The following is a 106980-nucleotide window of genomic DNA, read 5'->3' as shown; positions in this document are numbered from 1 at the left end:
CCTTCCTCACACAGCTCAGGGCACACACACTGTGCTGGAGCCTTCCTCACACAGCTCAGGGCACACACACTGTGCTGGAGCCTTCCTCACACAGCTCAGGGCACACACTGTGCCGGAGCCTTCCTCACACAGCTCAGGGCACACACACTGTGCCGGAGCCTTCCTCACACAGCTCAGGGCACACACTGTGCCAGAGCCTTCCTCACACAGCTCAGGGCACACACACTGTGCCAGAGCCTTCCTCACACAGCTCAGGGCACACACTGTGCTGGGGCCTTCCTCACACAGCTCAGGGCACACACTGTGCCAGAGCCTTCCTCACACAGCTCAGGGCACACACTGTGCCAGAGCCTTCCTCACACAGCTCAGGGCACACACTGACTGTGCTGGGGCCTTCCTCACACAGCTCAGGGCACACACTGTGCCAGAGCCTTCCTCACACAGCTCAGGGCACACACTGTGCTGGAGCCTTCCTCACACAGCTCAGGGCACACACTGTGCTGGGGCCTTCCTCACACGGCTCAGGGCACACACACTGTGCTGGGGCCTTCCTCACACAGCTCAGGGCACACACTGTGCTGGAGCCTTCCTCACACAGCTCAGGGCACACACACTGTGCTGGGGCCTTCCTCACACAGCTCAGGGCACACACTGTGCCAGAGCCTTCCTCACACAGCTCAGGGCACACACACTGTGCCAGAGCCTTCCTCACACAGCTCAGGGCACACACTGTGCTGGGGCCTTCCTCACACAGCTCAGGGCACACACTGTGCCAGAGCCTTCCTCACACAGCTCAGGGCACACACTGTGCCAGAGCCTTCCTCACACAGCTCAGGGCACACACTGACTGTGCTGGGGCCTTCCTCACACAGCTCAGGGCACACACTGTGCCAGAGCCTTCCTCACACAGCTCAGGGCACACACTGTGCTGGAGCCTTCCTCACACAGCTCAGGGCACACACTGTGCTGGGGCCTTCCTCACACGGCTCAGGGCACACACACTGTGCTGGGGCCTTCCTCACACAGCTCAGGGCACACACTGTGCTGGAGCCTTCCTCACACAGCTCAGGGCACACACACTGTGCTGGGGCCTTCCTCACACAGCTCAGGGCACACACTGTGCCAGAGCCTTCCTCACACAGCTCAGGGCACACACACTGTGCCAGAGCCTTCCTCACACAGCTCAGGGCACACACTGTGCTGGGGCCTTCCTCACACAGCTCAGGGCACACACTGTGCCAGAGCCTTCCTCACACAGCTCAGGGCACACACTGTGCCAGAGCCTTCCTCACACAGCTCAGGGCACACACTGACTGTGCTGGGGCCTTCCTCACACAGCTCAGGGCACACACACTGTGCTGGAGCCTTCCTCACACAGCTCAGGGCACACACACTGTGCTGGAGCCTTCCTCACACAGCTCAGGGCACACACTGTGCTGGGGCCTTCCTCACACGGCTCAGGGCACACACACTGTGCTGGGGCCTTCCTCACACAGCTCAGGGCACACACTGTGCTGGAGCCTTCCTCACACAGCTCAGGGCACACACACTGTGCCGGGGCCTTCCTCACACAGCTCAGGGCACACACTGTGCCAGAGCCTTCCTCACACAGCTCAGGGCACACACACTGTGCCAGAGCCTTCCTCACACAGCTCAGGGCACACACTGTGCTGGGGCCTTCCTCACACAGCTCAGGGCACACACTGTGCCAGAGCCTTCCTCACACAGCTCAGGGCACACACTGTGCCAGAGCCTTCCTCACACAGCTCAGGGCACACACTGACTGTGCTGGGGCCTTCCTCACACAGCTCAGGGCACACACTGTGCCAGAGCCTTCCTCACACAGCTCAGGGCACACACTGTGCTGGAGCCTTCCTCACACAGCTCAGGGCACACACTGTGCTGGGGCCTTCCTCACACGGCTCAGGGCACACACACTGTGCTGGGGCCTTCCTCACACAGCTCAGGGCACACACTGTGCTGGAGCCTTCCTCACACAGCTCAGGGCACACACACTGTGCTGGGGCCTTCCTCACACAGCTCAGGGCACACACTGTGCCAGAGCCTTCCTCACACAGCTCAGGGCACACACACTGTGCCAGAGCCTTCCTCACACAGCTCAGGGCACACACACTGTGCTGGAGCCTTCCTCACACAGCTCAGGGCACACACTGTGCCAGAGCCTTCCTCACACAGCTCAGGGCACACACTGTGCTGGGGCCTTCCTCACACAGCTCAGGGCACACACACTGTGCTGGAGCCTTCCTCACACAGGGCCATTTTTCCAGGTATCAGTCACCACTGGTATGTTATTACCTGCTCCCACCAAGGACAAAAGCTCACTGCACTCTCTTTGAGGATAGCTTTTAACTCATGACAAGTCTAGGTTTGGTTTGGCTTCTTGTGGTTTATTTCTTTCTGACTTGGGTGTACTCACACTGCCTGTGCATTTATCCAGCTCCCCTTACTGCTAAAATCAATTCCTTTCCATTTCAGCAGTATGAGCACCATCACTCCCATAAAAGAGGCATTTTGAATCCCTGAAGGCCTCACTGAGAAAAGCCCTCTGTGTCTCCATGCCCATGGGAAGGACAGTGCCTTTCTCAAGACGCCATTTCCAAATGCCTGTACAATGTTCCTTTCTGAAAGGCGGCAGAGGGAATAAAATGTAACTGTGCTGTCACAAAAAAAGGACAAATGCAGGTAGAACTGAGACTGACAATCACATCATGATCTTGTCACAGGACTCCTGAGGCACCAAATGCTGATTATCTCACTCAAGAGACATTCACTGCAGAGTCCCAAGACCTCCTTACACTGCATTAGGTGCCTTTTCACCAGGCATGGTATTAGCCAATCATTTATAAAAACTTAGTGAATATTGGCTTTTCTTCTCAATAACTCTTAGCTGAGCAGATAACATTTCCCATTTCTCAGTGAGTCTGTGAAGCAGAGGATGACAAAGGCCAAAACTGCTGAGAATATGCTGATTTTTGGATTCCCAACCAGAAATTCAAAGAGCTCACTGCCAGTGAATTTTGCACTTTGTAGAGGATTTGCCCATCCAAAACAGACATCCCAGGGACTGCAGTGCTTTGTGTGGGTACCCAGCATCTCTTTCACAAGGGTTCAAACCTGAACATTCAGAAACAGCCTCATTTTGAGACAATTGCCTGGGATTTTACAATTGTAGTTGCATAACAACAATTACACACCATATTCAAAATATTAAAAACAGATCTTCCAACTCAGCTCTTCCCACCATGCAAACAGATTAATGATACAGATTTGACAGATTCTTCCCTCATCCTGGGCACTGTGCTGTAGCCATGCTATCAGCCCTCCCTTCCCATGAATTTATGTCCATCTCTGCACTCTCCCACCCTGTTTTCCCCATGGAGATGGCAGTAGGAGCCCCAGCAGGCAGGACAGAAAGCTGAAGGCTGTCAATGCACACATTGCTTTGTAACAATAATGTAAACAGCTCTTTGTAGCTTATTTTGGAAAACAAGATGAAAGTCTGACCTCAGCGAGTTAAATTTACTTTTGCATCTTCTAAAGTACAAAAACAGATCTCCCAGAAGTGCTTTGGCATGAATAAGGGTTTTTTAAATGAGTTTTGTTCCCCTGAGATGAATATCTCATTTTAAAAATAAATATAAGTAAAGCCAGCAAAACAAATAATTATTATAACATGACAGGAAAAGAAAACATGGCTCTATGGGATGAAGAACATGTAAAGTTGCTCTGGAAAAAAAGTTACCAACTTAAGGAAGATTAAATGATTTTCTGAAGGTGAGAGAACACTTAAGGGTGGTAGCACAAGCCAGCACCAAGGTCCCTCTATAACCCAGTACCTTCACTCCTTAAGCACCAGCCCAGATGGGAGTGTGAGAATTTGTACTTCTGCCAGTAGTGGCCCTGTCTCCAGGCCTTTTCACGGATTTCTTGGCTAGATGTGGCTTCTTTGGTATTAGTAGCCCTTCACAGCGTTCCATAAACTTGTCCAGTCTCCTCCTGAGCCACAAGAACTTTCAGCAGTCACAACATCCTTTAGGCAAAGTGTCTAACCACTCAATTACCCATCCTATGAAAATCCACTTTACTATCTATTGCTTTAGCCTGGCTCCTGCTGGCTTCACTTGGCGTCCCATAGCTTTTGTTGGAAAGAACTTAATCCCTGCCCATCATTTCCACACCATTCACAGCCATGACCTTTGTGAAGCTCTCCTTTGCTCCCACCTCTTCCCTGATTCCTGTCCCCAGATCTGTCCTTGCCAGCCCAGCTGCACCATGGTGTCCCTCTGGCACAGCAAGGCGTGGTCAGGCAGGTTCTGTACCTGGCATGGCAGGGGCTTCTTTTGGGCTTCTTTTCATTACCAACCAGCCCTTTAAAGGATAAGAGTTTATGAGCAGTGCCTTGTCCTAATTGCATTATTCCATTAGCTCAAAGAGCAGAGCTTTATCTCCCAGTAATGGAGGAGCAGCAGCAGCCTGAGCTTCATGAGGGATTACTGCCTTGAGCCCTGGGAGGAGCAGGCTCAGTCTGTCAGCTCAGTCCTCTTCTCCATGTCCAACCCCCACAACCAAAGCCAATCACAATAAGCCCCCTCTTCTAACAGCATCCTGATAATTGATTTCCCACAGCTGCTCGTGGGTCTTGTTCCATCCCTAAACATTCCCAAATGCTCAGAGAAATTGCAAGGTCCTTTCCAGGTTTTGGGCCCAGCCTTGTTTTTGCCCTCTCAGCATTCCCATGGCCAAGCTTCCAGCACATAAATGAAGGTGTCTGTGAGTAACCCATTCATCCAGCACTCCTCTCACCATGGGAGACATCCACTCAGGAGCATCTCCAGAGCATTTATGCTCTGGAAGGAGCCAGAACAGCTCAGAGGAAACCACAAAGTACCTACTTTTTCCTATTGACTATACAAGAATAGAGGATGAGTAACTCAGGTGCAAACCTTTACACTCCAGACATCTGAAGTTAGACACCTCTTGACATCAAAAAAAGGATTATACATGCTGCTAAAATAATGGATTCTTTTTTCTAGATAAAAGGTTATATTAATTCAACAAACACAAATTTTAACAATTCCTACACATTGAGTTTCAAAGTTTGTTATTAAATGCAAAACTGCTTATGATTATAAACTGTCTTCTCAATAAAACAAAACTTAAATAATTAAAGGAGAGGCTTTTGCTTTCAATAGAGATTTAGAAAATAATTGAATTCTCTAAATAGCTGCAACTATTCTGCAGCCCATTTAGAAAGACAAACAAGGGTAATTTTATTTAAGACAATGAATTTAATTTCTTTTTGATCTTGCATGTAATATCTGCAAAGGACAAAGAATAAAGCTTCTCAGAGCTCTGTGGATGTTCTCCAGCAGCATCTCAGTCAAAATATATTAGAAATGGTAGAGATCTAGTTCAGTGAACTCTGCCAAATGCCTCTCTTGAGTTGTCTTCTTACTGTTTGTTACATTCTAGGTCTAAGCATCCAAAATGCTGGAATGCTCTTGCACAGTTAGAAATCATGGTAAGGAAGGTTTTCCTCATGTTCAGCTTGAAATTTTTTTTCAGTTCACCCAACCATCCCTTATTGTAGCTTTTTTATGTCCCCAGATTTTTTATATGTTGTTTATGCTCCACCCCTCCTCCTTGTTCATATTTATCCCTCAAATATTTTTAAATCAAAGTACATCCCTCAAAACCCCGAGGTGCTCTACAGTCCTACAGCCCTTCTGCCAAGCAGGTCAGAGCTCAGGACCAGCCTCTCATGTTCTTGTGGCTGACAGTCACAGCAGCAGAGCCACAAGGAGCTCCTCCTGGCAAGGCTGCACCAAAGGAGAAATCCAACACCCAGCTAAGGCAGGGAGAGAGCTTTGGCTCACATTAATGGCATGTTAGCAGTGGTTCCAAAGCCAGGATAGGCTCAGGGATCACCATGGACTCTTCATCCACAGGAAGAATCAACAGACTCATTGCCTGGGCTTTTTGCATGCTGGCAGCACATCCAAGAGGCCCAGGCTGAGTCATTGCCACCTTCTCCAGCTGGGCAGCCACCATGGCTTCCTTCTGCTCCTGGAAACATCCAGAGGAGCAAAGACACTTGGGGATTGCCACCATGCTCCAAGCAACCAGCAGGTATGTGGCAGAGCAAGGTCATTCATTATTGCAGCACCTGATAGATGTTTCTTATCAAATCTTCATGATTTGCCTAACAAGTTTCTGATTAAAGCCTGGAGGCCAAATTCTCTCCTCTACCTATCCATTTCCCTTTGGGAAAGGGAATGCATATGAACCTGGCCTAGCAAATCTAATGGTATTCATTCTGCCATACAGCTTCATCCTCTCTATTTTCCCTTTAGCTCCTCTCACCTAGGATTTCATATTCTCATGCAATTTTATGCATGCTCATTTCATTACACTGTATTTCATCTTCTGAGTATAATCACTGGCCTCAGCCCCATAAACTAGATGCAATTTCCACAAAATTAAAGTAATTCCTCACCTGTAAGGTTCCATACAGCACAGTGGAGAGCAGCATTGATGGGAACAGCCCAAAATGTAAACTGTGCAGTCCCATCCCACCATGTGTTCTCAGACAACTTCACACAACTCCAGCAACCCAGTCTCCCACTGTGGAACCTACTGTTATTAATGCCACCATTCTTGTTGAAAAGGGATGCAGGTGCCTTTGAACAGCTGCTAAAGAAAGGAGCCAGAAAATAAGGTTGTACTCCTTATTTTTTAATCTATTCCTAAAAGTCTGCAGTAATGCCAGCTGGACTCTGGTGAAGATGCACATACTGATGTCTCTTGGTAGTGCTAAAAGGGTGTGTGCACAGAAGGCCAGGGCAAGCAAGCAAGATGCCCCAGAGAGAATGTTGATGGAATCCACAGACATGGGTGCAGCTGGAGATGACAATGGATATTTGTGTGGAAAGGCTGAGAAATTCACCTCATGAGGGTTAGGAACCTGAAGGGAAAGACGAGGGAAGGTGTGACTAGAGAGGGGTAGTGCTGAGAGCTGGAAGGTAGCTGGGATCAACCATGGGAGGAGAAAGGGGCCAATGGACTCATGGTCAGCTCCTCCACAGAGAGCTGCAAGCAGCCCTGGGATATTTGCTTTGTTTCAGCTTCCATCTAATATCAAACAAAGCATCCAACTAGAACAGGCTGTTCTCTTGCCACTTCCCTGTGGCACCCCAGTCTAAGACTTTGCTAGTTTCATGTGTGTGTGTGTTTTTGTTTTAATAATCATATAAGAGGATTTCAGATATTTTTCCCCTGGTGCTTTCACTCCATTTAGCATTGTGAAAATCTCCTCTGCTTTGTAGTTTAGCTCTGCCTAGGGTTTGTGTTTTGCACACTCTGATTGAATGAGGGCACTAATCCAACAATGGGGTTGCCCATTAAAATATGTTCAACCTTTGCTTCAAGTTATAAAAGAAAAAAAAAAATCCCTGCTTGTCACAGAGATGGAGATTGACTTTATTAGGTCAAGGTTTATTCAAAATTAAAATACTGAACCATATTATCAAGCTAAACCCAGTAGTGACAAAAACTGTGACCCTGCAATTTCACCCAGAGACGCACCTCACTTTAGATTTCCAGACGTTCTGGATAGGTGATGTCTCACTCTGTGCATGCCCAGAGCTGCCTCAGCCTCAGCAGGGCCCAACAGCTCAGCACTGCAGCCCGAGCAGGCTCCAGAGCCCAATGTCCCCTAAGGGGCTCTGTCTGAAGGGTGTTTTCAGAACACACAACAAGATTAGGCGCCCCATGAAGTGCACTGATGGCAGATACTTCCTTCTAAAACAGAGCCAAGGGAAGCCAGCAACCTTCTCACCTATCCCTTCTATTTAATAGCCTGGGGGTGAGAGCACACACCCAGGAAGAAGACCCAGGCTCAGTTCCCTACACTGAGCCCAAAGTAATCCAAAGCAGCCTCTTAGGGGCACCTTGCTAAGGTTCATCTGAGACCAAGCCCTCTCCAACCCTGCTACTGAAGCTGCCAAACACAAGGGAATTCAGGACCCACCAGGACAGACTGAAAGCACACTCTCATGTCCTGGATGCCTGGGGCAAATTTTGGCTTCTGCTCCCAGATGAGTCCTCACATTTCCTCAGATCCATAGCACCACCTACCACGGTGATGAATCAACAAAGACAAGTATTCCGTAATATAAAAGGTTAAAATATCTAAATCTTATTACTATGGGGTTGCCCTGTCTATTCCAACCAGATTACTATATCCAAGCATCTAAAAATCCTTTCTTAATATTTGTTTCTGCCACAAAAAAATAGGAAAAAACCACAAACCCATAAAGACTTTGAGAGAAAAAAAAAAAAAGCAAACAGCTTTCAGACAGAAAAATCTCAAAACAAGTAAGAAGGCATTACATGGTGCAGGACCAGCCTTCAAATAACAGGATTTATTATACCCATTTTCACACCTCCCCCTTCCCCAATTAGCTGCAGCCTGTTTCAAATGCTAAGACAAGTATAGATTTCTGGCTCCATTCCAAATCCATTTCTCTGCTTCAGGGCTTCTCCCATTCTCTCCTGCTCACTTGGAACTCACATAACAACATTGCTAAGCCATTTCAAAAGGCTAGGAAAGAAAGCTGGGTATCTGCACCTGTAACTCTCATTCCTTTCACTATTTCCAGCTTCTTCCTTAAGCCAAGTTTAGATCCCCCATTTAACTGACATGCAACATCCTCAGATGAGGAGCCCTTGATTTTCAACAAGGCTTCAGAGAGTCACACCATCAGATAACCCACACAGAACTCAAAGAAAGAAGGTTTGGGATTGAGATAGCAGCTAACAGGAACACGAGGAACGAGGATATTAAGTGAGGAGTAAATGATGGGGAATCAGACATGAAGCTTCTAATTGGTTACTACTTGTGCTTACAAACTACCCAGCTGATGAACTGTAGGTTTGGGATTTTTCCTGCCTGAGATAAAATTATGCACCACACATCAAAGCACACAACATATTCCTGCACTGTTATCTCTGCATCTGCCTATTCCTCCATTCCATACACCCTTAAACCCCAAAACTATATATTTCCCCACCTTTCTAGGGCCCTTCTACTCTGATTTGTCTGTGAACAGCTTCACACCTATTTTGTTTCTTAGCCCTTCTCTCTCTCTCAGGTCTTGGCAAGAGGATGGTCAGCACCTTTCAAAACCTGCAGTACTCCCCCTTCCTACAACAACAAATGGTTACCTCCAGCCAGGATTCCAGTGGAAAAGCAAAGTACATTTTTCTTGGAGATGCGTTGTCCTTGCATGGAGAAGACACTTGATTAAGATGCAAAGCTCCTTCCCCTTTTTCCCCTCCTAAGCAAATTTGCTAAAAGGTTGCAGCTGTCTCAGCAGAAATACACCACAGCCAGTCCTAATACTCATTAGGAACACTGAAATCCCAGAATATCCTGAGCTGGAAGGGCTTCACAAGCATTACTGAAGTCCAGTTCCCGGCCCTGCACAGGACAGTCCATGAATACCAACCCCATTACCCAAAATCTTAGAGCATGGCAGCAGCAGGAGTTTGTCTTTCCAGCTTCCAAGCGTGTGTGCACAAGTTTCACTCTGTTCATGCCCTGAACCCTCCAAGATCTCCTTGCTGGGTGCCGGGCAGCTCCCCTTGCTGCAGCAGCTGCTAAATCCGGGGTCCACAATGGAGAGGGTTCCCTCTCCTGGAGCACAGCCGGGAAGAGCCGCCTGGGACCCAGCTCAGCAGCCGCAGCAACCTCTGCTGGCAGGAGGCTGCAGCGGGGCCCCTGCTCCACCGACAGCCTCGGGCACCTCGAACCTCTCAACCTGACCAGGGAGAAGCAATTCAATTGCATTTCTGCATATCTGTCTGCCCAGCATTCGACCTTTCCAGCAGAATGTATGGCCACACTGGTCCCCCACCCTGGTCACTAGGGGTGGGAAGTCCTTAAACCAGCAGAGATCCTGCGGTAACGCTTCGAGGAAAGCACCCATGTTTCCCACAGCCACAATGAATCCTGCTGCTCGCAGCCAGCAGGGGAATCACACTGCAGTCGTGGCTCCAGGGAAGATGAGCACTGTAAAAGCAGGTTTGAGAGCTTTCTGCCACCTTCCCCAAATTTTCACAATCAGCCAATGTCCGTGTTGGGTAAAGAACAATCTCATTGTGCAAAACCAGAACACTGGAAGGATATTTCCCCCTCCATGCTGCAACATAACCTAAAAATATTGATTTTAGAGCAGTTGTCACCAAATGTAACTGCTCTAAAATTTCTGAAAGCCTTTGTAGCCTCCAGCAGAGTCTGAATACAGAGATGTTCTGTCACAGTTGTTTCCTCCATTATCACAGGTGATAGCTTGAAAAGGAGCTTGCATTTATGCTGTCTGTACTTTAACTAGCACTTAGCTAAGTGGAAGTTTTCACAAGCATTTTATACACTCAAAAATGAACAATATATCCCACAAAGGATTTCTAAAGACAACAAAAACTTTATTCAAAATACTACTCTCTAGCACATAAAGCACTAAATGCTGGTTTTCAGTGCTCTGTAGGAGTGGTATCAAAACTTTGGTCTTTATGGACAGGGTTTAATGGGATTTTTAGTTTCATAATTAAAAAACCAGACACAACCATAGCAAACTCCTGAAGAAAACCTGGTTTAAATATCCAAGAGCTCACTTGAGCACAACAGTAATAAAACCACATTCTAAGGAAGGCCAGGCCAAACCACTTGCTACAGAAGGAGACAGAGGAGTAGAAGCTTGTGACATACCTTTATGGGCACAGATTTTAAAGAAGTGTTAAGGTGCTATGTACAATTCACATGTACAAAATGTGCTATGCAGGCGCTAGAGCCTAGAAGGTATGGCATGAAAGGAGCTGGTCACAGTGAGGAGGTGGATGCAGCAACAACAGCCCCTGCAAAGAGAAACAACTTTCCCTTGTCTGGAGCTCAGGCAGCCAAGCACTGCTGCAGAGGTCACTGCACAATGGCCATTTCAGGCAGTGTGGACAGGAATTCTGAAGGATGCAAAGCCCAGAGTGCACATTGACAGGAATGTGGGTTAAGTATTCCACAAAAACCTTTCAAAACAAACTTCTTGAAGATCTTTTCAAAAGCCTGTATTTATTTTACAAAAGGATTTATAAACCAACAACCAAAAAAAAAAAGTAAAAAAGTAAAAGGCAAATCCGAGCATAAACCAGCTATTTTACCTGTCATATTTTCATCTTTGTCATTGCAGATGCCCCACATAACCTACAGTTTCCTGAGCCACCTCAGTTAATACACGATTAAGTTTATCCCATGCTTCCTGGCGTTTTTATGCACAGTTTCTGATCTTTGTCCCTATATTAAAATGAAGTCCACACAGATCACAGCCTCCTTTGCCACCTGTGAATACCCAGGGCTGTGTCCCCGCACCTTCCCCCTGCCCAAAGGGCGACAGCGCTCCCGCTCTCCCTGGGCTCTGCTGCCAAAGCCAGGCTTGTCCTGACACGCGGCCCTTAGCGCACGGGAACCCTACCAGGAAGGCAAGGAGCAGATATTCCAGCTCTGCCTGTCAAGTCTGCTTTTCAAAGGTTGTGCCTGGGTGTGGGAAAGAATAAAGAGGGTCTGCCAGTCCACATGCAAAACTCCATGCTCTGCTGCCCCAGCTGCCACTCAGGGCTAGAGCACGTCCCCACCTGTCCCTCCCCACTACGCTAATACCAGGCGTGCTCAGTGGCACAAGCTCTGCTTCTTTCCCATCTTATCTGCCAAACTACACATGTCCTTTAAAACACATATTGTAAAAAGCTGAATGCCCAGTTCTCTGAAAGAGAGAGGGCATCCAAAACAGCCAAGGCTACTGCCTTGAGGAAAGAGGGTTGAGGAGCAGCTAGTGGAGTTTCTCAATTATGTCACTCAAAAATAATAGAATGGTTTTGGTTGGAGAAGACCTTAGAGATCACCTAGTTCCAATCCCACTGCCACGGGCAGGGACACCTTCCACTATACCAGGCTGCTCAGAGCCCCATCCAGTATATCCTTGAACCCTTCCAGGATGGATGACAGGTATTAATTTGTGGGGTCTTCTCCATGGATAGAGGTTTTTTAATGCTAGAGCCTATTTTCATGCAGATGGACTGTTTGCTTAGCTCAAAATGAGACTACTGCTGTTCTCAAGAGGAATGTTACATCTTCCCAAATCTCTTTCACCAGCTGCAACGGGCACATCTCTGAATCAGCCATGACTCAGATTTTAAGCAGGGAACGTTTTGTGGGTGTACATCTATTCTCCTCAATTTGTGGCTGCAGTAAGGCTTAGATACACCATTACCAGCACACTAAAACATGTGCTAGCAGACACTCACATGGGGGAAGGGAGAATTTCACTTGGAATCACTGAGACAAGGCTACAGATGAGGTTCACGTGACTCCTTTTCATGGCTTCAGATGGCAGTCAGGCAGAACATACGGGCAAACCCGTAAGCATCATTTTGAAAGCCCAATTTCCAAGTCTTTTTGAGTTGCCAGATGGTGAGATGACCCCTAAATGTAAATGTTCAAATATTCATTACTGCTATCTAGATTACTAGCTATCACTTAAGTCTATTATGAACATCAACCAGCACAGAGGATGCAGATTGCATACAGAATTCTGGCCACTGCCACTTTCCTACTGCACTGAGAAGCAGATGGCTCTTCAGTTAGCAATCCACTGATGGAAACCCACACCCACAGCCCCAGCTCCCACAGGAACATATTAATGACTAAATTACACGTCCCTTGTCTAAATTATTGTTTTCTAGCCCCTTGAATATTGCAATGAAAAATACACAAAAAGCCATGGGAAAGAGGTAAGAGCTCACCCTTTTGGATTTAGGTTCAAGCCAGTTTAAGTTTGTACACATCCAGGAGAGGTGACAGGCCTTCCTTGCCTTATTAAGACTGGGGCACTCTTCTGGTCAAGGGAAGAATGAGAACGGACTCAAAAAGGCCAAGTGTCATGTTTCTTAAATGCCCACAAGCATCACCACTTGTGCTTCTCTTTAAAAGAGACCAAACCCTGAGAAGAGCATGGGATGTGCTGGATTCTGTCTACTACATCAGCTTCCAAAGCACAAGGATCAGAGGATCATGCATATCCTCCCACTGACAGGCTCCTCTTGATCAGCTTCAGGCAGCACCTCACTCCATGTATCTCACCACTCTGAAGGAGCCAAATGCCTGGCATTTCTTCAAACAAATCCCATAAAACATCCTGAACTGGCTTCAAATATACAGATGAGTACACAGTATCATGAGTTTCAGGTTTTTTTCTTTTATTCTCTCAAACTCAGGTTTTGAAGATCACAAATTCTATTAAGCTGGTGACTGGAAAGAAGAAATGAAAATGGACTCATGAGTAGAGTTTTTTAAAAACAGACCACATACATCTTATGAAACTCAACTGCAACTGTTCAATATAATGTGAAATACTACCAGAGAAGTACTGCACTTTTAATCATATATACCAAGTAGGTTATAGATTATATAACCAACATTAAAAGACAGGCAACAGCAATCTGCCAAGTTTCAAGACTGCCCTCAAATCACTCCTCTTTACTGACTGTTGACAGCAACAGTGCTACTGTTCTCAGCTGCTGGAAAAGCTAGTTTGACACACATCAGAATTACCAGCTTCCACCAAAAGGTGATAATTACAGTGTTTGCCATTCAGTGATTATGGTAAGAACAAGGCCTCTTTCAGATGAGAACATGCCAAACAATCTCCATTGCTCCTGTAAACACCAATATATCGAATGTTTGGTTGGTAAGAGTCAGACTGAAAGAACTGATGCTTTGGCTATACAGACATTGGCAAGTATTTTGTCCTAGATTACTTTCTGTAGTCCTAAAATATATAATTTTCTCTTCACGGTATACAACTCCATCAAAGTTTTGGAGAGCAAATTTTACAGAACACCAGCGTGTGGTTTTATTTATCTCAGTGGAAGAGTGGAAGGAAGGACACACCAAGCTAGTATAGCCCTTCTCTGAAAAATATCACAGATTTCCAGCTAGTCCAGAAGCTCTGGAAAAGGGTTTACACACACCAAGTTTTTCAGTGCTTCAAGTGTACTTTGCACCTGATACTGTAATAGAATGCATGCACCCAGCACTGCACCCCAGCTGAGGAGGAGGAACTTAGGATGGTGTTAATGCCAGCTGCTTGTTACTCCAGCCAAAACAACCAAACAAGTGAGTATTTCAGTTTTGCTTAAATCACCACTCAGCTTTCAGTCACAGGGATCCTAAAGAGTGTAGACATGAATGGTGGAAGTAATTCCCTAAATTACTAGGACTCTTTTAGAAGTGACCAACAATAGCTTTAGGCTTGCACTGTACCACTGAGGCTTAGTCCTTCACTTCCCAGATGCAAATGCAAGGCTGGGCTTACTGGGGAGACTAAGGGAGCTTTCATGGCTTGTGCTGTACTCCTGGGAGAGCTGATGGGAGCAGCACCAACACAACTGCCAGATGCCAACCAGCCAGCCTCTTATCTCCCTCTCTGCTGCCTGTTATTTCTTCCTTATTGATGCAATTGTGAATGCCACAGAATGGAGATAAGAACAAACGGACATCCAAGCATCCACACGGATATGGATTTGTTTGGTTACTTTTACCATCCTATTTATTCACCCCCCTGTTGGAAAATCCCAGTTCTACAGAGATGGGGCACCTGAGAGGCCTTTTCAAGATTTTATTCTGTTATCAGTCTCATAGAAGGGTGAGACATAGGAGATGTAAAACTCATTGCCATTCTATTAGAAGACAACTTATTTCCTGATTACAATACCTTATAAATGTTTTGCAGCCTATTAGCTTTTGCCACACAATGCTGCTAATACTTTTAACAACAATCACCTATTATTTTACCTCATGTAGACTTGCTACAATGCATCTTTCACAGCTCTAATACTCCAAAATATCTGATTTTTGCAAAGCCATTGTTTGAAACTTGTTTCTAGTTCAAACTCCCTCTCAACAATGTAATTTCTATTCCACAGCCTTTCCAAGTCAGCACATCTTATCTCAGTTTACATACAGATGTACAAGACTGTGTGAGCTTTCAGTCAGGTTCTAAGAATCCTTTACAAATCTATTTCTCATATCCCTCCTTTTTAAAACCACGCACACATATTTATCAAAGTCTTGCACTGTTTTAAACTTACTATACTCAAACACTTTTTTTGACCCTTCCTCTTCTTTTCCCTGACAAAATTGAGAAATGCCATTTTCTTATCAGCTCAGAAGCACAGTACAACTTACCATAAACAAGTAAAGACAAATTCAGATTTTTAATAAGAGAAAATAATCAGTGTAGTAACAAGTGTTTCTGGAGAATATGTTTTCATACATCGTGATATCTTATATTAATTAACTCTAAGTACTTACCATATTTGTAAAGCATGGACAGTCCTAAAATATCTGTCCTAGGGTACAAAGAATTTATATTTATTATTACAATTTGCTTGATATCAATACTATGTTGCAGTGTTTGTTTGAAAATTATCTCTTTTAAGGATAAGAAATGTCTTTCTAAGCATAACTGAAAGATATCAGTTCATAAAATTTATTTCTCCACTGACCAATTTCTGTACTCTGCTTATTTGGAAAGATGATGTACTCATTGAAAGTAATGACACTAACTACTTTGCAAACAGTTTATGTTATGGTGATAAATATCTTTCATAGCTCTGGTTGCCTTGTGTGTATGAACACACTAAAATGCAGGTACACTTTTCTTTCCTAGAACTAGACAATCAGTCTCAAGACAAATTAGAACATCAGGGAAACACCTTTTCAGTTAGTGTAAGAATGATCAGTAGTACTCAATACCAGAGGTAAAATGCATTTTGATATTAGGCATGTATGAGATGTATGAAACCATTGTGTTTCCACTCAGCTGTATGGCTTCCTATACACTAGCAGGTCATACATGTCAATAGGCATACAATAAACAAACAAAAAAAGCAGTACGGTTATACCAGTTTCTTCTAGTAAATAATTAAAACTGTATGGCATTTTTGGCTATCTTCTCTTTCTTACAATTTGCCCCTCCTGTTAATACCCAATAGCACTTAATATTTTGAACCTACACTTGCCAAAGGTATTGGTTGCCAGGTTGAAGCTCCAACTATAAACTGCATCCCTGTGTGCCAGCAATGATTTCAGTGACATAACCATGCTACGGGGGTCTGAATTTTGCACTACTTTTTTCCTGAGGGGGAAGGTGTGATTTATAAAGTAGAATTCAAAACGTTTCCCAGCTATAACAACATTTCCTAAGAGCCACTGAAAAGACTGAGTTTGTGTGTAATTATGAAACACATTATCTGGGGATGCCAACTGTACTGAAATAGATGAATGTTTTTAACTCACTAAACATGTCTCAACTCAGCGGCATGCTTACCTAAAACCCAAAATGATGGTTTAGGTATGCAAAAATCAAGAGATAAGGTAATGTTAAAACCTTGCACGTTTGGGCTAGAGCAGTGAAGTTCTTGTGTTGCCTATGAAATTATTCTGAAAATAAATTGGTCAAGCCTTCTTCAAACTCAGCCTTAAAAATTTGCTACTGGTATCTAGATTTAAATAAAGCTTTTATTAACCCTTTAATGAACAAGCTTAAAATGTGTTGACTCAAATACAAGTTACAAGATAAACCACATTTGTTTCCAGAAACTTTGGTGTCAGTGTTAGTTTGTTTTCTGGAAAAAACATGTGCTAATTCAGCATTCAGGAAATATTTTTTTCCTTTTTTTTGTGTTATGTAATAGAATATTGCCCCTATTTTTTGTCCTTAGATGTAATGAATAATTTTTTTTATAAAGCACAGAAATGCTTCACACTGAAATAGATTATTAGTCATTCCAGTCAAAATCTATGCTGATTTTGTATCTCCTGTTTACTACAGCTGGTGACAATATAAGCACCTGTGCTGCCTCCCACCACACAGAGACAACTCTAAACTAACACTTTAGACAATGATCTACAGCACCATAAAACAGTTAGTTAAAAAACCTCACTTCTTGAAGACATAAATCCACGTAAAAATTTAGATCTTAGCATAGTGGGATAAAACACCATCAATATGGAAGGAATGTTTATTGCACTTTATTGTTTATTGCCCTTTATTCATCCTTAGCAAAATCCACACCAGAAAAACATAGCACCACTTCTTGATGCATTTCCTAGTTAACCATAGAAAGTTTCCTGTACCCTCTAGATAGTATGTGAATGCAATACTGTTTAAGAAATAAGAGACAGCAACAATCTAAGAGTTGAAGAGAAGCCTTTCATACAGTGAAGAACTAGAAAAAGAAAAAAAGAGTAAAAAGCTCCCTCCAAAGGTTTGCTTTCTTTAAAATTAGTTCTTGATGTGTGGATTTTTAGTAGGTGATACTACACAATCTAAAAAAATATTGCAAATAGTATATATCTACATATGTATTTTTATATGCAGGCAAATAAATCTGGCAAAAATAGAACATTTAAACTTAATATTTATCCTGTCAATCATAATTGCAGGCATAGCCATGAGAAAACTCTTCTGCAGCAGGCATTCAGTGTGCTCAAACTCTCAGTGCTCTTAAATTCCATTCACTTCCAGTGGTAGAGTTGGTACCTTTTAAAATTATAGTTTGTTTGTTTAAGAGTGAACAGTCACCATGCCAACCCTGATGAACAACACAGGACATGAAATAGCCTGTGGATTTGTCTCACCCTAACAGCTGGAAATCTAACTGGGGCAGAGGAAAACAAAACATGATAAAAACAACCATAGGAGTCAGGAGGGAAAACAAGAAACAAGCAGTATGAGTTTATATGGAAACAAACATAGACACCCATCCATGTAGTGTTTCTACCCAATACATCAGAAGAAAACCATTTTTCTGTTACCAGCCTGCTATATGCTTTCCCAAGCCACTGAACTCTATCTTTGATGTTCATGATAATTATTCCTAAGTGTTTGTGAACTACACCATTTAAATCCCCTCAAACATCAGTTTATTTTCCCTTGTAACATATTCCTACAGTGTGGGATTATCAGACACAGCAGAGGCCTTCAGGCACCGAGAATGTAAATGAGCCTAATCTCAAGAAAACAAGATGTGCACTTAACCATAAATATTTTTTATAATCACATTAAACATGACATACCTGGTATTCAGTTTTACATAAATTAGTTGTTATGTCAGACCTACTTCTGAGGTTATCCAAAACCCAAACACGTAACATTATTTCTACTCTTCAGGCCTGAATAATATTTACAGACATTAATGCTATATCCAGCTCTACAATCATTCGAGACACATTATATAACTTTATTTTTTTATTTGACAAGCAGCAGTATCATGTTCGTCATTTTTTTTACATTTTAATGTAGATACAATTATTAGGTTATCTGTCATATTACAATATTTAGGTTTTTTGTGTGATTTTTTTTTTTTACTTTGTCTTAAGATACATTAAAAAACATCAACTGCAAACGTGAAAGGGGAGGGGAAAAAAAAAAGCATGGTACCCAACCAATTCTCCACATTTCAGCAATACTTCACTCATTCTTTTAGTAAAGTTTTAAGAAATGTCATAATGACATGAGCTTGAAATATCTATAGGCATTTTCATTGACGCTCATGACATGGCACTGGTGATGTTGTAAACAGCAGAAAAACAGGGGCTGCCAAGTGACCAAGAGGCACAGGCCTGCCTCTTCCCACAGGAACACACCAAACAGTGACAGCAATGATCTCCTTACAATCATACCTGCAGGACAGCACATCATGCTACATAACTGTACTCGTCTGCAGAGGCCTGGCTTCGCTCTATGTACTGTTTGTCTATCAGGACTTCAATACACTTCTTAATCATGCTGATACTTGGGTTAAACCTAGCTCTTGATTGGCTAATTACCTGCAAAAGAAAGACACAATTTTGGTGTTATTTTTATTTTTCACAGTTATAAATGTCATCTAAATATTTGCTAAAGGTTTTAGGGCAAATTCATTTCTTTTAAAGACAGGATTAAATAACCCTGGAATAGTTAATTTATAACAAACAAGAAAGTATCTCTACGTATAAGTGTCAGGACACTGAAACCGGTCAGCTCACTGGTTACTTTGGCCACATGTTCCCCAGATCTCCTCATTCCTCTTGCTTACTTCATTTATCACAGTACAAATGAAGACAAATATCCATGTTAAAAATTAATCTAATATTAACACATTTCTTCACTACTATCATAGTGGAGTTCCCCTACCATTACCCTCCTTTCCTACACAATTGGAGAAAATCAGAATCAACTTCTCTTTCCTTAGTCACTGAAGACAGACCTACAATTTAGTGAGTTCCATCTGGCTATGCTGGAACTTTTTAATACATGCAGTAAGAAGTTATTTATTGTAAAAACAAATCTTTATTTACATTGTGGAAGAAATTGCCACTCAGGTAAAAACTTTAGATGTCTCTTAGAAGTTCTCAGTCTTGCCCATTCTCTTGTAGAGAAAGGGAAGAAACGGTCGGCACCAACAGAATGTGCAAATTGCTAAGTAAAATTATTCAAACAGAAAATCAAACAGAAGACTTACTGTCTTACAGAAATCTTACTACTCAAGTATCACAATATATTTTGCCTGTAGTTTCTTATTTCTTCTGTAAAGAAAATTATTTTTATTTCAGCTGAATTTTCAGTTTTCTTTACAACTTCTCATGGCTGGCTTTGTCCCAGCTCTAGAGTTTGCTGGGGCTCTCTGTGAGCCAACAGAACTCACCAGGTGGAACTCACCCAGCAAAGCAAACAAAAGCCTCAAAAGAGTGAGTTTTGTTGGGCTAACAGCCAAGGGTCTGGTATGCTCCACAGCAGCACAAGTGAGGAGAAACTGGGTGCTAACATGCTGATAGATCTGCTCAGATTTCACCAAACTTAGCCCTCCAGTGAAGCTGATTGTCATCACCACATTTCATGTATTTACTTCAGACAGAGAAAGCAAAAAAGACAATTTTGTATTGGTGTGGATTTTCTTATTGTTGTTGGTTTTTTTTAATCAAAGATAGTACAAGTAAGAAGGATAGACAGAAATACCTGATGGTCAGAATAAAAATTTTCTGGGAATGATTGTTCTGACATCTCCCTCCACTACTCTTCCAGTCTTACTCATTTTATAGGAAAAGCTACCTTGCCCTGCAGGGGACTGCAACACTGAGGTAGAACTCAAATTATCAGGGTGCATCTAACACAATTAACAATTCCACAAAGACCACATGCTGACATATACAGGTCTACCATGGGCCTGGATTATTTTCTTGGACACCTCAACCTAAATGAAATGTGTGGTGCTGTAGTGCTAGAATCAGAGCTAACTACATTAGGGTTAGGAGTCTCTCAAGTACCTTTCTAACAGTATAATCCTGCCCTTATAGCTAAGAAAAAATACTAATGGGGTGAGAAAATATTAACTATTCATAGTAAACAGACTTCTTGCAGAAATATTTGTTCTTACTCAAGAAGTCAAACAACACATTTTAACTCATACATTATATATAAGAATATTAACAGCATGATAAAAATAACAGTGGCACCAGAATTAGTAACAATATCACAACTATACTCTCTACCTAGTTTTTAACTGAGTAACCATGAAAATATCCACCTTTTTTGCAAAGCTGATGAAAAAGGCTGGAATGTTACTATTCTGCAAGAGCCCTGCAAGAGCAAAAAACAGCAGGGGTATGTAAGTGGCCCTTCCATTACACAATGGAAGAAGCACCCGGAAAGTATTTGTGTCCAAAACACAGCAATTTGTAATCTATTTCATGATTATAAACTGGTGTCAGGCCAAGTACATTTCAAGAATTTTTTCTAATAAGTTGACAATGGGCAGAAAAATGTATTCTCAAAGATTAAAGGGCTTGCCTATCATTTTCTAGTTTTAATTGCAAATTCTTATACAATTTCATCATAATTGCACGGATGTTTTAAATAATGGGAAACCAACAAAACAAAGATTCTGAGAAAAATCAGGACCTATATTGCCTCATCTTTTAGATATTCAAAATCAGATTTCTCAAATTAAGCTTGCTTTCAGACTCTGTGTAAAAACACTTCTTCAATATCCAAAATCTTTAAGAGGTCTCACACTGCATCATCTGGGCTTACAAACTCCCTGCTGCTGCTAGGTTTTTTTTCAGAAATAAAAATTAAGGAGTGGGTGTGGTAAACTGTTTCCTCCATCACCACAAATTACTCCATGTTTCTCAAATTACTCCACCTCTATGCTCAAAATCGTTGAATAAAACAGGAATCTCAATTCCCCCTCCCACCAGTATTCTCTGAGGCTATCCAGCAAGGCTCAGAGATGCAAGAATGAATTATACTGAAGAAAGAGCTTTGGAAGGCTGAGAAAAGTAAAACTGGCAACTGGTTGGAAGGAGCAAATGTTAGGCTGGAATGAGAAATACTATTAGGCAGGCAAGGAGCAGATGGGAAAGTGGGAAAAAAACTAATGAAATAGCACTTCCTTCCAAGCCAGGCTGTGACAGTTCACAGGTCATTAATCTGGAATCTAAAAAATCTAGAGAACTGTACCGCTTTGTGGAGAAGGGAGATTAAAAAGTGCATGTCTCCATACTCAGACAACTTTTAAAATTTAAACCATGAGTTATAATAAAATAATGATTAGAGCACAGAATTGGCTAAGTGCTTCTGTGGAAATTCCATACTAGAATATCCCTATTCAGGTTTTCAACTGAACTCATAGCTCTGGCAATGATTTTTATAGGATACAACATCTCTTGGCACAGAACCAGCTAACAGCAAAGAGCAAGAACTTAATGCTTTGGTGCTAAGACACATTTATGAGATTGAGGGATCCCAGCTTGTGCTCCAGTACTGCAGTTCAAAATAGACTCCAGGGAAATTCTCACTAATTTCACTGGAGTACTGGTTTCCACACGGTTGAGTTTTGTAGTCTGATGTTGTACCCTACTATCCTGAAGGTTTTAACAAAATCAAGCTCAAGGACTTTCTCTCACCTCCTGAATAAGAGCATTATGTCGCAGCACTTTACGTGCCTTCATGATACGGACTATAGCAGCTTGAAGATACATTTTCCTGTCTTCATCCACAGCACTTCGGGTCTGCTCCATCTCCTGCCACACAGGAACAACAGTCATGCTCAAAACACAGTAAGACCAATAAAGACTGCAAAAAAGTATCTTGAATCTCTTTTTACTTTACTAAAAGTGGTGAACTAATACCAAAAAAAAAAAAAATGCAGGTGTAGTTCTATTCCAGTAAAAGTATGTCCATAAATTAAGGATCTCAGGTTTCATGAAAGTCAGTAGGAAGGTAGGAGACAGGCATCTAAACCAATATTTTTGCTAGAGAGAAAAGCAATCAGAACTGACTATAATGTATTGAGTTTGGAAGCACATACCTATCTTGTACAAAATCCTGTGTCATAGGAGATACACTGAGAACATGGATTAACAACACAGGAGTTGATTTTAGTTGCCAAAGGACACAAAACTATAGGAAAATAGTTGGTTGATTCTGCTGTTCTTGCAGTAAGTTCCTTTATAAACACCAGCAACAAAAAAGTCTCACAATATAGACTAAACATCAATACCATTTGGTATTACCATTTTGTTTATCTTTTTCTTCTACTTCTTGTTCCCTATTCCATCTTCTCTTGCCTATATTTCAAGTACAAAAGAATTGCATTGCTTAAGCTTTAAACCTACAAAATTTCTTTTGCAAATCTTATGGAACCTGATATCTGCTTACACCAAACTAACACAGTAAATTCCATTTTAGAAAAATAAGTTTTCTAAGCTATTCAGGCTAGAAACACCGAAGAATACTTGCCTGTGGTGTGTCTTTCTGCATTGATGTGGTAATTTTAAACTTTGTTCGTTTACTGCTGAAGTTCATATTTAATGAAAACGTAGACTCTGTCTCTATGTCTTCCTGCAACACAGAATCATTTTTAAAAATCAGGAATGGAACCAGAAAATAGTAACAATTTACTTTGAAAAGTCACAGTTAGATTCTTACATACACAGAAAAAAAAATCAGATTTGTAGCTGGAAATTCTAAAATGCTGCTTGAACTGGGTCAATTTTTAAAGCTAGTTTAACTGACCCAGAAATCAAATCTATTTCAGAAAACACTATTGAAGCACTCTGCCATACAAGAATTTCGTTAGGAAGCAATTTCTCTTTTAATATTTTGATAGCTTATCTTAGTTGTAAGCACTTCATTTAAAATCATTTTTTCCCTGCAATGAAAGTAGGATTTGCATTTATCTATGACAGGACCTCAAAAGGGAGCTGATGATTTCATAATTTTTACAAAAGCTGTCTTCCAGAATTTAAGGAAAAGCGTCTAAACATTTTGATATGTTATAGCAGAAACAGCTGACAGACTGCAACTTCTACAGTGCACATCGACCTGCAGATTTCAAATTTTTTTTTCCTGTCAGAATCTTGATTCTTTTCCACATATATATGTGCATATCTTTATTATTATTATTATTTCAATTTTTTTCCTACAATAAAAAACACCTTTACATTCAACACAGCATGACTGGACAGAGCTCTGCAGTTTCCAGGCAAGAGTCTGTACAAGTATCACCAATTTCCAGTAGAATAAAGTTACTGGGATTCTGAGACCTTGGAATCTTGCCAAACTGTCTAAAGCACTAATATTTTAGGAAACACAGAAAATATTTATCTAAATATACATTCAAACCAATATTAATTCTAATTTTGTATCTTGCAACAAATAGCCTCTGTTACAGTATATATAAAAATCAGGATACCAGGCATAGTATAGGAAATACAACATGAAATGGGAAAGACCTTGAAAAATAATAAGCTAACAGAAAAATAGGCTAACATTAACTTCTAGCATTATTCTGCTGACATTGGTGAATATAAACAAAAATCAATTGTGTATTGAGCATGAACTCAAAAAGCATGATTCGAATGAACCAATGAAGATTTTGAGATGAAGCTGCACATGCTCTTTCTCCCACACCCGTTCACAAAATGAACAAACAAGCAAAAGCAAACTACAACATTTACTGCACTGTACTTTTCTGTTTGGCTCAGATACAGGTAAAGAGAAGTTTGTGTATTGAATTCCACTGCTTAAACCACTAAAGCTCACTTGTTTATTTAATAAGTAAGCTGATAGACTGTCTACAGATCTGCTATCACATTGCTGGATGGAGTGCAAAGAAAACAGAAATAGTAAAGACACTTGAATACAGTAGTCTGGAAGGCAAAGAACTGGAAAATGCAGCAGTAAACATTAAAAAGTAAAAGGGTTGGAAAGCTGTATTATTCCTTCTTCTATGACATAAGCTTTAAGAAACTGGGTGAACCTCATACAATGGATATTAAGAAATGTAAATCCTTTAAATAACAGGCAACGTTTTAAGATTGTTAAAGGTCTCACTGCTTCCTGTAATAGCTCCCTGTGTTTTATTTGACCCACGGTTTAACAGACATCTTCTCAGCAATTGTTCCAACCTGAGCTCATTTCTAGATACTGGAAGCATGTCCTATGCTTCAGCCAAGCACCAGATCTTCCTTGTGATCTCACTTTCCATTTTCTAAAATTTTCCTGGTTAAAAACAAAAGCAGCTGTCAGAGCAGCTTTGGATTTCTTCCTCTAAGTGAATTGAACAGCTTATCTCAGTTCCTTCTGTCTGATTCTGTCTGCATAGTGGGCTTTCTGGGTGAGCTGGAAGCACATGCTATGTCTGTATGGGATGCACAGGCTCTTCTGCAGTAATTCTTACTTAACAGAGTAAAGTCTGTGCCCCTTGCTATACTGGAAAAAAGATTTCACAGAGGCTATACAGAAGGATGAGAGGGTCAGAAAAAGAAGTATCAACCATTGCCTGAATCACAAACAAAGCTCAGATATTACTGGAATTTCAAGAAACTCATGGAATCATAAGTCTGGCAAACTGCAGCAAAAATCCTCTCACAGAAGTCCTCCTTGCTCTCTTTGTGGCTCCTGTAATCTGTCCACAAGGAAGAACATGGTTGCTCTTTTTTTCAGTCTCTTAATCCCACAAATATTTTTTTAGGATCACTGCAAAACTCTGGTTTACTACCCAGGCTCCTTCCAGTGATTCAGTACAACTTTGAAAGCAAGGCAACAGAAACAATAAAGAATCCCTGCATTATTACCTTTTCATGCTGCTATAGACACAGAAAGCCTGTATGACAGGCACTCTACCTCCTCCTCCTCCTGTCTCTTTCCTTATAAGTAGAGATTTACAATTTTTCACAAGGGTCAAAAATAAAATTTAGAAAAATAAAAGTAAACAATGGATATTTTAAAAAAGTCCTCAACAAATATCAGAATGACAAGACTGAAAACATTAAACTTTGTAATATCATAATGACATACCTTGTCTGAGTCATGGTTGATCATTTTGACATCAAGCAAAGATTTGATGGTTTTTGTCAGCTCCTTCTCATTCATTTGTGTACTGTCCTGAAGCTCCTTGTAAGTGACAGTCTCACTGTTGTTGAAGGCAAGCAACACTGCCATTTGGTATGTTGTGACCATGGCTACGTAAGGTTTGCACAAATAATTCATTTTTACTTCACCTGTAATGATACAAGTGGCATTTTATAAATAGATGAAAGGTGCTGAAAAGTCATCTGAAGCCTAACTATCAGAGCTCCTCATACATTTCCAGACATTCAACCCAAGTCTGCATTTAACACTTGAAATGGAACAATGACAACTGATGCTGTGAATTTACACATATACAGTGGGGCCTGCAACAACTGCCCTACCCTGATTAACTATGCATACTAGACAAATAGTGCAAGATATAATAAAAAAAAAAAAAAAATTCCAAGTAGCCTCCACACATTGCAATGCATAAACTTCAATTAACAGCTTACACAGAATCTCAGAATACTGATTAATGAGGAAGTTGATTAAAGGAAAAATTTAAAAACAAAGCAAAATACTTGTCCATCAAAAATTTTTAATATTCTTACATTTTTCAAATTCCCATGAAAAACAAAAAGCACTGAAGAAATCTACTTGAAAGCAGATTTAGATTTTCTGTGTGAAGGTGAGTGTGAGTTAAGAGCAACCTCCTGTTACCAGAACTAGATTTTCATTATATTACATTGTCATGGGCTATGGTTTTCATCTCCATGTGGGATGTGGCAGTGCTCAGTTGTTAAAGCCTGAGACTGAAAGCACTTAAAATAAAACATGATTAACTGACACTTACTAAAATAAACACTTGACAATAATAAATAATAAATACTTAAAATTATGTACTTATGTAGATACTCACATACCTGAGTAAAATCGTATAATATGCATTCTTAAAATTATTTATGTAGGGAACATCTATACTACAGAAACAATTCCAGGGCAATTGTCATTAGCTCAGCAGTTCTGCAGAGCTTTTCTGCAGTTAAGAACATACAACTGTAGTTTTACTTGGATTTAGTAAATCACAAGTTTACAAGACATGGATTTTGGAAATTCTAAGTACTAAATATTAATTTATAACGCAAAATACGTCCATTGACTTTATATGGAAAATAATGCTCCAACTCCCCATGTTTTTGTCATTTGAAAAGAACTTTTAGCAAGTAACTGTTAGATCATAAGTTTATAGCAAAGCACTTATTTTTACCTGTACAAAGATAATGTAACCAAGTAAGCTTCCTTCCACTAAAATGCTGACTGTAAAATAATTCAAACTGCAAAACAAAATGAACATCAGTTAGTCACACATATAACTACTCATGAAAGTTTATCATCACCCTACCACCCTAATGAAGAAATACTGGTTTTATGTCCATCACACTGGATGAAAACATTGCAGATCCATTTGTGACAGCATTTTCCTTTAGAAGATGAGTGATGACTGAATCTTAAATTTAAGGTCTACCTCTGATAATGAGAAGAACTTTAGCAGATTCAAAAAATCTTTCCCTAAAATGAGATCAAACTCCCTAAACCCCACAATGCCAACCCTGTGTACACACACCTATTTGGCTTATTCTGATTTGGTCTGGAAACTGATTAACACTGAAGGAGAACATAAAATCAGCGAATTTGGATCTCTTTAGGAATTAGGTGTTTCTCCACCCACAAGCCTGCACAGTATGAAAACCAGTATTTGTACACCACTCAGATAAATATATATTCACAGGAAGCTTCCTCAGTCTCAGAAAAAGCTGCTGAAGAGGTTGGCCAGCTACACAGGTACTCTCATACTTCGGAGTGCAACTGCAATACTTTTTTTTTCTTTCTAAATCCTTGCCAGAATCCTAAGAGAATTCTTTCCATGGGTCAAATCATCAAATTGGACAGTAAATAAAGACATTGTCAGACAATTTTCAAAGACTCCCTCCTCAAGGTCATGTTCTGATTCTTTAGGGAATTCTAATTCAAAGCACTGATCTCTACCTAGGTCACACATGAATAAGTTTACTCCTTTAAAATGGCAAAATGGTGAAATTAGGCAAGCAACCCAGACTCTGAGCTGCTTCTGACACACAATTCTGTACCAATTTTCCAACTGAGGCACAACTGACAATACTCCTATTTTAACCCACAAAGACAGCAAAATCTCATCACACCTGGTGATCCTGTAGTCTGGGTCAGAAGCTATTATATTGCCAAAACCAAGTGCCACTTAAGTGAAAATTAAAGCTGAATAAGTAGTCCTAATATTCAGCAGTAATACAAGAAAAAGACCCTTCACCACAGAAAAAAGACATTTGCCATTGTAACTTACATCAAATAGCAAGGTAAGGTGTAAAAATAGCTATAAAAATCTGTTATGTCCAATAATAAAAAATGTGTATTACCTAAATTGTACTTCACCATCAAATACACCTTAGCAAAGATCAACACAAATATTTTGTTTTTCAACAAGCATGGTACAGGTAACATTTAGAATACAATAATATAATCAAAAGCAACACAATACCTCTACAAAGCAGAAATAATCACATAAGAAGAAAATATTTGGCTAAAGCAAAACCTTAACTGCTTTGAGAAATCATAAAATGAGCTTTAGAGAAGTTTGCATGAAGCCTGACTTTGAACAGTTTCTATGAAACAGGGAACAAGAAACCTGTATTTGCATCTTAATCTGCTATTAAGACTGTTCAGATTTAATATTAGAAACATAATCTTCTTTTATCTAAATATTAAGAGTTGGTTTTGAAGCAAAGAACCAACATAGTTCATTTGATTGCATTTATTAGCATATCTTTTGGCAATCACAAACTATAGAAGAGATGTGAAAATGCTACACAAATACATACAGAAATTTAGTGACGTATTTGGCTGACCCTTCAACATTGCATATGGACTGGAAACATGATAGACATAATTTACAATCAAGGTAAAGCAGCTCAAGTTTTTCTCTGTTAGACTGATGATTTTTCATTTGGAGTTATTTTACATTTTCCACATGTTTACAGGAAGCCTCCTACTAACCTACCATCTGTACACTTTTTTCCAGTTCCTGAGGAATTGCAAATGTAGAAGAAGGAGCCTGAGTGAGAGGCCATGCACCAGCCTGAAAGCATTGGGAAAAACAGAAGCATTAACATTTTCACACAACATATATAGTAAGAAAAAAAAAACACTCTTAAGTGGATGTATAGTGTGCATTATGTCATAAGACAATCAATTAACTCAGGAAGTTTTACTGATCATTTTTTAGTGCACCTTCTGCACACCCCACTGAGGTATTAATTAAGACTGCAATTTTATATCACTATTGTTTAGGGACCTAGTTGGTTGATTTTACAAAGAAACACTAGGAAAATAAGTAATTCTACAATGATCACAGGCCATAAGTTCCCATATAAAGTAGTATTCATAATTAGAAAAAACTGTATGTTTGTTATCAGAACATAAAAAAATAAATACAAATAACTCAGCAGCAATAAACATACATTAGTACCTGTAGAACATATATCTGAAAACTAATTCCCAAATCAATGATTGTGTCCTGGTTTTTGATAAAGTTGTTGAATTTGTTGTTGAGATCAGCACTAACACTCATGTCTGTATACATTCGATGGAGCTTGCTGGTAAATTCATAACCACAGGCTTGCTGTGAAGAAATATTGTAACAGGTTTCAAAGTGAAAACAGTACTCATCATATAAATTAGGTTCCATCACTAATAAATACGAAAATCTAGTCAGCAGAAGTGTTATATTTACAGAAAACACTAGTTATGATAAAAACCAAACACTGTAAAATAAAATTATATTTATCTTAGTTTCACCTTAAATACATTAATCTATTTGAAAAATATTGTTTTATAAAACCAAAAGATAGACATGTTTATGGAAGTCCTTGGTTCTTTTTTAATGTTAACATGAATGACTTGAACACAGCTAAAAAAATTATCCAAAACCTCACTAAAATCTCAAATGCCTAGGTGATACTCAGCCTTTTATCTTTCACAGAATACCAAAACACTGTCAGCTATTGGAAACAATTTACCAATTGCTAAGTTACCTCTGGCACCCTCTGCTGCTCCCTCTCAACACTACAGACTCCTGTATTTGTTTATTCTGTGTTAGAAGAATATTACCTTACCTTTAGTTTGTTTATCATCGCTTCTTCAGAATCCATAGACATAGACAAACCATGAATTAATCTTTTTGCCAACATTCTGGCATAGAACTGCATTAAAAAAAACCAGAGACAAGGATTTTAAGAAGCGTAACCACATTCTTCAAGTAGACTTTAAATATGACATTTAAACCATTACTGAATAGGAAAAGTTACCTTTTGGAATACATCTTTGTCATCAATGTATTTGAACACAGTAATGAAACTCGTAAGCTTGTCTTCTACTTCATTCTCTGTCATTCCTTTTGCTGATTTCTTTAACAAGTTGTCACAGTATTTGGCCAGCTCAAGTTAAAAAAAGAAAAATCAAACCTAAAACTACTTGTCAAGCTTGAGAACAAATGTATGCCAAGGTATTTCCAAATTTATACAATAGTTCAAACATGAAGTAAGTCACACTCTACAGTCTCACATTGAATACAAGGGCTGCATTAATGGGTAAATGATACATTCTACACCCACAAAAAACACCATACCAAAAATTAGAACCATAGCAACTTTGCCCACTCACAAAATGCGTGTGCAGTTGAAGCTGTTACTATTAAAACACACACCTGAGTGTGACCCAGTGTGAGAGCTGGGTATGCATGTGAAGGACCCTATGGCAACTCCTTTGATGGTTTTATACAAGAATTACTTTGTGTACATCACTTACCAACTCAGGTGCTTTGCAGATCGACTTGGGCTCCCGATAGTTAACTACTGATGTCAAAGCCTACATAAAACATGGAGCAAAGAGAAAAATGGTCAATGACTTAAACCTTTTCCTTTTATGAAATTTGAAGAAATCAAAAAAATCCTCAGGGCAAAGACCATCTGCGATCCTATAAAACTGAACTACACAAGTAAAACAAAAATAAAAGTGAAACAAGTCATAAAAAGGCTAAATTACTGCTCTATGAGAATTTGGTTGTTAAACATTTTCAAGTTGAGAATTAAGTAAAAGTAGAAAGAGTAGAAGAAGAAAAATAATTACAGAAAACCAAAGAACAAATTAAGTTCTGATTAGAAACTTCACAAAAGTATTCTGATTGGTATACAGCAATAATATAGTCCAAAAGAATGGATGGAAAGAAACTAAGGAATAAGTGCAGATAGAGTAGATTTGAGCAGCAGCACATCAACAGCATGTATGTTGAGCTGAAAAACTTATATGAAGTGTTCACAACAGTAAGAAACAAAAGTACTTTTGGTTGTTGGATTTTTTCACACACTAAAAAGGAGAAAAACACATTGCTGAAAGTAGAAATTTGGAGTAGTAGAGTACAAACAACATGATGGCTGAAGAAAACCTGAATATGATGAAAAAGGAAAGAGATAATGGCAGTTTAGAAATGAAAAATAGATTATTACAATAACAGAGTTTCTAAACTACATGTCACGTTTAAATTAGTGTTGTAAACTAACAGTGAATCAAAAATACTGCATGACCATAGTTCCCAGGAATTATAGTTGCTCTGTAGAAGGTAAATATTGTTGTTATTATTATAAAGACAAACTGACAAGGAATTCTGTACAATACCTCAAGATTGCCAAATTTGCTAATAGGTCCCTAGAATTCCTCTGAGAAAAGAATGCACGACTTGACAAGAAATAGGAAACTCTTTAAAGCTTGGAGCAATCTTTTGCAATAATACTGGAGGCAGCAATAGTGATTTTGATAGTCACCATCAAAAATTAACAGCAAATTAATATTTTAAGTATTTACTGTAAGAAAGATCAATTAAATCAAGAACTGATGTATTTAGAAAAGCCTATGTGCCAGCAAATGAAGTTGTCAGTCTCGTGTTACTCCACCTTCTGGTACATGACATTAATTGCAACGGAGAGAGAAATGTATTTGGTATTGAAATATTTGTTTTAAAATGCTAAATAATTATTTTATCAATGTCACAAATACAGATGGGTAACTACTATTGGCGCCATCACTGGTACCTTCTCCATTATGCCTCTTCAGGTTAACCTTGACTGATAATTGTCAAAGCTTAGACTCTGACATTGCACAAAGTGCAACTACTGCACACACCACAAAAGAGCAATGAACTGTATGTGTGCATCCTGTGAGGGGAAATTAAAGAAAGAAAATATATTTATTCATTATAATTAATAATGATTAATATTAAAATTCATGATAATTAGAAGTGTTATCTTGAATACATGCATGGCTATGCATTTCAAATAAAAGAGCAGCAAGCCTCTTTCCCTATATTTGTTATTTAAATTCAAGTGCAGCTCTCTCCTGGAAAAAGTTACCTATTGTGGCAGTAATTGAAGTAATGTAAGTTTCCAGATATTCTTGGCAGTCAACTTGAAAAATCTAAGCAAAGATTCTGTGGAAGTAATACCAAGAGCACTCAGAGATAAAGATTATCTCAGCAAGCAAATTCAAGTTCAAATGCATGCAAGAATTACCAAACCTCCCAAACCTCACCAGTTGCCTATTTATCATCTGCACTTATATTTGCACTGAATGGATCAGCACTATTTTTGTGTTTTGAAATATGATGAAAAGAAAGGTCTTTCTTTCAGAAAACAAGTATTAAAATGGTCTCCTTTAATTTATCTTTTCCTTTACACTGTATTGTCTTTTGCTCCATTTCATTTCTAAACTAGAAAGACTGCATATGAACTATCATTGACCATGTGTTGATGCTATGAAGAGTTTTGGTGAGCCTGAATCAGGGTTCTGGATTTTGTTTTCCAATGCTTTGTTTACTTAAGTAAAAATTACCTTGTCAAGGGCACTCATAAAGTGTTGATCACCATTCAAAACAGTGTTGATCAGTTGAACAAATTTACTATGTACTTCCAAAACTGACTCCACAAACTGAGTTGGCATCTAAAGAGGGCAGATAAAACAGAAAGTAAGTTAGTGAGGAAAGTAGTAGTATCTAACACAAACATATCTACATTAGTTGTAGATTTTTTACTGATTACTCTTTTTTGAGAAAGTTAATACTACAGTGAATTTTGAGAGGATGGATTCTGCTGTACTGTCACACTATGATGCTAGAGCATGTTTTGGAAATAAAAAGTCTAGGCTACATTTACAGTCCTGCTATCCAATCTAGATCTGAGTCTATACTGTTCTCATGCCATCTATTTTTTTCCCTAAAATCCATTATTAGCCTTTTCAAAAACTATTAATGCACAGCTATCAAGCAACTGATATAATAAAGTGATGCTTCTCCTACACAGCAACCTTAGAGAGAAAATCTGGATGATCCCTTTAGATTTTCCTACAAAGGGCAGTTACCAATTGAATTTCATGCACCACATTCCAGCATCATATTCTGCATAGAAATGACTGACAGGAGCTGGAGGAGTCCCTACACAGACAAGCTGGTAGGCACAAGAACAACAGTGAGAAAGGCACTGGCTCTGTAGCATAACTCCCCAAGTACATTCTCAGGTCACACATTTAAAATGTTTCCAAGTACATAATTTATACAATAGAACGAGTATTTCACACTGAAATTATCTACATAAGGCTGTGACTTGTCACCACCCTCATGGGTCTGTATTTATTTCTGTGAGTAGACACTACTAGTTTGAAAGAGTAAGTTCAATAAACCTAAAAATAATTGGACAGCAAACTATACTACTAAAGACTGCAGTATGCACACTGAAGTTACAGTGGAGGCACAGAATAGCAAGCATTCCTGTGCAGTCAGTAACAGAGTGAATGTACAACAGCTTGTGTTTATGCATTATTATAGACAGAAACACAGGATAGCTGAAGTCACCATCCCAAAGTGAGCACAGATCTAGACAGCAAGATGCACACATTCACAAATACAATGTCAAACAAAGGCTTGTGGTTTGTCTCTGAACAGCAATGCTGGAGAAACAAAAATGGAATTGAGTAATTTAAATAGACATAAATGGAAAAAAAGTTTAACACATTTTAGTAAAATAAATAAGATAATAATATTTTCAGAAATTACCTGACAATATAAAGCAAAATTACTACAAAGCTATTATGAAAACCAGCAGATTGAAATCAGGACAGGATGTCAAATCTTTACAAAATGGAATCACTGGCTTCTAACATACCAGAACAGCAAATGCCACTGACTTAAGAGAAATTCAGGAGAAAAAAAAAAAAAAAAGCATACATGGAACAAAAGGACCTACTTGCCCTGGTAGTATTAAGCAAACAACAATGAGAAATATCTAGCTGCAGTTGTTTCTGGTTAGATCACAACAATTACAACAATCAGCTCTCAGGATAGATAATGTGGCACAGCTAACCATGTTGATGAGAAGTTACAACTGATCCATCACGTTCCAAACCAATTTTATGCAGGCAAAATGAAAAAAAAAAAAACAACCATCCAAAGAGGATCAAGAATATTAATCAAACAGTCATTTCAGTTGCCTGAGGGAACTCACATTTTCCTGAGAAAGATTGCTGGTTGCTCTAAGGCCCTCATCATGGATATGGTTTTGTAGTTCCTGAATCATATGAGGTAAACCACTTGACACAGCACGAAGCAGAGTATACATATTTGCCATGTCTGTAACAGAGATACATTTTTATAGAGTACACACTTAGAAACAGCAAAAATTAACACTTAATATAGTACCATAATTTCAAACAGAACTTTCTAAAGACTGAAACAAGACCATCTGTTTTGAAAGAAAAAAAAATTAACATACACTAGATCTCTGAGGAAAGAAAAAAGGAAAGAGTAGGCCTATTATCAATGTTTACTGAGTCCTGCCATTGTGACTACCTCACCCTTCCAATACAGCTTCTTTAGGAGAGACTCTAAGAAGAGAGGTGGGCTAGTGTGGAGCAAGAGTGTGCCAGTTTATTTTAAACCCTGGCCTTTCTTAATACCCCTTGGCAGCAGCTGACTAAAATCAGTTTAGGTATTTTCTTGACTTTTTATTTGCCTCCAGTGGTAGCTTGAAATTTTTCTCAGGTGAAAAAGGCTCTAAACAAGCAACTGCTATTTTTATTATATTTTGCTTCTCTGCACCCCCAAAAAAGAAACCAAACAAAATAGATGGAAACTCTGATCAAGCTTGAAAAATTCCCTGGAAATTGAACCATTATTAGCTACAATTTGAGTTTGACTGTGAAAAATAATTTGTTTCACATAAGAGATACCATCTTTCATGCAAGAATAAGCATTCTTTCAAAGGTAAGAGGCATGTAGTCATGGGGAAGCATGTTTTTTTAGTCAGGCAGGGAATACAACTACAACAGCATCTCCTTCTGTAAAAAACATTTGGGATGAGAGGTCACAAAAGATTCAGGACAATAAAAAGTGGCTACAAAAAGATGCCAAAATATTTTATAAGCCTGACCTCTTAAGTGACGATGAAGAAATCTGTTAAGACAGAGCCATTGGTTTACAAAGGAAAACACAAGCATAAAATATTATCATTTCTACAGGACACAGGACTTCAGTGTGTTTTTAAGATGACTAAGACAAGGAAAGAGAAAGAGCATTAGCTGAAAGAAGGATTGTTAACAGTAAAAAAAAGGTTTTGATTATATACTTGGAGAAATAAAAATTAGTTGCATGCTAAAAGAAAAATGTTATTCAGGGTTTAATGGGGATTTCTAAATAAGTAACATTAGTTGAAAATGCTTATATGCACAGAAGGTCATTGAAAAAAGATAGGAAATTGCAATGCTAAGTGAATAAAACAACCATTTCAGTCTTTTTGTGACAAGTGAGACTTACCACTTCTTTTCTCTTGTCTGATAATATTGTGACATTCTGCATGTAGAAACTGCAAGTGATCAGCTACCATCCTCTGCTGGCATTCATGAGTCACTTTGCCATATGAGCTGGGATTCAAGTACTTCCGACACCGCATTTCTTCATCTTTTAATCTACCTAAAACCTACACAGAAGAGTTTAAACTGCAAGCTGAAGAAATGCTGACAACCTATGTAGCACCAGAATATACAAGAGTGTATGCATGTAGAATGGGAAACAACAGTAAGTAATAAGAGCTACAAAAGAACTTGTGTGGGATGAAAAATTTAATTTGCTCTTCTGAATCAACAATTACTGAACGAACATAATCTAGTCCGAGTACTAAGTAGGCTTGGTCACTACTAGATGTCTACCAGCATTCCATAGTTTTCATCTTGAAATTTCTTGCTCCCTTTAACTTTGTGACTAGTCTTCCCCAATTTCTCTTACCATACTTCTTATTCCTTCCAAGAAAATTTTACCATAATACCTAACAAAAAGAGAACTCCAAGAATCACTTTACTGTTCCAAGTCCATCTGCTTGTATGTAAACATCTGCTCAATAGGTACAGGAGTACATCTGAGCTATTAATAAAAGCTCTTTTTATAACTCAGTGAAGGAAGTAGGCTTAATCATAAGATAAGTCATATGAATACTGCCATAAAAGCACTTACACTGTGAATATTAGTGGGGTCTAGGGAGAAGAGTGCAGCTGCAGACTGCTAGTGATATGCAAAACTGCTTTTGGTTTAGTTAAAGTCTTAGCCTGTCCCTGAATTTCAACACAGGTGTGTAACCATTAGCTTAAAAGCAATTCCACAGCCCTTTTCTCAACTCTTCTATCTTGGTAGTGTAGACAGTATAGGACCAAGAACTGACTCCTAGTGTTGTATTAATCTTTGTTTTCTCAAAATAGGTATAAGAATTACAAGTAATTGACCCACAACATAACTTCATACACCACAAAGCAAAATGAAAGTAAATCCACCTCAGAGTATGTAATTTTTAACAGTGTTTTATAACAACTAAGTTAAGAGTCTTTTTTAACCACATATTGCTAAAACTCTAATGTTACCCTACTCCAAACCGAAAGAAAATAAGGAAGTGAGGAAGTAATACTAATCAACCGGATGTGTTTTATTTTTCTGACTTTTTTCCACTTTTCATGCCATTGAATCATCATTTATTTTGAAATATTTTGATACTGACTGTCCACCCATAGCAAGGTTTGTAGTCCATGTTCAGATTAACCATGTCACTAAAAAGTACCATTTCAATTACATGAAAGCATAACATGAAGAACAACTATGAGAACTGTAGAGAACAACAAGTATCATCAGTAAAATGATTTTAATTATTGCATGTGTATTCAAGAATCTCTTACCTTCTCCATGTACTGTGAGCAATTTGACTCTTGCAATAAGTTCGAAGCTTCTTGTTTATAATACTCCCCTGTTTCATTCAGAAAAGGACACTCAAAAATTTCCTGATAAAACTAGAAGAGAGATTTTTTTTTTAAAGGACAAATAATGTATATACTAGACTGACATTCTAAATTAAAAATACATAATCAGAAATGTGTATCTACCTTTAGGGGGAATTTTTTCTTATACTGTTCAACATGAACAAAGGAGTTAATAACCCCATGGATTACTTTCTGGTTTGGGTCTTCTCCACAGCGATCACTGAAATAGACAAAGAAGTATTTATAAGAATGCAGGTATCTGGTGTAACTCATCTACAGCCAAATGAAATAAAACTGGATGAAAACATGTTCCAGTAAACTCCCCTGCTCAAATTGGCAAAATTAAAGAAGATTCATCTTAAAATAAAAAATGCACTTTTTTCTCTCATATACATTTAAATTGTTGAGATAGTTATTCATAAACATCCAAAAGCATTTAAAGGTCATGAAATTTCCAAGTATTTGCTAAGGATCTTAAGTATTCCAACTGATATACTCTATGTAAGTAGTTTAAAAGCTACAGTAATTTCCATCTCTTATTTGTAGCCTTTATTACATAGACTACCTTCACACTCTTGCCCCTTCCAAAAAATCCATCCTTTTTACCAGCACCACAGCAAGAAGCATGCTGTTTTCTTTTCTGAATATTTACTAATCAACATATAGATTTCAAGTAGAATAAATAACACACCTAGCCCATTATGTCACAATATTTAATCATACATCATCCAGAAAAGGAAAACTTTACATCTTCCAGTCAAGTTCTAAGCTTCAAATGAAGGAACTGAAGTGAAGAAAATGTTGTCTTTAGTTCCATTCAGGTGAAAATAGAAGTAATTAAAATGAGTGTTTTGCATGCTAAAAAGACTAGTGCTCAGTCCTTTGCAAAGACTGGGAAATAACCAGCATTCAAAACAGCACAGACTTCCTCTTAAGACATGAAAAGTTCTTTAAAAATTCCACTTTTCATATGTACTTTACAACTAAGTAAAAAATATTCTCTAACTCCTAAGGTGTTAAATAGGACTAAAATATGATTGACAAAAGTGTATTTACGATTAAGCATCGAAGACAAACATTACCATATACCCATATAGGTAGAGATGAAATGGGAGAACTAATTTTGCTAATGTCATTTATTTTGGTTTGTAATCAGGAAAAACTCCAGAGGATGCCTGTGAGCTGTGGAGGTTTACCAGGACAGCCACACCAGCAGTCATTGTATTATGCACACCAGACCATCCTCATGTATTCACAACTGTTAATCACTGATATTGCTTTCAAACACTACTGCTTTCTCTGTTCTGAAAACCTAAGCTTAGGATAGGTGTAAAGAATTAGCTCTCTTAACAGATAATGAACAGCCACTGTATGGTTTTTGCAGCTTTATCATCCATTACAGATGAACTGAACTGATGGGTTCCAGCAGGGATGGTCTGATTTTTATTATCCATTACAAATGAACTGAACTGATGGGTTCCAGCAGGGATGGTCTGATTTTTTCACACAGGGAACAGGAAGATTTCCTCTGGTTGTGGGAGCCGACAATGGCATAAACCTGGGTTTGGGTACACGGAATGGCATCCTTGCCAACATCTCTCTGCAGGGTCTGGTTTATGATGGCAGAGGCAGCAGCACAGAATCACAGAAGGGAGAAGTCCCACATACCCTGGGCCTGCACCTCCAGCCCAGAGGGGCCCAGGAGCACAGAGAGCTGCAGGGTGCATGCAGCCTGAACACAGAGCTAGGCCATGGAGCACAGGAAGGCACAGAACTAAAAGCTGAGCATATTATACAAATATATAAATGGGGCTCTGGCAAGAGACAGCCCAGCCCAGCTGGCACATGCAGGGCTCTGGACCTGGTACACAAACACAAGCAGCATCACTGGAGGAACAGCTCAAGCCCCAGCTTCCTTCTGCTCAGTTCACAGGCCAGTTCAGACCTTAGCCCATACATGTGTGGGAGGGGAGGGGGAAGTCATGGCCAGACCCAAAGGGGGACTCAAAGGAACATTAGGAAAGAGCTGTATGAGTACAGGAGACATGCTCCATGGAAAAGATGGATGGAAGGAAACAAGCTTTTGAAGCAGAGGTCAGATGGCTCAAAGGTAATAAATGAAAACAAACCCAGCACAGAACAGGCCTTGCCTGCTCTGGCAGCCATTTCAGGTTTTTATTTACACCAATGGCACTCTGCTCCCAGGAATGTGTAGGGCAAATGTCAAAAAAAATTTGACAGAAGTTTTAAGGATGACTTTCACAAAAGCTGTAGTAGTAAGAACAACTGCCACACTAAAATGGAATTGGTGACCCTGCAAAGGTAGAAGTCTATGAAACATTTATTTTCCTTCTTGGCAGCGCTCAGCAAGCAATACAGATGCATAAAGCTACAGAGCAACTGCAACACAGGTTGAAGCAGGGATTTCATAGGATATCTTGGGTACAGGAAAGGAATTTGGATAAAAAGATTAAGTGCTAGAAACACAAATTCCACTAATTCAGGTGGTGACAAGTTATTTTTTTCCGAAAGAAATGGAGAAAGCTACAAAACACATAGACAAGAAAGTTGTGCTGGTTTATATTAACTCCATCTTGTTCCTATCTTCAGGCTCAAGCTAACAGTGGATATTCAACATGCATTGTACAGTGTATTACTACAGCCCCAAAGAAGAACATTTTTAAAGTTTCAGGTACAATAATTAGATATCAAATTCATTAAAAGAAGATTCCATCACTCAAAAGTGCTCTGCTGTGTCAGACCAAGGGTCTTTCAAGGCCTATTACCTACAGAATTCATTGTCAACTAGATGAGACTGTTCCAAACATTTTAAAAAAGAACTTCCAATAGCTTTAATTTCAAACAAATGGTACAGATAATGTATCAGCTTAGACAGGAATAGGTCCAGTTAGTCAGAAAGAGTTAGTTATTGTTAGTAGAGAAGTTAGTTAGTCTCTCAGTTAGTCTGTACTAATCACACTGTCATTTAAGATAGCACTTGAGAAATTTCCAAATTATTTCTGTTTAATAATTTCATAGATTAATTTTCTCACAATTCAAGACCTTGTCAGCTTCCTGTTGTGTTGAAACAAGAATGCTTAAGTTAATATTCAGTTCACCTTGTAGGAGGAGTGCTTGGGCTAGAGGAAGGGGGATGAAAGTCTTTCACTCAGAACTCTGTATTAGGAGTGCAGTCAGACAAGACAGGCTTAAGTGATTTAAGAATTCTCTGCTGTTCAAGGGGGCTAATCCTGTTCCCTTTTGCTCAGTCACAGCCCTCCATCTCTCTTCCTTTGCTTTGGCACCCATCTAATGCTTTGCTGAATTGATTTGTGCCAGCCTGGTGAAACATTAGCCAAGATGGTTTTCTGTCACATTAGCAGTTCAGCTGGGTCACTAAGGAACTAGTGACTAGGTGCTAGGTGAGCACCAAATTCAGCACATGAAAGGTAGAAGAGCACAGCCTGCTCCTTTTTGGTGTCAGTAAACTCTTAGATCAGTTTAGCCATCTTGTTCAGCTGAGCCACAAGCCACTACTTGTATTTCTTTATTTTCATGTATAAAAAGAAAGTTTATTGTCAGTTTTAATGCATAATGTATTGCACAAGCTTATAGCTTCTAAAAAGTTGGTGTGCTCAAGGCTGTAGTCAGAAATCTTCTTAAAAATCCAGTTAAATACACTGATAAAGTAACATTTGAAAGAAGAATTTGTGGCTCTGCTTCCCTATCTTTTCCACTACAGTAAGAAAGCTACTTTTATATGCAATAATTGACTATACTGTTGGTTATCAACTCCACAAACTGTTCTATGCTACACAAACTTCCTGCCTAGAAGTAGTTCAGCTACATTAATTTAATTTTTTAAGCATTGAACCATGCACAAACAACCACTATGAGGAAGGTGTAGAATAGAGGAGTTTTTAAGCATATACATGTATTATCAATTTTATTAAAACTTCTAAGGTATATGATTCCCATGCATATTCTTACATGTCTGTCAGCTGTAACTTATGATATCCACCTTGTTTAATCCCTGAATTACTGAACTCAATACTAAAAGACATTTAGATCACTTGCAGCAGCATCTTTCAAACTGCCTCTTAAAAACTGTATTGACCACAGAAATTACAGCAAAGAAAAGCAACAAGCTTATTGTTACATGCAAAGGCCATCCTCAGAATCCCCATAGGAAGCACTGCATTTCATGACAGCAGGAACAAAAACAGCTACAAGAAATAGTTCTCTCATATGTAATTAATTAAATGATATGCAGATCACAAAGTGGCTAGAAGAAACTTAATATGAATTACTGGATGTATATTTTGAGAAGCAGAACTAAATTAACTTCTCTGAGATCACACAAAAGACTCCCTAATAAAGAATGGGGAAAAATCCGACTTCAACCATTAGAGACAAGGACCAAAGCTTTATTTCAAAGTTTCCAAATAGTTTAGTAACAAATTATTTCAAGTTGTTACAGTCTCAAGATCTAACACCTCCAAAAGCCAGTGACAGCCTTGATCTAAACGCCCTGGGGAGGGCTGCGATCAGCTTCAAGCTAAATACAGACCATTATTTTAAGGGGCATCAGATATCTGTTGAAAAAGGTTTTCACACACATTTCCACTCCCACCCACCAGTGAAGTATATACATTAAGTAAGACAAGTCTCCAGCATCATTGTGCTTGATGTAACAAAGGAGAATGTTCTTCATCATGAATTAGGCAATCTCCATTTAGTAAAAATAGTTGAAGTAAAAATGGATAAAGCACTACTAATCCTGGTTACAAAGGAACCATGATTCAACAAGTGAAAGCAAAGAAATACTTCCTGGCTTCAGAAATGCCATCCAAAAGAGACATCATATCCATTTCTTTGTTGTCAAATATTTTATTCAGGAATGAAAAATACAATTTTTTTTAAACTATTAAAATTAGGTTTTCAATGCCTTATAGATTTTTTTCTGACCAAGTGCATGTTCAAGGAACCTCAATCTGCCAAAAAACCTCAGTTTACTTGCATCAGTCTGATCACCTGAGTAATCACTTTAGAAACCCCAATCATTAGACAACTCCAGAGTATTGTATCCTAAACAGTGGTAGGAGTGCAGAAACTGATGAAACTTCCAACTATGCACAAGATCTGCAGTAGATCCAGAATTTCTGTTTATTCATAAATTAGCTTCTTTAGAAGTTAAATACAATTTTTAAATCAAAGCTTTACAAGTCCCAAGCTCTTTGGCTTTGTTTAGAAGTATTAAAAAAAAAAGATATTCAGAAATAAAATAATAACTTTCCTTCAAACTACAAAAATTAATTATCTTCATTTTATTCAAGTGAAACACCAAAAATGTTAAGTGAAGGTACTGATCTGAAAAATAGAAACCCAGAAGCTTTGTCACTTGCAAGAATTGTTCTGGGTTCCATGCAAACACAGGTTCTCTGGCTTTGGCAAATCTTTGCCCAAGGCCTGGTCCTTAATTTGACTGACAGCACAAAAGCTAAAGGCAGATAGCATCAGGTGGAGAAAAAGGCAAAAGGCATCCTATGGGAGCTGGACATTCATTCCAACTCCTCTCATATCCCTTGATAAGAAGGGTTGCTGAAACAGAAAGGAAAGATCACTGCTCTGTGGTTACAGGGAATTCACTGCCTTTTTCTACACATGAAAGCCACAAATACACAGCTACAACAAGAAAAGCTGATAGACCATCACCATCAGAAGTTACCTTAGAAGAACCAAAACAGTTCTGTCAAAGTCCACAGATTTTCCAAGTAAATCAAAAAGTGCAATAGCCCCACATTATGTTAAAGCAAGAAACAATCAAACACTCACTTTTTTATTTCTCGGAGGAGCATCCGAATAAGGATGGCCTGCAGTGGCTCAATCATTAATTTTCTCCACATATCAAGAGCTAGCTGTCAGGACACAACACAAGTTTACATCAATAAAAAGTACATTTAAAAAAAACCCTAAAAACCACCACACCAAACTCAGAACAGTACCAAAGATGACACAATTCCCATTCAGGATTTTAAAAATCCAGTTGTTATGTAAGCTCTTCTTTCCCTAGTCAGGCAGTATGTGAATGTTGGCTTCCCAGCCTGCATTCTTCCTACACATCTCATAGACCTGATTCATTCCTTGGTTCTACTCCAAGTATTCTCAAATGCATGTAAGGACTCCAAACAAGGAGTTGGTTACAAGGGCAGATTTTGAGACTACACATAAACAAAACACCTTCACAGTAATAGGTAAGTAACATACCTTTCTAACCAAAGGGTCTGAATGTGTACAAACACCAGTATTTCTAACAATGATTGCAAAATAAGCCTCAGCCGACAAAAGGGAATTTCTCTTGGCCAATCTGTCAGAGGTCACAGTCAAAGATACAGAATCCCTTCATCCAACACACAAAGAACACCTCCAAACTAAGATGCTTATATCTTAAGCAAAGTCACTGGCAAGCTAACATTTGGCTTCAAATGGAATTCAAATCAATTCCAGAATTCATCAGTTCTTATGGGTGAAGCCATTGCTCCCAAGATATACCATTTTAAAAAACACAGTTGCAATAGTTCAAATGAGCTTTTGCACTTGAATCAAAGTCAGATTTAAAGCCCAAAAGGGATAATGTGATCCCCTATATACAGAGAATAACTGCACATAGGAGACCTCCAAAAACACCTGCCAGGAAGTAGCAGACTGGGAAAAAATAAAACTGCACAGTTCAGTAAGGACAGAGGGAATACTGCTTCTAAGAAAGCTTTGATACAACTAACAGGTCATTAGATTTAAAAATTAAACTATCCATCAGGTATGTCTTAACTGAAAGCAGGCACATAGCTATCAACTGCCAATTTGACTCTGTGAAATAAATTTCCTTTTTAAAAAGCAGACAAATCAACTTGCTCCAACTGTCACAGCTATTCAGCACCCACGCTGCAATACAGAAAGCAAACCTGACACAACTGCACCATAAGAGGCTAAAGGAGAGGTAAAGGTTTGCTTATAAATCCAAACACAGATCATGTTTTGAAACCAAAGTTGTCTTAGGAGTGATTTTCACTGTCTCATCTTGTGGAGAGTAGCTGGAGAACAGTTAAGACAACAGGAACTCATCCAGTACAGAATGAAAGAAGCCAGCTGAAAGAAGCCAGCTCTGCAGAGACAGAAGAAAAGGAGGGAAAAAAATTGGAAAAGAACTGACACATTTTGTGACTATGAGGTGAAGAGAAACAACCTCAGGTAGATTAATTCTGCAATGTGGTGTCTAGCATGGTCCTTCTGACATATGAGCTACCGGTGGGAAGCAAAGTAAATCACCTATTGGAATTTTCTTGTCAAACTATAGACAGATCAATCCAGCAACTTGATGTATTAGTTCAAGACAGTTTCTCCCACTTGAGAATAGGGACTGATCTTACTTCTCCATCTAGACTGGCAATACTGAACATGGCAGTTTTCTCCATTTTCCAGAACCTATTTCTGGAGGGAAAAAGCCCAGAAAGCACATCTTAAATATCTTCTAGCTCAGGGCTCCCACAGAGCCATTGAAAACTCAGGAGTTTGAAATCAGTGATAGGAACTCAACTCAGAAAAGCAGTGTCCTTCACCATGCATTCATAACATACAGAGAAGAAAAAAGCAAGCACTTGCAAGCACTGGCAGACTATTTTCATTAACTTATCTCATCCTGTATATTTCCTAGTACAATTACTGAACGTCTGGAACACTTGGGGGAAGAAGAACTGTTTGAAGCTGTGCCCACACCTCACACACACAGCTCTGCTCTCATGTACAGACCTACTGTTACACCCCTCAGAAGAACTGAGCAAGAATGGACTTGTTTAAGATTACTGAAAAGCTCCTGAAGTTTTGTTACCACACAAGAGTTGTGTTGAGACCGAAACTTCAGAACAGAGAGTGCAGTTCTGCTTCTAAAAATACTGGGCATTATTTCTGTAACTTCATGCTGAGACTGAAGAGAACTATACATAAAATAAACATGTTTGCCCTTGGGTAGATAAAGGCCAGATCATTTCAGTCATCTAAAATGGCATAAACAGTAATTTCCATTCTAAAGTGATGAACAACAAATAATTTGACTTCTGCTAGAGCCCTTGTACAATCCAAAGAATAAAAGATAGAATCCTACAGGAACCATAATGAAAGAGTGAATGCTTTCAAAACAAAGACTTGACAATCTTGCCAAGTGCCTTGTAGGTCAAGAAATGGAGCAATGAATTCACCAAAACAGTGCTGTAATTTAATACATGAGTGTAGGACTTAAGTCTCCATTACTTTTCAGGACAAAGGAGTGACTGCTATAAACCTAATCCTATACCAGTTGTGAACAGATATTAACTTTACTGCCTTAAGATTCTCAAGAAAAGCTTTTATACTTGATCACATGAAGAAATAAAAGCCTAAAAACTAATATTTCAAGGGCTTCCAAAACCAGAAGTATACTGTTGCTTCAATATGTTTTCTAGATAGTGGTATCACTTAAGAATCTAAAGTTTCTTTGCAAAGTGTTTCTATTATCACATTTTAAACCCAAGTTTTCCAACAGTTTTCGTATTTGCTTCTTTTCCCTGCGAGGTCACTCTTATTTTTCTGCACCAAAACTGTAATCTCATTTTACAAGGGGAACAGTGCTTACATCTACAACATTTCTGTGACATAAAAAAGTGAAAATTCTCAAGGACAATGCTGATCTCATAGCATTCTGAATACTGTTTATAGCCAACTCCACTTTCAGAGATACCTACCTCTCCAATCTCCATCAAAGGTTCATTCATATCCACCCCTCCATAACCATACTGAAGATCAGCTTCAGTCAATTTGTTCTTCTTAATAAACTGTGTGTTGAGGTACCTATAGAAATAAGGATATCCTCATCAAAACAGGCAAAAATAAAAGGCTTTTTAAATTAAGTTCAGAATTATGGAATGTCTTTCACATCACAAAATATATCATCTCCTTAAACCAATGCCATTGCTATTTGTAGAAAAATGTTACAATCCAAATGACACTGAAAGAATTTCCATCACATTAGAACAGTAGTGTTGGTAACAGATCAAACAGGAACCTGAAATACCCCTGTCAGCATTTTCTTGGTGAGCAATATATTTGTGTAAGAATCCAACCTTTCAACATGCACTGCTTATACATACATACATACATACATACATACATGTGTTACTCATACATACATATATGTGCAAAATAACTCCTAAACTCAGTGATTAGTATTAGAGTGCTAATTGTTTATTTTAATGATAGAAAAACATGCCTACTGTTGTATATATTTAAGTTAAAAGTATTTCCTTCTACCTGTACGGTTTATTCTTCTATGTTTCTCCCAGACTGAAATGCAGAAGTACTGCTCATTTTAACAGGGCAAACTTTTGTCTGTTACGATCCCTTGCTCAGGTCATGGTAACTAGCTAACAGTCAGATTACAAATTTTAAAGAGAAGAATTTTCAGAAATTATTTTAAGTAACAGCTATAAAGAAGAAATGCTATAAATGCTATTTTGAAATTCAGTATTCACTACTGTATGCATAGTTTTTATACAGAACACAAAATGGATTCTGTGCAAGACCTGCTAAAACATCCCTCTTGACTCTCAGTATTCCCACATAACAAATATTGTAACATTTTTAAATGGAACCATTCTTTCCTTTCCCAGATAACTGGGAAAAAATTTGAATACATTTCCCAATGACACTTACAATATTTCTTATATTAGAAATGTTTAAATGAAGCAACTGAGATGGTTTCTTAAATTTCTGATCTAACCAGGAGTTTTGAGATGCTCAGTTTCAGACAGTGAGAAGAGCAAGATTACTGAAGCACTTTAAGAGATTCAGGCTTCAGAGGCTGCACCAGATCAGAAATGTCTGAACACTCTTGACATGAAGGCAAAAGCCAAGCAAAGGAGGAAAGGATGAACACACTGTGAAATCCTGTGAACTTGAAAGAATTTAGGACACCACAGAGTCCAAAGAAGGAAGACTTGTCAAAGTGCAGTGATGACAAACTGGAGTTCAGCAGCCACTTTCAGAGCTACTTTCAGACTCTTACAGAGTCCTGTAACCTGTGCTAGCATGGACACCAACCAGGAACTGTAAATGCAGGGCTCTCTAGAAGGCTCCAGGCCTCCATGTCATATAAAACCTGGGAGGACATTAGGAACACCTCAAACACCAGCCTTAAGCAGGCTCCTTGGTGGCATTTTCCCATCTTCTCCCATGTGAACAAAGCCAACAGCTGCCAATCTGCTTTTTCTTGTTACACTTGCTAAGAAGCAAAGTCCTGCACTCCCCTCACTTACTCTGTCTTCCATCAGCACGTACAAAGTAGCATGTACAACTAAAAATTGCTATACCATGATACGCTGGTATTATTATAAATATTTTAAAGACAAAATGGAACAAAGCAAAAGCTGCACCATGTGTGTTTAGTTTTCAGGATTTTATTACGAAAAATTATAGCACTTGGGGTTTGTTGTGGGGTTTTTTTGGTTTTTTTTTAATGACTTAATTTCAATTTACTGGATAAGGAAACTTTCCCAATCACTTGAAATTAAAGTACACAGACTGGATTTTTTTTAAAGTACCTGTGAAACCAGTTGCAGCACAAAGACACTGGTAAGGCCTGTCCAGCAATGGTTTTATCTATTATTTATTTATTTATTATTATTTATTTATCTGAAGAAGTTTCTTTCAGTGTTCCTTATTCCATCAGTTTTGTCACCTTGGTTTAGTCAAGCACATGTGGGATTTTCATTTTCAAACTGAATCCAGATTTGTTTTCCTAGCAAAGTGCACCAAGGAGGATAGGTAAAATAAACAAAACCAAAATAACACTGAAGAAAAGATTCAACTCATTTTCCAATTCCATGATCGATCTCACATTTTAGGAATTTTGCTCAAAAGTGTCTCACATCTGAGTAGTGTTTCAAATATTGACTATCAGGTTAGAAGCAAAGATGCAAGCCTAATTAAATTTTAAGGGAATCTATTTGAAAATAATTTTCAGATTATCACCTGTAGACATTAATCAGTTTTCATTGCTAGAAGAATTATACAAACTAGAAGCTGGGATACAACAGAGTCAACTAAATTATGGTACTTGTTTCAGAGCAGGCATGCAATAAGAAAAGAACTCCAACTGATTCATAAAAAGTAGAATAACCTAAAGCTTTGACTCAAACCATGCTGGTTCAACTGCAAACTGCAGTACAGTGCCATCCTTGCAGAACTCCTAGGATTATGAGCTTATACACTGCAGGGTTGATTAGCACCAACATATTTGGCACTGCAACATCAAGCAGAATATATTAGTAATAAAAGAATTTTAGGAACTGTCTTGGATACTTACCTGTTGAGGCATTATTCCTTTTTGCTCATGTTCTGCTACCATAACTATATTCTCTCCAAAATTAACCTGAGGCATATTCATCTATTTCTCTCTCAACACTCTTCAACTTAACCTGCAGATCATGTTAAATTTCATGTTAATTTCAAAGGTTTAACAATACTTTTGCAAAGCTTACCTGTATAAACAGTCCATATAGTCTGCCCCTTTGCTATACTCTTCCCAGTATCTGTGATACATAACCAGTACTTGTTCTTCAGCTTCCAGAACTCTCTGTGAAGGCACACACACCCCACACACCAGAATTAGTATGAAAATAGCACACATACTTAGGAAGTTATCATGGGATTACAATTTTGGAATAGTATTTGCATATTCAGAATTGTGGCAATGACCAAAAAGCTAACACACCTTAATACTACCAAGTTTTGGTAAGCCAGCTAGAACACCTGGACTTGCTTTATTTTGCATTTAAAAATAGCAATCTCTCTACCGAATTATTTTCTATTGATCTTTTCAGAAATACCTGCTTGAATAAGCCTGGTTCATATTCTCACATCAAACTGGTGAGATAACTCACAGAACCATTCTCTCACTGACACAGATCAGTTTTATATTCACCCAGCCACAGATCAGTGCATTCACCCCTGTTTTTAATTGGAAGAATTGACCAACTATAACCATTTAAAACCACTATGTCTTACTGGAGAGCCAAGTCCTCATGCTTACCAAGAATCACAGAATAAAACAAGATTAACAAAGCACAGATACATGTAAATGAAAAAAAAAAGCATTAAACTTTTTCAAATCTAGGCCCAAATCTTTTGAAATTTAAGCAAATCATCATCTAAAAAGCTAGTGAACTTATCAAAATAGATTCATACTTCAGGGAAGTTCAACAATTTAAACTAATTACTATGACTGGTGACAGGGGACAAGATCCTAGGAATTCAACTTTAATTCTCTCTAGAATTTATAATTTTAAAATCTGGCTCAAGCAGCAAAGAAGCCCATGCAAAAAATGCAAAAAAGGGTAAAAAAATTATGAAAGAAGAAAGCTGGTAGATAAAACAGAATTGAGAATGCTTTACTCTGCTGCATGCATTTTGCAACGGTTTTCCAACGTTATCTCAGAGACAAGTAGTGGATAGTCAATTGAAAAACCTGATGTATGCTTTCTGCTACTTCCCAAAGCTTCCACTATGCTGGCACCTGCCTGATTATCCTAAGTGAGCTCATTCAGCTCACTAAATAAATGAGGAAGAAATGATTTGGCAGAGTTCTCTGCTAGTTTAGTGAATTGATTTAGTCTATAGAGTGCCAGAATTATCCTCTCTGTAACCAGTGGAACTGCCCATTAAGACACCCAGTCTATCTTGTCAAATACTTGGTACCTAAGCATGAGGCCATTTAGCAGCACTCTGCAGAATTTGCAATGCTTTGCTCCCTATAAAGACACTAAAGACACCAATAAGCATCTTATTTAAATCTACTTCTCTTTTTACTGATATAGATGGAGGCACCATTCATCTGTCCTATCTACTAAACATGATGAATCATAATTCTAATGAAATTTGCTGTCTTAGCTGATGAAACAGAAGTTAACTCACAGCTATACAGACATACAAATATTGTTGTCATAATAAATAATTTGCCATTATTTCCTCTCCTCCCAAGTGTTTGTGTTATCTCTCACATATTTCAGAAGGTTTTGTTTATTTTTTAAGAGTATTTACAATCAGTTTCCAAGACACTAGAGCAGATACATTTCTGTTGAAACAGAAGGCTAATGACAAACTACAGAACATTTGCAAAATGAAGATGTTTCTCTAACTTGTTTGATTATAATCATTCAATGTAAAAGAAAGAACTTGCTTTTCAAGCCAATGAATATATTGCATAAACCATAACTGTTGGCTTAGAAAGAAAATTATTTCTTTTGTGTTGCATATCAATAGGTATCTATAATACCTGCCTACATTTGTGTACATGTTGTGACATGTGTTACATATTTCATATATACAAGTATTGTGTCTCTGCAACTCTGTCATCTGTGATTTAGTCTCATAAAGGCCTACAAAAAGTCAAAAAAAGGATGAAGAACACCTACATGGACATCAGGAACTGTACAGGTTACCTTGTGCAAATGGCGTACATGATTCTCCAAAAAAATTTTAGTCTCAGTATAAAGTCTCTCTCCAAGAGGTTCAGGATAAGCCACACACAAAGCATAAATGTCTCTGGGCTCAAAGTCAAGGTTTGTAATAAAGTGTGAAAATATATCAACAAAGTTTATGATTTAAAGAACCCTTTCTTCTCCACACATGCAGTTTAGGTTTTGGAGATTTTTTACATCAAGCAAAAAAGATAAAATGGATAATTTTCTGAAATTAATATAACTATTGGCTTGTGCAAAATCCAAGTTTACAGCATTGATAATAAATTTTAAATAGTGAATGCTGAGGCAATGTTAGAGCTAAGATCTTGAAACTTCTGATAGCCCCATACTGATGTGGCTCCTACCCTTTATTTGCCATGTATAATATACAATAATCTCAAGGTGAAAAGCAGCTTTCATGTACCATTCTTCTGCATTTGCAGCCAACATGAACTGAAACTCTTCTCATATAATGGAAAGAAGCACTAATTAGATTAAGAACATGATTAGTCAAGTACAGAGCAGAGCAAACGTGGTGAAGCTGACTTCAAGTTTTCCATCCTGGAGTCCAAAATAACTTAGTGTCCCTGCATTTTGCCCTCACCTCCACAGGTAAAACAATTTCAGGGGACACTGAAAATTAAATAATCACAATGGTGATGTGGATAATACAAAGTCTGTATTCTTTTTAACTATTATTATAATTTTGGTAATCCTGTTTAGATCACAGCCACAAAAAACATTTGTACTTGATAATTTAAACAGGCAGCACCAACCTGTTAAGCCATCCTTAAGGTGGTTTTGTCCCTAAACTACCTTGCAGAGCTACACTTTTGGTTTGTATCAAGTTTTAAGAGTAATTTGAGGAAGATAAGTTATAACTGAGAACTTTGCTTTCAGAAAAGTCAAGCAAAGATTAGGTCAAGTTTCACATGAACAACTGTGGGAAATAGAGAGATTGTGCAAGAATTACTTTCAAACATGGCTTAAGCACTAAGCCTAGGCACTTTATAAAAAGCCAGCCATGGTAGAAATCAATAATTTAGTATATCACTTCAATCAAGGGAAGACACAAGATCTTTCCTCTAGTCTACCCTAAAAAAGCACATGCCTGTGTGAAAGGAGGTAGAGGACAGACAGTTGAAGAGTCACCTGCTAATCTACAGAACAGTGTCAAGCTCTCCTCACACAGCTTGTCCAAATGCATGTTTCATTTTTTATATAGAGTTACTACTCAAAACAAAGAAGATTCTGATGCAGGAGAACTAATTAGGAAAAAACCCTTTATCTGGCAACTGGAATCTGAGACCCCAACCAGAATCTAAATTAGAGTACATTATTTCACTTATATAGATCATCTTTGCTAGAATTCTCCTCAGAACAGCAAAAAGCGTTAAATGGAAACACTGTGAAACATAATGGGCAACCTCCACTGCTTTGTAACAGCAGCTACCATTGCACTACACCAGCTTGCAAAGTATGACCAATAAAATATCAAAAACTTAAATAGTGAAGAATGAAATATTCTATTAAAGAGATTGAAAAGAATAATTGGTTTTTACACTTTCCCCTCTCCAACAAATTTTCTCAATCTAAGGATGGTGAGTAGCCAAATGCATCCTCAATATAATTCAAGCCACAAGCCTCTTCATTATGCAAAGATTATTTTTGAGAAATTAATCTCAGAATTAGAAATCTTAATAATTTGCTCACAAGCAAAGGGGATGACTTTTTTCTCTTTTGATCCACAACTACACTACCTGAATCACCACAAACTACAGATCTCTACAACAAGAACTTACAAATTCAGAGGAAAGAGGCAGTCTTCACCACACCAGCACAAGAATATAGCAAAGGCAGTTTATTTGATGAAAGCACCAAACAAATATCTCTGATTTTGTGAGAATCTTGTGAACAATGAGAATCTTGTGAACAAGTTTCTCAGTTTTAATAATCCTAATTAAGAATGCAAATGGTATCTCTACTCCTTCATGAAAATGCACATCGTCCAAACATGCCTTTCCTTATTCTAGAGAACAAACTTTCTTACAAATGAAGAAAGCTGAATCTAGTACTCTTTCTTGACATTTGCCACTGTGTTTAATATCAGCAGATACACAAACTAAGAGCTTAATCACAGAAGCACTTGAGCAGGCACCTAATCCTCCTGTATAAACCAAATACTACTTGCTGGATATCAAGTTTCTCTGGAATTATACAAAAGAAAAGTTATCATGAGACTGGAATATATCTGACTGAAGCAAAACTGCTCTTTCTTGCTCAATTTATACTTGTTCTTTATGCATTTTATCTTTGAGTCCTGAATCCAAATTTAAGTGTCATCTTCAAAGTGTTCTGACTCTCTTAACAAAAATAAATCTCCGAAAAAAATCTCACTAATCATCACTGGTATTTTACCCCATAAACTTAAAGCATATTTTTCCTGTACTGTTGTCCCATAGAACAACAGGAAGAAGACTTTACTGTTCAATAATTTATCTTTAATGGTGAAAGCCATCTGTTCTTCCAGTTCAGCATGCAGTTTTGCAGGGTGAGAAAGGCCAGAGGAAGCTGCAGCCAAACTGCTGCCTAGGGGCCTTCACTCAGTATTGAGAACAAGAACATCAAAACCTTTCTGTGACCCTTAAGTGCTTTGGTAGTTGCTATTTGAGGGGTATTACCCAGCAATGGGAAACTGAAGCGCTTCCAAACTAAGAAGGAAGAACAACAAAATTACTATCAACAAGAAAATACTATATCCAACGCTATAAAAACTCACAAATATTGTCATTGGAGTTGAAAAAGCACCTAGTTAAGACTTCTCTGGGCAACCAGTGTAGAGCTTTGCAAAAATTTCTATTTATCAATCTTCTGTAACAGAACCAAAATTTGTAGAGATTTTCAGGACTTAGTTGGAAAGAATCACGACCATACGAACTTTATTTACTCTTCCTTCTTGGCCAGTTGTTTTTAAAGATAAATGTTTAAGTTTCTGGTTCATCATAGGGTCCTTGCAAAACAGTTCATCAGAGGAGGGAGAACAAATTTGGAGAAAAAATGGTGAAAAAAAGCAGATGGCCATGCTGCATACTTTTAAAATAATTCTGTTTGAAGAACAGCTGTCTCTGGGAAACTGTTGATTTTATGTTAACTTATTGGGGTAGAAATCCCAAGACAAAAACAGGAAGAGCTTGATGTTCTACCTGTTCAAAAAAGTTCTAGTTAAAAGGCAGTTACCAAAGTACAGAGGAACTATCTACCACTCCAACTAAGCCTTAACTTAAAAAGCACTCCTATGGCCACTGAGCAGTCGTGAAAGTGATACAATGTATTCACAATAAGACCTCAAACAGAGACATAACTGTCACTCATTTACCAGACAATGAAACAAGTTCATACACATTTCTTTCTGCAGAGAATCTTAAAAGGAAATCTGAAGGTCAAAGGTGGATCAGGATGACTCACATTTTAAATAAAGTGACATATGGTCTTTCAGGTGATCTTTTCCAGAAGATTTTAACTCTTACAACATTGTGGTTCCCAGCTCATTGCCATTCTAGCATTTCAAATATGAGGTAAAATGTTTATTTAAAGATAAGCCATGTTTAACAATAAAATTACCATAAGTTACAAAGGAAACACTATGTTAAGACAAACAAGTTCTGGGGAACTAGTGGGGCAAAAATTAGTTCTAGAAGTGGAATATGTGCAGTACAAGCCTGTCATCCCTAAAATACTGTCAGCTTCCATACTCCACTGGATCTCAGCTGCCCCAAACAGCACAAGGAAAAGCTAACACTTCTTAGAATACACTGATGCAGATTGAAACAGTGATTGCTTGCTGTATCTTATCCTTTGTTTCCACATCACTGTGTTGACTATCCAGTACAAAGATCAACTGATACTATAATCAATGAAATAACCTGTATGGGTTTTACTGAAAAAATTAATGGGTTTTATTGAAATAATTTGCCATCTTTCTATTGTGCTGATTAAGCAATAAGAAAGAGTTAATAGAACATTTCCTTTAGAACTGCTGTAGATGTTTAGAAACAATTAAATTTAAGAGAGAATAAAAAGTTAACAAGGAACAAGATGACGTATTTTCTAAATACCAATTTTTTAAAAAAATATCCTTAAAGTCTTCCTTATGTATAAAACCTAGAAAAAGCTTTTATTCCAGCTGTATAGAACTACCAGTTCCAAGTTGTTAAGCACGCATTGAGCAGCTTGTGTTAAAACACCAAGTTTGGTTATAGGAAGCAGAAATACTAAATAACCAACACTCAAGCTGGAAGTTACACAAACTCCTTGGGCCATTCAGCCACAGACAATAAGCCAAAAGGCTCATGCCTGTGCCAAATCAGGCACTAATAGTGCCACTTTCCAAGGAAAGTAATTAAGAGATGATACTAAGTAAGGTCTTAAGAGTTACATGCCAAATGATTATTCCAAGTCTGCTATTCATAAGCAATCCTTTTCTGATGTTCAATCAACTGGACTAAATCCCAAAAGAGGATCAACAGCAAACTCGTGTGCAAGGTCTCCACATAAGAAGTTGTAAGCAAAACAGTGTGATGAGGAATCAATACAACATCTCCTGCAACAATTCTTATTTTATATTCAAATCTGTTTTAGATACCCTTGTTTAAATGCTTAAAGTTTTAAGCTGCAGAATTTAACCACCTGATAAAGACTGAATTATGCAATCCTCAAAAACTGCTTGGAAAGAATGACTGCAGAACAACTTCTCAGCATGTAAGTACCCACCTAATTAGTTCAAATTTTTTTTTAAATTCTGGAGTCACTTGAAGTTGACTTCAGTACAAGGTGGCACATCATGCTCCCAGAAATTAATTACAGAATTTTTAAATGAAAGAGCTCTTTAAGATTATTACACCACAAAACATCACAAGAACTAGGAGCTATGTACATATACACATGCTCAAAACACAGGCACATGGGAAAGCAATTCTGAGAAACAGTTAACATGTTCAGAATGAGATGAGACTTTGGAGTCAAGCCTCCACCCACAGAATAAGCTTATCTGGTAAAAACTTATGTCTAAGGATCTTCTCAGGTGCTTCTGTTTTCACCCACAAGAATTAACATATCAATAAATATATCTAAACTATTCTTCCCCCTTGCAATTAAACCCAACTGTGACCAATCCCTGCAGAAGAGGTGCAAAGCCTCCTAAAATTCTCCAATTATTCACCACGATGTAATGGCTAATGAATATAAAGACACAAGGCACAGTATAACTGGTTAGAAACATTATACTTCTTTTAAAAGAAGTACACTGAAACTTAAATATTGCAAAATATTACAGGTCCATTTTACATGTAAAACACAAACCTTTCCTCTACAACAATGTATGTACAGCTGTGACTTGAACAGCAATATCATACAAATGCAGAAAGAGTAGTTATTCTTAAATATACCTTAAATTTCATGAGTAATAAGGCAGTAACAGTGGAGGGAAAGGAAGAAAGGTTTTTAATAAATCCTTGCTGTGGAAATGACTAGTATGGTAGTTATCAGTACAGTTAGAAATGCAAAGAAGAGGGAGAAATCTTTACACAGAACAACCTCATCATCCCCCACATCCCAATTTTAAAGATGTGCTCTCTGTCTTGGGTATTTCCTCACACAAACACTTAAACATACAAGAAAACCTCATTGTCAGAATAGGGGACCTTCAATACCTGTAAGAACAGTTTTAGCATAAGCTAAGTATTAGAGCTTCCAAAAGTGACTAAAACTGAGAGCAGTTTACTTTTTATCAGCATGGTGATTTGCACATAGATTACTTCCCAAATATGCAGAATTTCCCATCCCTTTCAACTTATTCACAGTCCTAATAACAGGTGCAGCCTAACAACAAGCTGCTCAAGATCACTGTTACAGAACACAGGTTTACTCTGTGCTAAACACATCACACAAACACATTAAGTCAGATTTTTCACTTAAAGGATACGAGAAGCGATCGTTCCACGTTGCTCTTTCAACATAATCCAACATCACAACAGCTTTAATCGTTGTTAGAAGTTTGTTCCATGTTTCATCAAAGTCTACTACTCGTGGTTTCAAGGACATTGTGGGGCTTTAGTGTTAATCTGTAGAAGAATTAAACATGTCAGAAAACATTGCACAACCATTAAAAAAAAATACACTTCCTTTGAATTTTTAAATTTAAACTTTGTACACCATTGCACCACTATGAGTGAGTGACACAAAGAACACCCACCCCCTCCAAAATGAAGCTCACAATCCCTCATTTTTAATGCTTTGGAATGGAACATTATTGTTCCATAGGCATGAGTAGCCTATAACAAAACACCAACTAATCTAACAGCATCATGCTTTGTAAAGTTCATTATCTCACCAAACTATTCATTTAAGAGTGTCACATGAAGAAAACAACTTTCCTATAAATTTTGATTTGTTCACTTTTATCACTTTTATTCAAAGACTGTTTCAACTGTATCTAAGAAAATTTGGGGTAAGAACAAACTAAACTATTACCAGAGTATCTGAAATTCCTACTGTCAGACAGAACTGACAGACTGTTCAGCCTATGTTCACCTCAGGCTTTCATGAGACATTTTTGGTGTTACATTTGAAAAGCCACAAAACCCAAAAGAGCTTTGATTGGGATGGAAAAAAGAAAAACACAGGGCAATATGCAGAGCTTGTGCAGCTTACTGCACTGTGCAATAGGACAGTGACATCTTTCAAGTAAGACACGGCTTGAAGATACAGAAGCTGTGCTAGTAATATCCTAGCAAAAACAGCAGAAGAGATTTATTGCAAAAAAAAACCCACTCAACATTAAATTATCTAAATAAAACTAGGGGAAAAATAAGGCAATTTTAAAAAGAGACAACTGTGAAGGCCTCATTTCCACTAATCTAGAAAGGACCTGATGTGTGACATTCCATGCACAAAGCAAGTCTAGCTCCTGCTCAGAAACACGACATTGTAAGACTACAATAAAAAGTGGAAAGAATACTTCTATTTCCATTTCAAACAGATGAACAAGTGACTCGTCTTTCCAAAATTTCAAGGTCAGAAGGGAAAGTAGAAAGCTAGTGACAGACTTTGAGCCCAAGAGGCAGACCTCATTAAGGGAAAGAATCAAATGTCACGCTAAAAACTGCTTAGCAACCAGCTTACTACCTTAACCACTACCATCTCTCACAGGATAGATCACTTCTCAGTTTAAGAAAAAAGCAATAAAATCCGATGCAACTTTTAGCATGCATACAACCCACCCGTCTAACTAAGCTCCTCTGCAGTACGTGTTGTGATATTTGTAACATGGTTATTAATTCAATCCATATATGTCAGCAGGAGCTTACACAGAAAAATCAGTGAGAAGTGACAAAGCAAAGATCCACCAAAGAAAGTAAGCTGAAAAACACACTGATGTATGTTTCATAGAAACGTGAACCTCAGCAGAGGCAGACCACGTTCACTTCCAGGACGGGAGAGGGGGAAGTGGTAATCTTCAAAAAGCCCTAATACCCCTCTTATGGAAAACTCAAGAGCATTTCCAGCTGGCCCCAAGAAAAAATAATCATGGTCCACAAAAGACATTAAAAATCATAGTAAGTGCTTGTGGTAATGAAGCTGTACTTGTGCTACACTAGAAGTTGCTGTCTTGGAAACACACGTGGTACATCCAAGGTAAAAGAACCCTTTTTTCAAAGACAAGCAAAACCAAGGGGAAGAAGGAGGGGAGAAGAAAACGTTCTCCCTACAGTATATCCCAATGTGATACCAACATGGTGATCCCAATCAGTATCACCATGTTCAGGATGATTAAAACCTAATACTGTGTAAAGCATCCACATGGTCATCCAAGAATTCTGGAGTTAAATAGTTTAAGACAACTGTTACTTGGCATTCTCCTACAACTTTCATGGAAATATAAATTTAAATGTGTTTTACAGACATTTTAACAAGTATGGTGTAACTTTTACTGTAAGACACTGGGTTTTTTGGGATATGCTGTGTTCCAGTGTCAGGAATGCACAAGCCCACCAACTTCAATTATTAAATGTCTTGTATTGATCATGGTAAGAACTATAGTATGGCAGAATATCTACCCTAGGGTTTAGACTATTAGAGCGTGGGAAGCCATACCTGTTTGATAAGCCCTAAGGTAAACAGATGTTATTGAAACATATTTACTCGGCACGATAATGAAAGGATGCTGCTTCCATCGCCTCATTCTTTAAAACACAACACTGTCATACTGCACATATTTGTTTACACAAATAAACATAGCATTCTATCCAGCATCAAAGAACGCCCCAAATTTCCAAGCTGTTTAACCACCTCGATAAGCAGCATCGCAAGCCCGTGGCGGGTGCGCAGCCACAGGCAGGAGCACTGGCGTCAAACAGGTGACCAGTGCTGCCCGCCCCCGCCCTGTGCCCCGCTCCCACCTTCTCCTCCACCAAAACAAAAGCGAAACTGGCGGAGGGGGCAGCCAGCGGATAATGAGCGGCCCCGCCGGAGAGGCCGCACCGCGCCCTCGCCGCGGGGCAAGGGCAGGACCCGGGGCAGGACGCGGCGGGCGGGCGCTGCCGCACAAGCACGGCCGGGGGATGGGGGCCCGGGGCGGGGGCCAGCGGCGGCTCCGGGGCCGGACGGGGGCAGGGCCCGATCGCCCCCGCGCACACCCGGCGGGGTCGGGACCGCCACCTCCCCGCGAGCGCCGCGCTCCCTCCCCTCAGCGCTGCGGCCGGGCCGGGCCGGGCCGGGCCGGGCGAGGGCGTTACCTGGCGGCCCGGGGCCCGAGTCAGCGACCCCCGCCCGGCCTCCCTCGCTCCTGCCCTCGGCCGCGGTCGCTGCCCCGTTCCGTCCTCACAGCGCTGCCATTACCCAAAGCCGCTCGCACCCCGCCCCTCCGCCGGCGCCGCCACTGCCGGGGTCGGGCCGCGGCCCCGCGGCCCCGCTCGGTGCTGTCGCCGCCGCGCCGCCGCCTCACCCGCGGCGCCGCCGCCCCCGGGTTCTCCCCGCCGGGCTCTCCCCGCCGGCCGCAGGATGAGCTGGGGCCGACGGGTCCCGGCGCTCCGTCACTTTCCGATCGCAGCCTCCCCCGCCGGAGCAGCGGGGTTTGGTACAGCCTGCACTGTACGGCGAGCGCGGGCGGTCGCATTTCCCAGCGGCGGGGCGGTCGCCGCGCACGCGTCACTCCGCCTCCATGGCGGGACAGTTCTCGTCCCGCGCCTTCCCGACATGGAGTCGCGGGGCACGGGGGCTGGAACGGGCACGGGGCCTCTCCCGCGGGCGCGGCGTTCCCGGGCTTCGTGTCAGCAGGTCGCCGTTACCTCAGAAGGTGGAAGTGTCCCCGTCCCACCGCCGGCCCCAGCAGGGAATTTCCCCAGCTTCCAGCGCCCTGCTCCGGTGCGGGACGCCCCGGGCAGCGCCCCGGCCCAGGCTGCGTCGGTAGAGCGCCCGCCGTCCCCGTGGGCGCCCCGGCGGAAAGAAAGGGGCAACACAAAGTTGTTGGGTGGGAGTAACAAAGTAGAATCGCTGTGGAGACCAAGTAGCCGGGCGTGCTCACGTGCCCCGGGCGCACGTGCGCGCTGTGGGAGCCGCGGGCATCGCGGACACCGCGCCGGGCCCGGGAGAGCGGAGCAGCTCTGAAAGGGATTCATTTAGAGCACTCAGTGCAGCCCTCCGTAGGAGACAACAGTCCTCTGGAAACCAGACATTTATTTCTGAAAATTCTCTATTGTTCAAACGACTCAAAACTCACGTCAAAATAATTGCCTTCTCTGTTTTCAAATCAAGCCCTTGCCCATTTAATTTCCAGTACTTGCATCTTTATCTTTAAGCCTTAATGCTTTCCTTTGTGTTCTCTTTTAAGTGTGTTTTTATTATCTCCTTCTAGACATTTTAAAGAGCGCTTCAACTTCCTCTGTTTTCACCCTAAACCCCTTTATTTTTCTATTCTGCTACTTTAACAGAAACTAGCAGAGTTTAAAGCTCTTCTATTTGCTGGTGGGGAGATGGGTTGTAACTTTAAGCTTTTGGGTGCTTGTTATTTTCTGCAAGTGTTGGATTGTATCTGTGGCACTTTCTCATTTTTTAAGGACTGAAGGCTCTTTTTTAGTGGTAGTGTTAGTCACAAGCTTGTGAGTTAAACTCTTAGAAGTTCAAATAGATGCTGGCACAATTTAATAATGCTATTTAACCATGCTGTGTGAATGTATTAATTGTACAAGTTCAGATATCACAAGTTAGATGGCCGTTAATGAAAAACATCCTTATCTCTACACTACCCAAACATTACACTGTACATATTTTATAAATTTCTGTTATATGAGGAAGTTTAGTCCTGAGTTAACTGTTATAAACTGGAAACAGATACAGGAAAGGAGGTATTTTCCAAAACTAATAATTTGGGTTGTTCAGCGTGGAAGAATCATGGGGCAATTTCCTGAAATTATGAATATTCACAATAAGCACAGACTTTAATTAGGTACCAAATCCGCAACTATTCTGCACACTCTGTTCTACAAGGCTGCAGTTGAGGAAGCACAATTAGGGAGTCACAATTCAGAGGAAGAACATGAACATTCATTACTGCTTTTATGTAAGGTATTTAAAAACTTGGATCTAAATGTATTTAGGAAATAACAATTTAAATGTATTTAGGAAATAACAGAGAATTATTTAGAAATTCCAGAGAATTACCACCTGAAAACACAGAACGGGGTGTTGCAGGAGTCGGATGAGCAAGCTGAGAGCATTACTCTGTGTGTTGCTAAGGTCATCTCCTTAGTGCTGCTTGTGCTTCCAAAAGAACAAAGGTTCCCATACAGTCTATTAAGAAATAATGATAATGTATCTGCCAAGAGCAAGACTAAAACTTGTGTGTATGCACCGATGCTTTATGTGAGTGGATACATGATTTATGAATCAGTGAGTTCAGTTCAGTGCTAGCTCTGTGGTGGGGCTGTTCCTACCTGCTGAAGCCCAGATGTTGGTAATCTGAATTAACCTGCAGTGCAGATGTGCCCCAAACAGCCAGCAATGAAAGCTGCCATTTGGCAAAGCATGACCAAGTAACAGTGGCACCCTCAGCTACCTCAGTCATGTCTTGATGCATTTCTTGATGACAGCAGATGTACAGACTACTCTATATCCTGTTTGACCAAGGCTTAGTGTTGTCTTTCAGCAGTTGTAGATAGAAAAGACACAGGGGAGAGATGGAAATTCTGGAAGTTTTTGCAGGATAGTCCTATGGAGAAGTCAACTTCTTCCCAGTAAATTCTTACTAGTTCTTTATATATTGTTGATAACAGTAGTGAGTGACATAGGTTATTTTCTACTACATGCATATGCCATCTTACATCTTTGCCACCAAATATAAAATTTATGTTTATTTGATTACATCTGCTATCAAGTCTGCTCCCTGTCCTAACCAGCATTGCAGTATGTCCTGAGTTCCCCTGTTGTTTATATGCATTTGTTTTCTCTTATCTGATACTTCTGCATCTCTGTCTGTTTGCATTAACTTGTTTTCTTTTCTCTTATGTAATTAATTCCTTTGGAAGGAGCTCTCAGTTTTGTTTATGTTGATGCTACATCTAACACTGTATTATTCTGGTACAGAACTAGGAATCCCACAGCCCTATGGTAATACAAACAGTGTATTAAATGTGCCACTATACCACCTACTGCTTTATTTAAAAGCTGGTTTAGACTGCAGTCTGAACTGATACTGAGTATCCACATTCCCCACCACCACCACCATGTCATTTTCAACTGCCTTTCATGTTACTATCTGCTCTGTCTTTGATTTAAAATCCTATTTTAGAGTAACATATTCATTAGCCTTTTTCAAGTAGAAAATGAGAATATTGACTGGATTATTTATGTTATATTCATGTTCAATTTTTACTAGATGAGTTAGTCTGCATTATTGATGCAGATAATAATACAAAATTTTTTTAAATAATATTTTCCTTCTGAAAACAAGATAAATGAAAGCAGGAATGGACCTTCATTTCATTTCATAGCTATTTTTAATCTAGGCTTTTATTGTGGATATTTGTTTTTCATGCGGTAACGTACAAAATATATGTATAAACTGAACAAATATTTTGTGATTATAAAAATATGCAGTAATTAAGTATTATTCTTGTAATTATTCTTTTAAAGTTTATGAAGAATTTAAAATGAATGATTATTTAATCTGCTTTAACCCCTGTAATTTTCATTAAGAAGCAGAAGCTCGCTGCACTCCGGGCCACAAGATGGCAGCACGGAATAGATACAAAATAGCAGTTCAAGAGTTTGAACTTGCTCAATCTACAACAAAACTAACAAAACCCACACGTTTTTGTCCATGAAATAGGAAAATTAACAAAAGTTGAACTCTCCCAAACAAAATTTATTAGTTAGCCATCAAGTGTTTAGTTCAACTCCCAGATTTATTCTATCCTTCCCCAGGATTGCTTGGAAAAAATTTGCAAATGTAATTTTTTTTCCATCTCTTATTAAAAAGGGGCCCCAATTTATTTTCATGTCATTGTACCTAAGAAGTTAAATTATCTGTCGGAGCAAATCTAGTTCGTTTTTCTTTTCTTTTTTTTTCCAAAAAAAATTGCTGAAAAAATATTCTGCAACATTATTGACAAGCAAAATTGTGTATTTAGAACTTGCATTTAGAGATCAATGAGCTGCCAAGACTTTATGATGCAGTTACTGGGCCTAAATGATTCTACTTATGGGAATTTTCAGACATTAAACTGCTTTAAATGTGAGGTATCAAAAGACTAAAAGATTTTGGAGCTTTAGTGTGTTCAGTTACAAGGTTGTAAATCCTTTCTGTTCAGTAAGTGCATCAGATGCCAATGGCTTGGGTACTTGCTATGGGCTGGGTGAACCAGATATAACCATTTCCCAACAAACAAGCAACCTGGCATATAAGAGGTTTCAGTGGTCCTATTTATCATATTGTTTATCTAAGCATTTGGGGAAAGAATGCAAAAAGCTTCTAAAGAAGCTGTTAGGTGGCTTTATTTTATGAATTGTTAAAAATTAAGGAGTCCTGGCTGAGACATCATCTGACTGGGTTTGAGTTAATTACTGGGATTGTACTTTCAGGTTTAATTTGAATATGAAACTACCCCTGAAATCCACTCTAGTAAATAAGCTGCTTTGTAGTTTTCATGCTTTAGCTTATACGCACAAAATTCCAAAGCTAGCACAAGTTAGGGAAACGTGGTGACACAGCTGAGGACATGGAACTGTTCAAACATCATCACTTACCCCTGCTGGTGGAAATGAGAGAGAGAGAGAGGGAGAGAGCCATGAGAGGATGCTGCACACAAGGGAAGGGAAGCTGCAGGTTCCAAGGAAGTTCTGTTACATCTACCAGGTCATGAGCTGGGAATATATTTGCTTATAGTACCAGCAGTGAACCAAACAATCTTATTCTAAATGTCTCTCTTTCCCTTTTGATTCAGAAATTATGCAATCATTTTCAGAAAGTTGTTCAAGTCCCTTTTTAGCAGTGCCTTGTTATAAAAGGCTCATAGACCATGTGCACCACTGTACAATCATTTTTAAAAATCATAGTGAAATAATTCTTTCATGGAGATGCTGCAACACAGTGAAAAGACACTGCTCAATACCTCGAGTCCTTTGTCCAGTTCTGGGCCTGCCACTTCAAGAAAGACATTGAGGTGCTGGAGCATGTCTGGAGAAGGGGAATGAAGCTGGTGAAGTGTACAGAAAATGTCTTATGAGGATGCAGCTGGGACAGCTGGGGTGTTTGGCTTTGAGGAGTCTCAGGGGACACCTTATTTCTCTCTACAACTCCTTGAAAGGAGATTGTAGCCAGGTGGGGGTCAACCTCTTTTCCCAGGCAACCAGACAGGAGGAGAGGAAGTGGCCTCGAGCTGTGATTGGAGATGTTCAGGCTGGACATTTGGAAGAATTTCTTCACTGGAAGGGTTGTCAACCATTGGAACGGGCTGCCCAGGGAGGTGGTGCAATCACCATCCTGGGAGGTGCTCAAGAAACAACTGGATGTGGCCCTTAGTGCTGTGGTTTATTTGACAAGGGGGTGTTCAGCCACAGGTTGGACTCCATCACCTTGGAGGACTTTTCCAACCTCAATGATTTTATAATCCTATGATTTAATGAGCAGATACTGTGAAAGGAAGGCAGCTGCTAGACACAATGTTTGGAGAAAATAGTCATGTAAATCTTGAGTGGTTCTACCACCATACTAAAAATGGTAGCATACAGCTCTATGGCATCTGTGTGCAGTACATATATATATATATATATATATATATATATATATATATACACACAGATGGAAGAAAAACACCTGAACTTGGTGACTGCAGAACCCCTAGAGATGATGACTCTTAGGCAACATAACTTAATGTTGAGACAAGGTTGAATTTGCAGAGCTGTTATTTCCAGAAAAAGAAAAAAAGGAAAAAGAACAAATGTATCTGTCTCTACTAAAATGTGATAAATGGGACATGTCTAGTGTCCATTTCTAACATGTCATTTTCCAAAATTAAACTTGGCATCGTTCCATTTCCTTGGGTTTTCTTGAGAAATTATTTTATAAAAGTATATCTATTTGTCTTTCAAATGATCCAGTAAAAAGCATATTTCATACTTAATGGAGATGGAAACCTCCTGTAATGTGCAAAAGTACTAGACAGATAGAATGACAAAAAACAGCTCATAAATAAACCAGCTGGCAAAATAGCATCATCAAAGAGATAAATTAGTTGAGCTAGCATTTGATGAAAGATATATCCTTTTCAGAAAAATATGGTTTTTTAGCCATTTATCTGCATCACTGGTAGATTAAGAACTAACAATTCTTGACATGAAAGAAATACAGAAGCTCTCTCACATAAACACATTGCAAATAACCTGACAATCTTCTGTTATACAGAATACTCTTCCATTTAGTTATTCTTCACTTGTACCTCTTCTCTTTATAGCTCCCAGACACCTTTACCTTGCTCCATTTATTCAGCAGCTTTTGCTTTTTATTTTATATTCTTCATTCTTGCTCTTCACTGTCATTTACAACCATTTACCACCACCAAAACAATCTGCTCCCCCATCAAAAACAACCTACAGTTGCTAGAAAATCTAGTCTACAGCCATTGTGTTAACTAAATGCAAATGCTTTTTTAATATATATTTTCATTGAATATATTTAATTAATATGAACTCTTTGTATGTGTTTAGCTTTTACTGCATTATCTGAATGTTTGATGTCATTCACCTTTGTGTGAGGTAGTTCCTCAATGTCCTATTAGCGCTGGCCACACTCCTGCACTGCCTTACTGTGCCTTTCAGGATACATCTTTTTCAAGGTACAAGTGTATGCCAACTGTTTGGGATACCCATATTCCTGTGGCACAGTGTATTCACATTCAACTGCAAACTGTGCTTCTTTGAACACAGCCTGTTCAGAAAACTTTTAACAGTAACGTTTTATGTATTGCAGCTATGTAAGCAGTTATTTGGAAATTTAATATGCTATAAGTACAAAATAATGCTTTATACAAATCTGGTACTTTTCACATGAAAAGTCAAAGATCTCTACAAACAGCAATAAATTGTAAATGGTTATGAATACTGTGAATTACATGTTATATTCATGTTATGAAGAAGGTGTTATATAAGTAAAGTTAATTGTTCAGCACAGGAAATGAAAATTTCATGTAGTAGATCTAAGTTACCTTTTTTTTTTCTGCTGCAACAGAAATATCGTTATGTGTATGTCTTGAAGTCACCAGTCAATTCTTTTAACATTTCAGATGCCTTACATTGTTTCCTAGTCAGAATATTATTTTCCCATTATAATAATTTCTCTCATGAAATGAATGTACAACAAATCAGTATGCAGAAATTTATACAATGCCAAGTTATTTGTCAGCCTACAGGTTTCTCCATTCTTTTGTTTGTTCTGGCTCTAGCATGTGGGGAGACAACAGTGCTGGAGACCTGACCTAGGACCAGTACATTAGGAAACAGTCTGAATCCTGTCAGTTCTCCTCATGACTTACAAACACCATGCCAGGTATCTAACTATACATTCACAAATCATTTTAGCCATTTGTGTGGTTGCTCAAGCAGTGATTAATAAAGTGATCACAGTTTAGCTGCTAGTGTACTCTGATTTGCTTTGCTATGTTTTGGTGCATCAGTAAGTAACTCCTTTCAAACTGCAGGTCATACCAGACAGTAGCAAATGCCTTGGGATACCTGTATTGTATTTATAAATTTCAATTTCTTATTACAAGTCCAAAAAAAGTAAAAAAAAAAAAAAAAAAAAAAAAAAAAAATTCAAACAAAATGAACAGAAACAAACCACATTAAAACATTGTATTTCATCTTTGGAGTGTAAAATATTGTAACATTACTGCAACTTATTATCCAAAATCAAATCATTACAAACCCAAGAAAATGAAACTAATAATAATTTAAAAAATGGACCTAGAATAGTACTTGATACCCCCTTCACCAATAATAACATCCAACCCTTCCAAATAAAGAAAGCCTATTGTTTACATGACACAAGGCCAAGTAGAGCTAGCTGAGGTACTGCAAAGCCTCACAGCTGTTAGGCCAGGCTTCTCACTAAGCCAGACCTGGGACTCCTCAAGGCTATTCCTTCCTGTGCTTCTGGCTTATGCAACCCACAAAAGTCAAGGTGGTGCCATAGCACAGCACTAATTTAGACAGTATTGATTTTCAGATGTTTCAGTGATGGCAGTGGAAAATAATAAGAATAAAAGGATCATCAATTTGCTCCTGTACTACTCGTACTACTCAGTTTTATTTCCAACTTTACACAGTTTAGAGAAGGAGAGATCACAAAATATTAATAATATTTCAAATGTGTAACTATTAAAAAAAAACCTATCTACATTAAAAATATTCACAAAGCTTTTACCTTTTACAATATTCTTCAATGTTTGCCTTTCTAAGGGTGTGCCATTTCTGTTTCTATTTGTGAGCCAATGGAAATTCATATTTTTCTTGCATTGCTAGGAATTTAGAAAAGAATAGGTAAAAAAAAATATTAGTCTTATATTTTATATTCATTAAAGTGTACCTCTTGCCTAATCTATTCTCTGTTTCAGACTGATCAGGATTCTGTTGCAGCATGCATCTGACTTTCATCAAATTCACAAAAGAAATTGTGAAAACAGTGGCTGTGTGTTGACTGCACGTTCCTGTGACCACCCTGCAAGTTCTGCAATTGTCCCTCTATTTCCTTGCAGGCAATGAAAGAGCAGAGGTAGGATTATTCAACAATCAGCTGAAAGTGGAGTGGTCCATGAGGAGGCCTATAGTGAAATTATTAACCAGTAAGTATCACTATTATTTCCAATAGGATACCTGTCTATTTTTCTGTCAGTTTTACCTGTATTATCTTCAGATGTCTGGATTCTAATTAAAGAGAAATTGACAACTAAGCTAGGTAGCATATCCATTTTGCTGTCATTGCTTATGCCAAGACAAACCATGAATTTTTACAAGAAAACTAAATAGGTGTTTCATAAGACTAGAACTGAAATGCTCAAAATTCTTTCAATCCCCTTAAAAAGTTGATTTAAAAGATAGCTGTGAGATCCATATGTAGAATCAATTGTCTGAAAATTACACAGATAGCACTCCTACTGATGTAATGTGCATTGGTGAAATATTTAAGTTCTCTGCAAAGAGCACCTTGTTTCTTTTTTGGTGCCAAATCAAGTTTCTCCAACTCCCTTTTCATCTATTACCCTCCCTGGTTAAGGTCGTACTTCTCTCTGTGTGATGGTGCAGTGGATCAGACTTAAGAATTGATCCAGGTTGAAAGAAACTTAAAAAAAAAACAATGGACATTTTGAGATAGAGCGAAAAGGTGACTTGGGCAGTCATTCTGACAGCAGCAAAGAGCCTGGATTTCAAGTTTATGTTCTTCCATAAATGATGAAAATCACAACAAATCCTGGCTTGTGTGGCTTTCTTATGGATTGCTTTTGGTCTCAGCATTTGAAATTAAATGGGTTCACATCAGGCATTGATCCCAATTTAAAGGGAACTGTTTTTAGTCGAAGTGAGCACTGTTGTGGCACAGGTTGGTCTGGCCTTAGGTACCCCAGCCCTGCTGCAGTAAGAACACAACACAAGGCCCTTGCCATTCCCTTCCCCTTCTAGCCCCCCAGCTTCAGAGAGCTGCATCAAGAGCCAAATTTGGTTAGTCATCTTTGAATCACCAAGGTCTAAGGCCCTCTGGCTCTTATGCCTCTGATACACTTCATTACAAGAGAAGTGGTATAAATAGTAATAAATTCTTAGTTAAACATTTCAAAGCATTTATGGCTTACTTGAAAACTAATAAAAAATAACTGTTTGTCCAAATCCAGGCCCTAAGAGTTCATGGAAATTGTCAGTTTGTTTACAGGTAACTCACTCCAGTGGTTTCCATTATTTAACACTCTCATTTGAAATTTCTTCCTGTTTGTACTAAGACTGCTACCTTCAAAAATATTTTTGAGGTGCTGCTAATATCCTAAGAGCCATTTTTGTCTTTTTGAGTATACAAGGCAAAACTGGAATTTCTTCCAAAGGTTTCAGCAGAGTAATTCTCAGTAGTTTAACACTTGCCTGTTCATTTGATTATGTCACTATTCTAACAAATATTTTTAATTGACGAGAGAAACATATCTTTAATGAATGAGCATAACAACAGTGTACGTAATGGGCGAGATCTTAAAGCAGAATTAATTAAGGGAAGAGAAACTCCTATTTAAAAATCCAGAACAGACAAAGGGACATATGCAACAAACAAAGGGAGGGAAACAGAACTCAAAACAGGAAGTGGGTGTTCGATATTTCAACAAATGAAATGTAGAATGAAAACAGAAAACTTGCACAAGCAATAGTGATAATTGAAGATTCTGTATTTTTTCCACTAGATTGCAATTTAGATAGCTGTGTGAAGTAAGTCTTGTGAAGCAAATTAAAGAACTAAACGCTTAAAGGCAAAACCTTTGCAAATAAATATGAGTCATCTCTTATGAAGTCAGAGATAAGAGTTATTTGTTTTTTTAAAAAACACAGGAAATCAATACGCAGGTTTTCTCCATGCCATGAATAAGACTGAGTGTTTGACCTGTGTGGACCTATCACCAATCCTGACACACACATCCTCCAATTCTTCAATCACAATGAGTTATGTGAAATTAACTTAAGGTTTTCATGTTTATTTAGCACACTGAGTAGATTCTCACAAGAAGAAAAAAAAAAATCCTAAACCATAAAAATGGGTAAATACATTACGTAACTTGAGAATGTATGTGTAGTGATGTATACACATCCATTTTAAAATTTACTGCAGTATAATCCCTTATAACATTACTTTGTAAAATACTGAGCAGCAATAAGACATACGATGTTCAAACACCCATAGTAACAAAGTTTATGGCTTACGCGTTTATTGCATTTTAACATTATTAACCCTGAGCCGACGGGCCCTGCGCTTCCGGCAAAGGACGCGCTCACACCTAGAGCACAAACCCAGCATGACTCAGGATATCTGCACGTAATCCCGTGGAAGCCAGCGGGGAAACAAGCACGTCGCTCCCGCTTGTCACCTCCTGGCAATTTCTGATTTACTTAGCCGAATAAATGTAAAATACTATGTCGTACCATGAGTGACTGATGTAAGGAACGTGCTTTTACTAAGCAGAATTACACAACAACCTGCGGGCAGCGCCACGGCGGGGCGGCCTCTGGGCAGGTTTCCGCGTCCCTCAGGGCTCCGGCACCGCCCAGGGGACAACCAGGGGTTGTGTGCCGCGTCCCTTCCCTAGGTCAGTGCGGAGACAGCCGGGGCTGGACCCTGCGGGAGAGCCCAGCCAACCGCCCTTATCGGCGGGGCCCGGCCGGCGCGGCGAGCGGCCGGCACCGCCCCGCTATCGCACGCCCGGAGCGCGGCGCAGGGAGCGCGGCGGCCCCGCGGCCACCCCGGCTGTTACCGGCCGCGCCCGCCCCCGGCAGCGCGGGGCCGCCCCGCCCGCACCGCGGCGCGTCCCGCCCCGGCCAATGGGCGGCGCCGGCGGGGGCCCGCGGCGGCGGTTGGTCAGCGCCGCGGCCGTTGCGCCCCGCGGCCGCCCGGCACCGCCGCCCGCGCGCGGCTCCGCCTCCCGCCGCGGCCGCTGGCGCTGGGAGGCCCCACAGACGCCATTTCCTCGGCGCCCCCGCGGCGGCGCGGCTGCATCAGCGCTGACGTGAGGACGACGTGCGGCTCCGCCCGACCCGGTCCCCCCCACCCCCTGTGACGGGGGCAGCACGTACAGGGCGGCGGGTGAGTGCGGGAGGGGGCGGGGACACGTGTGCGCGCAGCCCGACCCCCCGCGGGCCGGGAGCGGGGCAGCGCGGAGGGCAGCGGGCGGCACGGCGGGCACGGCAGGCACGGGCAGGGCAGGCGGGGGGCGCTGTGCTGCGCTTGGCTCAGCCGCGCCGCGGGAGCGCGCGGGAGGCGGCGGGGGCGCGTCCCCGCCGACGGCCGGGAGCGCGCTGCGCTCAGGGACGGCCGCGCAGAGCCCGCACGGCGCTGTGGGGCGGCCCCGAGGCGGCTGCGCATCCCGGGAATTCCGGAGGGGCTGCGCGGAGCGCCGGCTCCGCTGCCGCCCGGGAGCCACGGCGTTCGCCGGGCTCCGGCAGGCAGTGGCTTCAGCGCTTGCTCGGGCCACCGGCTCGGCTCGCCCGGCGTTGCGGCTCGGAGCGGGGCAGCGCCTGCCCGCTGCGGCAGAGCGCCCCGGACGGCCCGTCCTGGGGTCTCCGCAGGGCTGCCCCGACCAAGGGGAGCGGGGGTGCCCGGTGGCGTTTGCCCCTCAGTCCGTTACTCCCGGTTATAACCTTGCCCACAGGGCTTTCGGAGCTGGGTCAGAACAAGTGGGGAGGGATCACAGTGCGCTTCGTGAGTCCGAAGTCTTGCTTGAAACTTTTGCCTGCCTCCCCCGCTGGTGTGATAGCATCATTTTTGGTGCTGGGTGCCACCGCGTGTAAGTGATTCCGCGGGGACTGATGCTGGACTGATCTCTGGCCTGACGGGGCTGGTTCGGCCCCTCTGGAGGGGGCCGTGTGTTCGTCCGCTCACAGCCGGCTCTGCGCTGCACTGTCAGCATGGATGGGCTGGCGGGTGCCGAGTGGCCTGGTGGCATTGCCTGTGCTCAGAGTAATGGCACGTTGGGGTTTCGGGTTTAGCTGAGGTGTTCGGGGAAGAAAATAGGGAAATAAGAATGTAGGAGACACGAGAACCTTAGTGATGAAACTTCTGGTGATGATGAAAACTGAAAGTTTACACTTCAAAATTGGGTCTGTTTTACTGTTGCACATTTTACTTTACTTGTGTCATCACCTTATCAGCTGGTGTCCTTCATGCCACCAGGGTGGTAAAACAGTTATTACAGAGCTGATACAAAACACGGTGTCTGAAACAAGTGTATTCTGAGAGTTTCCACACTCACTGTGGGGTCACATCAATAAATGCAAAACAGTGTTTGTAAATTCACATTGTTGCTTTCTAGTAACTCCCCTGTGAATAAAGGCCTTCAAAGAGATTTGGAGCAAGGGCTGAAACATAAGTTTAGCTCCTTACGATTTATTTCCTTTGTATCAAACCACATTTGTAAGCAGTCCCTAATGTATAAAGGATGGTTGAAATAAAATGTTGTTTTTAAAAATGCCTCTGGGTATTTATTTGGACAGTCACACACTTCCAGTTATGCAAAATACTGTAGCAGTCTGCTTTTGCAGTATAATTTCACCAATAGACATTAAATATTATGTTGATATGCAGACAAACAGCAGTGCTGGAGGAGTTAAAGGATTTCTTGTGCTCTTTATTGCAAAAGAATGTGTCTTCCAGGGATGCTATCCTTCATCTCTTATCTATGAGCAAAAATATAAAGAATTCACACCTTTAGCTGTAAATTGCTTCAAATTTTCTAGGAAAAACTTTCTGTTTTCCTCTACCTGCTTCCATCTGTCAGATTTCTCCTGTCAGGGGTGATTAATCTGATCGTAGTTGAAGAAGCTTTTGATGTACACTGTATCCATCATCCTAATCAGTGTTTATCTGATTAGTAATCAGTATTCTTAATCAGTATCTATCAGTACTACTGACCACTCACTGCTGTCCATTAGTCTCAGTGACTACAGTAAACATGTACTTATATATATTGAAATGTTGCTAGTTTGGTAAGAGTTAAACTTCCTGCCAGATCCTGAAGATGTCTTTGTAATGTTGTAGGAAGAAGCAGGTATCTTTGCTTCATTATGGAAAACCATTTTTGTCCCGTTTTTATGTGTGTGCAGAGGTGTAACTTGTTTATTAATTTAAAAATCCAGACCAGTATTTAAAATTATTGTTCAGTCTTGATAAGTAACTAAGATAAAAAATATAAGAAAAAGATGTATTAATAATGAGTATAAGACTAAAACTTGCATATAGTCATACAATGAAGAAAAACATAATGTAATTTTAAACAGGACCCAAGACCACTTACCTTGAACTATTTGCTTACTTCTCCTTTAAAAACAGAAGGAAGGTTATGTAAACTTTTAAGTGTGATGTGTACTCCTACTGATAGACTTTTATCAAGTATTTTAAGGGCTTGGTGGAAAATTCTGTTTTTCTTTCTTGGAAACATAATAACAATGAATATGTTGGAATTTGCTTGCAATGCAGACTGATTGAGTGTGATATGTGTGGAAACTGTTTTCTGAATTGCATTAGTAACAGTTTCATGCCACAGTCTGCCTTGCTGATGTTTTAGAAAAGCATAATTTATCGTATTGCCCAGTATTTTTTCTTTGTATGTATTAAAAAGTTTGATGTATTCATGTTGACGTGGTATGTAGTACAGGAAATAAAAACCCATTACAATTCAGGTTATAAGAGTGCTCTGAAGACAGTGACATCCTGAAATCCAGGAGTTCCTTGGCGTGCCGGGTCTTGAGCTGTGTACAAGCGCACGTGAAGTGGCAGAGCTCAGTGTGACTGTGCCACCGCTGACCCTGTGGGCTCAAATGACTGCAGCTGACCTGCTCCTGCCAGCTCAGTGACCCCATGGTTGTGTCTATCACTCCTCATCTTGTAACATGTCTGAATTGTGATACTAATGTGCTAGTTTGTCTTAAGTCATCGTTCTCACTGAAGTTTTATGCCAAGATAGGTCATGTATCTTTTAAAATTACTCATATACTTCATTATTTTTGTTTTGTTTTGTTTTGTTTTTTTTAGGCTGTGAGTGGATCTTTATATTTGGAGGTTGTTTTAAATCAAGTCACTATTTGGTCACAGAGATTGTCAAAAGCAGGTTTGAGCTTATCTAGGAAAAGTATTTTACTGTGTTTCAGAGTAGTGATTGCATTTTATGGCAGTCAAATTTTCAGACTTTACTCCACCCTACTAAATATTTCAATTAAGCAATCATTTGTATTGAGAGTCAGAATATACACAATTATAGATGGAAAATCTATATAAATTCTAGAGTTTTCCAAGTAAATAAAAATAGTAAATAAATCTTAATTATGTTTGTCACTCCACTGACACGTATCTTTCTTGCTGTTGTTTTTCTAATTAAAGATAAATAATCAAAAAATACACCCATTTCTCTGTACTGCATTTTGCAAAATATAAGGAATAACTTTGTTAGATATCCTGCTGCACTGATGCTCTTTTTGCTAACATAGTGCAGCACTGCAAATGAAAGGTCCTGGGGAGAAAAATCCTGATAAAGTAGTAGAAGTAAATACATTTTTATACTGTTCTGCAATCAGTGAGAAATTAAGCTAAAAATCAGGAAGTAAATTTTTTCCAAGATGAAAAATTACACTTTCTGGGTAAAATTTCTATGAAATGCATTCAGTGGGAATAAAAGTTGGATTTTTTGTTGTTTGGTTTTGGTTTTTTGTGGTTTTTTCCAACAATAGTTTTTCTGTGACAGATGGCTCTGGATACAAAAATACTTCAGGGCCTTCATAAAGTGAATTAATTCTGACTATATTCCCATCTTTAGGAAGGGATTACAATGAGTATGTTGCCAGTACCTAGGCATTATCTATTCTTCCTTGGTGTGTGAGCTATTCTGAAGCTTATTCTTACATGAACCACGTAAACCTTTCATATTTGAGACTTTATGGGTGGCCCTAGTTTACAAAGGAAGAACTTTTTTCCCTGCTTTATTATTATTATTATATTGCACATATATAAAACCAGAATATTTTAATTAGGTAACATCTTCTTATAGAAAATTATGGTGACAAGTTTGGTGAAAATATTTTCCCCAGCGTTGTTAGACTTTGGTAAATTTCAGTAGGTATTTAATTAGATTGTATCTAAACAAAAAGATAATTAGTTGTAACTAGCAAGAGAAAAATGTAGAAAGATTTTAGTTGTAAAATAGCTTCCTATGATTCTAATCTGAATTGATACTGGCATAGGGTATGTAACTTCTCTGAGCAAAAATACTCATATTAACCCATAAAATGTTAAATTGTTTTGCAGCTTCATTACTATTAGCTGTAGTACTGTTAAATCTGGTCAGTAGAATACCATTTGAGGCATATGAGCAAGAAATATGCTTCTCTGCGTCATGTAACTGGGTGTCTTTTCATATTTTCATGCCTTTATTTTGGGCAAAATTTTGATTTTTAAAAAGCTAATCAAAATTATTCTCTTCAAAGATGGTGGAATGTTCTGTAAAATAGTGCCACAAAAGGAGTTTGGTTTACATTTAATTTGATTTAATGTAACAGGGACTAAATTCCTGAGTCTCAGAGTCAGGTGGGTAGCAGTTCTTGCCTGCCTCTTGCATCTCTCAGTCTAAGTCCTGAGAAGAAACCAAAGTAACTATCAGAAATAATTGAACTTTGGCCTCAGGCTTGTCATCCCCTAGTCACAGAAACTGAACCTGGGGAACCGAGATTTGCTGCCTCTTAAATCTCTCACCTAATATCATGTCTTCCTTTTGAGGCTGTCCGTGGTTGTGTAAGTAGGGTGTAGGTGGGAGCGTGCCTGCAGGGCGCCCTGCCTGCCTCTGCCTGACCCTATCCTGTCTCTGTTCTGTTTGTAAACTGACCTGTTGCCATGGCAATGTTTGACATCACCTGTTCAATGTTGCACCTTCAGTGCAGGGTTTGGTAGGAGAGAAAGGGAGCCGAAGAGATCCAAGCTCTTGTTTTAAAACTCACACCTTCCGTTATGACTAAGTGTGCCAAGAAATATCGAAAAGGAGCTGTCAGGTAATTGCATTTTTATATAGCAGATATGTAGCAGACTTGGAGGTTTTCTCTACAAAGGTTAAACTTAGTTTAAATTGAGGGTCAGCAAGTTCTTAGTTTTCAATAAAATCTATCCTACTTTTAAGTCTGAAAAGTGAGAAGAATTGTTGTGGCTCCTGAGCCATGAGTAGTTTACAGACAATTCAAGTGTAGATGCCAGCAGGGAATAGGTTCAAGAGGGCTGTAGCAGCCCATGAGGCTGAAGGGACCTTCTGTGGGCAGTGCTGCCAGCCCTGCATGGGACCCTGGCACTCTGCTTGTCCCTCCCTGAGGACCATCTCCAGAACTGCCTCTCCCTGCAACTTTCCAAAACACTTGTTTTAGAGCTCCTGGCTATATGAGTGAATATTTTAATATGGGGGAATGAAGAAAGGATTTCATTTTGACAGAAATATATTTATTTTCTGTCTGCTCCACATACAAAATAGTTTGGAATTATTCTCCCTAGCTGCCTGATATACCTCCCTGTATTGAGTTATTTAAATATGTATGTACTTACTTTTAGACTGATGACCATGGAAATGGTTGAACAGGATGACAATGCAGTGGATTCTCTGACAGAGAGAAGTGCTGGTCACCTTCAGAATCAGCCAGGCCAGAATCAGATTTCCTCAGGATCTGAGGTAAGCTGAAGTGTGGAAAGATGAGAAGAATCAATGAAGTGATATTCAGAGCTGCTAAGATTTTTAAACAGTCAATTTTTATGGTATTCTCATGTTTTATGTGTCTTGGTATTAAATAGGAAAAATATAGCAAAGATATACTGGAAAATATGCCTTCAGTAGTTAACAAAGCAGTAATATAACATCAGGTCTGTTAAAAGGTGGCATTTTTGGGAGCCCTTTCAGACAAGAGTGATCAGTAGACAAAGAGGTTTTTTTCTTTCACTTTCACAAGGTGATTGTCATAGAGATGGGATACAGTCTTAAGGAATTGAGGTGGCTACAAGATCAAACATATCTAAACCATTGGTGTATCTTGAAGATGTGTTGTATAACAAAAATGGAAACATGAATAAAAATAGCCATGGTTCTCTCCTAGTTCCAATTTTTGTACAGAATGTATTTAATCTAATTACAAGTACATTTTTAATGTGTGCTTGTTTTGTTTCATCCCTGTCTATCCAATGACAGTGTCTGGACTTTTAAAGCATACATTACATGTTTTCTATGGATTATTGTTTGGTTATTAATGGATAGAAGATTATATTGTAACAATTCTCAAAAATTAAAAATATGTACTGTAATATTCAACACTTGAGAGAAATAGTGTTCCTGACAGTACTAAGATTTATAGCTTCAGAAAAGTGTATAGATCACTTAAAAGGATTTTAAAAAGCCCTTTGTTAAATAAAAGAACTGATTTTAAAAAAAGTCTTACCAAATTTTTTCATCATTGGAAGTTTGAAGTTATTTGCTAAGATTTGATGCCATGTGTTTGTTATGTTAGATACTTGATTTACATTATAGATACATTTTTAAAACTGAAAGCAGCTGCTTTTTTTGTCAGATCTCCAGGCACAAACTAGACTGCAAAATATTTATCAACCTTTTTTTGTTGGTTTTAATGCATGCAGCATTGGGAATATTGCTTGTTCAGTTTTTTCTTTTTTTTTTTCTTTAAGAATTTTATTTGGTTTGCTCTGTTGATGTCATCCCCTCATTTCTTCTTTTGTTGTTCTGTTCAAATTTTCATAGGATGGTTGATATGTAAAATTAATTGGCTGGTGCAGTAGTCTCTGGAGAAGACAGCTGTGAATTCTGTCACTTGGGATTTTTAGTGTTGATCCAAAGGTATCACTAATGCTGTAGGAGAGAGGAGAGTTTTTGCACTCCTGTACTGTGCAACATATAACACTTTTTATATTTGTCTGCACTTAATGCTTGAGTACTGTATGTGAAGGTTCACCTGTATGGGGTATGTGTCTCATACCTTCCAGTTAAAATGAAATATTGATGAGTCTCCTTCAATTAACACTGAACCAAAATTTATACCTCAGTTTGAAGGCTGGGTGTAACAGTCTGGAGTGGAGTCCCTGGTTTTGGTCAGATGGCTCAGAGGGCTGTCCTGGAGCTGGCAGAGCTGCTTGGCGCAGGTGGCTGGAGCTGCTGTCCCTCTGCTGGGCTTGGGCTCCCAGACAAGCAGGGTTGGTGCTGCTGTCCCTCTTGGGCTCCCAGACAAGCAGGGTTGGTGCTGCTGTCCCTCTCTGAGGGTTTGGGCTCTCAGACAAGTGGGGTTGGTGCTGCTGTCCCTCTGCTGGGAGCCCAGACAAGCGGGATGGGTGCTGCTGTCCCTGTCAGGCTCCCAGACAAGCAGGGTTGGTGCTGCTGTCCCTCTCAGGCTCCCAGACAAGCAGGGTTGGTGCTGCTGTCCCTCTCTGAGGGTTTGGGCTCTCAGACAAGCGGGGTTGGTGCTGCTGTCCCTCTCAGGCTCCCAGACAAGCAGGGTTGGAGCTGCTGTCCCTCTCGGGCTCCCAGACAAGCAGGGTTGATGCTGCTGTCCCTCTCAGGCTCCCAGACAAGCAGGGTTGGTGCTGCTGTCCCTGTCAGGCTCCCAGACAAGCAGGGTTGGAGCTGCTGTCCCTCTTGGGCTCCCAGACAAGCAGGGTTGGTGCTGCTGTCCCTCTCTGAGGGTTTGGGCTCTCAGACAAGCGGGGTTGATGCTGCTGTCCCTCTCAGGCTCCCAGACAAGCAGGGTTGGAGCTGCTGTCCCTCTCGGGCTCCCAGACAAGCAGGGTTGATGCTGCTGTCCCTCTCAGGCTCCCAGACAAGCAGGGTTGGTGCTGCTGTCCCTGTCAGGCTCCCAGACAAGCAGGGTTGGAGCTGCTGTCCCTCTTGGGCTCCCAGACAAGCAGGGTTGGTGCTGCTGTCCCTGTCAGGCTCCCAGATAAGCAGGGTTGGTGCTGCTGTCCCTCTTGGGCTCCCAGACAAGCAGGGTTGGTGCTGCTGTCCCTCTCAGGCTCCCAGACAAGCAGGGTTGGTGCTGCTGTCCCTTCTCAGGCTCCCAGACAAGCAGGGTTGGTGCTGCTGTCCCTCTCAGGCTCCCACACAAGCAGGGTTGGTGCTGCCATCCCTCTCCGAGGGCCCTGGGCCTGTGCCCATCTCCTCAGCCGCTGGCTCCTGGGGCCTGCAGCCCTCACACGCCCTCAGTGCCTTCAGGCTGCTGTGCCCCAGCATTTGTTGTGGTGGAGCTGCCCAGACAGAGCACTTATTGCTGCCAGGCCTTTTGAGGTGCTCCTTTGGCTTAAGATGAGTAGGATTTTCTTAGCCTGTGTTCCTACCTGGCTGCCTTGGAAGGTGAGGTGCTTTGCCATGGAGAGCTGGGCCTGGGTGTTGAGGGGTAAAAGCCCACTGGAGGCCCCTGTATGAGACTGGTTTTGTGCTGGTCCAGATGGGAAATTTGTGTGTTTCTGAGGAATTCATAGCTGTGCCTGTGTATTTTGACTATTACAGAGGAGCACAGACCTCTTCTCCCTCTATGGCCTGTGTAGGAATGTTGTTAAGAGATGCCAGCTACTGCAGGTGACTGAAGCATCTTGTGCCAACTTCAGTCATCCCTCCTATTAGTTTTTGTTGGAAATATGCAGAAATAGTAGAAAAGAATGACTTGATTTTTACTGAGAGTGAAAATGCCTGGTCACTGAAACTGAGGGCTCCTTTTCAAATATCTCGAAGAGAGTAGGGAGATGGCAGCTTTGTTTGTGTTTTTTCTTACAAAATATTTGTTCAACCTTGGTTTTGGTCAGTCAGAAGTAAAACATTTTAATACACTGTCTTTTAATTTGTGGCCTTCTGTGTATTATCAAAGAATTAATTGTAGAAGGATCAAGCTTGGGAGGAACCTTTTAAGATTATCTAGTCTGACCTGCCTGTGCAAGTAGTGTCAGCTAGAACTGTGTCTGCCTGGGATGTAAATGTCTCCAAGGATGGAGTCTCTAGAACCCCTCTGGGCAGCTGTCCCAGCAGGTGACTGCCCTTCCAGTAAAACAGGTGGAGTTTTTATGTACAGATGGACTGTAATGGTTTTTAATGTGCTTGATATTTAATTGAATTATGGCTTTGGCCAGGGAGTGACTTGTAAAGTGCTGAGGGATACAACTACATAGGAAGTGAACACCTTTTTTTTTCTTCTTCTTGGGGGGCAGCTGACTTATTTTCCCCTCCTCTACAGGCTTTTTAAAGAAATACCTGCCATTTAGTTTTAAAAGGATGGATCAGGTACTTCAGAAGATGATAATCTTTAGAGGACAGAGATTGTTTTGTGCTGAAGCATTTTTAATGTTTCCCCTGTTGGGAGAGAGAGGAGACATTAAGAATGTGGGGGCTGGAGCACTATGGTGTGATGGGATGGCCTCCAATGCTACGAAGGACTTACTATACATTATTTGTAGAGGAAAAAATAGTGTTTGCATTTTTTTTTCACTTGTGTCATAGTTACTGCTGTATTCTCCTGCGATTTTTTGCTGCTGAAAGTAAAGTTACTTTTTCTACTAAAGCAAAAATGAATAAATTTGAAACTAACAAAGATGAGATACACTTTTTGTCCATTAAATGATTGTTTTCAAAATAAAATGTTGTACTGTAGAATCAGTTTATAGTTGCATTTTTTGCATCTGTCACCTTTAGCCAGTTGATTAATTGACATGGTAATATTTTTCTGATCCAGCTACCAGAATTAATAGGTAAGAAAGTAAAATTATTGGTGGCTGTCTTTAGAAGCTGTTGAAGATGTGCCACACACCTGTACAAAAGCTTGATGTCTTTGAGGGAAGAGCAGAGGTGTGAGATGGAAAATTTCTCAACCTGTTTTGAGATGAGCTCCATGGGTGTCTCACATGCACAGATCATCTGTTGCTATATATAGAGCTGTACTTACAAGGAAGTAAACTTGTATTGGAATATTCTGATAGTGTTGATGGTAGTCAAAATTACATCTTGGAAGATTTAAATCTGCAATGGTGTTCAAAGAGAAATTAGATGTTCCTTTTGCAGGATTTCTAGAAGCCATTCTGTGTTGCTGTGTGCTCAGCTACACTAAATATAACTATAACAATGTAAGATCAATGTACTTTAGCCCTTCTCAGGTTTGATAAAAACACTTTCAGTTGTGGGGTTTTTTTTCTTTAATCCTACATCTTGATGGGTTCCTCTTTGATTCACTTTTTGTTAACCTTGTCATGTTGTCTATCAGTAGAGCTGTCTTCTGACCTTGTCTGAGATACCATCTGTTGACCTCTTGGTGCTGGCCCTGAATTAGACATATGTCAGGATTTACAATGTGAGAACTGCTGTCAGTGAGCATAGGGAGAGTTTCAGGGAGGTTTTCAGAGCCTGCAGTGAGTAACTATTGCAGGCTGGGACCGTTCAAGTTCAGCGCTTTGGGGGGTTGTTCTTGTAGGCTCTTGACACATCAAACAGTGTTAAATCTTACTCCCTAGAGATTGAGACCTATGGGAGTTTGCTAGGCTGCTGTAAGTAAGGCTATAAAACCAGCCTGCCAAATGCAAATGCAGGCCATTTAGCAAAGTTGATGTTAGAGGATTATAAACATGCAGCTATTTCACCATTTTGTGCTTCCTTGAAGCATATGGTGACCAAATGTCTGGAGTCACCCTAACCTTATTTTCCTTAAAAGTAGGTGCTGCTATTTTGGCAGTAGTTTTGGAATTGATCAAAACATCTGTCTCCGGCTTTTCCTCATAGACGGTACTTGGTGCCCAAATGTGGCAGGTCCTTTGTTCTTTTGTTAAATCCAGTGTGGATTTGCCTTGGCTTTTCCTTTTCCAGAATTGCTTTTCACTTTACTTCTAGAGTCCTTGTAGTACTTGGAGTCTGCAGCAGGGGCAGAAATCAGATGGGCCTGTGTCCTGAGTTGTACATTTGGCAGTGTTGAAGGTATGAGGGGTTGAATGTGAAGGTAACCTCTCCAGTACTTAGCAGGGAAAGGATATCTGACATTCACAGGATATCCAGGATAACTGTTCAGATGGACCATGTATCTTGAAGTGAGATAAATGATGGGCAGCCTCTTTGTCTGCAAGACTGTGTGCCTCAGTAGGAAGGTAGTACCTGGTCATTCTTGCTGGCTACTTTGCTCTCCTCACGTAGAAGAGGGAGCACTTACATTTCCAAATACCTGAAATATGGGACCATACTGCTATTATGGGTTGCATGGTTGATGTTTATTGAAGCTATTGGACATGAGTATTTCATGCCTGGGAGCACAGAACCCATAGAATGTGCTAAGCTGCCCCTCAGCCTCTGTGTCCCTGACTTGCCTCTGTGGGTTGTTTTCAGTTGCTGTGCCAGACAGTCCTTGAAGTAATGATGTTAAAGGTAGCATTGCTCATCGCTGATGTCAGAAAGAAATTCCTTTGCCAAGTCTGTTTCAGTCAGGATTTACGCATGACAGCATGAAAATGTTCTAGTATGTCAGTGGACACAGCAATATTCAGCTTGAAAACTGTAAAGGGAAATCTGAATCAAAATTCTAATAATAATTTCCAATATCTATAAAAGAGATGCAGAATATGAACCTTGAAAATTTTATAATACTACCATCTCCTCTTCCCTTAGCACTTAAACCGTTTCATTTAATCTCTTATCTGAATTAATGGAAACAAAACAATTTCTCCTTTAAACTTTAGTCCAAAATTCAGTATTAACTGAATGAAGTTGTCTTTTTTTTTTTCCCCCTGTGGGGTTATACTGAATAAGGAGCTTTAAAATGAATGTAGTTTCTTAATCTCAAGTACTGGATTATTTCCTGATTATGTGTGAGGACCCATTGTGTACCAAAAAGAAACTTTTAAACTGTTCACCTTTTAATGTTTTATGGCTGTACTCAGAAAGTTCTTTCTGACCTACTGAGCATTGTATCAAATGGCAATTCTCACAAAGAGAACAGTAAATGGAAAGGTTTGGTGAAATTGCTTTTATAATGGTTTGAAAAGTTAGCATGTTATGTAAACATTCAGACTGCTCTGTGATGGCTGCTTGAAGCTTGGCTTTAGGATGTAAGCTTGGCCACAAAATAGATCATAGTTTTCAGATCTTTGAGGCTTTCTGGAGCTTAATCTCAAATATCTGTTTCTGATAAATTTCTTGTAATATTAATATTCGTTTAATAGGTTGGGAAGACGGTTTGTATGTCCTATTTCCCTGTTACTATTTCATGCCATTTAAGGAATGATTTAAGGAACCCATTTCAGGGTTAAAAATGCCCTCAATTGTTCTGTTTTCTGAAAAGTGCTTCAGTTTCCTACAACATTGAACAATTGCAGAGTGAATGTTGACAAAATCCTGTCTTTGTTTCCTAGAAACATTATTTCTTCAAGGTAATTTGAACCAACATCAGGACTTTTTGATAGCAGTGCATCTTAATAGCAGTTAAATTTTTTTGCTTTATTCAAGAAGGGGATTATTTCCTAGACAAGCAGTATCTTATGGATCAGAAATGAAAACTGCTTTTATATTTGGATTAAAAAAAACACCTCAGTGTAAATATGTAAAAATTACAAAAGTTTCTTTAACTGTTTTTTTTAATATTCAGCATTCTTCATATTTTTCCTCTTACTCTCATCTCATTTTATGTTTACTGCTCATAGCAGATACCTTTGGAGCTGTGAACAAAGCTAGGAAGGGAATAATAACAGAGTTTTATATTTGAGTCTGATTTTATTGTTGAATATACAGAATATAGAAATAAGACTTTTCAGTGCAGTTTAATTGAAAAACACAGCATTTCTTTTTATTATATAGTTTATGTTTGGCATTGTTTTCCGAGTTTAGAGATGTTTCATCACATAAATAGAGATCAATCACAGTATTTTCCCTTTGCTTGTTTCTTTAATAGATTTAACAGTAACAGCACAAATATTGAACTATTTCTTGGTCCATAGGTGTTAAGCTGTTTCTCAGCCCATTAGTCCTCAGCACTGAGGGCTGAGAGTCACAGGCTGGGGAAAGCTGTTCTATGGCTGTGCTAGGCCTAGAGAAGATTCAGCTGTTCTTTATTTTTGTTGTTGTTTGAAGCACTGATGCACTCCAGCTCTCTTTTTCTTGATACATAAAATTATATATATAACAGGAGTCTGTTAAACTAAATGAGTTTACAAATCCTTGTATGGCTTTATTTAACAGGGTGGTTTTTCACTATCTGAAGAATTCTCATGTCTCCTGAGACATCCATCCAAAAAGCACAACTTCTTACCTAATAAGCAAAGCAAAACTAAAGCAGTTCTAAATAGTTTTCTTCCTAAGTCTGCCCTTTATGTTATTGCAGTGACATTCCACTCCAGTGAATATGTGTGGGTTTTGTTACATTTCTGGAGGTTCTTCCTAACCTTCATGCTGGCAACAGGAGATCTGGTGTGTGATGGCTGAGGATTGGGTTTTTTTTGATTGAAAGGAAAATACAAAGTCTCTGGAGAAAAAAACCCAAATAATTGCAGTTTCTTAGAGTACAGTTTTAAGCTTTCCAGACTATTTGGAAAGATACATGCCTTTGGTACTTTTACTAGTAAAATAATTTATTTTTGTGTGTGATAATTATATACATCTGAGATTTTTTTAGATGTGGCAACAAAATCAGTCTGTTTTAGCTATCACTGCTAAAAGCATTTACTGAAGTCTTAAGGCATCTTACTTAAACATGATGATTGTAATTTTTGCAGGTTTCTGTAGCTGCTTCCAGTGCTGGAAGAGGATCTCCAGCTGTAACTCTAGTGCAGTTGCCTTCTGGTCAAACTGTTCATGTCCAGGGTGTCATTCAAGCCACACAGCCCTCAGTCATTCAGTCACCACACATGCAAGCTGTTCAGGTTAGCTTTTTTATTGTTACATTTTCATGAATATTTGGTACCTCATAATTCTTTTCCCAGCCCATCTTCAGTTTCTCTTCATTCCAACCAGTGCTGCAAGATTTACTCAGATGGCACAGGAAACAGCAGGGGAAAAGGTGGCAAACATCCAACCAGGAGCAGCTCTACAAGCATTGTGTAGCAATTCCTTAATGCTTCCTGTTTATCTTATAAGAAATTGTCTTGGAACTTGGGTCTGAACTTACGCAATAGCAAATTTGTGTCATAACGTGGCCTTACTTCAGTGTACCCTGCAGTTTTTAATTTCTGTTAAATTCTATGAACATAGTGTTTCTAACGAGACTATGAACTCATAAATATTGAAGTATCTCCTATTTTATTATTGGAAAGGGTCTGGGTATATTGTATCAAGTGGTTCCTTGTTTGGAGCCCCTATCAGACCCTCACAGAGCATCATGTATTGCTTTTTGTGGATGTGGATACCAAAAATACCAGCAGCCTCAAAACACACATTTATGTGGCGAATGTTCATGTGTTGAAAGTTGCAGGAACTAGAAAACAGGAATTGGTGCAAAACGGGTAAGACTTTTCAGAGTTTTTAAAAAGTAGAAAAGGCAAGAGTGAATGAATTTGCAGTGTTTTGAAAGTTTCTTGGCCTCCCATTGGTGTTTTTTTTTGTAGCTGGGAAGGCTTCTGCTCTAGTTTTATTAAAATCTGTTCGAGAAATGTCAGCTGAATTGCTTTTTGCAGATACAATTGCTATTTCTGGTAAGAAAGGTGATACACCTCTCCCTATTAGGAGGGAAGGGTTTTGCCTGTGGCCATAGCAACTTTTTTTAAGGAAAAGTCATGTGTTGTCGGTCTTGAGAAGCCATCTTTAATGTTAGAGGCTTCTTAATAAATTTCCAGTATAATAAACAAAAAGACATGTATAAGTAGGATTTATATTTGAGAAAAATAATAAAACTGTGATCAGATAATGAATATTTTATTGTTTAGCAGTAGGTGTAGATGATGGGACCTCAAGGTTTTGAAATCCTAGATCACTATGGAAAGAGGTGTGGTAGGTGCCAATATTTGATCAAACTTGAAGTCAGAACATAGTATTCAAAGTAAATACTTTTTTTTTTTATTGGAATTCTTTCTAACTGTAATTTTACTGAGTAACCTTTATTCAATAAGCACATTAGTAATTCCCAGTTTCTGTTCCTTTAGTCAGTGTAGTCAGGACATGCATGCAAAGATAGAGGACTTTTTTCAAAGCTCAGAAGGAGAAATTTCTCAGGAATCTCTTCCAGCTGCTGCTGTGTCATTTTAGGGGAGTGGAAGTCAACTATTTGTTGTAGTGAACTCTGGCTGTCCGCTCTTTCCCAAAGGAGTAGAAACAAGAAAGTTTTGTCCCAATTAATGCTGACTAGTTAGTTCCAGGATTTTGCTTTGGTTTCATCTGGATAAGAAAGGGCCTTGAAGATGCTGTAGAAGAATCCATTATAGAGGGTATTTAGCCCTTCTGTGATCCTTTCCAGTACGCTATCCTGCCACCTGGAATTTCCTCCAGATCATTTGGCTTTAACTTCTACCTTGTCTCTGCCAGACAGTGGGGAACTTGGGAAATTATATCAGTTTAAAAAAGAAAGAAGTATGCTGAAGGTTGGTGTTGAAGCTTGCATGACCTCTCCCTCAAACATCTGCCTTTTCAACTGGAAAGTGCTCAGAAGTTTTTCTCATAATGCTGTTGTTTTTTAGATGAAAAAATATGTTTATAGCATTCCTTATTGTTTTGTTAAATGTTGTTTTATTTATAGGAAGATTTAAATTGTTATTTGACTTATTGCTTGCTCCCCCTTGTAGTGTATCAGGTCTTGGAAAGACTTAACATGAGTTTGAAGTTAAATTTGTTCAAATGCAGATGAAGCTGAAGTAGGTGAAGTTGAAATCTGAACAATGTCCAGGAAAAAATTACAATGGTTTGTTTGTTAACAATATGCACATGGTTGTTTGCCATTAGAGTGATCTGAAGTGTTCATTTCTCTCTTTGTCATGATGAAAATTAAAGCTTTTGAAATTTCTTGTAGAAAAGTTCCTCTTCTACATTGTGGTGGTTTGACACTGGCCAAAATTCCAGGCCCTCATTAAAGTTGTTCACTCACCCTCCCCTGCTACAGCTGGGCAGAGGAGAGAAAATTTAACAAAGGATTTCATGAGTTGAGGTAAGGACCAGGAGAGAACACTCCAATGGCAAAACAGGCTCACCTTAAGATATAAAGTGAAGTTATAACTAACAAAATCAGAGCAGGATAATGAGAAGTAAAATAAGCCCTTGAAGACACCTTTTTTCTTCCAGCCCCTGCCTCCTTCCCACTGACAGTGCAGGGAGACAAAGTGTGGGGGTTTTGGCCAGTTTGCCAAGGTTTTCCTCTGCTGCACAGGGAGAGAAGTTGTTCCCCAGTGAAACCGTGGGGTCTCTCCCATGGGAGACAATTCTCCATTCACTTCTCCAGCACAGCTCCAATCTCTTGAGCATCAGTCCTCCCAAAACTGCTGCAATGTGAGTCCCTCCCACGGGCAAACCATGCTCCCAGAACTGCTGTGGCATGGGTCTCTCTTCCATGGGGTGCAGTCCTCCAAGGACAGGCTGGTCCAACTTGGGAGCAAGACCTGTCTCTCCATGGGTTTGCTGCTGGACCACAACCTCCTCCAGGCATCCACCTGCTCTGGTGTGGGCACCTCCCCCATGGGCATTGGGGGATCTCTGCATCCCCCATGGATCCCCGTGGGCTGTGGAGGGATCTCTGCATCCCCCATGGATCCCCATGGGCTGGGAGGGAATCTCTGCATCTCCCATGGATCCCCATGGGCTGTGGGTGAAGAGCAGCTGCTTCACCATGGTCTCACCACAGCCTGCAGAGGAATCCCAGCTCCAGCATCTAGAGCACCTCCTCCTCCACTGACCTTGGTGTCTCCACATTGTTTCCCTCACATATTCTTACCTCCTCCTCTTTTCTGGCTAGAATTGAAACTGTGCCCCCAACCTTTGTTTTGATTTCTTCCTAAATGTGTTAACACAGAGGTGTTATCACCATCCCTAACTGGCCCGGGCTTGGCCAGTGGTTCATCCATCTGCAGAGCCATCAGGGATTGGCTCTGCTGGACATCATGGAAGCTTCTAGCAGCTTCTCACAGAAGCCACCTGTGAATCCCCTCTGCTACCAAAAACTATGCTCTGCAAAACCAATACACACATGACTGCTCCCAACTTCTTCAGCCATCTTCACAAACTAGGGGGCCTAGTTGGTAGCTGTTAGGGCAATGTGGCAATTTAAAGACAATTGAGGTCTTGTTTTGACCTATTTGTCCTGGGACAAATAGATAATTTATTAACCCCCAGGCCCCAGCAGAATGAAAATTCTGTTTTGAGTTAGGATGCCCAGGCTCTTTCTTGGCTGAGCAATACAATCTTACTTGTGACAGATTATGCCAGAGGCTTGGAGGTCGATCCTTGAGGAGATTGCTGAAGGCACATTGGGAGAGAAGTGTCTTTCAGGATCTCTCTCTGCTGCTCAGCATTGGTCTCTCCTGCAGAAGGAGGAATACAGATTTCTTGAAGCACCTGTATCTCTGCAGTCAGCTCTGATGTCTGGTTTGGAGCTGTGCATCTGTACACGTGCAGAAGTAACTCTCACTGCCTAGGTGGCAGACATAGAGTTCTAATGATGTTTGTTACATATTACCCAGCCAAATGAGGCTGCATTAAATATTTTTACACAGAAATGTAATGTAATAAAATTAACAAGTGAAGAGATAATTTTGTTCTGCAATTACCTGCAGTTCCTTCAAGGTGGAGTTCTAAAGGTTTAAGTTGAGGTGACCCAGGCCTATACATTTCCAGAACCTTCCAGACAGTCATTTTCTATTGAGGTCAGGCTTTGTTTCAAGTGCCAAACACTGAGGACTGGCAGATGCATTAATTCCAGAGCTCTTCCTTGAATTCCCTGAGCTTCCACTGCAGCTGGTTCAAACACTTGACGTCTTCTAGTCCCTTACATCATGTTTGTTCAGTGTTAGTTTAACAAAGTGCTTAATCTGAAACTGCTGTCTGGTCTGTCTTCATGTTTAAAGATTTTCACACTACTTTAATTTGGAAATCTCAGCACAGCAATAGTTCTGAGTAGTTAAAAGAATCCAAGAAAATAAAGCCTTTTCCTTGTTCAATAATGACTTTCCGTTCTGTCAAGTAAGATAGATGCTGGTCAAGAGTGTGATTCAGCCCAAGGCCTTAATGTTGTCTGGAGTAATTTTAAGAGAAAAAGAATATATGAAAATATTAAAGGTCTGAGAAAGTGAGATATTGTGAATTTCTCAGGCGCTTCCAAAACTCATACAGCATTGCTAAACAATACCTTTGCATTTATGAATGTGTTAGTAAGTCTAATAAATGTGTATATTTAAATAAAGTTATTTTTAAAATAGCTTTGGTGTGGCATGAAGACACTTTTAATATTGTGTACTATCATTTAAGGCACATTAGTGCAGGATTCTGTATTTTAGATGTTTGACTTCACTTTAAGAGCTAATGAAATTGTATAATATTTTTATATTTAAAGAAATCTGTTTCCAGTACTTTTTCTAAGTGTCATTCACAAAAAAGTAACCTGGACTTTATTGACTTTTTCCTTTTTCAAATGGAAGATGTTATCTGAGTGGCTGTGTCTGGGTAACTTCAGAATTTGCAATTTGCATTGGAAAAAGTAGTCCAAAATCACACGATTAGTGATAAATATGTCAACAAACTTCCCATATGTAAACATGGAAGGAATTTAAAAAAAAATTACTCTGCTGCTAATTTTTTTAATGAAGTTATGAATTTCAGGAACTTTGCTATTACAGGTAGCATCGATTGCAGATGAAGCTGCACAATCAGAAGTGATAATTGATTCTCAAAAACGTAGGGAAATACTTTCAAGAAGGCCTTCATACCGGTAAGGACTTTTAATTTTGGTTTTGCTGGTTTTAAAGGCAGCTTATTCATTACAGCAAAACTGTCTGATAAAAGTCAGTTCTTTGATTTTCTTATGGGTATGGTTCTTCAAGTACATAAAATTACTTACATTCTCTTTTTAGAAAAATTTTGAATGAGCTCTCCTCAGATGCACCTGCAATAGCGAAGATTGAAGAAGAAGAGAAGTCAGAAGATGAAGGAACGCCTTCTGGTATTTCTGCAGTGGCCATGCCAACCAGCCTGTATCATACTAACACAGGGCAATACCGTATGTGTGCCATGTACTTTGTGATGATGCAGAGCATAGCATAGCTTTGTCTCTAGGAGTTAACTAATGCAGTAGGCATGTTTGATTTTCATGAAGAAGAATAAGAGATTCTGTATTTTTAAGTAATTATTATTAATTTTTTCTAACATGGGGATTATAGACTTTTAGTCTTGTAGTATTTGTTGGCTGCTAAATTTAATCATTCTAGAGCTTCTATGCATTAAAATGTGGAAGTGAGGCTCAGCTGAAAGGAAAAATGTTGACACTTTTATGTGAATGTTTAATGATACAAATCATTGCAGTTTCAAATTCTTATGATTTGTTATGTATTAGTGCTATTCATTGTATGAAATGGCAAGTAGAGTTTTTTGAAATGTAAGTTTGGAGTATGAAATTACTTGTTAAGTTCCAATTTCCTTTCTTAAAAGAATTATGTCTTTTTGTCACCAGTTTTTAAGTATCTACATTTTCACCACAGAACTAATGTAAATCATGGTTTCCAGCATTTGATACATCATCCAAATGCAAGTTAAAAGTTATGTTCACAGTTCTGTTCTATAGATTTGCTTTTGGATATTTTTATTCCTGTATTTATCGTAGCAGTGTTGCATAACTTGCACTCTGTGGCTTCTTTGGACATAATCAGTTATCAGTTTGGATAACTTTGTAATAACAACTCTTTTTAAAATCATGTATTTTATAAAGCTACACACTCCTACAGTTTGTAGGGGTTTTTCATGTCTTTTCATAAGTAGACACGCTAAAGTGCAGGTGTTTTTCCTGTGATATAATGACAGGAAGATTGCATAAGAAATGTTGTGGAGTTTATTTCCTGAAATGAGAAAACAGAGGAAGTCTATTAAAACACTGCAGTGGCATATAAAAGAGGATAGAATGGCTCTAGTAGTGTTCTACTCACCCTTAGAATTCTTCAGTTATTTTTAATTTAGGCAACTAACTAATTATTAATGATGCGAATACAGAATTTGCCTATATGATCTGTCTTTTCAGCATAGAAAGTAATTTTGCTTGTGCCCCTAGGCTGCTTTTCTTACCCTTTCTGTAAGCTTTAGACATAAATAAATGTTTGCTGTGTGATGTCCAGCATCTGAAGTGTTCTTTTCTGTGGAAAAGAATACCATCATCCTAAATTACTACTATTCAGTGCAGAATCCAGCATGTATTAATGTATTCTTGTATTCTAAGAAAAATTAAATATTTTTCTTCCATTTTTGAATTGTATTTTTGATTTTGCTTAGATTTGATTAAGAATATATATATTTGCCATTTCAAGGCTTAAAAAAAGTGTAATAATGTCTGTGTATTACTTAGTGAGCCTGTAAACCTGTAGGATTTCTAAGAAATTTTAGAGCTTAGGTTTAATCGTGCCTTTCTCTGGGAAGCCAAAGTTGTACTTTGACCATAATATCTTGCAGGAGGTGATTCTTAGGGGAATATATTTTCATTTAAACACACCTATAAACAATAGTGATAGGGAAGTGTTTCACTGAATAACAAAATTCACAGGTTTTTGTTTCTTGTTCAATCAGACATTTACTTCTGAAAATTAAGCAACAGAGAGCATCACTGACAATGTGAGAACAGAATCCACAAAAATTTAATTAAATCTCATGTGTTTTAATTTAAACTTGGCTATAAGCCAAGCTTGGGAGATTTCTGTTCTTTGCTGCTTTTTCTTTGACTAAGTTATAGTTGTAGCATAAAACATGTGCTGTATAATTAAGGTTCTCATTATAATGGAGCATTGCTTCAAAATGCAATGTCAGCCTTCATGGACTCTCTTGGTTTTGGCTCAAAAACTTTGTTTTGAGAGCTTTTTCTTTTTGGAAATAGTTTTTTTTTTGCTGAATTTAAGAGTTCATTAATTAGATTTTTTTTTTTAAGTTCACTTTTGTAAGTTAAAATACACTTTTGTAAGTTAAAATACTTTGCCTCAGCAAAGTCTGTGTATTTTAATTAGGCCAGGTGGTAGCAAGGATGGTCATTGCCCTGTAATAAAAGGGGTCTTAATTTGGAACCTGCTGAAGAGAGCTTGACTGTTGACCCCTAGTATTTACATATATGAAGCATGGATCTGAAGCATCTCTGAGCCATCCTGTTGGTTGCCTGTAATCCTCAGGAACTAAAACCAGGAGCACTGGGTGGGAATGTAGCAAATCCAGTGTTGATTTTAGACTGGATATGATGCAGAGGGTCACTCCATGTACCTCCCTCATCTTTGTGCCTCCTGTCAGTAGCTCTGTGCTTCTGCCTGTTGTTCCTGTGCCTGAGGACTCCTCTGTCCCTGGCCAGCATGGGCTGCCCAGGTTCTGCTGTGCAGGCACCCAGGAGTTTGTGCATTAAGCTTGTGCAGTGTCCGTGGCAGTGAAGAGCTGGCCTTGTGGTGTCACCATCTGTACTGTGCCCTGCTTTAAAAGAGGTGTTATGTTATTACATTTGCTGGTTCCTTTTTTTCTCTGCTGTTCTCTCTATTCCTGTAAATGAAGGGCAATTTGAAAAGATCATTTTGACTGTGTGTTTATGTCTGGATGTCTGGGATGACTCTTTTTGGAAGAACTTTATAAGTAAATCGTTCTGGAAAACAAATGTATTTTTGTCTATTAACAGCATTGATGGCTGTTCTCTACTTACTTTTCACCAGCCAAAATGATATGTTGCCATGGTTTCCCAATACCTTTTTCCTTGGAGCTTCTTGGCTTTGGCTTTGGAAGCAGACAGACTGACATGACAGGATAAAATGTTATCTTTACCAGCTACCTCCATCTACATACATGTGATCTTTTTGCCAGGCAAATGGGTAGTTTTGCACTCTTGTGTAGGAGCCTTGTATTCTTATCTGACTACACACCTACTCTGTTGGCTCTAGTTCTGTCATGTTGGTTATTTAATACTGAAAAAAATTACTTCCCTCACCTGTGGTAGTGGTCTAATGTGTAAGAGTTGTTCGTTCAGTTGGAGTGTGTGAATCAGTCTCCCCATCCCCCTGCCTGGTTGTGAATATCATGATCTGCATGAAAAAATGCAGGGGGAATGAAAATTATTAAATCTTAATCTGTTTGAGTTACTTGCTGTCTTAGAACAAACTTTTAACAACTGGAGAATTAAGAAATCTTTTGGGAAAACTAACTTTAGTTCCATTTCCAGTTTTGGAAGGGAAAAAGATCTGGGTTTTTTTTCTGGATTAGAGCTGATGATCATACTCAGAGGGTGGTATTAGTACTGTCCTCACTCCTAGTTGGAAGAGAAGATGCCAGTTGCATCCATCCACCTGCATGACATTCAGCTACAGGGACTGTCCAGGAAAGTCCTGTACTCATCATAAAAGTCTCAGTTTTCAGCAGAGCTCCAGCACAACAAATGTGTGCAGTGGTTGAGATCAGGACACTGGATGGGGGACAGGCAGTATGTTGTTCTGGGAATATGGCAGGAATCAGTCCTGTAAGGGAGGCAGCTACTGGAGTTGATTCACTTTTGTTTATAAAGTACTGGGTTGGGATCTGAATGAATAATTGCTGGACAGCTGCGATATAATTGTTTACCCAGGTTCACTGTGGAGCTAAGAGCTTTTTATCAATCTGTGCTGATGTTTTACTGCTTAGGAAGCCAGACTGTCTGGGTTTTATGTGGTAGGGTTCTGTGGGGGTGTAGATGCACCACCATTCCTGGTGCTAACTCTGAGAGGCAGATTTTGGCTCTTTTTAACTTGTCTGGGAGGTAGAGTTGAAACAAAACAAAAATCTTGTTGCTATTGTCCTGGACTTTGTGAAGAGTAGGGGATACAATGCTTTACTTTTGTTGCTTCTCTCTGTTTTGTTTTGCCTTAAAATGGGGCACTTTCTGCTTTGGAGGCCAGACTGAAACATCTTGCACTCTACCCCTTGCCACACTCCTCCCCTTCTCCTCAATGCCTTATGGAGCCTGCGTGCAGCACCCAACCTACTGTTGCCAAAACAGAACATTTGAACTCAGCAATCTCTAAAATTCACATAGGTATCTAACAAATCCTGTATTGAGATAAGCAGAGCTGAACCTTCAAGAATGGCATCAAATACTGTAATCTGACAGTGAATTCAGAGAAGTTGGCAAGCCTCAATCTTTTTTTACGTCTGACTTTTATAGCATAGTTTAAATATCTTCTGGGGGAGAAAAGTTTTTTTTACTCTTTGGGCATTGGGTTCTCAGCTGAAAGTTTCAGGATTGCTTTAATTAACACAGGAGATGTGGATTTGGCTGGTGAATCACTTGGTAGATAAGGAGTTGGCTCCAAGAGCTCCAGTCAATAGCTTGATGCTCAGGTGGAGTCCAGCGATGAGTGGTGTCCTTCAGAGATCTGGGACCAGTATTATTTTGTATCTTTGGTTGGAGATGTAGAATCTTTGTGGAGATGCACCTTCAGAAAGTTTGCAGGTGACAGCAGGCTGAATGATGCAGTTGATGCTCAAAGCTCAGTAGAGAGAAGGGATCCCATCCAAAGGGACTGTGACAGAGTAGAGAGGTGGACCCATGCAAACCTCATGATAAGGCCAATGCCCATCATCAATACACGGCATCCTGTGTATGGGTTTTGGCAATCCTAAATGTGGATATAGGCTGAGCAATGAGTGGATTGAGGACCTGGATGTGCTGGTGGCTGAAACACTGACTATGAGCTGGCAATGTGTGCTTGCAGCCTAGAAAGCCAGCCAGATCTTAGGCTGCATCCAAAGCAGGGTGGGCAGCAGATCAAGGGATGCAATTCTGCCCCTCCACTCTGGTGAGACCCCACCTGGAGTGCTGCATCCAGCTCTGAGTTTCCAGCACGAGACAGACATGGACTTGCTTGAACAGATCCAGAGATAGAGTTAGATGATCTTGAAGGTCCCTTCCAACTCAAGCCCCATTCTGTGATTCAATGATATTTCTGTGTTTAACAAAGGCAATGCTAATTTCAAAAGGAATATACAATTAATGATGTCTCTAGGGAATTGCATTTTGATAAATACTTGATTATGGCAAGAAGACAGTATGATTTTTATTAATGGGGAAAGTATATTTGTTTTTTTTTATATTGCTATTACATTGGGGGAAGAACCCTACTTTGTTCTGTTTCTTTTTTTACATGAGTATTGGGCTCTGTACAACCTGGTTAAAAGTTGTGCTAAACTTTTTCTTACACTAAGGAAAAGATTATTAGTGTTAGATATCTTTCTTTTCCTTTGTCTTGATGTCCTGGATTTTGTTTTCTGAGAGTCAATAAATGGCTTTTTTAAGATTTTTTTTTTAAATAACTCCTATGTTAGTATTTAAAACATCACTTTTATATGGCTAGGAGCTATGATTTTTCCCCACATATTTAAACTATTTTAGTAGAGTTACTATTTCTGGAAACATAGACATAAAATGTGTCGAACACGGCTTTTTATCTGTTATATGTATGGTATATACTACACAACAGACTTTATATTTGTGGAAATCAGTATTAATATTATCTAAGTTTTATCATACAATTGATCCTTAAGCAAGGAGAGGACCAGGAGTCTTGTAAGACAGTGTTTATTGCATGTTTTTTAGCATGTGCTATGTCTTTCTGTTGCCTAACTTCTCTTTTTTTTTTTTCCTGTTTAGTTACCATATCTCAAGGTGGTACAATTCAGACTGTGACAAATTCAGGAGCTCCTCAGCCAGGTGCTACCATTGTGCAATATGCAGCACAGTCATCTGATGGCACACAGCAGTTTTTTCTTCCTGGAAGCCAAGTTGTTGTTCAAGGTATATTTTAATAGTCTAGTTTGTTTTCATTTTTTCATATTAAACAATTTTTCTTAAAGCTTTTCTTATTTTGTGTTGACATTATTGCACCATTAAGTAAAATACTCATAGCAAGATAGAAGAGTCTTAGGAAGGGATTCAGGTTCTCTGCTTAGTAAGGCTGCTACTGTGTTTGGTTAAAAAGAGTGAAATAGCAGTATAACATCACTTTCTGCTTTGAATTGTCCTTTGCAGATTTTGAGACATGTTTAATTGGAATAAAGGTACTCCTACAGATTGAAGTGAGATGCTGAAGGTGCACATCATTTAATATATGAAACTAATTTGTTTTTTTCAGCAGTTAATGTTAATAAAACGCAAATTCTGAAGATCCTGGGATATGTTTAGGGGAGAATTTCCTTTCAACTTATGGCTCTTGCAGTTACTAGAAAGCAGATCCTTTAATGAAGCTAGTTTTCTCACAGAGGAATGCTTTGAAGGTCCTATAAAGTGCGCACATGACGTGATGAAAACCTTTGAAAATGGGAGATAGATTTCTCTATGGAGACACTAAATTAATAGCTATGGAGAATATACAGATTTAAAAAAAAATATTTTATTGACAGAGAGAAGTAGGGGGGAGGGCTGTATAAATACTTTCTTAAGCCAAAACAGCTATCTGAAATAAGCCATGAGAAGAGCTAGGAAGGATTTAGGTATGTATTCACGGAGTGGATGAGGATCATCAAATAAATGTCAAAATACATTGTTGTCCCAAGACTTTTCCAGAAGCATTCCAAGTGCTTTAAGACTATAAAATGAAAACACCTTAGCTAAATGTTAAGTTTTAATTGTTCAGAGAGTATTGTTACAACTTCCCAAAATGTTATTATGAATACATACTTAACAAAACCTTAAGACCCAAATTTGGCTGTCCCCCAAACCAATTTCCCACTCTAGTACTGCATGTTGTTCTGAGTATGAGTCAAATATGTTTTCTGTGTGTGTGCCTATACATCCCTTAAATCAGAGGCTGCCTCCATCTCTCCAGGTTCACTGTAGTATTTTATCGGTACTGCTTTGATTCTTCAGAGCTTTGGTGTCAGGGGCAGAAAGAATAACTCCTCAGCTGCTTCTTAAACTTCCCATCTGTGAAGAAGCACAGCATTTGAGGATTTTGTCTGGCAGCATTTCAGTCCTTGGGAATTCCATTTGACTGATTTTTCCCTTACAGACTCTCCATTACAGAGCTGTTCTCTGACAGGGCTGCTCAGTCTCAGCAAAGGGCTCCACAAGATGGAATTGCCCTTTAAGTGTTTTGCCTGTGATGGAAACTTTCAAAATGGATTCAGAGACAGTAACTGAATCCCTTCTACATCATGTTTCTGGAAACATCTTGATACTTTTAACTAAATTGATTTGTTCTCTGTCCATGCTCAGGGAAGTTTATTTCCTGGAATTCTCTATTCCTTTGATTCAAAGTCCAGTGCTTTACTGAGCCTCATAGCTCGGTAAAAAATGTGACATAACATACAGGGAAAAGTACAAAGCAAACAGTAAATGAGCATGAACTTGGAGATGATGAGAAGATAAAAGGCTTCAACTTATTCTACATGCTATTGATATTAGAAAATCTTTAGGAAAAAACAAAACATCTACAGTAAAATAAAAAGATGTATAAAAACATTGTGAAAATGTTTACAGTAATACAGTTGTATGAAGGCAGCAAACCTGAGTTAATTACAATGGAGTGGGACAATGGAATAAGTTGAATATACAAGTGTCTGAAATGTCCTTATTACAGCTCATCTTGCCTATGCCAGAAAGTCTGTTGGCATACAGGTTATGAACATTTGTCATTTATGTACACTTTGTAGTTGACTGTTCACCTAATATTGTGATAACATAGATTATAATAGAAAAATGATTCTGCTTAGTAATCCTACCACTTACATATGTATTTTTATAATAATTTTGGGTAGGCAGCATATAATTTATTTTCTTTATCATAGTAGAAGAAAAGACTATAACAAATAGCTGGAAACAGAAAAGATCTGTTTCAGATTCTGTTTCAGAATCTTTCAGATAGCATATGTATTGATTTTTTTTCTAAAGTATTTGTTAATGAATCTCATGTAATAATGGATAAGATCACATAAACCCTGTGTTTGGTATTTTCTGATAACCTGTGGTGTGGAAAAATACTAGGATAAAAGTGCCAAATATATTGATCCGATTGAGTGACATTGTATTTGCTACAAGTTTACATTTGTAGGCAAAAGAAGAGGCAGTTCTAGTGTCTGGGCAGTTTCCTAACACATTAAGGGTTAAGGATTTTTTTGCTAGCTGAAGAAGGAAGTGTTTTGATTATTAGTGAAAGTGAGTGTAGAAAAGTTATATAAAACTAATTTTGTTGGGATCTATTTGTATTTACGTTACATTGTTAGTGATATTTGAAATCTGTGGCTTGAACTTCTTGTGCTTTAGTTCTGATCTTCTGTACATATGATCCTGAAGTGCTCCTGTAATCACAGAGCACTGCTGTAAACACAGGATGTAAAACACAGAACATCAATGCAAACATTGATGCTTCCACTGCTGCCATCCAGCACAGTTTCACAGTTGATAAATTACCACTCTGAATTAGTTTAGTACAAAGACCTTAGAAGTTTGCTGTGCACTACATACAAACCAGTGCTTGGACTCTTTGTCTGAAACTCTTTCATTTGTATTGAAATGAATGTATTTCATTTGTATTGAAATGTATTTGTAAATAAGGAGTAACTCTCTTACAGCTGAGTTGTTGTTCTTTTTAATTTATATTTTAAAGCAGAGTCAAACAGATCTCTTGGACATATTTTGAAAAAGGAGGGAAGGGGGAAGAGGTAGCCTTTACCCAGAGTTACTGTTCTGCTTGTTACAGCATCTGAAACCACTGGCTTTAGGTTGACTTACTTTGTTGGAGTGTTCCTTAATAATTTCTGAAGCTTTTAACTGAAATTAAATGAGTGGGTTGTGGGTTTTCCTGCAAAGCAAGGAGCTCTAGCCTTTCATTTACCTATTTGTTACAGCTTATTAAGCTTTCCTGTCTTGCATGCCTGTCCAACAGAGTTCTCTGCCTTTTAGTGGAACTGTTCCAATGAAAACAACTGCATGTCTGTTTTAAATTTCCTTATTTTCTATCCAGTCATGACTTTATCATTTGGATTCATTCATGAATGCTAGAGCCACGTTTTCATTTCTGTCAGTCAGTGCTGTGAATTTTCAGGTCTTTCTTAACAGCCTGCTTTGTGGTGAGTGCTTTCTGTAGCTTTATGAATAATTCAGGGGAAAAGAACAAAGCTAGGATTATAGCAATATGGAAGAGGAAAAAAAACCAGGTTTACTGGAAAAGGAATTCTTTGGGCTGCAGTTTCAGTGAGCTGTTCCAGTGATGGAGCACGTTAATGACAGCGGTAAGCAAGTGAGGTCATTGTGATGTCAGTGCTCTTGCTTGTAATCCTGCACATGCTTGGTAGTTTGGAACAGTTCATGCTGAGCTCTGGTAGAGGAGCAGCAGAATCGTGTGTGCAGAAGTTGATCATGGCTGTAACAGGAGATGAAACAGGTAAAAATTTTGTTAGCCTTTGACATGGTATTTTTGTATGTCTGTGCAGTGTTTAGTTAATATTTGTGGCATTTTCTTTTGAACCTGTTGCTGTAATTCTTTCATCTCTCTAAAGTCATGCAAATAGCTTCTAATTCTCTCTACTTAGTGTAGGACTCCAGGGCAATTTTAACAGTTTTGTTTGTGGGGGAAAAACTAAAAATCACTGTTAGTGCATGAGTTTTTGCACAGATTGATTCAGTAACTGTTCTTTATTACTTGATGCAAGATTTTGCTGAAAACAATCCACCACTCTACTTTTGCATTTTTCTTTATTGTGGTGATAGTCATATATGTTGCTGTGTTTATAATTGCTTTTGGTTTTGTAAAAATGACAACTGCCTTTTTTATTGAGCAATAGACGCTACAAATTTGATAGCCATGGGCTTCATCCTAGCGTGTAAATCAACCCTATGCTCCGAGTATTAAAAAACACTGAATGGAAACAGATTTGAGGGCAATAATTGAAGTACTGTAACGCCTGCTTGTTTTCTCCTGCACTGTTAAAATGGTCTGTTCCTCAGCTAATTGAGTTCAAAAGGCTGACGTCATTAGATTTCCTGGAATCGTGTTGCAGTAGGGAACTGGAAAAGTTAAACTCCAAACAAGATACACATTGACGTCAGCTCCAAGTCATGCTGCGATTTAGTCAGTTCCTTTCTGCCTCGTCAATTGCCTCCGGCAGCTCGGTAACATTAACTGCTTCCCTGCCGGCTCCTACGTGCTGCTGCTCACTGCTGCCGCACGTTGTTTCATTAATCCAAAGATAAATATCTTCTCAGGGTCGATGTATTTAATGCTCAAAGGGATAATGATTCATGCCTTGTGTAGCCAGTTTAGTGGTGAAGTTAAAAACCCCTTGATAATCAAGTCCCACCATTATGACTCACAGAGGGGGAGAATAGGCATCCAAATACATCGGGCGTTTTTTCTCCTGGATAGTCACTGAAAGAACTGAGTGCAGGGATGCTCTCTAGTGTTCAGCAAGTTACTTTTTCCAAGAGGTGATTGCTTTTTTATTTTAATTTTTTTTTAATGCATGTTTGGTTTTTTTCACTAGTTGTCTTTTGGCTTTCTTAATTTCCTTTATGTAAGTCTCAACTAAAAGCTTCAGGTTTTCAGTGACTTTTAATCCCTTGCATTTTAAGGGGTAAAAAAAAAAATAAAAATTACCCAGGGCAATGCATTAGGGAAATGGACCAACTCGAGGTTTGTTGCTTTGTTAACACTCTCAGTTCTGTTTCTGGTACCTTAGGAATTACATTAGACCTTGGTGAAGTGTCATTAGAAACAGCCAAAGAAGTTTGGCAGTCTGGATGAAGTGTGTGGGACATTTGTCTCAGATGCTGAAATGGAAGGTATTCTTCACTGTAATATAGATACATAATTAGGCTTAAAATAACTTTGAAAAAAATTAAATTTATCCCACTATGTTTAGAACCTGTTTCATCTTTCCAAAGGTCTTTTTCTGGGGAAGTCAGTTACATTGTAATTTCTTGAGCTAATACACAAAACATTTTTCAATCTTCAAAATATATTTTTGCAATGATATATAGGAAAATATGTATTATTGCACAGTTAAAAGATACTTTGTTAGTGCTATGCTATGCTTTTTTCTTGTTTCTAAACAGTGGTGTCTGGATTGGCAAGGTCAGTACCACCAGAATAGTTATTTATCTGTGTTCCTGTGCTGGCAGGTTTCTAATTGAGACAACTGTCAGGCAGAGACTGCCACTACTGGGACCTGCTCAGACTAGAACATTTACCAGTGGTGTTTGCTGATCCCAGCTGAGATAGGGACTTGCTTTTGTTAAGTCTTGCTGAAGGTACATGATCACTCTGAGTCCTCTGCACAAAAGCTGCACTAAGTTCTGTTTGCTGCCATCTGAGCTTAAGTCAAACACAGACAACAAATTAGTTGGTCTTGCCAGGCTGAGGTGATCTGGGTTGTGGAGCTTTCCCACCATGACTTCATCTACAGAATGGTTTGCTTGGATTTCTAATTCATTGTAGCTAAGGCAAATTAAGGTAACATCTCTTTAATAATGCCTAGTGATGAGATAGGAAAAGATAGTTCTTACCATAGAGTCTGTAAGATGTATGTAATGTGGGCAGCATAAAGGTGAGCCTGAAGAGTTGCTAAAATTCCACTTTTATAGTTAGTGAGCTGAGGTACCATTCCATTGACATGACTGGGACTGCTAAGAAATGTGGAGGATTTGAAGGGTTAAGCAATTCCCCTGTAGATGTACAAGATGACCAAGCCCTGTGCTCAGGGCAGCTGCCTGTCATTGCTCACAGGGCTGTTCTGAGCTGATTTCCCCCTCCCTCTCTCCCTCCCACATCCCCGGGGGATTATCCAGGTCAGTTCACTGGTCCAGTTCATCTTGTAATTCCACAAACACTTTTACCCACAGGACTGAGGAGGGGGGGAGGTGCATGGGGTTTAAGCTGATAATGATTTCAGGACATGGCTGTGGAATTGTAGTCTAAGCACAACTTGATTCTATTTTTTTGTTTGTTTTGAACTAGTGAAGCACTTACATTAATATAGTAAGAATAATAGTATATTTTTATTAGATTTATTTTTCCCCCCCTATAGTTAACTGCTCAATCTGTCAGCCTCCCCAAGATGTTTTTGTCTACCTTTTATTTTTCCAAGTTGACCTGGTGTCAGTTGGGATAGAGTTAATTTTCTTCCTATTAGCTGGTACAGTGCTGTTTTTTGGTTTTAGGATGAGAGAGGTGTTGATAGCTCACTCATGGTTTGGTTGTTGCTCAGCAGTAGTTGCACTCAGTCAGGGACTTTCCAGCCTCTCATAGTCTGTCAGTGAGTAGGCTGGGGGTGCACTCAGAGCTGTGGGGGATCACATCCAGAGCAGCTGACCCCAGATAGCCAGAGGGATATTCCATACCTAAGGCATCATGCTCAGCATATAAACTGGAGGGAAAGCTGGCCTGGGGCCTGCTGCTCAGCAACAGGCTGGCCATCAGTTAGTGAGTGGTAAACAATTGCTTCTAATTTGCATTAATTATTTTTCTTGGGTTTATTTCTCTTTCTTTTTGTTATTTTCCTTTTCATTTTATTTTATTTCCATCAAACTGTTCCCTTCTCAACCTATGAGTTTGCTCTACCTCATCCAGCTGGGGAGCTGTGTGGGTGGAGTGAACAAGTGACTGACTGTGTGGTGCCTAGTTGCAGGCTGGGGTTAAACTGTGAGACATGTTTTTCCATTATTTGAATAATGCTTTGGAGAATTAAAGTATAGAATAAGTGTAACAATAGCCTCTGAAACATCAACTATATACAGTTGCTTTAATGACAAAATTTGAATTTTTGTTCTATCATAATATAAAATATTTATGGAAGGAAATAGGTAAATACTTGCTCAGAATGTAAAGTGGAGTATGTTTTTTGTTTGGTTTTGTTTTCTGTCAGACAAGACACAAGTACTTAGGACTTCCCCAGTGTTTTTAAGTTGAGGTACATCACGTAGGGACAAGTACATCTGAAACAAAGAAATGACGTGAGACTGTAAGAAAGGTGTTGGTTTCCAGTCATATCAGATCAGCATTTGGCTTGGGGAGGGCACAAAACTGCTAAGCTGGAGCTGAATCTGAACTTTTGCCCTCTGATTTACTGTGCAGCTACACTCCTTTCTGTGCAACTGCCACTGCTTCCTGTTGCTGCTAATGCTGCAGCATCCCATGTGTGGTCCTCTTGCCCAGGGAACAAATGCCTGAATATCCTGAGCACTTGTCTGTTTCTTTTCATTGTAGCAACAGCAGCTCTCACTCCTTATCCAAGGGTTGCCAAACTGCTTTTGTAAGAGGAGGAGAGGCTGTAAAGCTGGTACTGTTGCTATCACAAGGAAGGACGAGAAAGTTGTCTTCTGAAGCAAATTGAATCCTGTGCAGGGAGAACAGGGAAGCATATAAACCTCAGTTTAGATGCAGGGCCTTCTTTTTGTGGGATTGTGCAAACAGGAAGTGTCACTGCCAGAACTGTTTCTCAGACTGCTTTCCCCTTGTTGTATGAAGAGAGCCATGTGGAAGCATGTCCAGCTGGCTACTGGGGCCACGTGCTAGAGCAATTCAGACACTTGACAGTATGGAAATAAATGCTATTAAGATAAAAAATACAGTTGTGTCATGACAGACGTGTGAAATAATTTATGTATCTGGGATCCTGGATAAATCATTGTCAGAAATCTGTTATTTTCAGATATACTTCTTTTTTTTTGCCATAGATTTTAAAATATGTTTCTTTTATACAGCTGCCACTGGAGACATGCCAGCTTACCAGATCCGAACTCCCACTACTACCTTACCTCAGGGAGTGGTTATGGCAGCCTCGCCAGGGACTCTGCACAGCCCTCAGCAAATGGCAGAAGAGGCCACACGCAAGAGAGAGCTGAGACTTTTGAAAAATAGGTAAGACTATACAATAATTCATGGTCAGTGTTGGAAACTACCTCCCCCACCCCCCCAAACATTATAACAAAGTGTTCTTCTTAAGGTCATAAGCACTGCCTGTAATTGATGAAGGGAAGGCAGGAAATTCTTTTCAGTCATCCCATGTCCTTCTAGCATAGAGTATTGGTTGTTAACTCTGTCCTTATAGCCATGGATTTTTAGTTTGAAAATATTAGGTGATTCAGAAATCAATATCAGATAATTTTTGTGATGATCCAGAGTTACACTTTTTGTTGCATTTTACTTCCTGTCCTCTCCCACTACTGACAGTAAAATGACCAGTAGGGCCTCTTTCATTTTAAAGCATCCCCACAAAGAATTGTTTAGGAAAATAGCTGAGGATCTCATTAGCAGCTGTCCATTAATGATGCTGTGAAGAGGACTTATTCAAAGATGGAATGATAATTATAGACTTTGCCAAATACTTGGCTGCTGGGATGAGATACTTTGCAGTGCCCCTGTCATTTTGTGAGGCCCATTGTGTGAAGTTGCTGTATATTTTTTAATTAGTTGTCATGGACTTGACTGAGTGTTGTAAATGTCAGTCTTTCTCTGTGCAGTCTTCTTGCTATTCCTTGGGGAGTCTGTCTTTTTAAAATGTGTAGCCACCTCTGTCATTGGCAGATTAATAGTAGAAATAGTCTGCTCTGCAGATCTCTAATACACTGCTTAGCCACTTGTCTTATAATTGAATTAATGGTATTGCTTTGCTCTCATGCCTGTTCTTTATTTTAAATTACTTACAAGGATCACTGCATTGTTGTGCCTCCTTTTTGTTTCTTCTTCCTTCAGTTTTAAAACTAATGCCTATGCTATAGCTCGTAACTTGCTGGAATGTTAGCCTCTCACAATTTGGTAGTTTGTCATGTTCCAAGGTAGTAAAGGAGGACTCCCAGTACTTCTAATATTTCTTCTGGAATTGAATGCTTGTTTAGTCACTTGCTTCTGAGCACACTAGCCAAAGCGTTTAGCTCAAATATTAGAGACTTTTGAGCAGAACTACAAAAATGGCTTCAGGCTATCATTTGCCAGCAACAAAAACTACAGACTCGTGTGGCTGTAATGTGCTCAGGCAGCCAGTTCTGAAATGCTAATAAATTGTATTTGTTTGGATTAAATTGTATTGTACATTGTTACAATATGCTGTGAGTTTTTATCTACATGTAAGCTTGGCATCTAGTTTTTATCTGAAGAGAGTAGTGTTATGTTTGTGTTTTTCTGAAAGTATATTCTCTGGGTTTGGTTTTAAGATTTTGATGGCAGAAGACAATGCTCCCGATAAACAGACAAAGTAGAATGTGGCTGGAAGAAGAAATGCTGCTTTCCATCCTAATGTTTAGTGCAACTCAAGTCAATACATCATCAATTACTCCCTGTTTTTCTCGATTCTTCTGTGTATTGGTTCCATCTTTGTATTTGGTGATGCTGGATGCGTTTCAAGTTCTAGATGCTTTGGATTATATTTTAACTATGTTACTGCTTTTGGATGTTATCCGATGTTCTGTTTGTGCAATCCAGCAGTTGGTGGTGGTGGTTGTTGTTATTGTGGAACCACAGGGTTTGCAGGTAATTGCATTTATCCAGTCTTTGCCATATTGTGGCTGTTCCTGTAGTCATTTGCCTTGTATTGGTTCCAGGGAAGCTGCCAGAGAATGTCGCAGAAAGAAGAAAGAATATGTCAAATGTCTTGAAAATCGTGTGGCTGTGCTTGAAAACCAAAACAAGACTCTCATTGAGGAACTCAAGGCCCTCAAAGATCTTTATTGTCATAAAGCAGAATAACTGTCTTTCATTTGGACCTCCTTTATTATGAACTTTAATCAAGGCATGAGAGGAAGCAATTCTACAGATTGCCATATGAACTTGAGAAAGAGACACTTGAGGCCCTTGTGGAACCCAGTTTTGCTTAGTGTTTTCAGACTGATTTGGGAGATATTCCAAAATTTGGAATTCTGTCATAGTCTCCATACTCTGCTGAGCTTTCTAATGGCATGCAAATGGCTTTTTTGTTTGCACTTTTTACTTCTGCTTTTTGCAGGGAAGCTGCTAAAGAATGTCGACGTCGGAAGAAAGAATACATAAAATGTCTGGAGAGTCGTGTTGCAGTGCTAGAAGTTCAGAACAAGAAACTTATACAGGAGCTTGAAACCCTAAAAGACATTTGCTCTTCCAAAACAGATTAGTAAAAATATTTATTATACTGTGAACTAAGATATGTCCAGTTGCTTTGTAAGACAATACATAGCCAACATGACTTACGGCTTTCTCTTTGTGTCATTTATAATATATTCCAACTCCTAACATTCCTGAATGCTTTCCTGCTTTTTATCAATTCATAGCTCTAATTTCAGGTTTTTCATGCACCATCCTTCTGTCTCCCAAGGAGCCAAATGTTAAAAAATATAACAAAGTAAAAAAGTGCATCATTTCTAAGAGCTGTTTCTTTGCCATGTATTTACAAATTACTTTTACATGTTACTGAGTGTCCTGCACATTCAAAATATTTTGCAATTGTTTTAGATGAATCATAAAGATAATGTATCCAGTAATACAAGAAAATCAAACAACCCAAGGTATCTCAGGAAAGAGTTTATAAAAGAATGTTATGATTATATGTATGTACTAGCATACTAGTCTACAGATGATTTTATGGCATATTTTTATATTAGTTGCTTTGTGGAAAAAAGTATTGTATTGCTGTCACTGAGTGCCATGGTTAAAGATAGTTTTTAATAGAACCATGTTGTTTAACCTGTGTAGTGTCTGATTTCCTTTAAAAACCTGGTTGAGATGCTTTAAAATCCATGAGTATCTGAAAGAAGACAAAGGGAAAAAAGCACACCTAAGCTCATGACATGATGCTAAATATATTGTAAATACCTGTAAGATGCTCTCTGTTATATGGCTGCTATTTACTTAAATTTTCTGTATTCTGCAGAATATTTGATTCACTGGAGGTCTATATATTAAAATTTAAATGTTCATCCTGAATACTTCACATTCTAGATCCTGAACACCTGTAGATAGTTGCCTGTAGTGAAGATTGATGGTGCAGTTCTTTTCACAATTTCAGCAAACTACTGAATGGTGGTCAAGGTGTCCTAAGGAAGAGAGCTTTCCAATAAGTAACTATTTGCTGATTCACTGAGTTCTGGAGTAGCCTACAGATGAGAGCTGAAGATTTTTAAAATAAACCCATGTTTAAACCAGATTACAG

The 106980-nt window shown here is 39.3% G+C and overlaps 2 protein-coding genes across 15 annotated transcripts; one reads left to right on the top strand and one right to left on the bottom strand.

The window, feature by feature from the left end:
* Positions 1-15323: 15323 nt before the first annotated feature.
* On the bottom strand, positions 15324-59926 carry CUL2 (cullin 2). Of its 4 annotated transcripts, none has more exons than XM_071428655.1 (21): positions 59788-59926; positions 56424-56562; positions 50423-50525; positions 48464-48558; positions 45671-45776; positions 42732-42814; positions 37020-37116; positions 36816-36926; positions 35413-35575; positions 34106-34230; positions 32442-32549; positions 30366-30425; positions 29867-29995; positions 29675-29761; positions 29029-29181; positions 28561-28638; positions 26737-26803; positions 25476-25678; positions 22914-23015; positions 22079-22195; positions 15324-18961 (listed from the first exon to the last, which is right to left on the bottom strand). In XM_071428655.1, exons 2-21 carry the CDS (start codon positions 56540-56542, stop codon positions 18830-18832), a joined length of 2238 nt encoding a protein of 745 aa, XP_071284756.1. In that variant the 5' UTR covers positions 56543-56562; positions 59788-59926; the 3' UTR covers positions 15324-18829. The 4 variants fall into 4 exon arrangements, with proteins under 4 accessions (XP_071284756.1, XP_071284754.1, XP_071284753.1 ...); XM_071428653.1 differs by lacking the exon at positions 59788-59926 and adding an exon at positions 59445-59584; XM_071428652.1 differs by lacking the exon at positions 59788-59926 and adding an exon at positions 59236-59371.
* Positions 59927-70637: 10711 nt separating this feature from the next.
* On the top strand, positions 70638-106754 carry CREM (cAMP responsive element modulator). 11 transcript variants are annotated; one of them, XM_071428664.1, is made up of 8 exons: positions 70638-70820; positions 76311-76428; positions 84480-84626; positions 89514-89605; positions 89748-89893; positions 95519-95662; positions 103565-103721; positions 105401-106017. In XM_071428664.1, exons 2-8 carry the CDS (start codon positions 76315-76317, stop codon positions 105543-105545), a joined length of 945 nt encoding a protein of 314 aa, XP_071284765.1. In that variant the 5' UTR covers positions 70638-70820; positions 76311-76314; the 3' UTR covers positions 105546-106017. The 11 variants fall into 11 exon arrangements, with proteins under 11 accessions (XP_071284765.1, XP_071284770.1, XP_071284764.1 ...); XM_071428663.1 differs by lacking the exon at positions 70638-70820 and adding an exon at positions 75711-75766 and having other exon boundaries at positions 105802-106754; XM_071428662.1 differs by lacking the exon at positions 70638-70820 and adding an exon at positions 75711-75766.
* Positions 106755-106980: the final 226 nt, after the last annotated feature.

Source organism: Agelaius tricolor, unplaced genomic scaffold (genome assembly GCF_023055355.1).
Source record: "Agelaius tricolor isolate 1412-34295 unplaced genomic scaffold, bAgeTri1.0.p SCAF_6, whole genome shotgun sequence".
Lineage (NCBI taxonomy): Eukaryota > Metazoa > Chordata > Aves > Passeriformes > Icteridae > Agelaius > Agelaius tricolor.
Note: the sequence above shows the minus strand (reverse complement) of the source record. Positions and strands in the feature narration are given on the sequence as shown.

Bases quoted from the DNA above. Each gene is read 5' to 3' on its own strand.
- CUL2 (XM_071428655.1), bottom strand. From the start codon at position 56,542: ATGTCCTTGAAACCACGAGTAGTAGACTTTGATGAAACATGGAACAAA. The intron at 48,559-50,422 runs GTAACCTGTACA...GTGCCTTCACAG, and splicing joins ATGTACGCCATTTGCACAAG to AGAGTTCTGGAAGCTGAAGA. The intron at 37,117-42,731 runs GTGAGTGTTTGA...TGTCTATTTCAG, and splicing joins CTCCTCCGAGAAATAAAAAA to TGATCGCTGTGGAGAAGACC.
- CREM (XM_071428663.1), top strand. From the start codon at position 75,726: ATGACTAAGTGTGCCAAGAAATATCGAAAAGGAGCTGTCAG. The intron at 89,606-89,747 runs GTAAGGACTTTT...TTCTCTTTTTAG, and splicing joins TCAAGAAGGCCTTCATACCG to AAAAATTTTGAATGAGCTCT. The intron at 103,722-105,801 runs GTAAGACTATAC...TGCTTTTTGCAG, and splicing joins CTGAGACTTTTGAAAAATAG to GGAAGCTGCTAAAGAATGTC.